Below are 144,179 nucleotides of genomic sequence, written 5' to 3'. Positions count from 1 at the left end.
AAGCTGTGGGCGAGGCTTGTTTAGTTTATTGAGAATTATTAAAACAAAGCAAAAAAAAGTATTTGGCTTGAGGCATGCCCTATAAACTACATGAAAGGAACACAATTATGCAATGAGTAAAAGTTTATCTCAGATCCACATTAAGAAAATCGCTCCCTTCGAGAGGCTGGCCGCTGATCCCCTCGCGTGTACCAGCGATGAGTCGTCCTGTGCCTTACATTCACCAGAAAGCAGGGAAAACCCGTTTGTAATCACTGCTTTATTTGTACAAGGTTTGCTCGGGCGCAGCGTAAGCAGGAAGGGGCCATAAAAGCTGATTGCTCTTTATATGAGCACAGGAGCTGCACTGATGAGATAACATACCTGTGTGTATTCAGCCCTCACCTCCATGGCAATAGTGCAGATATCAGACAATGCTGTCACTGCATACCTGGCTGTGTCTGGACTGTGGTCAGGCCCTCCTCCTCGGTTCCTGGTAATGAGATGACTCACCATTCCTGGAGATATCTGGGGGGGGGGGTGTTATTGGTTCTTGGCAGAGAGCTCAGTCATTCCTGTCCCGTGTAACATTGAACAGTGGTGTCCGCTGTGCTCTGCTCCATGGGCTGACATCTCCATCTTTCATGTTCCCCTAATTAATCTGCTGCAATCAGACTTTGCATCTCCCTTTGTGAGATGTGCAGCCAATCACTGCAGTTCTACCCTCGTTTGTTCAGTGTTAGGCCGGAGAGACTTTATGAGCTTCCCCTTCATGTTTCTAATAATGTTCAGACTTTACTGTCTGCCGGGAGAGCTTACAGGGCTTGTGGATAATCTCTGTGGTTTCCCTGTGAACTCCGTGTTATCCAGAGAAAGATATACATCATTCCCTGGAGTGACTGCCACGGCCTGGGGGACAGTCTGCCGGGGTCATAACAAAGGTATGGCCACCACGACTCCTCTGCAACCGAGTGTGGCCACCACGACTCCTCTGCAACCGAGTGTGGCCACCACGACTCCTCCGCAACCAAGTGTGGCCACCACGACTCCTCCGCAACCGAGTGTGGCCACCACGACTCCTCCGCAACCGAGTGTGGCCACCACGACTCCTCCGCAACCGAGTGTGGCCACCACGACTCCTCCCCAACCGAGTGTGGCCACCACGACGCCTCCCCAACCGAGTGTGGCCACCACGACGCCTCCCCAACCGAGTGTGGCCACCACGACGCCTCCCCAACCTAGTGTGGCCACCACGACTCCTCCGCAACCAAGTGTGGCCACCACGACTCCTCCGCAACCGAGTGTGGCCACCACGACTCCTCCGCAACCGAGTGTGGCCACCACGACCCCTCCGCAACCAAGTGTGGCCACCACGACCCCTCCGCAACCAAGTGTGGCCACCACGACCCCTCCGCAACCAAGTGTGGCAACCACGACCCCTCCGCAACCAAGTGTGGCCACCACGACCCCTCCGCAACCAAGTGTGGCCACCACGACCCCTCCGCAACCAAGTGTGGCCACCACGACTCCTCCGCAACCAGTCCGCAACCAAGTGTGGCCACCACGACTCCTCCGCAACCAAGTGTGGCCACCACGACCCCTCCGCAACCAAGTGTGGCCACCACGACCCCTCCGCAACCAAGTGTGGCCACCACGACCCCTCCGCAACCAAGTGTGGCCACCACGACTTCTCCGCAACCAAGTGTGGCCACCACGACTCCTCCGCAACCAAGTGTGGCCACCACGACTCCTCCGCAACCAAGTGTGGCCACCACGACTCCTCCGCAACCGAGTGTGGCCACCACGACTCCTCCGCAACCGAGTGTGGCCACCACGACTCCTCCGCAACCGAGTGTGGCCACCACGACTTCTCCGCAACCAAGTGTGGCCACCACGACTCCTCCGCAACCGAGTGTGGCCACCACGACTCCTCCGCAACCGAGTGTGGCCACCACGACTCCTCCGCAACCGAGTGTGGCCACCACGACTCCTCCGCAACCGAGTGTGGCCACCACGACTTCTCCGCAACCAAGTGTGGCCACCACGACCCCTCCGCAACCAAGTGTGCCCACCACGACTTCTCCGCAACCAAGTGTGGCCACCACGACTCCTCCCCAACCAAGTGTGGCCACCACGACTCCTCCGCAACCAAGTGTGGCCACCACGACTGCTCCGCAACCAAGTGTGGCCACCACGACCACCACTCCTCCCCAACCAAGTGTGGCCACCACGACTCCTCCCCACCCAAGTGTGGCCACCACGACTCCTCCGCAACCAAGTGTGGCCACGACTCCTCCGCAACCGAGTGTGGCCACCACGACCCCTCCGCAACCAAGTGTGGCCACCACGACCCCTCCGCAACCAAGTGTGGCCACCACGACCCCTCCGCAACCAAGTGTGGCCACCACGACTGCTCCGCAACCAAGTGTGGCCACCACGACCACCACTCCTCCCAACCGAGTGTGGCCACCACGACCACGACTCCTCCCCAACCAAGTGTGGCCACCACGACTCCTCCGCAACCAAGTGTGGCCACCACGACTGCTCCGCAACCAAGTGTGGCCACCACGACTCCTCCGCAACCGAGTGTGGCCACCACGACCACCACTCCTCCCAACCGAGTGTGGCCACCACGACTCCTCCGCAACCAAGTGTGGCCACCACGACTCCTCCGCAACCAAGTGTGGCCACCACGACCCCTCCGCAACCAAGTGTGGCCACCACGACCACCACTCCTCCCAACCGAGTGTGGCCACCACGACTCCTCCGCAACCAAGTGTGGCCACCACGACTCCTCCGCAACCAAGTGTGGCCACCACGACCCCTCCGCAACCAAGTGTGGCCACCACGACCACCACTCCTCCCAACCGAGTGTGGCCACCACGACTCCTCCGCAACCAAGTGTGGCCACCACGACTCCTCCGCAACCAAGTGTGGCCACCACGACTCCTCCGCAACCAAGTGTGGCCACCACGACCCCTCCGCAACCAAGTGTGGCCACCACGACTCCTCCGCAACCGAGTGTGGCCACCACGACCCCTCCCCAACCAAGTGTGGCCACCACGACTCCTCCGCAACCGAGTGTGGCCACCACGACTGCTCCGCAACCGAGTGTGGCCACCACGACTCCTCCGCAACCGAGTGTGGCCACCACGACCACGACTCCTCCCCAACCAAGTGTGGCCACCACGACCCCTCCGCAACCAAGTGTGGCCACCACGACTCCTCCGCAACCGAGTGTGGCCACCACGACTGCTCCGCAACCAAGTGTGGCCACCACGACTCCTCCGCAACCAAGTGTGGCCACCACGACTCCTCCGCAACCAAGTGTGGCCACCACGACCCCTCCGCAACCAAGTGTGGCCACCACGACTCCTCCGCAACCAAGTGTGGCCACCACGACCACCACTCCTCCCCAACCAAGTGTGGCCACCACGACCCCTCCGCAACCAAGTGTGGCCACCACGACCCCTCCGCAACCAAGTGTGGCCACCACGACCCCTCCGCAACCAAGTGTGGCCACCACGACCCCTCCGCAACCAAGTGTGGCCACCACGACCCCTCCGCAACCAAGTGTGGCCACCACGACCCCTCCGCAACCAAGTGTGGCCACCACGACTCCTCCGCAACCGAGTGTGGCCACCACGACTCCTCCGCAACCAAGTGTGGCCACCACGACCCCTCCGCAACCAAGTGTGGCCACCACGACTCCTCCGCAACCAAGTGTGGCCACCACGACCACCACTCCTCCCCAACCAAGTGTGGCCACCACGACTCCTCCGCAACCAAGTGTGGCCACCACGACCACCACTCCTCCCCAACCAAGTGTGGCCACCACGACTCCTCCGCAACCAAGTGTGGCCACCACGACCACCACTCCTCCCCAACCAAGTGTGGCCACCACGACTCCTCCGCAACCAAGTGTGGCCACCACGACCACCACTCCTCCGCAACCAAGTGTGGCCACCACGACTCCTCCGCAACCAGTCCGCAACCAAGTGTGGCCACCACGACTGCTCCGCAACCGAGTGTGGCCACCACGACCCCTCCGCAACCAAGTGTGGCCACCACGACTCCTCCGCAACCAAGTGTGGACACCACGACTCCTCCGCAACCAAGTGTGGCCACCACGACGCCTCCCCAACCAAGTGTGGCCACCACGACTCCTCCGCAACCGAGTGTGGCCACCACGACTCCTCCGCAACCAAGTGTGGCCACCACGACTCCTCCGCAACCAAGTGTGGCCACCACGACTCCTCCGCAACCAAGTGTGGCCACCACGACTTCTCCGCAACCAAGTGTGGCCACCACGACCCCTCCGCAACCAAGTGTGGCCACCACGACCCCTCCGCAACCAAGTGTGGCCACCACGACTCCTCCCCAACCAAGTGTGGCCACCACGACTCCTCCGCAACCAAGTGTGGCCACCACGACTCCTCCGCAACCAAGTGTGGCCACCACGACCCCTCCGCAACCAAGTGTGGCCACCACGACTCCTCCCCAACCAAGTGTGGCCACCACGACCCCTCCGCAACCAAGTGTGGCCACCACGACCCCTCCGCAACCAAGTGTGGCCACCACGACCCCTCCGCAACCAAGTGTGGCCACCACGACCCCTCCGCAACCAAGTGTGGCCACCACGACTCCTCCGCAACCAGTCCGCAACCAAGTGTGGCCACCACGACTCCTCCGCAACCAAGTGTGGCCACCACGACCCCTCCGCAACCAAGTGTGGCCACCACGACCCCTCCGCAACCAAGTGTGGCCACCACGACTTCTCCGCAACCAAGTGTGGCCACCACGACTCCTCCGCAACCAAGTGTGGCCACCACGACTGCTCCGCAACCAAGTGTGGCCACCACGACTGCTCCGCAACCAAGTGTGGCCACCACGACCACCACTCCTCCCCAACCAAGTGTGGCCCCCACGACCACGACTCCTCCCCAACCAAGTGTGGCCCCCACGACCACGACTCCTCCCCAACCAAGTGTGGCCACCATGACTCCTCCCCAACCAAGTGTGGCCACTAATGTCTCCCACTAGCAAAAATGGTGAGGCCACCACGACTACCCCCAACCAAGTCTGGCCATTATGGCCCCCTGATCCCCAACATTGCTGCTGCCACCATGACTCCTGCTAACATTCATTAACCCTCGGCACTCAAAACACAGGTTGACCACAACTGGGGGATCTTAGTTTCCAAAACGGGCTGCAGTAAATTTTGCACTATAACATTTCACTACAATGAGGTTATCTTCTTAGTATTGGTCCCTTGCCCAAAACACGTGTGGCGGCCATGTCTGTCTCTCCCTCTTCTCCCCCCCCCCCCACCCCTCCTTTTCTCTCTCTCTCTCTCTCTCCTCCCCCCCTCTCCTTCTCTCCTTCCCTCTCCCTCTTCTTCCCCCCTATCCCCTTCCCTCTCCCTCTTGTTCCCCCCTCTCTCCACCTCTAGTTCCCCCCTCTCTCCACCTCTAGTTCCCCCCTCTCTCCACCTCTAGTTCCCCCCTCTCTCCACCTCTAGTTCCCCCCTCTCTCCACCTCTAGTTCCCCCCTCTCTCCACCTCTTGTCCCCCCCTCTCTCCTTTTCCCCTCTCTCTGTCTCCCCTCCATCTCTCCCTCTCCCCTTCCCTCTCCCTCTTCTTCCCCCCTCTCTCCTTTTCCCCTCTCTCAGTCTCCCCTCCATCTCTCCCTCTCCCCTTCCCTCTCCCTCTTCTTCCCCCCTCTCTCCTTTTCCCCTCTCTCTGTCTCCCCTCCATCTCTCCCTCTCTCCTTCCCTCTCCCTCTTCTTCCCCCCTCTCTCCTTTTCCCCTCTCTCTGTCTTCCCTCCATCTCTCCCTCTCCCCTTCCCTCTCCCTCTTCTTCCCCCCTCTCTCCTTTTCCCCTCTCTCTGTCTTCCCTCCATCTCTCCCTCTCTCCTTCCCTCTCCCTCTTCTTCCCCCCTCTCTCCTTTTTCCCTCTCTCAGTCTCCCCTCCATCTCTCCCTCTCTCCTTCCCTCTCCCTCTTCTTCCCCCCTCTCTCCTTTTCCCCTCTCTCTGTCTTCCCTCCATCTCTCCCTCTCTCCTTCCCTCTCCCTCTTCTTCCCCCCTCTCTCCTTTTTCCCTCTCTCAGTCTCCCCTCCATCTCTCCCTCTCTCCTTCCCTCTCCCTCTTCTTCCCCCCTCTCTCCTTTTTCCCTCTCTCAGTCTCCCCTCCATCTCTCCCTCTCTCCTTCCCTCTCCCTCTTCTTCCCCCCTCTCTCCTTTTTCCCTCTCTCAGTCTCCCCTCCATCTCTCCCTCTCTCCCTCTCTCCTTTTCCCCTCTCTCAGTCTCCCCTCCATCTCTCCCTCTCCCCTTCCCTCTCCCTCTTCTTCCCCCCTCTCTCCTTTTTCCCTCTCTCTCAGTCTCCCCTCCATCTCTCCCTCTCTCCCTCTCTCCTTTTCCCCTCTCTCAGTCTCCCCTCCATCTCTCCCTCTCTCCCTCTCTCCTTTTCCCCTTTTCCCCTCTCTCAGTCTCCCCTCCATCTCTCCCTCTCTCTCGCCCTCGTTAACCCCATCAGCCATGTCCCCAAGTACAGCCTTCAGACAGGATGGGGTACAGGACTCCGCGCTCCATCTCCCCTGTAGCACGTTGCATGCCGGTCACTGGGATAGGGATGGTCCTGAGGGAGGGATTAAGTGTAAGATGGTACCACACAACTTGGCATATGTTGTGATGTCACACATGCGCCAGTGTCATGTGATACCAGCACTTGCAATGACGGCAGGAGTTTTGCCGGTGGTCGGGTGAGAATAATACGCATGGTGGGGGGGGGGGACAATTATACACTTAGGTGTCCCCGCAGATTTCATGATGACAGCTGGAATTTCATGCTGGAATCTATTGGAAATCACTGGACAGTGTGTTGGGTAGACAAATCCCTCTCTGATCTCATACGATCAGGGAGGTATCTATCTAATGGTCGATCTGGCCTCACATCGGGTGATGTATGGCCAGATTAAAGGACAACTGAAGTGAGAGGAATATGGAGGCTGCCATATTTATTTCCTTTTAAACAATACCAGTTGCCTGGATATCCTGCTGATCTATAACGGCGCTACCATTAAGGCAAAGGAGGCAGCTGCCCCAGGGCCCCAGAGCTTGTAGGGGCCCCTAGTGGCTACAAGAGGAAAAAAAAAATTTCAAATCGGCCTTATAGTTTTTGAGAAAATCGATTTTAAAGTTTTAAAGGAAAAAAAAACACATTTAAAAACCTGCCGACTTTAATGGTTAATAGCAAATCCACCTTAAATGCTAGAAATCCTAAATGTGCAGGATATGTTAAGGAGATCATTAGGAATAAGAGGAAAAAACAATTATTCAAAAAGACATTATAGTTTTTGAGAAAATCGATTTTAAAGTTTAGAAGGAAAAAAGTATAGTTTTAAATGCGGTAAATGTCACTTTTAGTAGCAAACCTAACGGTAGTGTCATTTTACATGCATCAAACGAAAGCGCAATAAATTTCCTGATGGGGTTTCCAGGGGGTCCAGCCGCAGCGCTTTTGGCCAGGGATCGCTATACAGCGCAATATGGCTGTATGAAGATCCCTGTCATTTTTTTCCTATTTTCCCAATTTTTTTTTTATGTTTAGAGTGTGGGAATTTAAAAAAAAAAAAATTATGTGGGGTTCCCCCGCTCCTGAAACTTTTTAACCCCTTGTCCCCCATGCAGGCTGGGATAGCCAGAATGTGGAGCTCTGACCGATTGGGACTTCACACCCTGACTATACCAGCTGCAAAAAAGGTCCCCTAATGCCGATTTTTGTTCCGGGGTATATGTTGGGGGGGCCCCCCAGGTTTATTCTGCCCTAGGGCCCCATTGTTGCTTAAACCGGCCCTGTATTTGGCTGTAGTAGTGTGTGAATCACCCGCCTGGAACAAGCATGCAAGCTGTCAAAACATTTTAGCGATAGTGGTCCTTTAAAAGGGAATAAATATGTCAGCCTCCATAGCCCTGTTGCTACAGTTGTCGTAAGTTGCTAGGCAACTGTTCCTATGTAATCCAAAGTAGTTGCTATTAACTTTTGGCGCATGACAGCCAATAGCTGCAGCTCTACAGAGAAAGAGATACGCATACTCACTGGATAACATAAGAAGCAACTGATGGTCAGAAAATCTGACTGATGAGCAAATGTAGATTGTGTAGGGAGAAGATTTGGGCAGGGCCTGTTTCCACTACACACAGATTGGATGCAGAAAAACTGACTCCAATGAATGCCTATGGGAAAATCTGCATCAGAAAAATCGCGTTTAGTGGAAACAGACCCATAGGCATTCATTGGAGTCAGTTTTTCTGCATGTAGTGGAAACAGGCCCTTAGGGGAGGAAGGATGATCAGATTTGGGAGCTGCCTATAATGGTGGCCATTAACTGTACAATATTTTCCCCAGATGCAATCATTTCATTGGGTTTTTGCAATCGTACGTAATTGTAAGGCAATTATTGATCCCATAAACGGGTTGATTAGGGAGCTTCTCACTCTCTCTTCAGATACGATCATAAAATTCAAAATTCTGAGCGACAAAATTGTGTATTCCAACAAACCATAGAAGCTTGTTTTCTGTACATGAATGATTACATCTGAGGAAAATAGGCACCTTTAGTGAATGAGTGGCTAGATTTATTGTACCTCCTCCCCCGTTTCTCCCTGACGCCTGCTGTTAGCTCTCTCAGCTGGGCTGCTTTTCTCTTGTAGAATTTTATGAATAGAAAAAGTTAAAACCTGACAACCCAAAACTTAGCAAGATAAATTCTGACAGAAGTCACTGTGGTGTATTTTATTTATTCATTTATTGTATTTATAAAGCACCAACATATTACGCAGAGCTGTGGTTAGTGTACATTGAAAGAATTGACTTTGGAAATGAACTTTTCAAACTGAGAGACCCATTGCGTGGCTGCCTGCAGCTGTGCACCTCTCCGTACAGGCATCAGACCTCTGTGCACCTCTCCGTACAGGCATCAGACCTCTGTGCACCTCTCCGTACAGGCATCAGACCTCTGAGCACCTCTCCGTACAGGCATCAGACCTCTGTGCACCTCTCCGTACAGGCATCCAGACCTCTGAGCACCTCTCCGTACAGGCATCAGACCTCTGAGTACCTCTCCGTACAGGCATCAGAACTCTGAGCCGTGCACCTCTCCGTACAGGCATCAGACCTCTGAGCCGTGCACCTCTCCGTACAGGCATCAGACCTCTGAGCCGTGAACCTCTCCGTACAGGCATCAGACCTCTGAGCCGTGCACCTCTCCGTACAGGCATCAGACCTCTGAGGCGTGCACCTCTCTGTACAGACATCAGACCTCTGAGCACTTCTCCGTACAGGCATCAGACCTCTGAGCCGTGCACCACTCTGTACAGGCTTCAGACCTCTGCTGCCAAGTAGTTTCTAGTTAGGAGACTGGGATCTTACATTGCTCAGCAACCACTTCCTGTGAAAGTTCCGCCTCCTCATGTCTTCTACTGTAATGCAGGGATGCTGGAAAATGTAGTTGGGCATGTCTTGTTTTCATCACTTCCTGGCCGCTATCAGAATTTGCCTTGTTCCATTCTGTAACATGTTGCTCTCGTCTGCCATATTGTCAGATGATAGATCTAATAGTGTGAGACCCTTTATGCTAAATTTTCACCCCCGTCTCTTGCAGGGGGATACCCCGAAGAATCGCGCTGAGAAAGCCAAGGACCCCGAACTCGCCGCCTACCTGGAGAACCGGCAGCACTACCAAATGATCCAGAGGGAGGACCAGGAAACGGCAGTGTAACGGGAAACTGAGACCCCCACACAGAGAGAGATCACCATTGTACAGACAATCCTTTCCTTCTGAACTGCACCTTTCTCTGTGTTACCCCTGCAGAGAAGCCTTATTGTACATCTGGGAGCCCCACCGATTGTATACAACACCTGCTAGAACCACTAGCCCCTTCTCTGAGGTCTTCTGAATCCCGAGGCAACGATTACGAGGAGCTGCAGACCTCCCTCGATAAGGGAAATAACCGTTCTATTGTTAGTGGTACCTTTTAGCGACATGCTTCCATTCTCGATCCCCGCCCCCTTAGTGACCTGCTCACTGTGCTTAGCCCTCTATCTTAGCTCTATTTTTGTATCTGGTTCTTTAGACGCCCCTGTCAGGCTATAGATGGGTGTTGTACGGTCGGCCATTTTGTTTCTAGTCACGTGACTTGTACTCGCTCTGTCCCAAGTCCCCGAGGCTCGTCCTGCACATTTTGGTCTCGGTTGACTGGGAATAGTTTACATAAGATGTCCAATTCTCATCTGTTGCAGTCCTTGAAACTTTGTGTAAAGAAATCTAAATATATATATATTTTTTACCTCCTCGTTAGCGGGAGAGTGCTGTGTGTTGACTTAGGCTTATGTTCAAGTGTTTTGTATATAGAAATATATCAAAGTGTACCTGTAACCTTTAGATCTGAGATACTTGCCTTCCCCAGAGCTATACAAACAGTTCCTGTCAGATTTCCTGTAGGTGACGTGTGAATTGATGGTGGTAGGTGTAGTCGATGCCTTACGGAGGCCATTTTGTACGTACGGTTTGTGTGGAGAGTTTGGCGTCCTGATTCCGGGCGTATTACCCAAGTTTTCAAGTTATCTGTTTACACTCGGCCATTATGTGTTAAACTTTATCTGTCAGTGATTTCGACCTCTGTTTGTTTCCGGCCATTTTATGTGTGTCGGCCAGGATTTGGTTATAGAGCAATGGCGTTGGGCGATTTATTTTTTTTCATCCTCTTAAAAAGGGCAAGAATACTTTTTTTTCGGAGTGTAGGGAAGTCTGAATAAATGTGCACACACATTAGATTTAAAGGGCACCTAAACTGAGAGCGATATGGATGTTTCCTATTAAACAATACCAGTTGCAGGGCAGTCCTGCTGATCTCCCTGGCTGCAGTAGTGGCTGAATCACACACCTGAAACAAGCATGCAGCTAATCCAGTCTGACTTCAGTCAGAGCACCTGATCTGCATGCTTATTCAGGGGCTGTGGCTAACAGTATTAGATACACGGGATCAGCAGGAGAGTCAGGCAACTGGTATTATTTTATAAGGAAAAATCCATCTCCTTCTCAGTTTAGGTTCCCTTTAAAAACACCCTTAAAGTGGACCTGAACTGTTGCACAGGGCAGAAGGAAAACAGAGAGAAATGTACCCTGTATGTATTTAGAGAGTTTAGCCTGTCTAATCCCCCCTCATCTGTGACTAATCACAAGTTGTAATTTGATTTCTCAACCGTGTCAGCTGACTGTCACGGCAGAGCAGCTAATTTGTAAACAGAGGATGTTAACCCCATGTCTGCCTCCATGAAAGCAGGAAGTAGACACACTGCAGATGTATTGCAGGATTTGCATCCGCTATAACAAAGAAATGTTTTTCTGTAAAGGTTATTATGCTGCGGTTTATATTTTTAGAGCAGAGAGGAAGTGGTGAGTTCAGGTCCGCTTTGGCTTTGACAGAAAATAAATAATGCCAATAAATGAGTTAAAGATTTTAGTTTTTCCATGCTCTGCAATAAATATAGATCTATTTTTTTATTTTTCCCCACTTACTGGGCTGAAAATGGTGGAAATGATCATGCATAGGGACGCACGACAGCAATAAAAACCCGGAAGAGGTCTTAACTTCTTCCCAAACTACCCAAAACATTTTTTTTTTTCAAATTCGTATTTCAGAGACATAATACAATCCTCAATCGGCTGATCTACTGAGGCGTCTCTGGTGTGAAAACCAAGACTGGGGATAGAAAGATTAGTCTATACAACTCTCACCTGGGTCACATCAGAACATAGTACGGGTTGCAAAAAGGCTGATAAATTGTGACCGAGATTTTCCAGCATGCCCAATCTTCTCAACGAATTTCAGCCAGAAATCGATCGAAAGATTAATCAGGTGGCCATATCGCGGTATCGATTCTCCTCCGATCCGAGAAAATCATTGGAACGGAAGGTTGATCAGCTTACAAAAATCAAGCAATATATGGAACACCCTTACACCTCTCAGCACCTATCACTGTGATCTGATATCACCCAGTTAGCAGCCGATTGTTGCTTATTAATTCATGGGTCATTTAGGATATCGCCACCAGATCAGCTGACGCGATCATCAGAGATTTGAATCAGGGGTGTACAGACCTTCGCTAGGAGTGACCCCCAGCCCAACGTCACTTCTGTTTAGCCGCGTACTCCCACGCCACCCCCTCCCCCGCATACGGCTTATTCAAGCGCAAAACGTCAGGTCTGCCGCCCAAAGTAACCCATACCGATCATTTCAGGTGAGCGATATCTAATGTGTGTAGTCAGGCCCCCTGGTGTCAGTCATTAGAACCTTCAGTTGCATGTTGCTTCAGTTCGAAAAAGGTCCGTCTCCACTGCGTTCAGCTGACCAGTCCACTTTAAGGTTGGCTTGGTAGCCATCTTTCCTGTTTATCAATCGTCCACGGGTCGTAGCAGCCAATCAGAAATCAGCCAGGTAACTGAAAGCCGATTGGCTGCTGTAGCTCACCCTTGCGGAAGTGTCATCAGCACCGCGTTACAAGCAGGTCAGTCTAGTTTAACTTATTGCATATTTTTTATCTATTCTATTATTTGTTTGAAGATGAATGTAGCCTGTGACCCGTCCCAGTCGAGTATATTGACCTTTTGGTAGCTACATAAGTACTATTGATTGACAATCAGGAGCAAATGGCGAGGGCGGGGCCGCTACCTTTGGCCTTAGTGGCCATTTGTCACAGCGGTTGTCTATATAGGTGTCTCTTCTGTGATAGGCAGCATGCAGATTCCGGGGTTCATTCATAGCAATAGGCCTGCGCTAGGCAGAATGAAGTGCATTGAGAGCTGAATGTTTGTCCACTGAGCAGGAAAACAGATGCTGGTCACTAACAGCCACATGCTGGCCAGTGTCCCCTCCCAATCCTTCATGTGTGTGACCCCCACCCCATGCTGTGTGCAATGCATCCCCCAGATGGCAGGGCTGTGTATCTCCCAGTCAGGACACAACGCCCCCTCTGTGATGCCACACGGTCCGTATAATCAGGTCTATAGAAAGAGGGATGATATTACTGATGTCACATGACCCTGGGAGAGGCTTGTTAAGGAGGAACTCTAACCCAGGATTGACCTTCATCCCAATCAGTAGCAGATACCCCCTTTCCCATGAGAAATCTTTTCCTTTTCTCGAAGGGATCATCGGGGGGGGGGGGGGGGGGGGGGTCTGTATGGCTGATATTGTGGTAAAACCCCTCCCATAGTGTGATGACATGACCATGGACAGTTTCCTGTTTGTAAACCTCATTGCATTGTGGGAAATAACAGCTGTTTCCAACTGCCAACATTTAGCCTAACACATTGTTGGTTGGTGTGTTTATAGGTAATGGCAGTTGGTGTCGGTTTCCCCCGCCTACCAGCAGTAAAGATGCTGACCTGTAAGGGCATGATAGATCGAATTACACAGCGAATATCAATCATTTTTTGATTTGGTGTCTTTTTTTACTTCTCACTTTGCAATATATTGATCTATTTTTCCCCAATACTGGTTTTTAGTAAAGTTTCTCTACAAAGCCCAAACTCTGCAAGTTGTATAAGCATTTAATAACATTATTTTGAACAAATCATAAGTAGAACAAAAAATTATATTAAAAGCGGTTTCAAAAATAAAGAAGATACTCAGTGCACTAGTTCATAGATCTAGCTGCTTACACCTAATCTTCTAGAGACACACCCCCAGTTTAGTCACATGGGTAGGCAGGAAGTGAAGCTAAAGCCACACCTCCGTGCTGCCCAGCTTTCAATCTTTACTAGGGAGGCGTGACATACTGGGAGTGATCAGACTTTGCTGAGAAGCAGATTAGGATCTGTGAGTGGATGCCAATATTTTATTTTTGCAATATTTTTAAAAAATGGAAAGCTGTTTTTTTCCCATTGGCAAGCTGAGCACTTAAAGTGTTAATATATGTATACATAAGGGCCGGCTAAATGGCTGCGGGGTCTCCCTTTAAATGGAGGAATCCTTTTGTGTTGATGCAGATTTTAAGCAGTTTTGTAATGGATCAGTCATATTGGGCTGCAGCCTGCTTTCATTGGTCCATCTCCAAGCTGCATAAGCTCAGCATCAGCTGTGGCCAGCATAGGCAGAACAGTTGGGTGGTGTGTGGCCATCCCGAAGGCAAGCGATGATTGTAGCGAATCTGTCCATAATTACGTTTTTCAGAAATAACTTCAGGTTGTCCTGAGAGATACCGATGACTGTATAAGTATCACTCCTACATATCAGATCAGGAGGATGAAATAGTTTGTGTGTAGTGTTATTGTGGGCCTGTCACTAAACCGCAGAGGAGGCAGCCACGCCATATAACAAGAATGCGAGGAACATTATCCCAATCTGTGCCAAGAGAGGAAGTGGAAACTGTGGCAGCAAATAAAAGTCGCTCTTTGACAATCAGTTATCTAGCAGCACATGTCAGCCAGTCAGATCACTAACAGGCAGTGATGTGGCTGAGACAAAACGTGTGCACCACTATCTGTGAAGATCCAGCCTATAAACAAAGCATAACCCTAAAGCACAAAATGGCAGACGCACAATTTTATAGCAATCCATGGTCACTAGGAAGGCTCGGCAATGCCGTGGAGGTCCCGGTGTGTGCGCTGTAGGAAACCGTAACATCCAACATAGACGTAAAGTATACTAAATCAAAAGATGGCACTTTACGTAGAGGACGGTGCCACAGCAGCCAATCAGAATCCATCTTTTACTGGGCTAACTTTACTCTAAACACTAGGAGCTTGTCCTATTGCTAATGGCTGAGGCACGGCTTAGAGAATCCCAGCCTATCCGTCCTCTAGGTGAGGGAGATATTTCTGAAGCACAAAATGGCACAACATTTAGTTCCTAGCCAGTCAGCATTGTTTGAGCTATAGAGTATGGCAGCCTCCTTTTTTGGTAATGTGACAGGTGCACTTTCGATGCCGATGTCTGACTGTACACAGTGAAACACTGGTCTCCTGTATTGTGACATATTACTGTTACAGCAGTTTTATTCTGTTTCTCAGGGTGCTGGATGGGGGGATTAAAGTCACCCCTCTGCCCTCTTCCCCATCCTCACCCCCCTGAGTGTGCAATACTGGGTTTCTGTATCAGAACATGTGTGTGACCTCTTGTTTATATATTAGTACTAGTCTCACTTTTCAAATGTTGTATACACACTGTGTCCACGGTCTGCGGGGGGCTGGCTTTACACCCCCTGGATTCTGCGGGGGCTGGCTTTACACCCCCTGGAGTATGGGGGGGGGGCTGGCTTTACAACCCCTGGATTCTGCGGGGGCTGGCTTTACAGCCCCCCCCCCCCCCCCCCACACGGATTCTGTGGGGGCTGGCTTTACACAAATGACAATTGTTTTCTTGCCAATAAAAGATGTACATTTTACTTCTGTGTTCCTGTTTTATTTTTTTTCTTGTCGAATTTGTAAAAAAAATTTATGGGTGCTATGGGTTTTTTCACCAGCCAATCCTCTAAGTTCAAACGCTGATGTGAAATGTTGCGCACAGAATATAATTTATCAAAACTTATGGGAAGTGAATAGAGAAAAAGTGGAGGGGTGGACCAGAAAAACTAATCACATTTCATCTGTTAAATGATGTAAAGATTCTGATTGGCTACTCTGGGTAACAGCTACAATTCTGCTCGGTTTTTCTTTTAACCTCTCTTGATGTGTTTGCCAAAGAGCATTTCTTTGAAACAATGACTAAGTTAGTTACATGATTTAGGGGCCCATTCCGGAAATATGGTGCTGCCAGGTGAGTTAGGAGTTGCTTCCCCAGCACCAGCAGATTACCTAACCCCCACCCACCTCCTCCCTTTGCTGTGAGATGAATACTTTGTTACCAGCACTACAGCTTAGCAGACTCCTCCTCTTTCTGTTCCTTTCCTTCCTACTCTGTGTGTAATAAAGCACACCAAGCTATCCTTAGGCTATACATGCCTCCTGTGTGCAATAAGAAACCAGACAATATCTCCCCAGCTTTCTGCTAGGATATAATTTTTCATCTTGTATTTAAAATACTTTTTCAGCATTTCGAAAACGTGCTATTAAATTTACTTTTGGTATTTTCTCGTTTGCTGGTAGTTTAAAAAGTGTTTTATTAATAAGGTGTGAAAATATATTCTAGAAAAAAAGTTAATAGCATATGGGCTGTGGTGTGATGTGAAAGGGGTGAGATTTTTTTTTTATTATTTATTTATTTTATTTTATTTTTTTTTTATAAAGAAGACTCTGCTGAGCTGTATTGCTGGGCACAAAGAGTATCTTTCAAGGAGATAATGGGTGGAGCTTTAGGTGATCTGTGCTGTCATCAAAAGACTGCCCGATACCCTCTGACTACTTCATGTGGGTGAGGATTCTGGTAGGGAGAGTAGTTTGGAGCAAAGATCTGGTCTACCCTTTTAAAATTGCAATGCTGTATCTCATAAGGAAAGCATTGTAGTAACAATGATGAGTGGATGCAGGTCAAACAGAGGAACCAACATTCATTTCTCATGTACACTGAGGAAGTCAGATGATTGGGGACTGACTTCCTGTGCCCATGGACACCAAATGGAGAAAATCTGAAAGCCAAAACTATAGAAAATGAGGGGAAGGGAGGGAAGACTTTAGAGTGTATAATGTGTGATACATATTTATCCTATCCAATTCTATACTTCTATTGCTTGGTTTGCACTCAACAACTTCCTGGTCAGTGGAGAGCGGTGGAAGATGATGCCAGAGGGGTGTGGCAGAAGAGAGGGTGGAGTTTCAGGTCCTTCAAATAAACCCATCCTGGGTGGGGCTAAACTGGAAATTCATCTCCACCCTCTACACACCAGCTACAAATCATCCCCACCGCAAGCATGAACCCACTCAAGAGGCAACTACAAGGGTAAAAGGTTGAGGGCCCGTTTCCACGAGAGCGAATCCGCATGCGTTGTCTGCATGCAGATTTGCATAACCAATACAAGTGGATGGCCCGGTTTCCACTTGTCAGTTTTTCCCTGCGTTTTTCTGTGCAGGATTTTGCTGCACGGTAGAGCCTGCAGAATTCGCCTGCGTGTGGAATGCAGGCGATTCGCAGGCTATGTATTTGATAGGGAAACCGCACATGCGTTTTTTGCCGTGAATTCGCATGAAAACAGTGACATGGTTGAATTTGCATATACCCTGCCTATGCGAAATCGTGGCAAAAATGTGCGATTCGCACCGCACTAGTGGAAACGAGCCCTGAATGTTTAGATGCAGGGTTGCAGAATGCAAGCACAAAAATATGCATGCTAAAAAAATATGTATGGGAGAAGCAGGTTAAGGATGAAGAAAAACAAGTTTGACTGAAGCTGAAAAAATACGCTTCATATGACACAAACATATTGATGCATCACATCACAAAAGGCAGCTACTGCAAGTAAGCACCATTCCTCCACTTGTGACACAGACAGCAATAAAAACCACTAACTAAATAAGCACTGAACAAAATGCAGAATACAGAGCCTGCCTGTCTAGTGCTACAATGGGCAGTGCGCAATAAAACACGCGCAATCCAAATAAGTGTGTTTCTTGCCCCAAGGTGGCCGTACCCCACACAGAGCCTTGCAGAAGTATCACACCACCCCTTAGCCCCCCACCACCACCCTGGCTTTGTACCTTTTTTCTTACATTCTCACCTAGAATTTTGTTTCTAAAGTACTGTATATAAAAACACATTTAAAAAAATAAATAAAAAATAAACTGAAAATTTGCATGGGCTGATGTATTTAACCTCTTCCATGAAGTCACTACAAATGTTCAGGTGCAACCAATTACCCTCATATGTCACATGATTAGTGAAATGGAAAGAATTGTCTTGATTAATTGTATGATTTCAAAAATCACACCAATCCACCTTAACCACTTTATGTACTAATCTCCCACACTGTATATGGGCCCATTCACACTAGGGCAATTAGCAGGCAATTCCCACTAATCACCAAAGTGATTTTTGAAGCACTAGTGCTATTCTAACCTATGGCAGTGTTCTCACTGCTGCAATTGGTGCCGATCGCTGGCATTATGCGATTAGCGCCAATTGCAAAACGCGTTACCTGCAGCATTTTTGCCGCGATTCTGGAGCGATTGCAGTACAGTGCTTAGTAAAGTGCTGATCGGGATTGCTCTAAATCGCAGAAATGTCCAGTGATTTTTACCGCGCTAATCACGGTAAAATCCCTCGTGCAATGGGAATGGGGCCAGAGGGCTTGTTCAAACCTAGGGAGTTTTTGCTATTTTTAAGTGCTTGTGCAATGAATCCTTATGAGAATGTTCATATCTGCACATTTGTTAAGCTTTCCGCTGACCAAAGCGCAGCCTGCACCACTTTTCGGTGATTTTGCTACAATGGAAGGTAAAATGCAAAACTCACAAAATAGCTTTTGCGGTGATTGTGTTCACGCTTTTAAGAATAAATACATTGTATCTATTCTTTTCCGGGTCAATGAGTTCACTTCCTGACTTATGGCGCGAATAAGTCACTAAAAAAAAAAGCGTTAGTCAGCGAATCAGCGATTTCTATTTTACATGTGAACAATGCCTTATTGTTATTTTTAGTATTTATATAGTGCCAACATCTTCCTCAGCGCTGTACAGAGTATATTGTCTTGTCACTTAACTGTTCCTCACAGGAGCTCACAATCTAATCCCTACCATAGTCCTATGTCTATGTATGTATGGTGTACATACCAATAAAGCTATTGATTTGTGGCCTGGCTGGCATTTGAACCGGGGACCCTGCGAGGCAAGAGGGGTAATCGCTACCAGAGCCGGGACAAGGTCCTCCAGCACTCAAGGCTGAGACACCAAAGTGGGGCCCCCTCTCCCTCCCACCCCAGCCGTCACACACTGATTGCTATTAGACTAAGAGGTGCCACAGGACCCCCAACACCTTAATCTCTAGTTATCTGGCTTGCAGTCACTGCCATGTATCCCATTTTCTTATTTTCTCTGCTTCAAACACAATAGGGGAATAATAGCTGAGTGAGTTGTGCGCCCCCTCCTAGACTGCTCCCCGAGGTTGGAGTCTCTCTCACCTCTGCCCAGCTCCCTCCTACACTGCGCCCTGAGGCTGGAGCCTCTCTCGCCCTGCGCCCCCTCCTACACTGCGGCCCGAGGCTGAAGCCTCTCTGTCTCGGCTGCGCCCTGAGGCTGGAGCCTCTCTCGCCTCGGCCCGGCCCTGATCACTACACAGCCATGCTGCCCACTATGCCAACGTGCTGTACTGTAACTTATCCTACAATCTGTGCAATACTAAAGGAGCATAAATCTGCTAGTATAGTGTCAGTATATGAGTGCTAAAACTGGGATTGGTGAGAAGCCCTGACTTTTGTGCTCAGGAAACATTTCTGTCACCAATGCAGAAGGAATGACCTGCGTGACACGGCCCCTAAACTCAGTTTTCTTGCCCTCTAGCCGTCTCCCTAAGCTCCTGTGTGACTAAAGCTGTGGTGTTGGTGTAGCTGTGGTAGTTGAAAGCCTCTGGCCTTGCGTTCCACCACGCCTGAATCACCTCTGTCAGACACGATCATACGACCGATTGAGGAGACTTTAAAATGCCTCAGCAATGTTTTATCTGTTTTCACAGCTGAGAGAGTCCTGGGGCGATATAGGATTACCCCCCCCCCCCCCCCCCCCAGTGATGTCTGTGTAAAGCTGACCATGGTATTTAGAGTTTAGTTTTGTTTTTTTAACACACACTCACTGGCCACTTTTTTTTTAAAGATACTCCCTTTCTTGCCTTTAGAACTGCCTTACCCCTTTTCCCACAATAAAGTTACCTGTTCTCGAATAGATCATCAGAGACATCTGTATGGCTGACAGTTTGCTTTCAGGGAACCTCATTGCATTTTGGGAAATAAAGGCTTTTTCCAATTGCCAATGAAGCAGCATTGCCCTCTGTGCATAGAACTCTCAGTAACCAAACACAGTTACTCTTTAATTCTTCATGGCATAGATTGAGCAGTGTTTGGAATGTTCCGCAGAGATTTTGGTCCATGGGACATGACCGGATCCTGGCAGTTGCTGAGATTTGTCACCTGCACATCCATGAAATCTCCACATGCCAAAATCAGGGATGCCTAACTCCAGTCCTCGATGGCCGAGGTCTTCACACATTGGCCTCAATTCACGGAGTATTATCAAACGTTTATCAAACACTTTATCAAACGTTTGATAATTAACCTCATGGGTAAAATCTCATTTTAAATTCAGTAAGGTGTTATATATTTATCGAATGTTTTACCGATAAAACGTTCAACAAATATATAACACCTTAGTGAGATTTTACCCATGAGGTAAATTATCAAACGTTTGATAAAGTGTTTGATAAACGTTTGATAATACTCTGTGAATTGAGGCGTTTGTTGCCACAGATTACATTTGGAACTGAATACAGAAAGGTTTGGCTCTTCAACACATTTCTCCATTTCCTAGTCCATCCTAAACACTGGCCTGCATGTGGCCCTCAAAGACTGGATTTCCAGACTTGTGCTCTGTTGGATGGAGATCTGGTGACCGTGAAGGCCATTGGAGTACAGAAAACTCCTTGTCATGTTCAAGAGACCAGTGTAAGAAGTTGCGAGCTGTGTGGCATGGTCCATGATCCTGCAGGAAGTATTAAGAAGATGGGTACACTGTGGTCATAAAGGAAGGAAAATAGCAACAATACTCAGGCAGGCTGTGGCCTTTACACGATGCTCACTTGGTACCAAGGGGACTAAAGAGTGGCAAGAGAATGTCCCCCACACCATTACATCATCACGAACCATGACACAAAGCAGGGGATACATGCAGGGGCGTAACTAGAAATCACTGGGCCCCCTCGCTTTCTGCACAGGTAAACTGAGAACCAATGTTATTCAATTTGCTAGCGCACACCTTAATGAGTTTTCCCCATGTGCAGTACACAGCACCTGGGGAGTGGGTGGAGAAGTTGGGGGCTGTACACAAGACCTTGCTGCACACTGAATTGGGACTCTCTACAAAACTTTGCATGATTGTTTATCAGTGGCTGAGCAGATGCAGTCATTAGAACAATTGATCATAGAGCAGAAAGTTTTGTTCTCTTCGTGCCCTCAGTTATGAGTCTCTCAGGACAGGGAAAATAAACTTCTCCCCCCATGGGGCCCCCTGCAGCTTCTGGGCCCCCCTGCGGCTGCATCCCTTGCAGGGTCTATTGTTACGTCCTTGGATACATGCTTTATGCCAAATTTTGATCCAACCATCTGAATGTCACAGCTGAAATCGAGACTCCTCAGACCCGACATTATTCCAACCTTGTTTGTCCAGTTTTGGTGAGCCTATGCAACTTATAGCCTCCGCTTCCTGTTCTTAGTTGGCAGGAGTGGCACCTGGTGTGGTCTTCTGTTGCTGTAGCCCATCTGCATTTGAGGTTCAATGTGGTGTGTTCAGAGATAGTATTCTGCATACCTTGATTGTAACCAAGGTATATAGTGAGTGGATATTTGCCGCTGTTGCTTTTCAATGTTTTCTCACTAGTCTAATAATACTCCTCCCCCAGGCACATATACCTGGCTAACCTACGCGCAGGGGATGGGGGGCGTGCTTAGCATTTAAAACGTTGGTAGATCTCCTGGCCTCGGCAAATTTTAAAGTAGCTCACGAGCCGAAAAAGTGTGGGCACCCCTGGTCTAAAGAATGTCCGCATGTCCGACATCACCATGAGATCGCTGGAGCGTCCTGTCCTTGGCTGCGTGGACATTGGAGGAGGATTACTGGCAGTGGTACCTTTGCGTTGTGGTGTGACATCACCCTTAACCCAATGGGCTGTGTAAGTAATGTAGCAGCCCTGACCATGCTTGGCAGACCAGGCATCCGTGGTTAGGTGGACCCTTGACCCAACGCTGTGTGCCAGAGATGTAACCACTTGCCTCTCCACTTAATGGTGCAGTTTGAGTATCTCCTTTTTCGAGAAATAATTGCGGCCTGGCATCTTCCACTGCGGTGTCCCAATGGCCACAAATTTACGGAAGGCCTCAGAGTCCACCAGCTTCTACGGTAACAGCTGGTGAACTAACAGTTACGCCACGCCAGCTGTCAGACGCCGGGCAAGGGGGTGACTGGCAGAAATTGGCTTCTTCCGCTCAAAAATGTCCTTCACGGACACCTGGTTGCTGCTGTGGGCAGAGGAGCAGGAACAGCCTCAAGGGCAGAGGCGGAGTGGAGGAGGGTGGCTGTGAAGGTGCAAGGGAGAAAGCAGATGAAGACGAAGCACCTGAAGGAGGAAGAGGAGAAGGAGGATGGCTTTTCTTTTGTGTGCTGCTTTTCCTCAGGTGCTCTTCCCATTGCAGTTTGTGCCTTTTCTCCATGTGCCTTCGTAAGGCACTTGTCCCTATGTGGGTGTTGGCCTTTCCACGGCTCAATTTTTGCTGGCAGAGAGAACAGATGGCTTTGCTCCGATCTGAGGCAAACGCACTAAAAAATTTCCAAACCGCTGAGCCCCCCTGGGGTGATGGCACTATGGTGGCGGCAGCAGCTGACGTTGAAGGGCATGTTGGCTGGCTGTCCATAGGTGGTGATACATGGCACCGGACGCTGCCACCAGCTGTTTCTGACATCGAGCCCCCCTGCTTCTTTCAGCAACTCGTCTCCTCCTACTCCTCTCTGACTCCCCCTCTGAACTGTCCCCCTGTTCATCTCCTCTATTTGGAACATACGTGGCATCCATATCATCGTCATCATCATAATCATCCTGCCCAGCTTCGCTTGCCTCAGACACCTCCAAAACTGCACCAACAACAGGTACTTCATCATCCTCACACGTTACGTCCATAGTGTCGCCTAACTCACACATATGAGGTGGTGTAACTTGATTAGCGCCTTCATCTTGTTGCAGTAGTGGCTGGGAATCAGTGATTTCACCACCAAATAACTCCTGCGAAGTGTCAAATGTAGCGGATGTGGTGCTTGTAGTAGCGCTGGTGGCTGCGGGAGATGAGGTGTTCTGTGTTAAATAGTCAAGCACGTCCTGACAATCTTGGGAGTTGATGGCACGTGCCTTCTTCTGAGCACTGTACTTTGGGCCAGGGCAGCACGAAATCACATCAACACAACCTCGCACAGACCTGCCGGTGCCAGGTGGCCTTCCTCTGGGTCTGCCTCTACCTCTTCCTCTACCTGGTTTGTCCATTTTGTCCATCTCGGGGGGATGCTAGGTATATGCTGTGATGAGGTGGGTTCACTGAACACAACAGCTAGGTATATGCTGTGATGAGGTGGGTTCACTGAACACAAAAGCTAGGTATATGCAGTGATGAGGTGGGTTCACTGAACACAACAGCTAGGTATATGCAGTACTGGGTATTACAATGTGCACCTGTCACACAGGTAGTAGTCACTGAATGTGCTGGGCCGCTGGCAGTGGCACACACACAGTATGAATTAGCAAGGCTGTCTATGCAACACAAGTGTCAGTGGGACACACAGAAAAAAAAATAGATCACAAGAACAAGATTAGCTCTCAAAAGAGCTGTTGTGGGGTGCTATTATAGCAATAAGAATCAGCCAGGAGCAAGCTAACAATCCAAGAGCCTAACTAATCTTTCCCTAGGAGAAACAGTCTGCAGCAGCTCGCCCTACTCTCACTATGGCAGGCACACGAGTGAGTGTAATGGCCGGCGGAGCCTGCCTAATATAAGGGGGGAGTGGCTCCAGGGCTGAGTGTAGCCTGATTGGCTACAATGGGCCTGCTGACTGTGATGTAGAGGGTCAAAGTTGACCCTAATGGTGCACTATGGGGGCGAACTGAACTTCCGGAAAAGTTTGCCTTCGCTTGCGAACGCGAACCACCGCAAGTTCGCCTGAAACCATTCGCCGGCGAACCGTTCGGGCCATCTCTATGCACAAGTGGAAACCTAGCCTAGGAGACAGTGGAGTCAAGATATAGAATTGTTTTTGTTTAACGTCATGAGATTGGAGGATCATGGGGTATAAGGGGTGACACCATGAGTTTCCACAGCGGATAACGCCTCTGGCCATTCTGTATGCACAGTATATATAAAAAACAGAAGCTGCAGTCATCTGGCTACACGTTACAATGTGGTCTGTAGATGTCCCAGAACGTGTAAAGCCTGGTACACTCCATGCAATTTCCCGGCAGACGGGTCAAATCGATTATTTCTGACAGGTCTGATCTGATTTACAATCGTTTTTCTGATCAATTTTGTATAGAAGTGATCAGAAAATCCATTGGAAATCAGATTGGATCTGTCAGAAATAATCGATTTGACCCGTCTATCTTGACGGGAAATTGCATGATGTGTACCAGGCCTAAGAACAACTAGATATTCAGCCTGAAGCGAGAAGTGTACAAGCCCCGCCCCCCACATTACAGAGCTCACCACATGATAGGAGTTATTAAATCAGAGATAAATTATCTGCAGTCCAGCCTCGGGGGACACAGAAGAAGAAATACCATCAGTAAGTATGCTAGAAGCTTTATCAGCCTACGTACACCATGACTGTAGAAGTGAGACAACGTGATGTTATTCCTAGCTGATCCATGTCACTCAAAACGCATACTGTGTAGGATGGAGACTGATATGGAGGCTGCCACATTTATTTCCTTTTAAACAATAGCAGTTGCCTGGCAGCCCTGCCGATCTATTTGCCTGCAGTAGTGTCTGAATAGCACCAGAAACAAGCATGCAATCTTGTCAGATCTGACAATGTCAGAAACACCTGATCTGCTGCATGCTTGTTCAGGGGCTAGGTTCGCAGGCTCCCACCCAGACTGACTAATGGAACAATGAAAAGTGCTGATCATAAAAGGCTCCCACAAGGTCACACCTCCAACCAAATACCAGGCAATGCCATACATGCAGAAAGAAACATGAAAGCCAATACATGAACGTAACTCAGAAGCCGGCTGCGTGCGGTCCGGAATTAGTTATGGAGAGAATGTTTATGTGATACCTTTAAAGCTAATGGGAATCCATATTTGAATAAAAAAAGGCAGTTACTCACCTAAGGATAGGGAAGGCTCGGGTACTAATGAGCCATCCCTCTCCTCTGCCGTTGCTGCGCTGGCTCCTCCGTTCACATCCCCCGCCGCAGGGACTTCGGAAGTCTTCGGGAGCCGAGTCCTCCCGAAGACAGGCGGCTCCATACTGCGCAGGCGCGAGTGCGTCATAGTGGGCGCTTGCGCAGTGTAGAGCGGCCCGTCTCCGGGAGCACTCGGGCTCCTGAAGCATTTCCGAAGCCTCTCTTCAGCGGGGAAACAGTGGTATTTGACCGAAACGGTTGAATACCGCTACAGGGGAGCCTGCACAACAGTGGGAACCGGGTAGGGTTGCCAGGTGTCCGGTTTTAGACCGGACAGTCCGGTTTTTGGACGCTGTGTCCTGTCCAAAAAGGCACAATTAAGATGTCCGGTTTTATGCCTTTTGCCACTTGCCGCCACCCGTCCGCCAGCGCTGCGCGACCGCTGATTCGCTGCCTGGCTGTCAGTCAAAGGCACAGCCAGCCAGCTTACGCGGCGTAAGTTACGCCAGCTTAAGTACCGCCCCCGAGCCCGCGCTTCCCGACGTTGCTATGGCAACGCCAACGCTGCGTTGCCAACGCACGCATGACGTGCGTCACTCACGTCATTTGCAATGCGATTCTGCATCTGCGAAGGAAGCAAGGTAAGGTCAGGAGTCTGGAGATATGGTGAGTGAGTGACCCATAATTCTCTGGTTGTATTTCGGCTCTTTGTGTGCATTGGCTCCGCTCTATCTCCCCTCCGTATAGTCCAGGCGTGACTTTCAATCTCATTCAATCTCGCCTGAGCCCGCTGCTTACTATACTTTACACTTGAATTCATACTATTGTACAACGCAATTTATACTGTTATACTGTTATATTTGTTATATTTGCTCAAAATGTGTACATACATGTATGCGCAGATTTATATTTTAACTTTATGCCTATGTATGTCCACTTTATTGTTCTCAATAAAAAATTTTGGTGGGAAAAAAAAAATAAATTTTAAAACTTCCTGCAAGAAATCGACCACTTCACTGTGCAAAAACGCCATACATGCATTGCATTATTTGCATAGTTTTCCAGTTTTGTAATAGTTTTCTGCTCTGTCTCTTATTATGTGCATTTACTGGTGAAAAGCGGTCTCTTATGTGCATTTACTGGTGAAAAGTGGTCTCTTATGTGCATGTACTGGTGAGGACAGTTAGTGACATGGCTATGTACTCTGTAATGTGCTGCAGAAGATGTCAGTGCGATATAAATACTGTAAAAAACATTTTTTAAAAAGCCCATTGCTTAGCCCCACTCTACATAAAAGTGCGCTTCTGACTCCCCCCCTAACTCCACCCCCTGTCCGGTTTTCTCCATCAGCCGACCTGGCAACCCTAGGACCGGGAGAGGAGATGGAATGCTCTATGGGACCCAGAGCCTCCCTCTCCTTAGGTGAGTATTTGACTGTTTTATTTAACATCCTCGGCGATAATCCCGAGCTGAGCTCAGGGTATGTCGCGCAGGAGGAGTTCTCAGGCCCTGGTGGACCGATTTGCATAATTTTTTATTTTGATACACGCAGCTAGCACTTTGCTAGCTGCGTGTAACTTCCGATCGCCGCCGATCCGCCGCTACCCGCCGTGCCGTGCAGCCTCCCCCCCCCCCCCCACCTCCCCGACCCCTTGCGCAGCCTGGCCAATCAGTGCCAGGCAGCGCTGAGGGGTGGATCGGGACTCCCTCTGACGTCACGATGTCCATGACGTCGGTGACGTCATCCCGCCCGACCGGGGGAAGCCCACTTACTCTGATCGCCGAAGGCGATCGGAGTGGGTGGGGGTATGCCGCTGCGCAGTGGCTATCATGTAGCGAGCCCAGGGCTCACTACATGATTTAAAAAATTTAAAAAAAAGTGCTGCGCCCCCTCCTGGGCGATGTAATTGTATCGCCCAGAGGGTTAAATATGGGTTCCCATTCACTTTAATGACTAACTGTACAAGATTTCTTTGCAAGCTTTCGAAACTTTAAAGGGGTTCTCTTCTATCAGCCCCCCGTAGCTGTCATGTCCCGCACCATCCTCCTCCGATCACCCGTTCCCCACCGCTGGCACCGGTGTAATTATTAGTCTATCGAGACGAATAGAAGTGCGGCTGATGCTCAGTGGGAGCTTACTGCACATGGGCAGTGCGAAGTTTTCCTGTACTGCGCAGTAAGCTCCCGCTGAAACGCGCATGGCCACGGCGGCAGAGCTGCACTTCTATTCGTCTCGTTAGACGAATAATTACAACGGCGGTGGAGAACGGGTGATCGGAGGAGGACAGCGTGGGACATTCCAGCTGTAGGGGGCCGATAGAAATCCCAGGCAAGCTTTTTGTTTTTTTCAAGTGCAAGAGAACCCTCTTTTCAGGCATATTTCAGAACTAATTATCCCTGGTTGTGATGCAACTCAGAAGGACATGGTAACACCACCAGTTGTTGCTTATTAATAGAGCAGTCGCCCCAATATTTGAAGGCTAGACAGACAGCCTGAATTGACAACAGGAAGCCTTGTGACTCAAAGCCTCAATAGACCAACCAGAGCACAGGAGCTCACAATTTAATACTACCATAGTCATAGTGTAATGTCCTACCATATTATTATTATGTATTTATATAGCACTGACATCTTCTGCAGCACATTACAGAGTACATAGTCATGTCACTGACTGTCCTGAGAGGAGCTCACACTCTAATCCTACCATAGTCATAGTGTAATGTCCTACCATATTATTATTATGTATTTATATAGCATTGACATCTTCTGCTGCACATTACAGAGTATGTAGTTATGTCACTGACTGTCCTCAGAGGAGCTCACACTCTAATCCTACCATAGTCATAGTCTAATGTCCTACCATATTATTATTATGTATTTATATAGCACTGACATCTGCTGCAGCACATTACAGAGTACATAGTCATGTCACTGACTGTCCTCAGAGGAGCTCACAATCTAATCCTACCATAGTCATAGTCTAATGTCCTACCATATTATTATTATGTATTTATATAGCACTGACATCTCCTGCAGCACATTACAGAGTATGTAGTTATGTCACTGACTGTCCTCAGAGGAGCTCACACTCTAATCCTACCATAGTCATAGTCTAATGTCCTACCATATTATTATTATGTATTTATATAGCACTGACAGCTTCTGCAGCACATTACAGAGTACATAGTCATATCACTGACTGTCCTCAGAGGAGCTCACACTCTAATCCTACATTAGTCATAGTCTAATGTCCTACCATATTATTATTATGTATTTATATAGCACTGACATCTCCTGCAGCACATTACAGAGTACATAGTCATGTCACTGACTGTCCTCAAAGGAGCTCACACTCTAATCCTACCATAGTCATAGTGTAATGTCCTACCATATTATTATTATGTATTTATATAGCACTGACATCTCCTGCAGCACATTACAGAGTACATAGTCATGTCACTGACTGTCCTCAGAGGAGCTCACACTCTAATCCTACCATAGTCATAGTCTCATTTCCTACCATATTATTATTATGTATTTATATAGCACTGACATCTTCTGCAGCACATTACAGAGTACATAGTCATGTCACTGACTGTCCTCAGAGGAGCTCACAGTTTAATCCTACCATAGTCATAGTGTAATGTCCTACCATATTATTATTATTATGTATTTATATAGCACTGACATCTTCTGCAGCGCTGTACAGAGTACATAGTTATGTCACTGACTGTCCTCAGAGGAGCTCACACTCGAATCCTACCATAGTCATAGTGTAATGTCCTACCATATTATTATTATTATGTATTTATATAGCACTGACATCTCCTGCAGCACATTACAGAGTACATAGTCATGTCACTGACTGTCCTCAGAGGAGCTCACATTCTAATCCTACCATAGTCATAGTCTAATGTCCTACCATATTATTATTATGTATTTATATAGCACTGACATCTTCTGCAGCACATTACAGAGTACATAGTCATGTCACTGACTGTCCTCAGAGGAGCTCACAATCTAATCCTACCATAGTCATAGTCTAATGTCCTACCATATTATTATTATGTATTTATATAGCACTGACATATTCTGCAGCACATTACAGAGTGCATAGTCATGTCACTGACTGTCCTCAAAGGAGCTCACAATCTAATCCTACCATAGTCATAGTGTAATGTCCTACCATATTATTATTATGTATTTATATAGCACTGACATCTTCTGCAGCACATTACAGAGTACATAGTCATGTCACTGACTGTCCTCAGAGGAACTCACAATCTAATCCCACCATAGTCATAGTCTAATGTCTTACCATATTATTATTATTATGTATTTATATAGCACTGACATCTTCTGCAGCACATTACAGAGTACATAGTCATGCAGGGCAGCCATAAGGGGGGGGGGGGGGGGGGGGGGTTAACGGACACTGCAGTGCAGGGCCGGGCCGAGGCATAGGCTGGAGAGGCTCCAGCCTCAGGGCGCAGTGTAGGAGGGGGCGCACAATTCATTCAGCTGTCATTCCTAATTGTGTTTGAAGCAGAAAGAAATAAGAAAAGGAGATACATGGAAGTGACTACAAGCCATATAACTAGAGATTAAGGTGTTGGGGGCCCTGGGGTGCCTCTTAGTCTAATAGCAATCAGTGTGTGACGGCTGGGGTGGAGGGATGGAGGGGCGCACTTTGGTGTCACAGCCTTGGGTGCTGGAGGACCTTGTCCCGGCTCTGCTGCAGTGAGGGGTCCAGGGCTCCTGGAAGGGCTTCATGTGCTGGCTGCGGACCTATGGCTCACTAACCAGAGCACCGCGTTCCTGCACTGAGAGAAGAGTGACATCAGCGCTTGAACGTGGGGATCAGATGTGAGAGCCCGCTATAGCTGACTTTGTATACTGGGCCACCACCTATACCTGGCTACCTATACTGGAGCACCACCTATACTTGGCTAGCTATACTGGGGCACCACTTATACTTGGCTAGCTATACTGGGGCACCACCTGTACCTGGCTACCTATACTTGGCTACTAATACTGGGGCGCCTATAGCTTGCTACCTATACTGGGGCACCTGTACCTGGCTAACCTATACTGGTGCACCACCCATACCAGGCTACCTATACTGGTGGCAACTACACCAGGCTACCTATTCTGGGGCACCACCTATACTTGGCTACCTATACTGGGGCACCTATACCTGGCTAACCTATACTGGTGCACCACCCATACCAGGCTACCTATACTGGGGCACCAGCTATACCAGGCTACCTATACTGGGGACACCTATGCCTGGATACCTATACTGGGGACACCTATACTTGTCTTGGCTAGGGCAGGAGGGCGAGCTGAGACAGAAGGGGACAAGAGGTAACACAGCGGCACAAAAGAGGCACAGGAAGAAAAGAGGGGGACAAAAGAGAACAGATAAAGGATAAGAATGGACCTACTTGTATTTTGCTAGTATTTGGCTCCACCCACAACATGCCATGGTTACGCCCACTTTTTGCCGCATCGCACTGTGCACGCCGCTTTCTTCAGTGTCAGAGCCATGCACATTTTTTGACCCAGCACACGGACACGGGGGTGGGGTGGCTAGTGGGCGGGCTCAGCAACCAGTGGGTGGACCCAGGGAGAGGTGGGCCCCAGGCCTGATGATGTGTGAGGGGCCCCAACATTTCTGATGGTGGCCCTGTATTCATGTCACTGACTGTCCTCAGAGGAGCTCACAATCTAATCCTACCATAGTCCTATGTCTATGAATGTATTGTGCAGTGTGTGTATTGTAGTCTAGGGCCAATTTAGGGGGAAGCCAATTAACTTACTGTATGTTTTTTGGGATGTGGGAGGAAACAGGAGTGCCTGGAGGTATCCCACACAGACATGGGGAGCGCATACAAACTCCATGCAGATAGTGCCCTGGCTGGGATTCAAACCAGGGACCCAGCACTGCTAGGCGAGAGCGCTAACCACTACGCCACTGTGCTGCCCATAGCCTTTAACCTACACTCCTCCTGTTCCCCCCAACATATAGGCCAGCACTTTGGCCCGGTGTACCACCCTCCCCCCACAGTGAGTGCCAACTCTCTGGTATCTCCCCGCCTATAGAACTGCAGCAACCATGATATACACCCTTTATAGAGGATACGTAACATAGATATAATCTCAATGGCGTATAAATGCTACTGTAATAATATAAAATGAAGGCAAGCTAGGAGTGTGCAATAGATCCGGTGTCTAATTTCCACCCGGATCGTTAGACACAGGAACTCTTTTTTTTTTCCCCCTCGGCTGTCAGCTTCCTGAACTCTCTTCACATACTCTCAAAGAAAACAGAGGCGCCAAAAGGATAAAACAGGCTGAAAAGATTAAAAATGCTTGGAAGGCAGTGGTGGACTTGCCTCCGAAAAGCAGACACAGAACTGTCAATTTCAACAAGTATAAATTAATGATTAATATACTCCCCAAAGTGTTTACAACACGCTTCCTCAGGCAATGAAAAAAGGAGCATACAACAGTATAAGGTGCACTTGGGGAGTATATTAATAAATTGACAGTTTTGTGTCCGCTTTTAGGAGGGAAGTCCACCACTGCTTTCCAAGCTTTTTTAAACTTTGTAGCCTGTTTTGTCCTTTTGGCGCCTCTGTTTTCTTCGAGAATACTTGTATCCACCCCAGGTGGAGGGTGATACCCCATTCTGTTTCCTTCTACAGAGAGCGACTTCTGAGGGCCAGATTCCACTATCGCGAATTCACATGCGCATCCCGCATGCAAATTCGCATGGGCAATACAAGTGGATGGGACTGTTTCCACTTGTCAAGATTTCTGAGCGTTTTTCTGTGCAGAAAAAAAATCTGCACGGCAGAGCCATCAGAATTCGCATACCGCTATGCGAATCGCATACAATGTATTTAATAGGGAATTCGCATGCGGTTTTGGTATGCGAATTTTCATGCGAATTTGCATGCGATTTCGCATAGAAGCGATGGAAAAGCACACAGGCACTGCCATGGTTACATTCGCATACATAGTCATCCATGCGAAATCGTATGCAAATTCGCATGAAAATTTGCATACAACCGCATGCGAAATTCATATCCGCATGCAAATTTTTTCCGTGGCCGGTTCCCACCGCACAAGTGGAAACGGGCCCTTAGGGCTCTTTCACACCAGAGCCCTTTTTCAGCGTTTTAATGTAAGTCTATACTTTGTGTTAACCAAGGTAAAAGGAAAGTCCATAGACTTTAATTTAACCTTTCACACCCGACGCTGCGTTTCCATGCGTTGCGGTATTTTATCGTCGGGAATCAGCGTTTCCCCGTCGGGTAAATTGTTACTAGCACCGCTACTCAGCGTCGCGCCGCAGATTCCCGATGACACGCCACAGCGCCTGCAGGAGCCGTTCGCCTGCACGCGTTGTAATGTGTAACCGGCCTAAATCCTGAGTGAGGACAGGTCTAACCTCCTCACCTGTCTGTACAGTGGTTGCCTTGGAGGTAACCCTGGTTTGTAAGTATACATTGTACTCTTCATATATCCTACACATCGTCCGTACATACTACACTATATTGGGCTCTCGGTGTCATCTCTTTTGTATCTCTTCACATACTGCCCCCCCCCCCCCCTCCTCCCACCAGTCAACCTGCCCTCTAGAGTCTAGACTAACTGATCAGTCTTTTGTGTCACTTCTTGTGAACTTTTTGTATGACGTATACTGAGCTTTTTTCATTTTATTAATTGCATGTTAGTGAACCCAGCCTGTTTATACCCTCTACTTGAGCTTTGTATTGTGCCAAACCCAATTCTGGGCAGGACCCAGTCATGTTTGGCAAAATAAGAAGTTTTAAATCAGGATGATACCATTTATTGGTTAACTAAAAAGAACAAGAATAAGCGAGCTTTCGGCTTTGCAGCCTTCGTCGGGCTTACAATCAGGATGTATGCCTGACAAAGGCTGCAAAGCCGAAAGTTCGCTTATTCTTGTTCTTTTTAGTTCGCCAATAAATGGTATCCTCCTGATTTAAAACTTCTTGCTTTTACTGATGGTTAACTCGGTACAATACCCTGCTGCTACTACTTGGCAAAATAAACGATTCTGATGTGAAAGTCCTGCTGTCTGCTGGGATGGTGGCAGAACTCGAGCAGCAGTGAAGGAGTTAAGTCCGCCTGGAGTAAGATCCTGCAGTAATACATTACTCACAGCTCAACACTCAGTCACCAGGGACTGAAGAAGGGCTGCTCCAGGTCAAGCAAGCCCCCTCCCCTCCATCCCCTGCCTCTCATCCCTTATTGGAGTATGGGCTGTAATAGGATACAAAGTCGTCCCCCCCCCCCCCCCCCCCCATTCTCTTTCCCTAGGAAAAAAAAAAAAGGGAAGAAAGAAAGTAAGGCACAAAAGCCTAACTGCAGGGGAGCCAGGGCTGTTTGTAAACCCCTCAAGAAGCAGTTCATTAAATGAGTTTGCAGAGAGGAGGATGGGAGGGGGGGGGGGGGGCTGCAATAGGCAAGCCAGAATTAAGCTGGTTTCATTGCCCCCCATCCCCCCCAGCGTACCAGCCTGTCCCGGCCACCAAACTAACAGGCCAAACTCGGACTTCTATTATTATTCATTTATAAAGCGCCAACATATTCCGTGGCGCTGTACAAAGTAAGAAACAAACATGGGGTACATAATACAGACAGTGGTGCACACTAATATACAAGATACATAATTAGTGACAAAATACAAAGAATGATACAAAATACAGAATTAATAATGGCAGTGATAAAAGTAACATAATAAAATGTATAATGATTTTCAAGACACAAAAAGGGGGAGAGAGTCCTGCCCTTGTGAGCTTACAATCTAAAGACTTTCCCCAAAGCACAGTGCAAAGAGGACCTGTAGAGAAAATAATTAATACAATGGCTTATTTTTACAATACTATTTTATACGGTAGATTATTTAGTCACTGTTTGCCCATTGCAAAATCTTTCCTCTCCCTGATTTATCACATATGGTGACATCTTTAGTCCTGTCAGGTGATCTGTACAAAATGTTCGTTACTGAGAGCTCTGTGATCAGAAGGAGATGCTGGTTGCTTGGCAGTTGGAAAAAGCCAAGATTTCCCACAATGCAACGAGGTTCACAGACAGGAAACTGTCAGGACCGTGGTCCTGACATCACACAGTGGGAGGGGTTTCACCACAATATCAGCGATACAGAGCCCCCTGATGATCAGTTGGCTGGATGGTGTAATGGTTAAGGGCTCTGCCTCTGACACAGGAGACCAGGGTTCGAATCTCGGCTCTGCCTGTTCAGTAAGCCAGCACTAATTCAGTAGGAGACCTTAGGCAAGTCTTCCTAACACTGCTACTGCCAATAGAGCGCGCCCTAGTGGCTGCTGCTCTGCTCTGGCGCTTTGAGTCCGCAAGGAGAAAAGCGCAATATAAATGTTATTTGTCTTGTCTTGTTTAGAGAAAAGGAAAATATTTCTCATGGGAAAGGGGGTATCAGCTTCTGACTGGGTTAAAGTCCTTCTTTAAACTTGGAGATTTTTCAATTGTAATAAATAAAATGAGGTGGTGTTATACAACGGTGCTGAAATGGTGTATTATGCAGGTGCCTTTCTGCAGTGGCGTAGCTAAGAACCCGTGGGGCCCTGGTGCAAGTTTAGCATTGGGGCCCCCAAGCATGCGATAGATTACAATTGATACAACACACCAAAACCAATCAAGGACAACCACAGTGTCAGATGTGCAAGAAGGGGGTGGGAAACTGTGTGTAGATTACCACAAAAGCATCTATAGAAGTGAATATTACCAGCACAGGACCAATAAAGAGCTAATATTGTGTTTGAGGGATGGGCCCCTCGGGACCCCTCTAGCCCAGGGCCCCTGAAGCGGTCGCTACCTCTGCACCCCCTATTGCTACACCTTCCTGCTCATTGGTTGCTGAAGTTTGCAAATACCTTCTGCTTGAAAGAGAAGCAGAGGTGACAAAAAGCAAATACTCCACAGCACAGCACAGCTCCCAACTGTCCCTCTTTCTTCCCCATGTGTCCCTCTTTCAGGACTGAAGAAAATTGAAAAATTTTAATATCCTGCAAAAGTCCATTTACTGTATTTCAGTAATTCAACTTAAAAGGTGAAACTAATGTATGTCATAGGAGCCCTTTGCAGGTGTTTTGGATGAATTAGCTGGTTTGAGTCTGACACTTTGGGCCCGAGAATATTGAATTATTTTCATAATATTTTAATGAGCTGAGATTTTGATTTTGGGATTCTCAAACTGCAAGCCGTGATACTCAAAGTTAATACAAACTAGGCCTAAAGCCCATTTAAAAGACACTGAAGCCAAAATAAAATTATGCTATAATGAATTGGTTGTGTAGTACAGATGATTACGAGAACATTAGTAGCAAAAAAAAAATTCTCAATTTTAATTTCAGTTATACAGCTTTTTTTTTTTTTTTTTTTTTTTATAACATTACATCATTCTCTAATATTTGCAGTTTATACACTACTCAGCATTCTACATTTTTTTTTTTTTTTTTTACAGAGCAGGCAGTGAACTTTTGACCTGTCCTGAACTGTTCTCTGCAAAAGAAAAAAAACAATACAGTTAAGATAACAGCCTTCAGCCTTGAAAGTTGTGGAGCTCAATGGCAATTTGCATAGATAACAACTGTAGTTTCTTAACTCTTCCTGTACTGGAAACAACATTAGACTTATGTGTCTGCTCCTAATGTTTTATTTCTTAGCTGTACTACACATACAAATCATTATATCATAATTTTTTTTCCGCTCTGGCCGTGTCCCACTGCACTGCCTCTCTGCCTCATAAGCGACGCATGCGCGCCCCCTCTGGCCCCGCCCACCTCCTACTCCAACTGCTGCCCGCATGCGCGGTACGCATAAGCACGAACACAGGGGCACAGAGGAGAGGGACGCAGGGACACAGGGGATAATTAGGTAGGATAAAGGCTTGAAATATCTCGCTTTGCATGTAAGGAGTCTATTTCATATATTAGTGTTACCTTTTAAGCTGAAATACTGAAATAAATGGACTTTTACACAATATTCTATTTTTTCCTGCTTCATCACCTGTATGTGGGCAGCATGGTGGCGTAGTGGTAGCGCTCTCGCCTTGCAGCGCTGGGTCCCCGGGTTTGTATCCCCGCCAGGTCAACATCTGCTTGGAGTTTGTATGTGTCTGTGTGGGTTTCCTCCGGGGCCTCTGGTTTCCTCCCACATCCCAAAAACATACAGATCAGTTAATTGGCTTCCTCCTAAATTGGCCCTAGACTACAATACATACATAGACATATGACTATGGTAGGGATCAGATTGTGAGCCCCTCTGAGGGACAGTTAGTGACAAGACTATATACTCTGTCCAGCGCTGCGGAAGATGTTGGCGCTAAATAATACTAAATAATATGTGAAATTGTGAATATGCGGGTAGTCCCGACTTATGAAAGCCCGACTTACGAACGACCCGCTGATACGAACGGCATGGATTCTGTGTTTCCATGGGAACAAGCCAAAACACATTTTTCAGATTGGACTTTTCTTAAATCGATTTTCTCAAAAAGTCCAAAGAAAAAATGGCTTTTAAACTTGTATGTAAGGGTACAGAGGGGGACACTGGAGGCACAGGGGACAGAGGCGACACAGACGAGGACACTGGAGGCACAGAGGAGGTACAGGGGACAGAGATGGCATAATGTTTCGACTTAAAAACAGATTCAGGTTAAGAACGAACCTACAGTCCTCATCTTGTTCTTTAACCGGGGACTACCTGTATTTCTTTTTCTACTGAAAAGATGTAAAAATGACACACTGTAGGCTTCATTGCTCAGTGTCCTCATCTGTATAAAGGTGGCCACTAACGATCCAATTTCTAGCGAAAAATCATTCGAGCGATCGGATAATTCTGATTGGAAGTAAAATTATTCACTACACCCAGGGCCGGGCCGAGGCATAGGCTGGAGAGGCTCCAGCCTCAGGGCGCAGTGTAGGAGGGGGCCCAGGGCGGGGCTGAGGCATAGGCTGGAGAGGCTCCAGCCTCAGGGCGCAGTGTAGGAGGGGGCCCAGGGCGGGGCTGAGGCATAGGCTGGTGAGGCTCCAGCCTCAGGGCGCAGTGTAGGAGGGGGCCCAGGGCGGGGCTGAGGCATAGGCTGGAGAGGCTCCAGCCTCAGGGCGCAGTGTAGGAGGGGGCACAGGGCCGGGCCGAGGCATAGGCTGGAGAGGCTCCAGCCTCAGGGCGCAGTGTAGGAGGGGGCACAGGGCCGGGCCGAGGCATAGGCTGGAGAGGCTCCAGCCTCAGGGCACAGTGTAGGAGGGGGCGCAGAATTCATTCAGCTGTCATTCCTAATTGTGTTTGAAGCAGAAATAAATAAGAAAAGGGGATACATGGCAGTGACTGCAAGCCAGATAACTAGATATTAAGGTGTTGGGGAGGTTGTGGGTCCTGCGGCCCTCTTAGTGTAATAGCAATCAGTGTGTGACGGCTGGGGTGGGAGGGATGGAGGGGCGCACTTTGGTGTCTCAGCCTTGGGTGCTGGAGGTCCTTGTCCCAGCTCTGACTACACCAACAACGAAGCAATCTTTGCTCCTATCTATCACAACTAACAAGAAAATTCAGATTTTGACAAAAGATTTGACGAAAATCCAATCGGACGACTGATTTGATATTTGTATGTAATTGTGCCCATCAACTGAGATTATTTACAACCAATCCGATCAGAATTCCTGATCGCTCAAGCAATTTTTCGCTAGAAATTGGATCGTTAGTGGCCACCTTAACGGTCTCTGCCTCTTATTAGCTGTGCCTGTGAGAAATCCTTTGAGCTTACACATCAAATATACTAAAGTAATATCCGTCTGTTGGTGGTGGGAGGGGAAGGGGGGAGGGGAAGGGGGGAGGGGGAGACAGGGAATAGTACACTCCCATGCAGATGTATTCTGAACTGTAAGTTGCAATAAAGGGGCATTAAAATGGAATTTTGGATTTCTTTATTTTTCTTCTTTTAATGTGCAGTGATGGATGGAAGCAAACAAACGTATTGCAACGTATCGCCATATATTAATCAGTATGAGGGCAGCAGTATTGGAGGGGGGGGGGGGGGGAGGGAATCCCCCAGTCCCAGACTTGTTGCCCTTATCCCCTTCACCTTAGGAAGTGGGCCTGTGACCTCAATGGTTGTTAAATGACAGAACAATGGCATTTAGCTTTATGAAGGTTTAATCTCAAACGGATGGTAAAGCTGGTCATTAGCTGAGCAACAGCACTTGAGGAAAGCTACTTTAACAGGCCCTCGACAAAGAGGCACAGAGGCAGCGAAACATGACTTTGCACCGCAGATTGCAGGTCACTCATGACTGGAGCTCGTTGCAAAATAAAGAGTCACATGGCTATCTCCAAAGACAAACACGAGACAAGTTTATAGGCGGTGCAGTCAGGACGCATGATGGACAAGAAAACTCAAAATCACAGGTTGTACTTTGTGGGTTCAGCTTCAGAACGGGACGTCAACGCGAGGCAAATCCCATCTCCCTGCAGTCATACATGTAGACAAATGTACATCCAATCCGAGGCACAGATGTAAATTGATCATGCGATAGGCGAGTAGAGATGTGAATCAGAGCCATATCATCCAGAAGGCAAACCTGGGCAGCTGCCTAGGGCCTGAAGAGATTCTAGGGGCCTGGTGGATGCTAGCCCCCAAACCTAACTAAATAAGGCAGGTGACTATCAGCGGCGGGCAAAAAGTGCTATCTTGCCTAGGGTCCCATTTTCTGTTCTGTTCTAATCCTTGTCTGGTGTGAACACAAGGCGTCACCACCCACGGTAGTGGCATAGGAATCACCATAGCAGCTGCTATGGGGCCCGTAGACAAGTATGGGGGGCCTGGTGCAAGTGCCTGGGGGATGCTAATATTGGGGTCCCCCTGGCTAACGATACTAGTTGCACCTCTTGCTACTTATATTGAGGGGGATACTTCTGGCTTCCAATACTAGGGGATGATCTCTATACACTGGGGGTACCTCTGGCTATCAATACTGTAGGGCTACATAATACTGGGGAGCACCTCTGGCTATCCTGGTGTGTGTACAGCCTTGGTCCCACACTGTTGCCGAGGGGTCAAGCCCTGAACCCTCTTTGGTGACATTCCTCGTATGTGTCTATAAGGCGTTACACTGGGCTCCTCTGAGGACAGTCAATGACATTGCTATGTACAGGGCCGTGTCTTGGGCAGTGCGGGCATAGAGACCGCCCTGGGTGCAGATCGGCAAGTAGAAGAAGAAGGGGGGGTGCAGGCAGAAGGACTTAACCGCTAGGAAGTTGGTGATGTGCGGTGCAGCCAAATGGAAGAAGAAGATTACCAGCGCGATCACCTTCCTTGACTCCTCCTGGGCTGCCTGCGTCAGACGTCAAGTCATCATCACGTCACCACCACGTGATGACACCTGTAGCGGTACTGCAGGCTGTCAGTGTGCGGTGCCCAGTGCCTATGGAGGAGTCTGCTTTCCGGGCTCTCTTCCCCTGTATGTTCTCCTGGTCCCTGCTTCCTCCTGGATGAGCGGCTGGTCACTAGTAATTAGGCAGAGCTACTTGTGACCTGTGGCTGTGTGACTGTCCCTAAAGAGTCGGGGGGGGGGGGGGGGGGGGGGCACAATTTTTACACCCTTGTCCTGGGTGCAATTTAGCCTAGAAACTACCCTGGTTATGTACTCTGTAGAGTGCAGCAGAAGATGCCAGTGCTATATAAATGCATAATAATATGGTAGGACATTAGACTATGACTATGGTAGGATTAGAGTGTGAGCTCCTCTGAGGACAGTCAGTGACATTACTATGTACTCTGTAATGTGCTGCAGGAGATGTCAGAGCTATATAAATACATAATAATAATATGGTAGGACATTAGACTATGACTATGGTAGGATTAGAGTGTGAGCTCCTCTGAGGACAGTCAGTGACAGGACTACTCTGTAATGTGCTGCAGAAAATGTTGGTGCTAGAGAAATAAACAATAATAATATGAGAGGACATTACACTATGACTATGGTAGGATTAGATAGTGAGCTCCTCTGAGGACAGTCAGTGACATGACTGTGTACTCTGTAACGTGCTGCAGAAGATATCAGTGCTATATAAATACATAATAATAATATGGTAGGACATTAGACTATGACTATGGTAGGATTAGAGTGTGAACTCCTCTGAGGACAGTCAGTGACATGACTATGTACTCTGTAATGTGCTGCAGAAGATGTCAGTGCTATATAAATACATAATAGTATGGTAGTACATTACACTATGACTATGGTAGGATTAGAGTGTGAGCTCCTCTGAGGACAGTCAATGATATGACTATGTACTCTGTAATGTGCTGCAGGAGATGTCAGTGCTATATAAATACATAATAATAATATGGTAGGACATTAGACTATGACTATGGTAGGATTAGAGTGTGAGCTCCTCTGAGGACAGCCAGTGACATGACTATGTACTCTGTAAAGTGCTGCAGAACATGCCAGTGCTATATAAATACGTAATAATAATAATATGGTAGGGCATTAGAATATGGTAGGATTAGGATCACTGCACTGGCTACCAGTAGAATGGAGAATACTCTTCAAGATTGGACTGCTGACATTCAAATCCCTGCACAGTCTGGGCCCTGGATACATGAAGGACTTGCTGAAGCTGCACCACACCTCTCACAACCTCAGATCAGCAAGTTCTATAAACTTGGTCACTTCCAGAGTGCACCTCAAAAAATCTGGAGACAGAGCCTTCTGTCATGCTGCCCCCACTCTTTGGAACTCCCTACCACACCCAGTAAAGACAGCACCATCCCTGGAGCTATTCAAATCCAGACTGAAAAGCCACCTGTTTAGCCTGGCATTTCCAGATTTATAAAATTCTTCCTCTGTACCACGATGGTCGGAGCCATGCTTATGCGCTTTGAGTCCCACGGGAGAAAAGCGCTTTACAAATGTTATTATTTGTTGTTGTTGTAGAGTGTGAGCTCCTCTGAGGACAGTCAGTGACATGACTATGTACTCTGTAATGTGCTGCAGAGGTCAGTGCTATATAAATACATAATAATAATATGTCCAGAAATCACTGGTATTGCAGATTATGTTTCTTTGTGAAGTCCGTCTGCTTCAAATGGTCCGTTTACTAAAAACATGAACAATCGTTCAATGAAAATTCACATTTTTTGAGACTTACCTCATGTTTCTGGATGATAAAGTATTTTTTATATATAATTATCTCAGTGAAGCGGAACGCTGTGATCTTAATTTAATGTAGACTTCCTTTGATCCTCTTTTCATTGGATCCTTAGATGTCCCGAGTGAAATGTCACATTGTTATTAACTTTATACAGTGTCCGCTTGTTTTATGGGGTTTTCATTAAGTTGTTTTTCTCTTTCCTTTGCATTTGCGCTTGTTGCCGAGAACTCCTACGCTGTGTGTCTGTGCAGCCAGAGGAGTGGTCTCTATCTGATGCTGGCCAATTGCCATCTCCAAGTGGCTCCCCATCCAGTACCTTTATTTATACTAGACATTCTCAGAGACATTACCACTGCACCAACAGAGGCATTACCACTGCACCCCAAGGAACATTACCCACTGCTCCGCCAGTGGCAGACTGGCAGTACCACTGTGCCACCAGAGACATCACCCACTCCCCCGCCAGAGATAAATAAGACAAATAACATTTATATCGCGCTTTTCTCCTGGCGGACTCAAAGCGCCAGAGCTGCAGCCACTAGGGAGTGCTCTATAGGCAGTAGCAGTGTTAGGGAAACTTGCCTAAGGTCTCCTACTGAATAGGTGCTTGCTTACTGAACAGGCAGAGCTGAGATTCAAACCCTGGTCTCCTGTGTCAGAGGCAGAGCCCTTAACCATTACACCATCCAGCCACTAATATTACCCACTGCGTCGCCAGAGACAGACATTACCCACTGCGTCGCCAGAGACAGACATTACCCACTGCGTCGCCAGAGACCGACATTACCCACTGCGTCGCCAGAGACAGACATTACCCACTGCGTCGCCAGAGACAGACATTACCCACTGCGTCGCCAGAGACAGACATTACCCACTGCGTCGCCAGAGACAGACATTACCCACTGCGTCGCCAGAGACAGACATTACCCACTGCGCCGCCAGAGACAGACATTACCCACTGCGCCACCAGAGACAGACATTACCCACTGCGCCGCCAGAGACAGACATTACCCACTGCGCCGCCAGAGACAGACATTACCCACTGCGCCGCCAGAAACAGACATTACCCACTGCGCCGCCAGAGACAGACATTACCCACTGCGCCGCCAGAAACATTACCACTGCACTGCCAGAGACATTAACACTGCACCGCCAGAGACATTACCCACTGCACCAACAGAGACATTACCCACTGCACCAGCACAGACATTACCCGCTGCAGTGCCAAAGTCATAACCACTGCACCGCCAGAGATATTACCCACTGCACCACAAGAGACATTATTCACAGCACCTCCAGAGACATTACCCACAGCACTGCAGAGACGTTACCCACTGCACCAACAGAGACATTCCCCACTGCACCAACAGAGACATTACCCACTGCTCCAACAGAGACATTACCCACTGCTCCAACAGAGACATTACCCACTGCTCCAACAGAGACATTACCCACTGCTCCAACAGAGACATTACCGTTGCACTAACAGAGACATTACCAGATATATTACCCACTGCACCAATAGTGAAAATTAACGCTGAAACAACGAGACATTACCCGCTGCACCACCAGAGACATTACCACTGCACTGCCAGAGATATTACTCACTGTACCAACAGAGACATTACCCGCTGCACCCCCAGGGACGTTCCTAGAGACATTACCACTACACCACCAAAGACATTACCCACTGCACCAACAAAGTCATTTCCTGAGATATTACCCACTGCACCAATAGAGAAAATTACCATTGCACCAACGAGACATTACCCACTGTACCCGCTGCACTGTCACAGACATTACCACTGCACCCCCAGGGACATTCCCAGAGACATTACCCACTGCACCAACAGAGACATTACCACTGCACCAACAGAGGCATTACCCGCTGCACCGCCAGAGGCATTACCCGCTGCACCGCCAGAGGCATTACCCGCTGCACCGCCAGAGGCATTACCCGCTGCACCGCCAGAGGCATTACCCACTGCACCGCCAGAGGCATTACCCGCTGCACCGCCAGAGACATTACCCGCTGCACCGCCAGAGACATTACCCGCTGCACCACCAAAGACATTACCACTGCACCACCAGAGACATTACCACTGCACCACCAGAGACCTTACCCGCTGCACCAACAGAGACATTTCCTGAGATATTACCCACTGCACCAATAAAGAAAATTACCGCTGCACCAACGAGACATTACCGCTGCACCGCCAGAGACATTACCGCTGCACCGCCAGAGACATTACCACTGCACCGCCAGAGACATTACCACTGCACCGCCAGAGACATTACTCACTGTACCAACAGAGACATTACCTGCTGCACCCCCAGGGACGTTCCTGGAGACATTACCACTACATCCCCAAAGACATTACCCACTGCACCGCCAGAGGCATTACCCACTGCACCGCCAGAGGCATTACCCACTGCACCGCCAGAGGCATTACCCACTGCACCGCCAGAGGCATTACCCACTGCACCGCCAGAGGCATTACCCACTGCACCGCCAGAGGCATTACCCACTGCACCGCCAGAGACATTACCCACTGCACCGCCAGAGACATTCCCCACTGCACCGCCAGAGACATTCCCCACTGCACCGCCAGAGACATTCCCCACTGCACCGCCAGAGACATTCCCCACTGCACCGCCAGAGACATTCCCCACTGCACCGCCAGAGACATTCCCCACTGCACTGCCAGAGACATTACCCACTGCACCACCAAAGACATTACCACTGCACCACCAGAGACATTACCACTGCACCACCAGAGATATTACTCACTGTACCAACAGAGACATTACCCGCTGCACCCCCAGGGACGTTCCTGGAGACATTACCACTACACCACCAAAGACATTACCCACTGCACCAACAGAGACATTTCCCGAGATATTACCCACTGCACCGCCAGAGAGATTACCCACTGTACCAACAGAGACATTACCCGCTGCACCGCCAGAGACATTACCACTGCACCACCAGAGACATTACCACTTCTCCACCAGGGATATTCCCAGAGACTTTACCACTGCACCGCCAGAGACATTGCCACTTCTCCACCAGTGATATTCCCAGAGACATTACCCACTGCACCACCAGAGACATTACCCACTGCACCGCCAGAGACATTACCACTGCACCGCCACAGACATTACCCGCTGCACCGCCAGAGACATTACCCGCTGCACCGCCAGAGGCATTACCCGCTGCACCGCCAGAGGCATTACCCGCTGCACCGCCAGAGGCATTACCACTGCACCACCAGGGATATTCCCAGAGACTTTACCACTGCACCGCCAGAGACATTACCACTTCTCCACCAGGGAGAACACATGCAGTGAAGCAATCGCACCACAGAGGAGGGGATGTGCATTACTCGTACTGTGCGATACATGCGGTGAAGCAATCGCACCACAGAGGAGGGGATGTGCATTACTCGTACTGTGCGATACATGCGGTGAAGCAATCGCACCACAGAGGAGGGGATGTGCATTACTCGTACTGTGCGATACATGCGGTGAAGCAATCGCACCACAGAGGAGGGGATGTGCATTACTCGTACTGTGCGATCCATGCAGTGAAGCAATCGCACCACAGCGGAGGGGATGTGCATTACTCGTACTGTGCGATACATGCGGTGAAGCAATCGCACCACAGCGGAGGGGATGTGCATTACTCGTACTGTGCGATACATGCGGTGAAGCAATCGCACCACAGCGGAGGGGATGTGCATTACTCGTACTGTGCGATACATGCGGTGAAGCAATCGCACCACAGAGGAGGGGATGTGCATTACTCGTACTGTGCGATACATGCGGTGAAGCAATCGCACCACAGAGGAGGGGATGTGCATTACTCGTACTGTGCGATACATGCGGTGAAGCAATCGCACCACAGAGGAGGGGATGTGCATTACTCGTACTGTGCGATACATGCAGTGAAGCATACAGCTCTTCCTCTGTTCCTCGATCTCACACTCTAAAAAGCTCTCCCCAATCTCTCTGTACATCTCCACATAAGTTTCCAGATACTAACCCAACCGCAATCTGCACATGAGCTTCTATTATCCTCCTCTAGAATCACCTAGAATCCCAAAAGCAGACACGAGATCCTGTCTAAATATAAATCAATACATTTATTATACGGTACCCCAAAAACAGTGCAACGCGTTTAGCAGGCCCAGCCCGCTTCATCAGGCAATAAACGTGGAGATAAAACAGAATTTCGGCAATAGCAGGTGTAGCGCCTCCCGCTATTGCCGAAATTCTGTTTTGTCCCCACATTTATTGCCTGATGAAGCGGGTTGGGCCTGCGAAACGCGTTGCACTGTTTTTGGGGTACTGTATAATAAATGTATTGATATGAAGACAGGATCTCGTGTCTGCTTTTGGGAGGCAAGCCCACCACTTCCTCCAAGCAATTTTTAAAAATTGTATTGACTTATCCTGCTGGCGCGTCTGTTCTACCTACCAATTCTGTATTCTGATTGATGTACACCAATGTTTGTATTATGTATCCCATGTTTGTTTCTTAAGGTGGCCATACACTTATAGATTTGCAGCAGATTCGAGCATCAGATAGATTTCTGTCAGACACTAGGAACAGATTTCCAATAGATTTCAGAATTAAATCTATTGGAAATCTACTGGAAATCAATCTAAATGCATTATTGGACCATTAGATCCAATGCAACGCTATGGGCCATCGATCTGCTGCCAGCAGCAGATTGACCTAGATTTTCCATCCTGTCAGATAGATCAAATCGATCAAAATTGGCCACAATTGGATCGATCGTTTCGATAGAATTGATTTACGATCAATCGATTCCATGAGATCGATCGATGGCTGAAATCGACCAGTGTATGGGACCCTTTACTTTGTACAACGCCACGGAGTATGCTGGCGTTATAAAACAATAATAATAATACAGTGCATAATACGTAGGCTTTGCTGCAACTTTAAATGCGAATCTGCACTCCATGCCTCCCGTTATTCCAACAGATTCTGCTGCACCCCACACACACGCGCCGATGGAAACGTACTATATAATCTCATCGTGTTTGCCGTATGATTATATCGCCTGTCGCAGCGTGTTGGCGTGAAAGTAGCCTGTGACAAGGATATGGCGATGAGGGACACAGCCAGAGGCAGAGGGGGCACAGCTGGATAATGGGAATTGGTCATAGCATAGCCCACATCCCCCCCCCCCCCCTCCAGCAGCTCCGCCTCCTCCCCCCATTCTTCTCCCTCTAGGGGAGGGTCAGAGCTGGGCAGAGTTTGGGAAAACTCCCTACTGGTGTCAGCTGAGCAGATAATTGAAAGGTTTCTGTCCGACTAGCTGAAACTAGTTGGTGACAACACAAAGGAAAAGAGCTGAGATCTGCTGCTTGTACCCAGCCCAGAGAGCAAGGACCCTGCTGCAACCCACAGCAACCAGCCAGGTAAGTCAGCATCACTGTATGAAAAAAACTTTACTGAAACTTTGTACAGAACTTTATCTGCTTCCTCCAACAATATCACAGCGGGGCTGCAGCCAGAATGGATTTCCACGGACTTTGGTGGCATCTCTGCAAAGTCCTGGATATTAGGCAATCTCAGATGCAGAAGAACTTGCCTTTAAAAAATATTATTTTTTAGCTATATAGCGCCAACATCTGCTGCAGCGCTGTACAGAGTATATATTGTCTTTGTCACTAACTGTCCCTCAGAGGAGCTCACAATCTAATCCCTACCATAGTTGTAGGTCTATGTATGTATCATGTAGTGTATGTATCGTAGTATAGTGTATGTATTGTAGTCTAGGGCCAATTTAGGGGGAAGCCAATTAACTTATCTGTATGTGTTTGGGATGTGGGAGGAAACTGGAGTGCCCAGAGGAAACCCACGCAGACACGGGGAGAACATACAAACTCCATGCAGGTAGTGACCTGGCTGGGATTTGAACCAGGGACCCAGCGCTGCAAGGCGAGAGCGCTAACCACTACGCCACTGTGCTGACCTTTATGTGAATTCTATGCATTACAATAACCAGAATTAGGCGATGTACCAAAACTTTGCGCAGGGCGATTTAGACTGCCGAAGCAAAAATCGATGAATATGCCGTCATTCATGCCATTTATTGGATTTCCGACGCTGATCAGCCCTGTGCAAGGTTCCGGTTCCCCCGCTGTAAAAATCCAGTACCTGTAGAGCAAAAATAAAAGATGATAAAAACTAGCAGGCTGGATTTTTAGATCATCTCTTATAGGTAAACAGCAGGGCTGGCAAGCTATGGAGATGAGACCCAAACAAGTAGTTACACACGTCGGGATAAAAGTCTTTTGAAACGTCCGACGAACAACAAATGTTATTGTATCTAGCGACAGTTTTTTTTGTTGTTGTTTTTTTATACTAACAACAAGCAACCGGTATTCTGCCCGATCCAACTGGCGGATCAGTTCTGTTGGTCAGATACTTTGCAGTCCGCCGGCGGTGTGTACAATATTCAGACGACATTTTTCATGCGTGCGCGTTGTGCGAATTGTCACTTATGTGCAGTATTCATAGGAATATCGTTGTGTGTGAACAACGTCGTTTAATCTACTTGTCGTTTCTTTTTACCGGGTGATGCCATTTGAGAGACATCGCTCATTTGTGTGCACTGACTTCAATCTAGCCTGCGTGTACCAGTTCCTGACATTTAGTGTTTTTTTGGGGGGGTCTTTTTCTATAAAAACCTTGTGGCTGATTGGATGCTTGATGTGAATACAGGTTTGCTTCACTGCATTTGTTATTTATATAGCTCCAACATCTTCTGCAGCGCTGTACAGAGTATATATTGTCTTGTAACCAACTGTCCCTGACTACAGCTCATATACACGGGACATTGAAAAGGAGATACATTGTTCTGCAATAAAAGTCATTGGATGCCTTAATTACAACATCAAGATGGTCCCACAGGGATGCCAGCTAATTTACAATAAGACCACTTGTTTGATTGAACATCACATTCCACAGACAGTGGTCTTGTTCACACTACAAGAGCTTTTCTAAGCATGTTGTGATTTTAAAAGCTCTTGCTAATGTTATCCTATGTGTGTGTTCACACTGGAGGCATGTGACTTTGTAAAATCCCCCATAGCATTGCATTAGCACTTAAAATCCTCTTGTGGTGTTTTAGTTTGATGAGGATATGTATTGTGCATTGTATGTATCAGTCTAGGTGGGCCAATGTAGGGAGAAGCCAATTAACTTATTTGTTTGTTATTGGATTGTGTGAGGAAACCAGAGTGCCTGGGGGAAACCCACACAGACATGGGGATAACATACAAACTCCAGAAGGATAGAGCTGTGGCTGGGATTCCAACTGGGGACCGACCGCTACAAGGCAAGAGCACTAACCACTATGCCACCGTGCTGCCCGCATTGTCATCCAGCATCCCTGCCATGTTCTGTTCAGGGTACAGTATTTTTGCATTCACACTATGCGCAATATTGTGCGTTGTAACAAGTTATAACTGCGCAGAAACGCCATGAAAGTTACCACAATAGGTGCAGTTGCGAGTGTTTCGGGTGTCAGATTCAGTTGCCAACGTTACGAATAACAAGCAACGTGGTATCGCGCATTGCGCACATTTCCAGTAGACACTCCTTTTGAAATGTGTTGCACCGTGCTCTATGCCCATCGTAAGGAATCAGCAGGAACTTCGCCTGAAGCTGGGTCATATAAAAACACAGCAAGAGGAGGAGGGGCTACTGAAAGGTTAGTATACTAGTCATGTGAACACAGCTCTGACATAGCGAGAAAACATTTCCGGGAAAAGTCTGCAATGCCTCCATCATCTGTCAATCTCATCTAGACGTGATCTGTGAGAGGGAGGTTTTCCGAGTTTATTGCAAAATTGGGGCCAACCGACCACCACTTCCAAGTTCGCCATCCGAATGCGCTACACGAGATTTTCAGCAAACTCTGAACAATAAGCACCCGCAATATGGTCTAAATCTCATTTGCATCACAGCAGACAATTTTTAAGCCATCGTGTCCAGGTATGGTCAGTTAAGGATATAAAGATTGTACAACACACCCAATTTTGATTGGCCAATTTTACCACCACTATATAGTATGAGATTTTCCCAACACGATCTGCTCATAGTATTCTAGATCTGTTGACCCTTACACTACATGACATCAAAACTGTAAAGCTGCGTACTCCCTGCCCGACGCCTCCTTGACGACAATCGTCAGCGACGCCTCTTCCTGTTGACCGGTGCGCACGATGCTACACGCCGGGAGAGAACGAGTCTTCAAGTGAATGCGGTACTTTGTGCAGGAGTTGTCGGGGATCTTAGCGATCCGATGTGTCGGTCATTATTGCGATGCGACGCTAAGCGATGTTATGTGGTTGTGCACATGTACCCATGTCTCGATATCGCGGAAATGACCATTTGGCGCTCAATAAAATAGTTGGGCGGTGGGAAAATCCCGACGTGGGTACTAAGCTTAAGCGTGTAAGAGGCTATAGAAGTGGTAAAAATGGATCAATCAGGATTGGATGTGTGTACATACCCGACGCTAACACTCTGTGTATTATGTAACTGCACACCGGGCACAACGCGAGGTTTATTTTTCACAGATTGCGCCCAAAAACCTGCCATTCCTGATCATATAATGTTGTCCACGGGTCAATCGCGGAACTACTGCGGTGACAAGGTTAACCACGAGTTTTGCCCAATTAAACGTTTCTGTTGAGTCAAACATGTAATTGGGCAAAAATATTGTATAGTCAGTGTGTGGCCAACTTAACACCCCCCCCCCCCCCCCCCCCCTATTCAGTTAACTTGAGTGTTCTCATCTTATCTACAAAGTAACTTTTTTGCACCTGGCAACTGAAATCGTACTAAAAAGGAAAAAAAAAAAATAGGAAGGCAATATCAATAAATTACCTTTTTTAAAAACAAATGATTAAAATAAAAACTTGATAAGGTTTTGATATCTCTGGGAAAAAGGTAACGGGACTGAAGCCTGCTACACACTTTCATTTTAGATTGGCAAATCCCTGACCATTTTTACCACTTCCATATATTATCAGAGCACCTACACAATCTGCTCATAGTACAGGTAGCCCCCGACTTACGAACGACCCCTAAATGTGGAATTTGACTCTGTGGGAACAAGTAAAAAAAAAGGATTTTCAAAACGACCTTGTAGTCTTTGAGAAAATCGATTTAAAACAAAATTCAGGCCGGTTTCACACGGCTAACTGGCGGTAGCGTTGCGGTGCGATACGAGGAACGCATTGCACGGCTGCGCCAAAAACAGAGGACAGAGGTGACTGTGTTTTGACTTAAGAACGGAATCAGGTTAGGGACAAGCCTACAGTCCCTGTCTTGTTCATTACCGTAACTGGGGACTATCTGTATTTCATATCTGTTGACCCTCATATTACATGGACGATTGGCCAATCAAAATTGAAGGTGTGTACCAGGCTTAACAGCGACTATCTTCCTTAATGGGATCCTGCAGGCATGGGTGGAGTTTCTTGAGTAAATTGGGCCCTCGATGTAAAATTATATCAAAAGGAGACAATACAGTTCAGCTGGTTGGGAAATGTATGCATGCTGGCGATTCTCTCGCTATGCACGTCGCTGCAATTTGCAGACAGGATACAGAAGAATGAGTAATGGACCCAGACGCAGCGTTTAGTCACCCCGCGATTAATGCTTACCTCGTCTTCCCGCTCCTGCAGATCTACAGTCCAAACTTGTTCAAGGAGTGAATCATCTTTATTAAACAAAAAGTAGTTACAGGCCCCAGCTGTTCAGTGTGCGGTTTTGTGTGGAGCGATCTGTTGTCTACAAGAAAGAGCTTTCAGGTTTCTCTAGCACTAGCACTAAAATAGTCCTTTGCGCACTGGATGCAGTCATCTTGCATGGATTCCTTAGTATTCTCTGTAAGTAAATCACTGATAGGTCTGATTCACACCAGAGGCGATTGCCAAGCGCTTTCCGATCGCCAGCGGAACAGGGCAACTGCCGAGGGCTCCAGGGCCACTAGGGCACACCCCAGGGCTCCAGAGCCACCTCCCAGACCAGCACAACCATAGAGGCAAAGGGGTAACTGCTGAGGGCACCAGGGCCACTAGGGCCCACCCCAGGGCTCCAGAGCCACTGCCCTCCCCCCAACTCACGGTCCCGGACCAGCACCACCATAGAGGCAAAGGGGGCAACTGCCGAGGGCACCCGTCCTACACAGCGCCCTGAGGCTGGAGCCCCTCTCGCTTCGGCCCGGCTCTGGGCAATTGCTCCAGGGCCTTTAGCCGCAAACACTACTAAATATATATAATGTATAGGATAAGGATTTGGGCACTTTTGCGGCTGCAGCATTTACAAGGTGTAGGGGGGAGGTCAGCTGTGGCTGCCTATAGCGTTCAGGGGTCACGTGGCAACTTATAACTCCCCGTGTGACTACATCCCGCTGCCTATACTGGGAGGGGGAGATTCGAGACCTGGGAGAAATCTATAACCTAGAGAGTAGAGACTGCCCGGCCAGGTCTGTTACGGTAATTTTTACTCTCAGTAATCCTCTGGGCTTTAGGGGTCCCCAAGGCGTCTCCCCCCCAACTTAACTGTTGCTCCCTGGGGGCCCTGCAAAGTCTTTGTTAAAACCAGGGGGTGCAAGCTCCTGGATCAGAGGCCCTGGTAATTTGGCTGCAAAAAAGGGTCCCTAATGCTGCTTTTTGGTTTGTGTCTATTGGGGGGGCTTCCGGGTTAATTTTGCCCAAGGGCCAAATGTTACTAGAACCGGCCCTGCCCCCCCATCTTTCATAGCGCTGTCTAATGTGTGTGCGTCAGTGGCTATCCCAGGAGAGCACAGAGTGTAGCTGCCCTCACCTCTGCTGGTTGGATCACTGCCTTGTTGTCCGTTATATTCCCTCCCTCCAGATGCTCCGCCCATTGTCCGGCCCATTCATGGCATGTCCATCACAAGCACCACAGGGGGCGTGACCAGGATATTGTGGGGGTCAAAAGGCCAGCGGGGCAATCAGGGCAAGAGGAAGTAAGCGGTCTTCCTAAATGTTGGGAAAGTAGGCACATGCCTGGGGCAACACAGCTTATCTGCTGTCACTCTATGTTCCTTTGATCTTGTCATTCCAACAAAAACAGAATACCCCAGCAGCTCGGGGTGACCCAAAACCACTAGGGATGTATAGGGGACTAAAAGAGACCGAAAAGCCTTCCTACTAAAAAGCAATGCGTGTGATCTGGATTTTTTTAAACAGAGGGTACTTGCGATAATTCAGCTTTAAAGAGACTCTGTATCGAGAAAAAAAAGTGCCCCTGGGGGGTACTTACATCGGAAGGGGGAAGCCTCCGGCTCCTATCGAGGCTTCCTCCGTCCTCCTCCATCCCACGGTGGTCTCGCTGGGCCCCTCTGAAGCCACAGCAGACAATATGTCAGGCTGTAGCACCTGCAATATTTGCCTTCCCCAGCGCAGGCGCAGTAGCAGCTCTCGGCTCGGGATCAGGAGGAATTAGCCGATCCCACTCGGGTCAGCTGTACTGCACAGGGGCAGCTGACTTGTAGAGCAGATCAGACTGGGATTGGCTAATTCCTCCCGAGCTGAAAGCCGATACTGCGCTTGCGCTGGACCCGGGAAGTTAAATATTTACATGACCGCCGTTTTAGAGCGGCCCAGCGAGACCACCGTGGAACGGGGGAAGCCTCAATCCGATCAAGAGGCTTCCCCCGCCCGAGGTAAGTACCCCCCAGGGGCCCTTTTTTCCGATACAGGTTTTCTTTAAAGGGATACTGTAGGGGGGGTCGGGGGAAAATGAGCTGAACTTACCCGGGGCTTCTAATGGCCCCCCGCAGACATCCTGTGTTGGCGCAGCCACTCACCGATGCTCACCGTTGCCATGTCCTCGCTCCCGCTGATGTCACCAGGAGCGCACGGCGCAGGCACACACCATACTGGGCCTGTGCAGTACGCTCCTGGTGACATCAGCGGGAGTGAGGACACGGCAATGCAGGCGCAGTGGTTTTCTGACTTTAAAGTCTGAAATTCCAGAAGTGAACCGGAGGCGGGGCCGGAGCATTGGTGAGTGGCTGCGCCAACACAGGATGTCTGCGGGGGACCATTAGAAGCCCCGGGTAAGTTCAGCTCATTTTCCCCCGACCCCCCTACAGTGTCCCTTTAAGTGTGTCGCTGTGGTTACCCACAATGCATCGCTACTGAATATGCAAATGATCTCTTTATGCCCCTGTAGCCAGGCTTGCATCCAGAACAGCTGGTGTATAGCAAACTTATAGCTTATAAATTCCACAGCCTCACCAACCCAACATGTAGACAGCCTGTTTCACACCGTTTGTCCTCATCAGCGCATGCATAGTAGGGATTGATATGGGTCTATGGGTTAGGGCTCGGCCCAGTACAAAGCCCTAGACAGTACAACAAAAAGTACAACATTTTTGGTATTGAGCTTTGAATAAAGATTATAATGGCCGCAGAGAGGATCATTTGGGGAAGGTAGCCAGGCACCGGTTGATTCTGGAATATACAATTACTTTTTCTTCACCCCGACCTGTCCGATGTGTCATTTCCCAATCCATTTTGGCCAGTTTGGTCAGTGGAAAGGGTGAGTTGGCGTGGTGGCAAATGGGTTGGCGGCTGCATAGCGCTATACTGCGCCAGGCGATAGCACAGATCCAATCACATCTCAGCATGTATACATGGCAAATTAATCCACCGTGTGCATGTATACATGGGTAAGCATTAAAGGACAACTGAAGTGAGAGTCATACGGAGGCGGCCATATTTATTTCCTGTTAAGCAATACCAGTTGCCTGGCAGCCCTGCGGATCCATTTGGCTGCAGTAGTGTCTGAATCAAACAAGAAACAAGCATGCAGCTAATCTTGACAGATGTGATAATGTCAGAAACACCTGATCTGCTGCATGCTTGTTCAGGGGCTATGGCTAAAAGTATTAGAGGCAGAGGATCAGCAGGACGGCCAGGCAACTGGTATTGCTTAAAAAGGAAATAAATATGGCAGCCTCCATATACCTCTTGCCTTGGGTTCACTTTAAAGGGAACCTAAACTGAGAAGGACATGGCTTTTTCCTTTTAAAATAATACCAGTTGCCGGACTCTCCTGCTGATCCTGTGTCTCTAAAGCTACGTACACACATACGACAACGATCGTTTGTTGTGAACGATGAACGAACTTTTAATTGATGAAAGAACGACCTAAGTAAAGTTAGTTTTAAAAGGTGTGTAACGATCTGATCGTTAGTACGAACGTTACATCACGTAAAGCAACTATTGCGCCTGCGCATAAAAATGAAAAGTTCCATGCAGAAATAGCGAAATGCTCATGCCAAGCCTAGTACTAACGACCGTTTCCAACGATGTGCTACTTTTGCAAACGATCGTCGTTGGGAAAAATCCGCCAAGCTAGATCGTTCGTTTTTAACGATCTAGCTCGTCCGTCGTTAGACTTAATGGTCGTTGGCTGCTTTTTTTTAAACGATTGTCGTTTGAAACGATCGGGGAACGATTGTTTCAAACGACTATAGTCGCATGTGTGTACGCACCTTTATGCTTTCAGCCACAGCCCCTCAGCAAGCATGCAGATCAGGTGCTCTGACTGAAGTCAGACTGGATTAGCTGCATGCTTGTTTCAGGTGTGTGATTCAGCCACTACTGCAGTCAAACAGATCAGTAGGACTGCCAGGGAACTGGTATTGTTTAAAAGGAAACATACATATCCCTCTCAGTTTAGGTTCTCTTTAAACATTTTATTTACTCCTCATCCCCTGTGTCTGATAAATTCTCAGAATCATTGCATGGACTTTGTAAACAGTGATGGTAAGCTACCAGTTTCAAGGAGTTTTTGAAATTGTGATTTTTGATTTGATAGAAAATGGTATCTGCATCTTCTTCTTATATCCCCGATATACTTGTATCTACTGGATATAAAAAATGGGAGCAAGAAGGGATTGAAAACCGGAAACAGTGCAAGCACTTAACATACATACACACATGCAATTTTGATTGGCCAGTCACTGATCAATTTACCACTTCCAAGTAGTACGAGAGCCAACAGATTATGAATAGATTGTGTAGATAAACTCTCATACTACATGGAGGCGCTAGAATTTGGCCAATCAAAATTGTATGTGTGTACCAAGCTTTAGAATTGGCGCTTGTCGCACATTCTTGTTTATAGCAGGAGTCTAAGCTAGTTTAGGATGTGGGGGCTGTTTATTCCCCCTCCCAATTTGCTTGTCTTTTTATGTAGTTAATTGAATTCTTATCAAGGAAATTAAGCGGTTTCATTTCATATCAGTGTGCATGCAGGCATTGCATTAATTAGGGAAACTGCTGAAATAAACGTCGTTAGGAAAGAAAAATATAGAGAGGCGATTTTGCTTATTTTTTGGTTACTTTGGCTGTCGCGTTTAACCCTAAAGTGAGAGGGAACTCTGAGGAAGCCAGTCGAGGCGAGAATCTAGCATTTGTACTAGTGCCCCCCCTCCCCAGAAAGCGCTGTAATAGTGCAGGAGATTTGGGCGCAGCCGGCGCCACCATAGGCCGTTATAGGAATTACAGCTATAGCAATGCACAGTCAGTAACTTCGGTGCTGTCAGCGGACGGAGCTGAAGTTTCTTTTAAAACACTGTAATTTGGCTGCGAGCAATAGCTGGAAGCAGAATTGCATCATTTTCCACTATCCACGTGGACCTGGAGGAGGAATAGTAATTACCGCCGCCGGGACTTGTGCAGGAGCAGGGTGAGCCATATACCGGCTGTATCCTGCGTCCAAGTCTCCCAGAGGCGATTTCATATGTATGCCTCCCCAGGCCTCCTAAAGATCCACCAAAACTAACAAAGGCTAGGGGTGTTCCGCTCCACCGCCAACTGAAAGCTGCTTTTTTTTATTCACCGCACTGTCTGCCCCACCCCCCATGCCCTGTAGCACATCTGTACAGCAGTCATTTCCCACACTGTCACCTCCAGAGATCAAGCACAATTCTGATAGCCGATACAAGTAGTGCGTTTGGGTGCACCTTTCAGTTACGTACACACGCCAGACTCGTGTCGCTGGTTAAGATTGAGCTGGATACTGTGGATGATGCTTCAGCGTACGAGTGCTGTACAGTCACCTCCCGCGGCTCAGCAAAGTGATATGTCCGTTTCTATGGTGACGGGAGGAAGGCTCAGTGCATGGCAGAGCAGCTCTTGCCAGACAGGGTAAGGCCTCATCCCAACTTGTGCGCTGCTGGCCATGCAGGATGCCGTGTGCCATATATAGTACATAAGGCGTTTGCCTTGTCCTCTGATGCAGTGCAGCTCCCAAACATTTGCAATGAATGGGATCGCACTGCGTTTGTGCAGAACTGCATGCAGCCATGCACTAGGTTACTGCGCTGCATTGCCCATATAAAGGATGGAAACCTAAGACAATGCAGTCTGTTCGCTTCTGATTTCCGCTCGTGTCGCACACACTGCGCAGTCCTGAAAATGTGACCAGCAACGCACAAGAGGCAACGATGGAGAGGAATGCGTTCAGGGATCGCTGTCATATACGCCACCTTGGGGGACACCTGCGCACACTCAGCTGAGACCGCCCTGCTGATTAGGTGATCTAGCACCACGGGGCAAAAGCTTGAGGGTCTATCTCCACTGGGTGCCACGTCTGTTTAGTTAGTTTAATGTCCTACCATATTATATTATTATTATTATTATTATGTATTTATATAGCACTGACAGCTTCTGCAGCACATTACAGAGTACATTGTCAGGTCACTGACTGTCCTCAGAGGAGCTCACACTCTAATCCTACCATAGTCATAGTCTAATGTCCTACCATATTATTATTATGTATTTATATAGCACTGACATCTTCTGCAACACAGTACAGAGTACATAGTCATGTCACTGACTGTCCTCAGAGGAGCTCACACTCTAACCCTACCATAGTCGTAGTCTAATATCCTACCATATTATATATATTTACTGTATCTAGCACTGACATCTTCTGCAGCACATTACAGAATACATAGTCATGTCACTGACTGTCCTCAGAGGCGCTCACACTCTAATCCTACCATAGTCATAGTCTAATGTCTTCCCATATTATTATGTATTTATATAGCCCTGACATCTTCTGCAGCACATTACAGAGTACATAGTCATGTCACTGACTGTCCTCAGAGGAGCTCACACTCTAATCCTACCATAGTCATAGTCTAATGTCCTATCATATTATTATTATGTATTTATATAGCACTGACATCTTCTGCAGCACATTACAGAGTACATAGTCATGTCACTGACTGTCCTCAGAGGAGCTCACACTCTAATCCTACCATAGTCATAGTCTAATGTCCTACCATATTATTATTATGTATTTATATACCACTGGCATCTTCTGCAGCACATTACAGAGTACATAGTCTTGTCACTGACTGTCCTCAGAGGAGCTCACACTCTAATCCTACCATAGTCATTGTCTAATGTCCTACCAGATTATTATGTATTATATAGCACTGACATCTTCAGCAGCACATTACAGAGCACATAGCCATGTCACTGACTGCCCTCAGAGGAGCTCACAATCGAATCCTACCATAGTCATAATCTAATTCTGGCCATACAATACACAACTGTGGCGCCAGTCAGACTTTGATTCACCCACGATCTGCATTATGATCAATATCGCGCACGCTGGTGGCCAAAGAACAGTTATCTCCGATCATCGAACATTGTAATAAAAATAAGCTATTTTATTCCTCGTGTTATTTTGACTACAGTTCCTCTTTAATGAATAAACCTGCTGATTTTTAACAATATTTTATAAATTAGTCAGTGTTTGCCTAATGTACATTTTTCCAACATTTAAATTCTTAAATTTATCACAGATGGCGGCATCTTTACTGCTGGCAGATGCAGAACTGCGGAATGTTTGTTTGATGTGTGTTCTGAAGTGATCAGAAACAACACCTGGTCTCCCAGAGTGCACTGGGAGGAGAATACCTCATGGTTAAACGGCCTAGGCTAAACATCACTGGGAGGGCGGAGTTACATACCAATATATAGACACAGGAAGTGTTAGTCTGAAACCAGGAAGTGTATTCTACCATATGTCACTACAAGCTCTCTAGGAAGAGTTCCCCTTTATAGTGGACGAGTGAGACAGTATTACGCAAACCTCACTCGCGCTTTTTGCTCTCGCTCCCATCCGCACTCCCCTCCGCTAACCTCAATGGTTCTCCCCACTTCATTAAACCCCTTTAAACTCTCTCATGTGGCTTCTCAAATATTTATACAGCTTTTTAATATGCTTTATTTGACCGACATCCAAAGGCTCTCGACGTGCGCCTTCCCTCACCAGCGCGCCGCCCTTATTTCCTTAAGCGTCGCGATCCAGTTAAAGTTAATTGGGCAATTAATGCGTAATCCGAGTCCGCAGACGGGAACACGGCGTGAAGCGATGGGCTGGATCTTTGCGCACGTTTGAAATCTGCAGAAGTTGTGGCCTCCAGCCAATACCAACATTAGATTATTGACTTTACAGAGGGGGGGGGGGAGACTGGGCAGCTCAGGTCTACTTCAAGCAGCGCTGCAGTCAAAGAACGCTGAAAACGCTTCAGAGTGGTAGTTATGGTGCGATTTGGTGGTGGTGAGAGAGGGGCAGATTTATAGAAAATGAAATCTGATTGGCTGCTCTAAAGAAAGTTGTGCTCTCAAGCTAGACGAAACGTGCCCAAGGGGGCCGATAGCGACTGTGTCTTTGCTGGAAATCTAGCCTGAGTATAGCGGCCCCTGAACCTGCCCAAACTTGATGGCTTGACCAACGTTCAGCCCAGTGGATCAAATTGGCCAAGCACGGTTTTGCCTTGTAACAGCAGAAAATCTCCCGGCATTGTAGGGCTGTGGAGTCGGTATAAAAATCATCCAACTCAGACTCGGTTTATGAAACCACTGACTCCAGGTAGCCAACATTGCTCCAATGGCTGGACTCGACTCCACAGCCTTTACAGGGCTTCAGAGTTTGGAACAAAAATCATTCAACTCCTCAGTTTATGAAACCACCAACTCTTACTCCAGGTACAGAAAATTGCTTTGACTGCGACTCCTCAGTTTATGAAACCTCCAACTTGTCCTCCAGGTACCCCAAATTGCACCAACTCAACAGCCCTGATAGTGGTGGTGGGAGCTAGCTTAGGCAATACTTTGAAGACCCAACAATTCGATCATTAGATGTAGTTTGTGTGTACAGTTTGTTTTTGCGCAACTTGGCCTTTCAAAGTACCCAAACCGGATACTGAGAGAAGACTCAGAATACCAGAGAACCTTTCTGGGCCTTGGTCCATCTTGTTTTTCCTGCAGTTATTCGGCCTGCTGGGTCTTTGGTACTCCTTGGGCAGCCTTTGGGATTACTGGCGCCCCTGAGTGGGTCCGAGGACAAGCGCATCCATATGGCACAAACGCTAGTTCCAAGGGCAGGTCTAATACCTTCAGCCGGGGGCAGCGCGGGAACAATGGGACAGAGCAAGGATCGGTAAGGCTTTATGGTATGCAGAGCCTTCACTCTACTTATGTAAGTATCAAACCTGTAGAGCGTTTCCTTACCTCAGAGCCCTTTTACACCGTGGCTTTACGGCAATGTTGGAGTAAATTTTACAAGAGGCCTCTAAGTCAATGAAAATCTATGGAGACGTTCATGCTTACGCAATGCACCGCGGTGTGCCGGAAGTAGTTAATGCGCCGAAATCCTGCCGCAAAGTCATATGTGCGTTACCGCATGATCCATGCCTACCGCACAGATTATGCAGCAATACAAGTCTATGGTGAAGCAGTAAAGGCGGCCATACATCCGGCGACTTGGTGGCCGATCGATCAACCGTCCGATTTGATTATTATTATTGGAATCGGATAAAAATCGGTGCCACCAAGTGCATGCCCCGTCAACGATGCAACCAATTTGGGCCCGAAATTGGTTGCATGAATTGGTCGGACATGCTGCAAATGTAGGGCCGACATGGGTGGCGAGCGATATCGGGACAAGCAAACAACGCAACAAAACCTGATGCTCCCCCTCCCCTACTCTACGTGGGGCGTGTATGGATGGAGGAAAGAGCCAGCGGCGGACATGGAGGCGTAGTGATTAGCGCTCTCGTCTTGCAGCGCTGGGTCCCCGGTTCCAATTCCAGCCAGGCCAACATCTGCAAGGAGTTTGTATGTTCTCCCCGTGTCCACGTGGGTTTCCTCTGGGCACTCCCTTTTCCTCCCACGTCCCAAAAATATACAGAGAAGATAATCGGCTTCCCCCTAAATTGGCCCTAGACTATGATGCATACATAGAGTGACCATATTTTTGTGGAAAAGTGGGAAGGAGTGAGGAGCACGCAGCGGCGAAGACTGGGGGAGGGGGGCTGCCGAAAAAATGGGCGTGGCCATGACATTGTATGGGCGGAGCTAACGTAATGATGTAACAGCGAGGCATAAGAAAGCAGTGTTTACGCCATGATGTGGACAAACGAGACTTTGCATCACGGGTGTGCAGAAACTGTGTGATGCTAATAGTATACCGTAACCACAAAGCAGCAAACATAGCCATCTATGACCATTAAATAATAAATGCAGTAACAGTTACCCCGGACACCAGAAAATAAACGCAATAGGCAACATGTCAGTATAAAATAAATGCAATGCGGGCAAACATGTCAGTACAAAATAAACGCAATGCGGGCAACATGTCAGTACAAAATAAACGCACTGCGGGCAAACATTTCACCAGAAAAGAAACGCACTGCGGCCAAACATTTCACCAGAAAAGAAACGCACTGCGGGCAAACATTTCACCAGAAAAGAAACGCACTGCGGCCAAACATTTCACCAGAAAAGAAACGCAATGCGGGCAAACATTTCGCCAGAAAAGAAACGCACTGCGGGCAAACATTTCGCCAGAAAAGAAACGCAATGCGGGCAAACATTTCGCCAGAAAAGAAACGCACTGCGGGCAAACATTTCACCAGAAAAGAAACGCACTGCGGCCAAACATTTCACCAGAAAAGAAACGCAATGCGGCAAACATTTCGCCAGAAAAGAAACGCACTGCGGGCAAACATTTCGCCAGAAAAGAAACGCACTGCAGGCAAACATTTCGCCAGAAAAGAAACAATGCGGGCAAACAATAACATTTCACTAGAAAAGAAACAATGCGGGCAAACATTTCACCAGAAAAGAAACAATGCGGGCAAACGTTTCACCAGAAAAGAAACAATGCGGGCAAACATTTCACCTGGAAAAGAAACAATGCGGGCAAACATTTCACCAGAAAAGAAACAATGCGGGCAAACATTTCACCTGGAAAAGAAACAATGCGGGCAAACATTTCACCAGAAAAGAAACAATGCGGGCAAACATTTCACCTGGAAAAGAAACAATGCGGGCAAACATTTCACCAGAAAAGAAACAATGCGGGCAAACATTTCACCTGGAAAAGAAACAATGCGGGCAAACATTTCACCTGGAAAAGAAACAATGCGGGCAAACATTTCACCTGGAAAAGAAACAATGCGGGCAAACATTTCACCAGAAAAGAAACAATGCGGGCAAACATTTCACCTGGAAAAGAAAGCATTTACTCACCTGGCAGAAGTGTCCGGCCTCTGGCGCGCTGCTCCGTCCCGGGACCGTCTTCCTCCTCCTGCTCTTCTCTCCCGCGCTGACAGGGCTACGGCAAGATGGCGCCCGAAGCCCTGTACTAGTGACACAAATAGGTCTCCAGTACAGGGCTTCGGCAGCCATCTTGCCGTAGCCCTGCTCGCCTGCTGGTGTCGGAAACAGACACCGGAAGAGGAGGCTGGAGCGGGGCTGCGGGCAATGAACTGGCACGGCGTCTATAGACGCCGCTGCCAGTTCATTGAGGAGAGAGTGGCCAGAGTCCCGAGGCCGGGACATCCCGCTGCTGAAAGCGGGACGTTTCCCGGGACCTCATTAAGCCTGGGACAGCGGACCCCGAATCCGGGACGTGTCCCGGGCAATCCGGGACGTCTGGTCACTTTATGCATACACTACACAATACATACATCGACATAGTACTATAATAGGGATTAGATTGTGAGCCCCTCTGAGAAGACTATACAGTATGTACTGTATGGGTAGGTACCTTAAGTGTAAACGACGGGAGTGTGTTGCAACACGATGCACATGCGCGGACCGACGGGAATCCTAATGACGTACTTCCGGTCCAACAGGAAGCACATCACTGAAAGGGGCGGGCCTATGCATATGAACCTGCCGCGCACTCTGTCGCAGGGTGATTTAAAATACTGATTTGTGAAGTGACCCCATGCCAGGCTGCGGCCTCCAATGCTGCCACCCACAGGAGCTGCTTCAACTAGTGATGGGAATTCCGGCTCTTCTCAGAGAATCGGCTCTTCTGAATCGGCTCCTATTAAAGAGCCGGCTCTTACGGCTCTCAATCGGCTCTTCATGAAATATCACTGGACACCACTTGGAATTAGAGTTGGGCCGAACGGTTCGCCTGCGAACGGTTCCATGCGAACTTCAGTGGTTCGCGTTCGCGTCCCGCAGGCGAACCTTTGCGGAAGTTCGGTTCGCCCCATAATGCACATGGGTCAACTTTGACCCTCTACATCACAGTCAGCAGGCCCAGTGTAGCCAATTAGGCTACACTAGCCCCTGGAGCCCCACCCCCCCTTATATAAGGCAGGCAGCGGCGGCCATTACGGTCACTCGTGTGCTGCCTGCGTTAGTGAGAGTAGGGCGAGCTGCTGCAGACTGTCTCTCAGGGAAAGATTAGTTAGGCTTAACTTGTTCCTGTCTGGCTGCATACCTGTTCTGTGAACCCACCACTGCATACCTGTGCTGTGAACCCACCACTGCATACCTGTGCTGTGAACCCACCACTGCATACCTGTTCTGTGAACCCACCACTGCATACCTGTGCTGTGAACCCACCACTGCATACCTGTGCTGTGAACCCACCACTGCATACCTGTGCTGTGAACCCACCACTGCATACCTGTTCAGTGAACCCACCACTGCATACCTGTTCAGTGAACCCACCACTGCATACCTGTGCTGTGAACCCACCACTGCATACCTGTTCTGTGAACCCACCACTGCATACCTGTTCTGTGAACCCACTACTGCATACCTGTTCAGTGAACCCACCACTGCATACCTGTTGTGTTCAGTGAACCCGCCACTGCATACCTGTTCTGTTCAGTGAACCCGCCACTGTATACCTGTTCAGTGAACCCGCCACTGCATACCTGTTGTGTTCAGTGAACCTGCCACTGCATACCTGTTCTGTGAACCCGCCACTGCATACCGGTTGTGTTCAGTGCGTTACACGGTGAGTTTGGTGTGTCAGTGTGAAGCAGTACCTTAATTACACTACCTGATTGATGTATATGTTACGGGTTCTGGCCGGCCAATTTGCGAAGTGGCCGCAGCGCAGCGGCCAATGTTAGAAATGCAAAGCTACACTTATTTTACGGCCGTCTCGCTGCGGCCAAATGTATTAAAAGTTGCTTAAATTTAATTAAATATAGCCGGTGGCTTTCGCACTGCCTCCTCCTCCCCCCCCGATTCTCTCTCCCCCCCCCCCCCCGCCTCTCTCCTTGTCCCCGCCTTCCATACAATACGGAGCCGCCGGGAGAGTCGTTCGTCGCGGCAGGGGAAGCAGAGCGGGGAGGCTGCAGACATTGCTTCTGCCAGCGCCCGCTCTGCAGGAACGGCAGGATTCCCCTGCTGCGACGGCTGCTCCGTATGTCGTATAGGAGGCAGGGAGAGGAGAGAGGCGGGGGGGGGGGGGGGGGGATGGAGAGGAGGAGGAGGCAGTGCGAAAGCCGGCGGCTTCATCTATCACATCGCCGCCGGCTATATTTAATTAAATTAAGCAACTTTTAATACATTTGGCCGCAGCGAGACGGCTGTAAAATAAATGTAAACTTTCCATTTCTAACATTGGCCGCTGCGCTGCGGCCACTTTGCACATTGGCCGGCCAGAACCCGAAGTGGCTGGCCAGAACTAGAAGTGGCCACACTTCGGGTTCTGGCCGTAACATATACACATGCAAGATGTTTTAAAGCACTTTAGGCCTGTCATTTAGCATTCAATGTGATTTCTGCCCTTAAAACGCTGCTTTGCGTCAAATCCTGATTTTTCCCGGGGACTTTTGGCATGTATCCCACTCCGCCATGCCCCCCTCCAGGTGTTAGACCCCTTGAAACATCTTTTCCATCACTTTTGTGGCCAGCATAATTATTTTTTTTTTTCAAAGTTCGCATCCCCATTGAAGTCTATTGCGGTTCGCGAACTTTAACGCGAACCGAACCTTCCGCGGAAGTTCGCGAACCAGGTTCGCGAACCTAAAATCGGAGGTTCGGCCCAACTCTACTCAGAATCAGAGTAAAAGCCCCGCCCCCATCTCCATGACAACTCCAGACTGCTTCTCTGACTGGGGCAATCCCTCCTGCTACTGCTCTGCTCCGCCCCATACACTCCTACAAGCTGCAAGAGGAGGACTACATCTCCCAGCATGCCTCAGCGCCCTTTATTACATAGCAAATCAGAGCTGTGTGGGGCGGCTGAAGCATCGGCTCTTTCAAAACTGAGAGCCGGGTCTTGTCGTTCACAGCAAAGAGTCGGCTCGTTCGCGAACGACCCGCCATCACTAGCTTCAACCACTGGTGATTCCAGAAGCCGTCGCCTAATGGAAGTCTATGGAGTTGGTCACACAGGAGCAATTTCGATCTACCTGAATTGCGGGTCCTGCAGCATATTTGCAGCTTTTGCACTTCAATCCAAAATATAGGATTGCTGCAAAAATCACTTTTCATTTGCAAAATCAATAAATCAATTTTGTACAGCAGAGGTTGGACTACCTGGCATTCACTAGCAATAAATAGTGAAAAAAATGCTTCAAAAGCACTGGAAATAGTTTTGAAAAACGCTTCAAAAATCGCTACCAAAAGCGATACTAGTGGGTCCCAGACATGAAAGGGTTTAGAGGTTTGGGTGTGTTTTGAAATGTAATTCCAGTTGGAGAGAGGTTTAGGACCAGGCAGGGAGGAGAATCCTCTATAATAAAATCCCTGTGCCCGTGCCTCCTGTCTCTATGTAGCGTTGTCCGTGCTTTTGGCCACTGTGCATGTGCGCAGCACGGACCCAGAGACAGGAGGCCGGGGACAGGGCCAGGAAGTCGAGCAGGCGGCCGGATGTGCGGCGGGTGAGCAGGCGGCGGTCACGTGCGGCGGTGGGTGAGCGGGCGCCCAGGAACACAGACCTAGAGCCCGTTTTTATACGGGCTTAGGTCTACTAGTACTCTATAAAAGCTGGATAGTGTAATCCTAATGCCTCTGGCACAGGAGACCTGAGTTTAGATCTCGGCTCTTCCTGTTTTGTAAGCTAGAAACTTACTGACCTCTGCTGCCCATCTCATCCACCTCTCCTCTGATGCTGCCCCTCTCTGCCAATCCCTACTGACCTCTGCTGCCCACCTCTCCTCCCTCTCCTCTGATGCTGCCCCTCTCTGCCAATCCCTACTGACCTCTGCTGCCCACCTCTCCTCCCTCTCCTCTGATGCTGCCCCTCTCTGCCAATCCCTACTGACCTCTGCTGCCGGCCTCATCCACCTCACCTCCCGCTCCTCTGATGCTGCCCCTCTCTGCATATCCCAACTGACCTCTGCTGCCAGCCTCATCCACCTCACCTCCCGCTCCTCTGATGCTGCCCCTCTCTGCCAATCCCAACTGACCTCTGCTGCCCACCTCTCCTCCCTCTCCTCTGATGCTGCCCCTCTCTGCCAATCCCTACTGACCTCTGCTGCCGGCCTCATCCACCTCACCTCCCGCTCCTCTGATGCTGCCCCTCTCTGCCAATCCCTACTGACCTCTGCTGCCCATCTCATCCACCTCTCCTCTGATGCTGCCCCTCTCTGCCAATCCCAACTGACCTCTGCTGCCAGTCTCATCCATCTCTCCTCCCACTCCTCTGATGCCAGTAAGTAGAAAAAAATATTAAGCGACATCCTTTTTTTAAAAAAATAAATCTAAATATCAAGGCAATGTACCACCATACCTCCCAACTTTTTGAAATGAGAAAGAGGGACACTTAAGTCACGCCCCTGCCACACCCCTGATCACGCCCCAGCACAACACTAGTCACGCATACCATAAAGATTTCATAAGAAAAATATGTTGTTTTATAATTCAAACCATACTGGTCCTTTCTATCCTGGTTTATTTTCCTTCATATTAACATTTTAAAATAGTAATATATCAATTTAAAAGATGGAATAAAGTTTATAGAGTCAAACACATTTTTAGTAGAGAAATATATATATTTACATAGAAAGATGGACAAAGTCCTGAAAGAGGGACAAATGAGGAGGAAGGAGGGACAGGGCTCCCAAAGAGGGACAGTCCCTTCAAAAGAGGGACAGTTGGGAGCTATATACCCTGTCATATCCAATGCCCCCCCCCCCCGTGGTTATGCAGTATTACACGACACGCCATATCTCGGCCGCAGCCTCCATGTTGTTTCGGTGGCAGTCTTGTTGTGACTGGGTGGCACGCACGCCTGTCCCCCTGTTATGATTGGGCTTTCTCTGGGGATTAATATCCAGGCCGCCTCACCTATTGCTCTGGCTGTGCTGTTCCATGGTGACAGGGCTGGAGGATTAAGGAATTGGTTGTGCCTGACTGACTGGAGTGTGAATTGCAGACTTTGAGTTGAGGCCCCAGATGGGAAACCCCCCTTCCTCCCCCAGGGAGCGTCCCATGCTGGGTCCTGAGCCTGGAATGTGCCTGGGGCCTTCCCCTGCACAGGTCACAGCCCCACTTCAACAGATGGATTGGACCATAAAACAACAATGGAGGAAAGGGGGGGTTGGAGTGTTATTCTCATTATTGCTTTTTAAACTCCCTCACAGGTCATGCAGGTTGTTGCTGACCCCCTGGGGTGTAAGTAAAGCCTGAATGCCTGCCAGGCATAAGCAGCGGGTACATTTAGGGCCTGCGCACACAGGACTGCATCTTAGGAGTATCAAATCAAATAATGCTTTATTGACAAGACCAATAAAGCATTTTTTGGGGCAGCATGGCGACATAGGTTGTTAGCCCTATCGCCTTGCAGTGCTGGGTGCTTGGTTCAAATCCCAGCCAGAGCACTATCTGCACAGAGTTTGTATGTTCTTCCTGTGTCTGTGTGGGTTTCCTACAGGCACCCCGGTTTCCTCCCACATCCCCAAAACATACAGAGAAGTGAATTGTCTTCCCCCTAAACTGGCCTTAGAATACATTCAGGAATCAGGAATCAGGAATAGTTTATTTCGCCAAGCATGACTGGGTCATGCCCGGAATTGGGTTTGGCACAGTACATTTGGCTCAGAAGAGACATCAATCGATAACATAGAGAAGCAACAGGAGCAGAAATTTACAGTTACACATGTCAGTAGCAGACGGTTACATTTGCGTTACAATAACATTTACAATTTACTTTACATTTGCTTTTCCAGTTTACATCCTAGAGCAGCAGTTGGCTCTGTCTGTGACAGTTCTATATGTCGTGGGGGTGCCCTGATGGGAGTATGTGGAGGGAGTTCAGGAGGCTGACAGCTGAGGGGAAGAAGGAATTACTGTGCCTAGCCGTCTTTGTGTAGATGGCCCGAAGCCTCCGTCCCAATGGCATCGGACTGAAGTAGCAGTGGCCCGGGTGAGAGGGGTCGTTAGCGATCTTCAGGGCCCTCGATCTCAGTCTTTTGTTGTGTAGGAGGTCAAGGGAGGGGAGAGGTCTCCCAATGACCCTCTCCGCCGCCCTGATGATTCTCTGAAGTAAGTGCCTGTCACTGGCAGTTGCGCCGGCGTACCAGAGATGGATTATGACATAATAGGGCCCTAGTTAACGTTGTAGATTTAGGGCCCACTTGTGGCCCTTTTGGTAAGCTGGAGTGGAGACAGGTCAGTGAAGGTGGCAGTTGGGCCCCTTGACACCCAGTAGGCCCCAAGCACCTGCCTAGGTTGCCTGGTGGATGATCCTGCTCTGCCTACAATACATACACTACACGATACATACATAGACATACAACTATGGTAGGAATTAGATTGTGAGCCCCTCAGAGGGACAGTTATGTGACCAGACAATATACTCTGTACAGCGCTGGGGAAGATGTCGGCGCTACATAAATGCTAAATAATAATAATGATGACCAAGGCATTGCAAAGCAAGGAGGGAATGAGGGACATGAAAGGGGTGAGCCCGGGGGAGGGGCACAATAGGCAAGCAGTCTGTGGACATTTTTAGGTTACAGTACATTGGCTGTGCACGTTTGCGGTGTACATGTGACGTTGCGGCGCGGTGGAGACGTGTGTTGCCGTTCGGAGGTGTGAAGCTCACGTCGTGTTTTTATATTTGCAGCCCAGGTCATGTTCTGCTGCTCTGAATGCAAAAAGCTTAGTAAATGCGAGACAAAAAGCTCAAAGCAATCCAACACATCATAAAGCCATCGTCTTTCCTTGAACACATGCTCCCCCCCCCCCCCCCGCGGCCAATGACTCTTTACTCGCTTCTGATGCCGACATCTGCATACACTTACAGTGATTATCCTCTTCTGTGGATTTAAAATACATAAATAGGATTGCCTCAGTTCACGTGTATATATATTGGTTTTTCGCAGACATCTTTAGTGGTGGCTGGATGGTGTAATGGTTAAGGGCTCTGCCTCTGACGCAGGAGACCAGGGTTCGAATCTCGGCTCTGCCTGTTCAGTAAGCCAGCACCTATTCAGTAGGAGACCTTTGGCAAGTCTCCCTAACACTGCTACTGGCAATAGAGCGCCCCCTAGTGGCTGCAGCTCTGGCGCTTTGAGTCCGCCAGGAGAAAAGCGCGATATAAATGTTATTTGTCTTGTCTTGTCTTGTCTTTAGAGTTTTCTTACCCAATCTATAGAGACTGATGCAATATTTCCACTGGTTATTGTTGGGTATTTAAAGGACAACTAAAACGAAAGATATGGAGGCTGCCATATATTTCCTTTGAGGCAATGCCAGTTGACTGGCTGTCCTGCTGATCCTCCGCCTCTAATACTTTTAGCCTTAGCCCCTGAACAAGCATGCAGCAGATCAGATGTTTCTGAAATGATAGTCAGATCTGATAAGATTAGCTGCATGCTTGTTTCAGGTGTGTGATTCAGACACAACTGCAGCCAAATAGATCAGCAGGACAGCCAGGCAACTGGTGTAGCTCATAAGGAAATAATTATGGCCGCCTCCATATACCTCTCACTTCAGTTGTACAGCATGGACTTACAATATTGTGTGTATAAAACAGTAGCAGATAGTCTGGTCTGTATCCTAGCACTTTGCCCTGCTAACAAGTAACATCACACCCATTTCTTTAATTGGACTTATTTGGACACCGTATACCACCAGCTATGGTCCAGGACTGCCAGGCAACTGGTATCGTTTAAAAGGAAATAAATCTTGCAGGCTCCTTATGCCTCTTGCTTCAGTTGTCCTAAGGTACATACAGACACACACACAGAGACACACAGAGACACACAGACACACAGAGACACACAGAGACACACAGAGACACACAGAGACACACAGAGACACACAGACACACAGAGACACACAGAGACACACAGACACACAGAGACACACAGAGACACACAGACACACAGACACACAGAGACACACAGAGACACACAGAGACACACAGAGACACACAGAGACACAGAGACACACAGACACACAGAGACACACAGACACACAGAGACACACAGAGACACACAGAGACACACAGAGACACACAGACACACAGACACACAGAGACACACAGACACACAGACACACAGACACACACAGAGACACACAGACACACAGAGACACACAGAGACACACAGAGACACACAGAGACACACAGAGACACACAGACACACAGAGACACACAGAGACACACAGAGACACACAGAGACACACAGACACACAGAGACACACAGAGACACACAGACACACAGACACACAGAGACACACAGAGACACACAGACACACAGACACACAGAGACACACAGAGACACACAGACACACAGAGACACACAGAGACACACAGAGACACACAGAGACACACAGACACACACAGACACACAGACACACACAGACACACACAGAGACACAGAGACACACAGAGACACACAGAGACACACAGAGACACACAGAGACACACAGAGACACACAGAGACACACACAGAGACACACAGAGACACACACAGAGACACACAGAGACACACAGAGACACACAGAGACACACAGAGACACACAGAGACACACAGACACACAGAGACACACAGAGACACACAGAGACACACAGAGACACACAGAGACACACAGACACACAGAGACACACAGAGACACACAGAGACACACAGACACACAGAGACACACAGACACACAGAGACACACAGACACACAGAGACACACAGACACTTACTCCTCTGTCCCCCTCCCTAGCGATGCTTAACCTTAGCCTAAGCATAGCTCCCAACTGTCCCTCTTTTGGAGGGACAGTCCCTCTTTGGGAGCCCTGTCCCTCTTTCCTCCTCATTTGTCCCTCTTTCAGGACTTTGTTCCTCTTTCTATGTAAATATTTGGATTTTTGTACTAAAAAATATGTTTGATTGACTCTAATCTAGTTTTATTTTTTAAACGCATGGGAAATGTAAAACATAAAAATGTGTGTCCTATAGAGGATCATTACGTGCGAGAGAATGATTGGGTCAGGCTATGCTTGGCTGAGACAACCTACCTGTCCCTGACCTCTCGCTGGTGTACGAGGGGCGGGTTCAGGGACCACCATACATGCTAGATTCTTGGCTACCTCTGCCTAGGACCATCGAACCCGTTTACATTGTTTAGCTTTGCCAATTATTTTACATGATTACTCCAGAGTAATAAACATGGTTTCTAGTCTATCCAGCTAATTACTCATGTAGGAAGAGGAGAGTCCCTGGGAAGGCAGGTACTTTACAGAGTGCACCAAAATGGTACTCATGTTATTCTTGGGAACAGGAGTCATACTACAGGTTCCTGCGGGTCACTGACTGTCTCCAGAGGAGCTCACAGTCTAATCCTACCATAATCATATGTTGAATGTCCTACATACTATTATTGTGTATTTATGTAGCAGTGACATCTTCTGCAGCACTTTACAGAGTACACAGTCATGTCACTGACTGTCCTCAGAGGAGCTCACACTCTAATCCTACCATAGTCATAGTGTAATGTCCTTCCATATTATTATTAGGTATTTATATAGCCCTGACATCTTCTGCAGCACATTACAGAGTACATAGTCATGTCACTGACTGTCCTCAGAGGAGCTCACAATCTACCGTAATCCTACCATAGTCATAGTGTAATGTCCTACTATATTATTATTATTATTATTATTATGTATTTATTTAGCACTGACATCTCCTGCAGCACTTTACAGAGTACACATTCATGTCACTGTCCTCAGCGGGGCTCTCAATAATTATATGGTAGGACATTAGACTATGACTATAGTAGGATTAGATTGAGAGCCCCTCTGAGGACAGTCAGTGACATGACTATGTACTCTGTAATGTGCTGCAGAAGATGGCAGTGCTATATAATACATAATAATAATATGGTAGGACATTACACTATGACTATGGTAGGATTAGAGTGTGAGCTCCTCTGAGGGCAGTCAGTGACATGGCTATGTACTCTGTAATGTGCTGCAGAGGATGTCAGTGCTATATAATACATAATAATAATATGGTAGGACATTAGACTATGACTATGGTAGGGATTAGAGTGTGAGCTCCTCTGAGGACAGTCAGTGACATGACTATGTACTCTGTAATGTGCTGCAGGAGATGTCAGTGCTATATAAATACATAATAATTATATGGTAGGACATTAGACTATGACTATGGTAGGATTAGATTATTTATTTATATAGCATTGACATCTTCTGCAGCACATTACAACATAGTACACACAGTCATGTCACTGACTGTCCTCAGAGGAGCTCACAATCTAATCCTACCATAGTCATAGTCTAATGTCCTACCATATTATTATTATGTATTTATATAGCCCTGACATCTTCTGCAGCACATTACAGAGTACATAGTCATGTCACTGACTGTCCTCAGAGGAGCTCACAATCTATTCCTACCATAGTCATAGTCTAATGTCCTACCATGTTATTATCATGTATTTATATAGCACTGACATCTTCTGCAGCACATTACAGAGTACATAGCCATGTCACTGACTATCCTCAGAGGAGCTCACAATCTATTCCTACCATAGTAGTCTAATGTCCTACCATATTATTATTATGTATTTATATAGCACTGACCTCTTCTGCAGCACATTACAGAGTACATAGCCATGTCACTGACTGTCCTCAGAGGAGCTCACAATCTAATCCTACCATAGTCATAGTATAATGTCCTACCATATTATTATTATGTATTTATATAGCCCTGACATCTTCTGCAGCACATTACAGAGTACATAGTCATGTCACTGACTGTCCTCAGAGGAGCTCACAATCTATTCCTACCATAGTCATAGTCTAATGTCCTACCATGTTATTATCATGTATTTATATAGCACTGACATCTTCTGCAGCACATTACAGAGTACATAGTCATGTCACTGACTCCTCAGAGGAGCTCACAATCTAATCCTACCATAGCCATAGTCTAATGTCCTACCATATTACTATTTTGGCCTCAATTCACGGAGTATTATCAAACGTTTATCAAACACTTTATCAAACGTTTGATAATTAACCTCATGGGTAAAATCTCATTTTAAATTCAGTAAGGTGTTATATATTTATCGAATGTTTTACCGATAAAACGTTCAACAAATATATAACACCTTAGTGAGATTTTACCCATGAGGTAAATTATCAAACGTTTGATAAAGTGTTTGATAAACGTTTGATAATACTCTGTGAATTGAGGCGTATGTATTTATATAGCACTGACATCTTCTGCAACACAGTACAGAGTACATAGTCATGTCACTGACTGTCCTCAGAGGAGCTCACACTCTAATCCTACCATAGCCATAGTGTAATGTCTTACCATATTATTATTATGTATTTATATAACAGTGACATCTTCTGCAGCACATTAGAGTACATAGTCATGTCACTGACTCCTCAGAGGAGCTCACAATCTAATCCTATCATAGTCATAGTCTAATGTCCTACCATATTATTATTATGTATTTATATAGCACTGACATCTTCGGCAGCACTGTACAGAGTACATAGTCATGTCACTGACTGTCCTCAGAGGAGCTCACAATCTAATCCCTACCATAGTCATAGTGTAATGTCCTACCATGTTATTATCATGTATTTATATAGCACTGACATGTGTTATAAAATCACATAAAGCTGTAAAGTGAAATAGAGCAGTAGTTTTTAAATAACCATAAATTGCAAACACATTTCTGCAGCACTGATGGGCGTTTTTGAGAAGCTTACTTACTGGCTCCTAATTTTTAATTCTTGAGATTAAACTAGAAGCTCGTTAATATAAATATTTAACCAAGAAAAGCCGAGTCTCATATCCAGCAATCGTAGGAATGTAAATATTGAGATCCGGGAGGATACGGTTTCGGGGGAAGGGGGAGGATAAGGGTGGGGGGTGCACTGAGCGTTCTGCCAGGAATGAGACTAGTTATTAGCATAATTATTCGCTGAGCAGAAGGGATTTCTTCTTGCTCACATAAAGTTGATGTCCAGTGATTATCCGGTGTGTAGAGGGGGGATGGCGCTGTGGTTGTCCCGTGTGTAGAGGGGGGATGGTGCTGTGATTGTCCTGTGTGTAGAGGGGGGATGGCGCTGTGGCTGTCCGGTGTGTAGAGGGGGCGGGGGGGTTGTGCTGTGAGTGTCCTGTGTATAGAGGGGGGATGGCGCTGTGGTTGTCCTGTGTGTAGAGGGGGGATGGCGCTGTGGTTGTCCCGTGAGTAGAGGCGGGATGGCGCTGTGGTTATCCGGTGTGTAGAAGGGGGATAGCGCTGTGGTTGTCCTGTGTGTAGAGGGGGGATGGCGCTGTGGTTGTCCTGTGTGTAGAGGGGGGATGGCGCTGTGGTTGTCCTGTGTGTAGAGGGGGGATGGCGCTGTGGCTGTCCGGTGTGTAGAGGGGGGGGGGTGGTGGTGCTGTGATTGTCCTGTGTATAGAGGGGGGATGGCGCTGTGGTTGTCCTGTGTGTAGAGGGGGGATGGCGCTGTGGTTGTCCTGTGTGTAGGGGGGGGGGGGGTGCTGTGGTTGTCCTGTGTGTAGAGGCGGGATGGCGCTGCGGTTGTCCTGTGTGCATAGGGGGGATGGAGCTGTAGTTGTCCTGTGTGTAGAGGGGGAATGGCACTGCGGTTGTCCTGTGTGTAGAGGGGGAATGGCGCTGCGGTTGTCCTGTGTGTAGAGGGGGAATGGCGCTGCGGTTGTCCTGTGTGTAGAGGGGGAATGCCGCTGCGGTTGTACTGTGTGTAGAGGGGGGGATGGCGCTGCGGTTGTCCTGTGTGTAGAGGGGGGATGGAGCTGTGGTTGTCCTGTGTGTAGAAGGAGGATGTAGTTGTGGTTGTCTTGTGTGTAGAGGGGGGGGGGGGGTTGGCGCTGTGGTTGTCCTGTGTGTAGAGGGGGGATGGCGCTGCGGTTGTCCTGTGTGTAGAGGGGGGATGGGGCTGCGGTTGTCCTGTGTGTAGAGGGGGGATGGGGCTGCGGTTGTCCTGTGTGTAGAGGAGGAATGCCGCTGCGGTTGTACTGTGTGTAGAGGGGGGGATGGCGCTGCGGTTGTCCTGTGTGTAGAGGGGGGATGGAGCTGTGGTTGTCCTGTGTGTAGAAGGAGGATGTAGTTGTGGTTGTCTTGTGTGTAGAGGGGGGGGGGGGGTTGGCGCTGTGGTTGTCCTGTGTGTAGAGGGGGGATGGCGCTGCGGTTGTCCTGTGTGTAGAGGGGGGATGGGGCTGCGGTTGTCCTGTGTGTAGAGGGGGGATGGCGCTGTGGCTGTCCTGTGTGTAGAGCGGGGATGGCGCTGCGGTTGTCCTGTATGTAGAGGGGGGATGTCGCTGTGGTTGTCCTGTGTGTAGAGTGGGGATGGCTCTGTGGTTGTCCTGTGTGTAGAGGGGGGATGGCAGCGGTAGAGGGGGGTGGGCGCTGTCGTTGTCCTGTGTGTAGAGGGGGGATGGCACTGTAGCGGTCCTGTGTGTAGAAGGAGGATGTCGCTGTGGTTGTCCTGTGTGTAGAGGGGGGGGTTTGGCGCTGTGGTTGTCCTGTGTGTAGAGGGGGGATGGCGCTGCGGTTGTCCTGTGTGTAGAGGGGGGATGGCGCTGCGGTTGTCCTGTGTGTAGAGGGGGAATGGCGCTGCGGTTGTCCTGTGTGTAGAGGGGGAATGCCGCTGCGGTTGTACTGTGTGTAGAGGGGGGGATGGCGCTGCGGTTGTCCTGTGTGTAGAGGGGGGATGGAGCTGTGGTTGTCCTGTGTGTAGAAGGAGGATGTAGTTGTGGTTGTCTTGTGTGTAGAGGGGGGGGGGGGGTTGGCGCTGTGGTTGTCCTGTGTGTAGAGGGGGGATGGCGCTGCGGTTGTCCTGTGTGTAGAGGGGGGATGGGGCTGCGGTTGTCCTGTGTGTAGAGGGGGGATGGGGCTGCGGTTGTCCTGTGTGTAGAGGGGGGATGGCGCTGCGGTTGTCCTGTATGTAGAGGGGGGATGTCGCTGTGGTTGTCCTGTGTGTAGAGGGGGGGATGGCTCTGTGGTTGTCCTGTGTGTAGAGGGGGGATGGCAGCGGTAGAGGGGGGTGGGCGCTGTCGTTGTCCTGTGTGTAGAGGGGGGATGGCACTGTAGCGGTCCTGTGTGTAGAAGGAGGATGTCGCTGTGGTTGTCCTGTGTGTAGAGGGGGGGGTTTGGCGCTGTGGTTGTCCTGTGTGTAGAGGGGGGATGGCGCTGCGGTTGTCCTGTGTGTAGAGGGGGGATGGCGCTGCGGTTGTCCTGTGTGTAGAGGGGGGATGGGGCTGCGGTTGTCCTGTGTGTAGAGGAGGAATGGCGCTGCGGTTGTCCTGTGTGTAGAGGGGGGATGGCGCTGCGGTTGTCCTGTGTGTAGAGGAGGAATGGCGCTGCGGTTGTCCTGTATGTAGAGGGGGGATGTCGCTGTGGCTGTCCTGTGTGTAGAGCGGGGATGGCGCTGCGGTTGTCCTGTATGTAGAGGGGGGATGTCGCTGTGGTTGTCCTGTGTGTAGAGTGGGGATGGCTCTGTGGTTGTCCTGTGTGTAGAGGGGGGATGGCAGCGGTAGAGGGGGGTGGGCGCTGTCGTTGTCCTGTGTGTAGAGGGGGGATGGCACTGTAGCGGTCCTGTGTGTAGAAGGAGGATGTCGCTGTGGTTGTCCTGTGTGTAGAGGGGGGGTTTGGCGCTGTGGTTGTCCTGTGTAGGGGGAGGGGCACAATGCGCTGTACAACATTTGTAGCTTGTAGCACAGGGCTGCCTCTGGGTCGCAGGATTCATGGAGTGCCCTGGTGAGTATATTATCTATGGTTGGATGGAGAAGACCTCATTCTCTGAATAATGTGGCTGCCTTTGTGAGCTGCTCTTTATTGTTGGATTCTTTAGGGGCTGTGAAGGATTCCTTAGCAGCAGCGACAGCGGGGGGCATCCTGTGTGCGCGAGATCGCTGACCACCCTCCATTCCTCACCGCCAGTGATGTGCGGGGTTAATGGCCACACCATGTGCAGCTCTTTCCCAGGAATCTCACTCAAAACTTATATCATTGCAATTTTCATTCTAATTTGACTGTTGGCGCCTCTAGCTTGATTTTTAGGGGCTCTGCTTGTGATCGTTTGTTCCCAGCTTCCCCACCCCAAAATCCTCCTTTTCATTTAGGAACTGTAGTGAAAACATCGTAATGAATAACTATTTTTTTTACAATGCTCGGTTAGGTCTTGTTCACACCTCGGGCGCTTTTGGGTTTTTGTTAAGCGTCTGCGATTTTCATAATTGCTCTAAAAGTGCTTGTGCAATGAATCCCATGAGAGTGTTCACATCTGAGCGGTTCCATTCCGATCCGCTCACCAAAGCGATGCCTGTACCATTTTTGGGGCGCTTTGCCTCAATGGAAGGTATAGGGAAATCACAATGCGCTTGAAAAAGTGCTTTGTATAGCAATTTCCTGAGCACTTTTTAGAATAAATACATTGGGCTTGATTCACAAAGCGGTGCAAAGTGTTTGCACGCCTGTGAAAAGCCCTTTATCACGCCTAAACTCAGTTTAGGAGTGATAAGAAGAAACTCGCGCGATCTCCCGCGCGCAAAGTTTTGCGCGCATAGCGCACCGCGCTGCGCGCGCAGTGTGCCCTGCTTCGCGCGCAGCGTCCATTGAGCCCTATGGGACTTTGCGCGCGCAGCGCGGTGCGCTACACGCGCAAAACTTTGCGCGCGGGAGCTTCGCGCGAAGAGCAGCACAAATCGGTGATAACTCAGCTTTGCACCGCTTATCACGCCTAAAGTCTTTTAGGCGTGATAACTGAGTTATCACCGCTTTGTGAATCAAGCCCATTGTATTTATTATTTTCCGGGTCAAAGAGTTCACTTCCTGCCTGACCCCAGGTAGTGAAAAAACGAATCGCTCTGCAAAAGCGCTTTACTAAAAATCATTAACGCACAGGTAAGCGCCGGGAGGCGCAAAAGAAAAAAAAATCGCCCACAAAATTGCAAAAATCTGGTGTCCGTGATTGCGATTTGTGAGGTGAACAAGGCCTTATAGATTATGTAGTCAGCGTTTGCTCGCTGTAAAAAACTTTTCCTCTCCCTTATTTACATTCTGAAATTCACCACAGGCAGCAACACCTTTAGCGCCCGTACCCCACCTCGCTATTTTACCGATGATCAGCGATTTTATGAGCGATGGTTTCCAGGACCTCGCGACAAGGGTACAGGCACGTGATCGCATGAACAACATTAAATGACTCGCGGAAATAACGACAGTTGTGGCAAATTGGTCCTTTAAGATGCCCGACAACTCCGCCCAAAATACCACGATCGCTTGATGTCCCATTCACGCCCATGGTGTAACGTCGCGGATACCCGCCGGTAGGAAGGTGGATCGGGAGCACTCTTCATCGTGGGACATCACTGTGATCCATCTTCCTTCATTGCGAGACGAGTATTCAGCTTAAGACCTGTCAGGTGATTTCTGCGGAATATTTTGTTATGGAGGGTTCTAAAGGCAGTAGAAAAGATGGGGGGGGGGGGGGGGGTAGTTACTGTAAAAGTGTGCGTCCTGAATAATTTACTACACTACTACAGGTCCTCTTTAACACTTAGCATTTTGTGTTGGTTTGGTGTAGTGCAGATCGTGGTGGATGTGCCATGAGGGGTTTGGGGTTCATACCCAATACATTAGCCAAAGAGCCATCAGGATTTGAGCATTTAGGTTCGCTGGCATTCGATTCGAACCATTGCTTGCACCCCCCCAAATTGGATTGCTTGCACCGCACCCAACAATTTGCACCACATGTTATAGCTGCAGTGAGCCCCCAAAAGCACCCTCAGTATAGGTAGGTAGCCAGGTATAGGTGCCCCAGTGTTAGTAGCTAGGTACAGTTGCCCCAGTATAGGTTAGCCAGGTACAGATGCCCCCAGTATAGGTTGGCCAGGTACATTTGTCCCCAGTATAGGTTGGCCAGGTACAGTTCCCCCAGTATAGGTTAGCCAGGTATAGATGCCCCCAGTATAGGTTAGCCAGGTACATTTGTCCCCAGTATAGGTTGGCCAGGTACAGTTCCCCCAGTATAGGTTGGCCATGTACAGTTCCCCCAGTATAGGTTAGCCAGGTATAGATGCCCCCAGTATAGGTTAGCCAGGTACATTTGTCCCCAGTATAGGTTAGCCAGGTACAGTTGCCCCCAGTATAGGTTGGCCAGGTACAGTTGCCCCCAGTATAGGTTAGCCAGGTACAGATGCCCCCAGTATAGGTTGGCCAGGTACAGTTCCCCCAGTATAGGTTGGCCAGGTACAGTTCCCCCAGTATAGGTTGGCCAGGTACAGTTCCCCCAGTATAGGTTGGTCAGGTACATTTGTCCCCAGTATAGGTTAGCCAGGTACAGTTGCCCCCAGTATAGGTTAGCCAGGTACAGTTGCCCCCAGTATAGGTTAGCCAGGTACAGTTGCCCCCAGTATAGGTTGGCCAGATACAGATGCCCCCAGTATAGGTTGGCCAGGTACAGTTGCCCCCAGTATAGGTTAGCCAGGTACAGATGCCCCCAGTATAGGTTGGCCAGGTACATTTGTCCCCAGTATAGGTTAGCCAGGTACAGTTGCCCCCAGTATAGGTTAGCCAGGTACAGTTGCCCCCAGTATAGGTTAGCCAGGTACAGTTGCCCCCAGTATAGGTTGGCCAGGTACAGATGCCCCCAGTATAGGTTGGCCAGGTACAGTTGCCCCCAGTATAGGTTAGCCAGGTACAGATGCCCCCAGTATAGGTTGGCCAGGTACAGTTCCCCCAGTATAGGTTGGCCAGGTACAGTTCCCCCAGTATAGGTTGGCCAGGTACAGTTCCCCCAGTATAGGTTGGCCAGGTACAGTTCCCCCAGTATAGGTTGGTCAGGTACATTTGTCCCCAGTATAGGTTGGCCAGGTACAGATGTCCCCAGTATAGGTTGGCCATGTACAGTTCCCCCAGTATAGGTTAGCCAGGTATAGATGCCCCCAGTATAGGTTAGCCAGGTACATTTGTCCCCAGTATAGGTTAGCCAGGTACAGTTGCCCCCAGTATAGGTTGGCCAGGTACAGTTGCCCCCAGTATAGGTTAGCCAGGTACAGATGCCCCCAGTATAGGTTGGCCAGGTACAGTTCCCCCAGTATAGGTTGGCCAGGTACAGTTCCCCCAGTATAGGTTGGCCAGGTACAGTTCCCCCAGTATAGGTTGGTCAGGTACATTTGTCCCCAGTATAGGTTGGCCAGGTACAGATGTCCCCAGTATAGGTTGGCCATGTACAGATGTCCCCAGTATAGGTTAGCCAGGTATAGATGCCCCCAGTATAGGTTAGCCAGGTACATTTGTCCCCAGTATAGGTTAGCCAGGTACAGTTGCCCCCAGTATAGGTTGGCCAGGTACAGTTGCCCCCAGTATAGGTTAGCCAGGTACAGTTGCCCCCAGTATAGGTTAGCCAGGTACAGATGCCCCCTGTATAGGTTAGCCAGGTACAGATGCCCCCAGTATAGGTTAGCCAGGTACAGTTGCCCCCAGTATAGGTTGGCCAGGTACAGTTCCCCAGTGTAGGTTGGCCAGGTACAGTTGCCCCCAGTATAGGTTGGCCAGGTACAGTTCCCCCAGTATAGGTTGGACAGGTACAGTTCCCCCAGTATAGGTGTCCCCAGTATAGGTTAGTCAGGTACAGTTGCCCCTAGTATAGGTTGGCCAGGTACAGTTGCCCCCAGTATAGGTTGGCCAGGTACAGTTCCCCCAGTGTAGGTTGGCCAGGTACAGTTCCCCCAGTGTAGGTTGGCCAGGTACAGTTGCCCCCAGTATAGGTTGGCCAGGTACAGTTCCCCCAGTATAGGTTGGCCAGGTACAGTTCCCCCAGTATAGGTTGGCCAGGTACAGATGCCCCCAGTATAGGTTAGCCAGGTACAGATGCCCCCAGTATAGGTTGGCCAGGTACAGTTCCCCCAGTATAGGTTGGCCAGGTACAGTTCCCCCAGTATAGGTTGGCCAGGTACAGTTCCCCCAGTATAGGTTGGCCAGGTACAGTCCCCAGTATAGGTTGGCCAGGTACAGTTCCCCCAGTATAGGTTGGCCAGGTACAGATGCCCCCAGTATAGGTTGGCAGGTACAGATGCCCCCAGTATAGGTTAGCCAGGTACAGATGCCCCCAGTATAGGTTGGCCAGGTACAGTTCCCCAGTATAGGTTAGCCAGGTACAGTTGCCCCCAGTATAGGTTAGCCAGTACAGTTGCCCCCAGTATAGGTTAGCCAGGTACAGTTGCCCCCAGTATAGGTTGGCCAGGTACAGATGCCCCCAGTATAGGTTGGCCAGGTACAGTTGCCCCAGTATAGGTAGCCAGGTACAGATGCCCCAGTATAGGTTGGCCAGGTACAGTTCCCCCAGTATAGGTTGGCCAGGTACAGTTCCCCCAGTATAGGTTGGCCAGTACAGTTCCCCCAGTATAGGTTGGTTGGTCAGGTACAGTTCCCCCAGTATAGGTTGGCCAGGTACAGTTGCCCCAGTATAGGTTAGCCAGGTACATTTGTCCCCAGTATAGGTTAGCCAGGTACATTTGTCCCCAGTATAGGTTGGCCAGGTACAGATGTCCCCAGTATAGGTTGGCCATGTACAGTTCCCCCAGTATAGGTTAGCCAGGTATAGATGCCCCCAGTATAGGTTAGCCAGGTACATTTGTCCCCGGTATAGGTTAGCCAGGTACAGTTGCCCCCAGTATAGGTTGGCCAGGTACAGTTGCCCCCAGTATAGGTTAGCCAGGTACAGTTGCCCCCAGTATAGGTTAGCCAGGTACAGATGCCCCCTGTATAGGTTAGCCAGGTACAGATGCCCCCAGTATAGGTTAGCCAGGTACAGTTGCCCCCAGTATAGGTTGGCCAGGTACAGTTCCCCCAGTGTAGGTTGGCCAGGTACAGTTGCCCCCAGTATAGGTTGGCCAGGTACAGTTCCCCCAGTATAGGTTGGCCAGGTACAGTTCCCCCAGTATAGGTGTCCCCAGTATAGGTTAGTCAGGTACAGTTGCCCCCAGTATAGGTTGGCCAGGTACAGTTGCCCCCAGTATAGGTTGGCCAGGTACAGTTCCCCCAGTGTAGGTTGGCCAGGTACAGTTGCCCCCAGTATAGGTTGGCCAGGTACAGTTCCCCCAGTATAGGTTGGCCAGGTACAGTTCCCCCCAGTATAGGTTGGCCAGGTACAGATGCCCCCAGTATAGGTTAGCCAGGTACAGATGCCCCCAGTATAGGTTGGCCAGGTACAGTTCCCCCAGTATAGGTTGGCCAGGTACAGTTCCCCCAGTATAGGTTGGCCAGGTACAGTTCCCCCAGTATAGGTTAGCCAGGTACATTTGTCCCCAGTATAGGTTAGCCAGGTACATTTGTCCCCAGTATAGGTTGGCCAGGTACAGATGTCCCCAGTATAGGTTGGCCATGTACAGTTCCCCCAGTATAGGTTAGCCAGGTATAGATGCCCCCAGTATAGGTTAGCCAGGTACATTTGTCCCCAGTATAGGTTGGCCAGGTACAGTTCCCCCAGTATAGGTTGGCCATGTACAGTTCCCCCAGTATAGGTTAGCCAGGTATAGATGCCCCCAGTATAGGTTAGCCAGGTACAGTTGCCCCCAGTATAGGTTAGCCAGGTACAGTTGCCCCAGCATAGGTTGGCCAGGTACAGTTGCCCCCAGTATAGGTTAGCCAGGTACAGTTGCCCCCAGTATAGGTTGGCCAGGTACAGTTGCCCCCAGTATAGGTTAGCCAGGTACAGTTGCCCCCAGTATAGGTTGGCCAGGTACATTTGTCCCCAGTATAGGTTAGCCAGGTACAGTTGCCCCCAGTATAGGTTATCCAGGTACAGATGCCCCCAGTATAGGTTGGCCAGGTACAGTTGCCCCCAGTATAGGTTATCCAGGTACAGATGCCCCCAGTATAGGTTAGCCAGGTACATTTGTCCCCAGTATAGGTTGGCCAGGCACGCTTTTCACTTCCTGTTTCTGCCCGGACTTGTGCAGCAGCAGGATCAGCCATATACCGGCTGTATCCTGCGCCCAAGTCTCCCGGCGCTGATTCCTCTCGTACGCTTTTAGGAGTTAAGAGGCCAATAGCTGGTTCACAAAGGTACAGTTCCCCCAGTATAGGTTGGCCAGGTACAGTTCCCCCAGTATAGGTTGGCCAGGTACAGTTCCCCCAGTATAGGTTAGCCAGGTACATTTGTCCCCAGTATAGGTTAGCCAGGTACATTTGTCCCCAGTATAGGTTGGCCAGGTACAGATGTCCCCAGTATAGGTTGGCCATGTACAGTTCCCCCAGTATAGGTTAGCCAGGTATAGATGCCCCCAGTATAGGTTAGCCAGGTACATTTGTCCCCAGTATAGGTTGGCCAGGTACAGTTCCCCCAGTATAGGTTGGCCATGTACAGTTCCCCCAGTATAGGTTAGCCAGGTATAGATGCCCCCAGTATAGGTTAGCCAGGTACAGTTGCCCCCAGTATAGGTTAGCCAGGTACAGTTGCCCCAGCATAGGTTGGCCAGGTACAGTTGCCCCCAGTATAGGTTAGCCAGGTACAGTTGCCCCCAGTATAGGTTGGCCAGGTACAGTTGCCCCCAGTATAGGTTAGCCAGGTACAGTTGCCCCCAGTATAGGTTAGCCAGGTACAGTTGCCCCCAGTATAGGTTGGCCAGGTACATTTGTCCCCAGTATAGGTTAGCCAGGTACAGTTGCCCCCAGTATAGGTTATCCAGGTACAGATGCCCCCAGTATAGGTTGGCCAGGTACAGTTGACCCCAGTATAGGTTATCCAGGTACAGATGCCCCCAGTATAGGTTAGCCAGGTACATTTGTCCCCAGTATAGGTTGGCCAGGCACGCTTTTCACTTCCTGTTTCTGCCCGGACTTGTGCAGCAGCAGGATCAGCCATATACCGGCTGTATCCTGCGCCCAAGTCTCCCGGCGCTGATTCCTCTCGTACGCTTTTAGGAGTTAAGAGGCCAATAGCTGGTTCACAAAGGGTCGCTTTGTCAAGCATTAAATAAATATCCAGAATTCCATAGAAAGGTATACTACTTACCAGAGCCGGTGTTCTGTCCTGGTGGTTCCTCTGGTGAGTAAGCCTAAAGAATTCTAGATATTGAATTCTTGACAAAGAGACCCTTTGCGGTCACGAAACATTGGAAATGAAAGCACTTGCGTTGGTTTTGGTTTGGTTGCACTAGCACCCAAATAGCGTTAATGCTGAATGAGCACATTTTAATATCATTATTGTATTCAAAGCCTGAGGGACTTTATACTACATGGAAGTGGAAAAATTGGCCAGCGATTGGCCAGTCAAAATTGGGCGTGTGTATGTGTGTAAACTAACATCTACACTAGTAACTGCCAGCGAGGTAGCTGATTTCGGTGTAGCGCTGCGTTGATCATTTTGGTGCCATTGCAGCGTAGCTACTTTATGTCGTACAAATTAGCTAAAAGAAAAAGGCGATTCGACCGCAGGCAGTAGCCGGCGCCGGAATTACGTGTCTCCCCCCAGTTGCTGCAACTCGCAGGGGGAATAGTAATTACCATGGGGAAGGAGTTTGTGCCGACACAGGGTGAGACGTTTTTCGGTTTTACCCTGCGACAGTAATGAATGTACCCAACTGCCAGTACCAGCAACGTCAAAGAAAATCTATAACTTGCTCAAAAAAGGTATTGACAACTACTGACCAACTTTACCAAGATATTAACCACTTCACCCCAAAGGGTTATACCGTAACGGACGAGCGATTTTCACCTTTCAGTGCTCATCCCTTTCATTTGCCAATAGCTTAATCACTACTAATCACAATGAAATGATCTATAGCTTGTTTTTTTCAGCACCAATTGGGCTTTTTGGGGGGTGATATTTGTTTCTAGTAATTACTTTATTTTCTATGCATTTTAAAGGGAAAAACGAGGAAAAATTAAAAAAATACACTATTTCTCCAATTTCATCCCCTATAGTTTAAACACTGCTACTGTGCATAAAACCCACACATTGTATCTGCCCATTTGTTCTGGTTATCACAAGATTTTAATTATGTCTCTAGTACAAAGTATGGTGACAATATATCATTTGGAAATAAAGGTGTATTTTTTCTTTGGTGTTTTTTTTTTTGCACGTGTACCCGCGGGAGCGCGCATGTGCACACACGCGCACAGCGGCAGCAGCACTGTCTTACTTATAAAAACATCCTGGAGCCATTTAGAGGCTCTAGCAGGATGTTTTTATAAGTCAGCTTGTCATTAAGTGGTTAATTCAAATGAACAAAAAAGAAAAGAAAAAATTAAGTAACAAGCTATGTAAAAAATATTGTTCAACAATCAAAAATAGTAGAGCAAAAAAAAAAAAAAAAAATCAATAAGTGCTTACAACAAGCTTAGAAAAGCACTGCTAGTGGGTTCCAGGCCTTCTGCGCTTGTGATTGCTGCTAGCGAGAGGGTATCTCAGTATAAAGCCACTGAGGCTGGACTGCGAGCCAACATGTATACTAATGTCTAAACCAGACAAGGTAAGGAGTCTCTCTGCCAAATGATCGCTACTAATTGGGTGTACTCAGGACTAAATTCAAACCACATGGGCAGAGCAAACCAATGTTGTATGACGATAGATTCAGGCTGGGAACACACCGGGCAGAATCGCTAGTGTTGCGGAAAACGCTAGCGTCTTTGCCCACGATGAAAGTCTATGGACCCCATTAAATAAACGGATATATGTGCGTTTTACAATGTGCGTTTTTCAAAAAGCACAACTTGCTGCATATTTCTCAGAAACGTAGGAAACAAATGGAAAAGGCTTCAGCCACGACAGACACCCCCCCCCCCCCCCTTCCTTCTCCACACACACCACACTGCATCTCATAAGGAACGATCCAGGGTACTAGACAAAGCACACGACCGCATCAGTCTTCAGGGCCAACGTTTTATTACGGAGTCTCTTTAAATATTCCAGAGTTTAGCTATTCCACTATCTTATCAAACTGTAACAGTCCAATTAATATGTGCTATGAGACAACTAATATTATCAAACTGGGGCTCCGTTGATACTCCTAACCTCACTCAACTACGAGTATCAGTAGAATTCAATCTCCAGATGGAAAAACTATTTCTGATTAGGGAACGGCCAGGCGCCCCGACTAATCACCTAAAAATTGACTGGGACAACACAACATAATATAATAAAACTAATTATTGTAAAACGAAGTAATGTAACATCATAGAACCAAGCAAGTCAGCTTAAAGAGTTTGGTTCACCCTCCTTCATAATACTTATACCTCACCCTCCCTACCTTCCCCTCCCCCCCCCCCCCCCCCCTCTCCCCATCCCACTGACGTTGCAGGCCTCCAATAACACTGCCTACCTCACTCAGGGACATCCTTGCCTCGAGGAGTGAGAATAGGCAGCAGCTGTAAATAAATATCCATTAAATATCGAGAATGACCCAGAATCTAGACTAAACCTTTATGACCTTCCATATTACCTGTCTAGTTTAACATCAGTAAGGAAGTTAAAACATACTACACCGGCTCCACACAACCTCAGCTTACAGGGCCCAAACTGGTTCAGCTTATAAACATACGCTGTGGTTACACTAGGGCTACCAGTACGTGGTAGAGCATTTTCTACGTTATAAATGTTATAATTGGTTATCGATGTTCAAATGTTTGTTGGATGTAAAGTCATGTTAATCTGCATCTGTTAATATCAATGTATCGTATCGCATATTTTCAATAAGAAATTATTGAAAGTAAAAAAACGGATCTGTGCCACAGATCAGTTTTTATACAGATCGGTTTTCAAAAAAAAAATAAAAAAAAATATTCCAGAGTTTTATAGTTTCAAGGTTTTTATGGTTTCTGCTCAATGACACATTCCTTGAATTACACCAGAGCTAAAATCTACGAACTTAACTATGACTCTTATCTCTTTCCTGCTCTCAGAAGCCATTTTCTGTCAGTAGAGTGTTTTATGGTTGTAATTCCTTATCAGTGAGGGTTATGCTATAGTGCAAACTGGTTCTGACCCCCATCATGACCCATACAGAAACTGTCATGTGATTTTTAACTCTTTCAGGCAGAGAAAGAAAAAAAAAAAGGAACACAGCCTAGTTATTTGTGTGTTTGGCACATACCCATGGTACATACCCATGTCTATCTCATCATGTCACGTGTCAGTTCGGGTATCCTTCAAGTGTGAATGTTGCCATAGTAAATTTTTGGCCAAAGTATGTCGTTATACATAGTTGTTCCTCTATAGATTGAAATTGACCTAAACTCACATTTTCCAATTTAACAGAAAACAATCAGTGCTAAAAATGTCTGTCTCTTTTGTGTAGCTACAAAGCGATTTTTCACAGTTTTTTACGTACTAACATGTGAGCTGATCTTGAAGTCGGAGTGGATGTTACATAAGGGGTTCTGTCCTTAGGGCTCGTTTCCACTGTTGCGACGCGATTTCGCCCGCATTCCGACGCTTGTAAAAACGCATGCGGATGCGTTTCCGCATGCGTTTTTACCCGCGATTTCGCGTGCGATTTCGCATGGCAGGGTGCCATGCGAAATTAACCATGACACTGCCAGGGCAAAATAACATTGAAAAAGGTGCGAAATCGCACGCGAAATCGCGGGTAAAAACGCATGTAACAAACGCATGCGTTTTTACTTTTAAATACATTAGCGGCGATTCGCACGGATTCCCGACGCAGGCGAATTCTGTGGGTCCCGTCGTGCAGATTTGGCCCGCCGCCAAATCGCTCCCGCACGCCGCACATGTGGAAACCGCCCCGGCCACTTCAGTGTAACAAGCGAATCCGCATCTCATCGCCGCATGCGGATTCGCTATGGTGGAAACGAGCCCTTAGACTCGCCTCCTATAGTTGTCCTTCCTGTTCCTCTTGCTATTAATGTACAATAAATGAACTGAGAACACCTATCCCCCCAAAAAATAAATTCAATATATTGAGGCTCTTTAATAGAGAAAGAAGCAGGGAGAAGAAAAATCACTCAATGGGCTGGAGCACACCAGAGCGGTTCTGGAGCGTTTTCTAAAACGCTTGCAGGGGGAAACCGTTTGGCTAATGAAAGTGAATGGGATGGTGCACACCAGAGCGGTTCGTTTTTTCCCCAAACGCAAACTCGGGGCTGCAGCATTTTTTAGAGATCTGAGACGTTTCTGCCTTGAAGAATAGGAAAGTGGAAAACAGCTCTGAAAAACGCCAGATCAGAGGCTTTCCAGGCGTTGTTACAGAAGCTGTTCAGGGCCCTTTCACACCAGAGGACTTTTTCGGCGTTTTAACGCCACGGCCGAAGTTGGCGTTTTGCTAGGTAAAAGAAAGTCCATAGACTTTCATTTTACCTTTCACATCTAACTCGGCGTTTTGGCGTTGCAACGCTCCCAGGAGCTTTTTCAGGGCTGTTAACAGCCGAAGTTGGCTGTTGGCGTTTCAATGATAGTCAATGGAAAACGCCAACTTCAGCGTTTTCAAAGCGTTTTCAAAGCGTTTTACAGCTATCTTGTTCACTTATTTTTATTGAAGAAAAAAAAAAGGACGTTTTCATATGGGCTGTAAAACTCTTTCAAAAGGCTTTGAAAACGCTATGTATTGGCGTTAAGCAAAAGGCTGACTTTCAGCCTTTTCTACCGCAGCCTCTAGTGTGAAAGAGCCCTTAGCAACAGCTTTACTGTAACAATATATGAAATCTGCTACACAAAAACATTCCAAAAAACGCTAAGCATGTTTAGAAAAAACGTCTCTAAGGCCCCATAGACACTTGAAAGAGCAAAACTTGCGGGAGTAATTTTTCCAGGATTTCACACGGAAAAATCACTGGACACTGCAGCGGTTTCTCCGTGATCGCGTTTAGCGCTTCTATAGCACTGAAACGCGACCGCCGGGAAATCGCCTGATAATGGTGCAGGCTACGCGTTTCGGTTTTGTGATTTTGGGCGATTTGCAGCGATTAGCGCAAATCGCCCAAGTAAGAACGGACTCATAGGGTTTTATTACACTAGCGCTTTCAAAAGCACTAGCGTTTGAGCGTACTGCTGAAATTGCCAGCAAAACGCTGAAGTGTGAAAGGGCCCTAAACATGCCTGGAATGGTTTTGAAATCTGCTATAAAAACCTCTAGCGTTTTGCAGACTTGCTAGAGGTTTTTGGTGTGCGCTGGGCCAATAGGAGACTTGATAAATTGACAGAACAAAACTAAACAAGTCTAGATAAACTAGGAAAGGAAAAGGAATGTCTCTAGTAAAGAAAAAGTAGCACTTCCCAATGTCATACCCACAGATGTGATGCTTGCTCCCCCCTGTGGAATGAATGAGACATTGCAGCAGTAGAGCTGTGAAAGGAATAGATTCTCCCACCTGCTGAGCAAAGATTAGAGATGGACACCTGATATGCTAATGATTGTGTGCTGAGCATGTTTCTTCATGCAGAAACACCCCCAAAACTTATGATATAATGAATTGTATGTGTAGATAGGATAACAAATAGACCATTAGTAGCAAAGAAAAGTCTAATTTTTATTGTCAGTTATATGGCTTTTTTTTTTTATAACATTGCATCATTCTGTCATACTTGCAGTGTAGAAACTACACTCTGTCTTTTGAATGACAACTGAAGTGAGAGGCTGCCATATTTATTTCCTTTTAAACAATACCAGTTGCCTGGCTGTCCTGCTTAAATACATTTAGCCATAGCCCCTGAACAAGCATGCAGCAGGTCAGGGGTTTCTGACATTATTGTCAGATCTGACAAGATTAGTTGCATGCTTGTTTCTGGTGTCAGACATTATTGCAGCCAAATAGATCAGTAGGACTGCCAGGCAACTGGTATTGTTTAAAAGAAAATAAATATGGCAGCCTCCGCATCTCTCTCTACAGTTTTCCTTTAAGCTATAAAATAATGCAGAGCTAATGACCCTTTGAACTTGCCTGCAGGAAAACCTCATCTCAAGCTGTCTCTCACTGTTTCTTAGCTGTTAAAGTGCTTCAGAAAACAAGACTGAAGCTCAGAGAAGCTCTTTTGCATAGTTAAGTTTTTTTTTTTTTTTAACTCTTCCTGTACTGGAAACAATAGGAGACTCATACCTGTGCTAGCAATGTTCTATTTCTTAGCTGTACTAAACATACAAATCATTTTCTCATAAGTTTATTTTCACTTCAGGTTGCAGATTAGCCAGTCTGGAATTAGATCAATCAGATTCCGTTGCTGATTATTCTGATCCGGTCCAGTTCCAATCTGCCTAAAATTAACAAATATTGCATTAAAAGGACAACTGAAGTGAGAGTGATATGGATACTGCCAAATATATTTCCTTTTAAGCAATGCCAGTTGCCTGGCTGTCCTACTGATCCTCTGCCTCTAAGGCCACATACAGACATCAGACCATAGTCTTTGGAAAATGAAAGATCACAGACCAATCTTACCACCCTTCCTGTAGTATAAGAGCCATACTCTACTCAGTCTTTTCTATGGAGCTGAACTCCACATCAGACAGAAATCTTTGCAAGATGCTGCACACAAAGATGCTGTACAGACACAAAAGATCAGTATCTGCAAAAGATCTGTTCCTGCCAAAAATCCATTCCTGCAAATTGCTATGATAGTCTGAGATCTGCAGATCATCATACACACATGATTTAACTGACATTCATCTGCAGATCTGCAGATCTGAAAATCCATCCTGGTGGATCTGATCTGCAGATGAATGTCAGTTAAATCATGTGTGTAGGATGATCTGCAGATCTCATAGACTATCATTGCAATTTGCAGGAATGGATTTTTGGCAGGAACAGATCTTTTGCAGATACTGATCTTTTGTGTCTGTACAGCATCTGTGTGTGCAGCAGCCTGCAGAGATTTTTTTCCTGGTGTGGAGTTCAGCTCCATAGAAAAGACTGTGTAGAGTATGGCTCTTATACTACAGGAAGGGTGGTAAGATTGGTCTGTGATCTTTCATTTTAGTCTGATGTGTGTATGTACCCTAAAGCTCATACACACACCAGACCATAGTCTTTGGAAAATGAAAGATCACAGACCAATTTTACCCCCTTCCATGTAGTATGAGAGCCATAGACTACACAGTCTATTCTATGGAGCTGAACTCCCCATCAGACAGAAATCTTACCCCCTTCCATGTAGTATGAGAGCCACACCTACACAGTCTATTCTATGGAGCTGCACTCCCCATCAGACAGAAATCTTACCCCCTTCCATGTAGTATGAGAGCCATACCTACACAGTCTATTCTATGGAGCTGCACTCCCCATCAGACAGAAATCTTACCCCCTTCCATGTAATATGAGAGCCATAACTACACAGTCTATTCTATGGAGCTGCACTCCACATCAGACAGAAATCTTACCCCCTTCCATGTAGTATGAGAGCCACACCTACACAGTCTATTCTATGGAGCTGCACTCCCCATCAGATAGAAATCTTACCCCCTTCCATGTAGTATGAGAGCCATACCTACACAGTCTATTCTATGGAGCTGCACTCCCCATCAGAGATCTTACCCCCTTCCATGTAGTATGAGAGCCACACCTACACAGTCTATTCTATGGAGCTGCACTCCCCATCAGACAGAAATCTTTGCAAGATGCTGCACACACAGATGCTGTACAGACACAAAAGATCAGTATCTGCAAAAGATCTGTTCCTGCAAAAGATGCGTTCCTGCAAATTGCATTCATAGTCTATGAGATCTGCAGATCATCATACACACCTGGTTTAATTGAAATTCATCTGCAGATCAGACAATCATCTGCAGATCTGAAAATCCATCCTGGTGGATCTGATCTGCAGTCTGCAGATGAATGTCTGTTAAACAAATTGTGTATGATGATCTGCAGACCTCATAGACTATGAATGCAATTTGCAGGAACGGATCTTTTGCAGGAACAGATCTTTTGCAGATACTGATCTGTTGCATGTGTACAGCATCTTTGTGTGCAGCATCTTGCAAAGATTTCTGTCTGATGGGGAGTTCAGCTCCATAGAATAGACTGTGTAGGTGTGGCTCTCATACTACATGGAAGGGGGTAAGATCTCTGTCTGATGGGGAGTGCAGCTCCATAGAATAGACTGTGTAGGTGTGGCTCTCATACTACATGGAAGGGGGTAAGATTTCTGTCTGATGGGGAGTGCAGCTCCATAGAATAGACTGTGTAGGTGTGGCTCTCATACTACATGGAAGGGGGTAAGATTTCTGTCTGATGGGGAGTGCAGCTCCATAGAATAGACTGTGTAGAGTATGGCTCTCATACTACATGGAAGGGGGTAAGATTTCTGTCTGATGGGGAGTGCAGCTCCATAGAATAGACTGTGTAGAGTATGGCTCTCATACTACATGGAAGGGGGTAAGATGTCTGTCTGATGGGGAGTGCAGCTCCATAGAATAGATTGTGTAGGTGTGGCTCTCATACTACATGGAAGGGGGTAAGATTTCTGTCTGATGGGGAGTGCAGCTCCATAGAATAGACTGTGTAGGTGTGGATCTCATACTACATGGAAGGCGGTAAGATCTCTATCTGATGGGGAGTTCAGCTCCATAGAATAGACTGTGTAGGTGTGGCTCTCATACTACATGGAAGGGGGTAAGATTTCTGTCTGATGGGGAGTGCAGCTCCATAGAATAGACTGTGTAGGTGTGGATCTCATACTACATGGAAGGGGGTAAGATTTCTGTCTGATGGGGAGTGCAGCTCCATAGAATAGACTGTGTAGGTGTGGCTCTCATACTACATGGAAGGGGGTAAGATTTCTGTCTGATGGGGAGTGCAGCTCCATAGAATAGACTGTGTAGGTATGGCTCTCATACTACATGGAAGGGGGTAAGATTTCTGTCTGATGGGGAGTGCAGCTCCATAGAATAGACTGTGTAGGTATGGCTCTCATACTACATGGAAGGGGGTAAGATTTCTGTCTGATGGGGAGTTCAGCTCCATAGAATAGACTGTGTAGGTGTGGCTCTCATACTACATGGAAGGGGGTAAGATTTCTGTATGATGGGGAGTGCAGCTCCATAGAATAGACTGTGTAGGTGTGGCTCTCATACTACATGGAAGGGGGTAAGATTTCTGTCTGATGGGGAGTGCAGCTCCATAGAAAAGACTGTGTAGAGTATGGCTCTCATACTACATGGAGGGTGGTAACATTGGTCTGATCTTTCATTTTCCAAAGACTATGGTCTGATGTGTGTATGAGCCTTAATACTTTCACCCTAGAGACCCTGAACAAGCATGCAGAAGACCAGGTGTTTGACATTATTGTCACATCAGACAAGATTAGCTGCATGCTTGTTTCAGGTGTGTGATTCAGCCACTACTGCAGCCAAATAGATCAGCAGGACTGCCAGGCAACTGGTATTGTTTAAAAGGAAATAAATATGGCAGCCTTCATATCCCTCTCACTACAGTTGTCCTTTAAGTCAAATTATAGCAGCTAAAATGCAGTTTCCCGTGAGTTCTCCTATAAAAAGTTAGAAAATGCTATGGATGGATGTTGAAAGATATTTAATGGCTATAAATGGTCAATAAGCGGATAGGAATTCTAGCTTGTTTGCAAATTGTATTCGCCATGGGATTGGGACAATCAAGTGCTCTACCTGCCAATTTGGATTGGCCCAATTCCCATTGCATGCAAGCTGGAAATTCTCTATTAGGCCTGGGCCCCACTAGAAAGCGCCATCGCTAGCGAAGCGATTTGTGGTAGCGATTTTGGGATCGATTTCACAGCTTGTTTACAATACATTAGAATGGAAACACTCCCAAAACGCTGCATGTCCTGCCATTGCGATTTCCCTAATCGCTCTAGTGGAATCTGTCCCATCCATTTACATTGGCAGAGCATTTAGGGAAATCGCTAGGGAATGACAGCGATCCCAAAACGCTCAGAAATAACGCTTTAGTGGGTCCCAGGCCTTAATAGCATTCCATTTTAATAAATGGCTTCTATCGTGGTGATTTTAGTGACTTCCTGTTCATACCTGGGTCAGCGTGTCATTTCCTGTTCCTCTCTTGCAGGATGGAGTTACGAGCTTTGTGTCTCATCGTACTGTTGGCCGTTCTCGCCGTCAGCTCTCAGGCCGCCAAGAACAAGAAAGGTGAGCGACACGTCCATCCACTGCCAACGATCCACCGCTCTCATAAAGAACGGTTACCTACAAAAAGTTTCAGAACCCTTCATAACCTTTCCCAACTCTAGAATTTGTTCATTCAGCATTACTGTATGTTAAAATCACTTTAAGATTACTCCTAAAGAACAACAGAAGTGGGAGGGATATGGAGACTACCATATTTATTTCCTTTTAAACAATACCAGTTGCCTGGCTGCCCTGCTGGTCTATTTGGCTGCAGCAGTGTCTGAATCACACCAGAAACAAGCATGCAGCTAATCTTGTCAGATCTGACAAGATCACCTGACCTGCTGCATGCTTGTTCAGGGGCTATGGCTAAAGGTATTAGAGGCAGAGGATCAGCAGGACAGCCAGGCAACTGGTACTGTTTATAAGGAAATAAATATGGCAGCCTCCATATCCCTCTCAGATCAGTTGTCCTTTAAATAAGTATCCTGCTGGCAATAGTCCCGTTTCTGACCAGTATATGAAGGCAAAGAATACCAAACTGCAGAACTGTCGCTAATGGTAACCAGATTACTCTCTTCTCTTGACTGATTTCTAAAGATGTAAATAATATTTGCTTGGAATCGGCGCCATATTCGGAATAAACAGGAAATTCATTTGGGCCAGTTCCCATTGGCTTATGCTGGCCATACATGGTAAAAAAAATTTTTCATACAATCTTACCATTTCTATGTAGTATAAGGGTACATTAAGTGAATATACTGAAAGGATAATTTAGGCAGTTCCCTTATATTACATAGAAATGGTAAGATTGGATGAAAAAATTGTACCATGTATGGCCACCATTACAGTTTGAAAGAAACCGGAGAGCAAGTCACAGTTATTAGCATGTCATTGACAATCCCTGTTAGTCACCAAGGGCTTGAGGTGATACGATGAGATATTGGAGGAAAAGATGCTGTCCTGGATGCAGAGGCGTAGCTAGAGTTTCAGTGACAGAATGTAGTCATGGGTGGAGTTAAATGTACAAATGGTGTTTAGATCAGGGCCAGATTTTTACTCTTTACTGCCCAAGGCCACTGTCACCAGCTGCCCCCCTTCAGTATAGGTAGCGAGATGACCCCTCCCCCTTCCCTCCAGTATAGGTAGCCAGATGACCCCTCCCCCTTCCCTCCAGTATATGTAGCCAGATGACCCCGCCCCCTTTCCCTCCAGTATAGGTAGCCAGATGACCCCGCCCCCTTTCCCTCCAGTATAGGTAGCCAGATGACCCCGCCCCCTTTCCCTCCAGTATAGGTAGCCAGATCGCTCCCTTAATCCCTCCTTTTCCTGCTCTCCCTCTCAGTATAGGTAGCCAGCTTGCCTTCACACGCAGCAGCAGCCATCAGTGTCACTCATTTCTCAGCTCGTCTACAGTGCAGAAGCTTCCTCCCAGTGGCGTCCCTACCATTGGGCGCAGGGGGGCGTGGCGCCCCGGGTGACTGACACTCAAGGGGGTGTCGCCACGACCCCCCCATGATAGGGGAAGAGCAGCGCTAGAAGGAGGGGTGGGGGACAGCAGCGGGGAGGGGGGGGGCAGATCCCCCCCCTCCCTCACCTGGGTCCCATCCTTCTGCCTCTTTCCCGCCGCTGCCCGCCCGTGCCCGGTTCATCTCCCCGCAGCCCACTGCGGGGACTGGCTCCCGGAGGCAGAGCGGGGCTATGGGAAGATGGCTGCCGAATCCCTGCTCTGGAGACTATTTGTGTCTCCACTACAGGGCTTCGGGCGCCATCTTCCCGTAGCCCTGCACTCTGCCTGTCAGCGCGGGAGATTTACACTGGCTGCAGGAGGATCGTCGCTGGCGGATCGTCGGGGAGCTGCACGTCAGATTCCGGCCATAGCGATTATTATCTGGTGAATGCTCCCCCCACATAGCGATTATTGTCTGGTGAATGCTCCCCCTACATAGCGATTATTGTCTGGTGAATGCTCCCCCCACATAGCGATTATTGTCTGGTGAAATGCTGCCCACTTCACAATTATTTTCTGGTGAAATGCTGCTCACTTCACAATTATTTTCTGGTGAAATGCTGCCCACTTCACAATTATTTTCTGGTGAAATGCTGCCCACTTCACAATCATTTTCTGGTGAAATTCTGCCCACTTCACAATTATTTTCTGGTGAAATTCTGCCCACTTCACAATTATTTTCTGGTGAAATTCTGCCCACTTCACAATTATTTTCTGGTGAAATGCTGCCCACTTTATGATTTCTGGTAAAATGCTGCTCTCTTTACAAATATTTTATGGTGAAATGCTGCTCTCTGTACGATTAATTTCTGGTGAAATGCTGCCCACTTTACTATACAGGGAGCACCTAAACCTGGCATTACCTACCGTGGCGCGGTTAGTATGCCACACTCGCTCTTTTTTTTGGGGGGGGGGGGGAGGCGGGAGTTGAGGGTGGTGGTGGTGGGGGGGTGGGGCATCTTATAATAATCAGCACCGGGTGTCAAATTCCTTAGGTACGCCACTGCTTCCTCTTCCTTTCCGTCTCCAATGCTGCCCAAGTCCATAGCCGCCGGCCACAATTTAAACGTGCACAGAGAGCAAGGCGGCCGCTGCACAGGCAGCTAGTGGCAGAGTACCGCGGACAGGTGCTTGCCTGATCTCCCTGCTGTGCAGCATTTGCAAGCTTGCAAATGTTGCATAGGTTTAGCTTGCTGCTTTGGTGCCCTTGCTCCTGTGGTGCCCTAGGCCATGGCCTAGTTGGCCTTGGCCTAAATCCAGCCCTGGTTTAGATTGCCATATGTACCCCCCTTCCCCAATTTAGATAGTCAAAGTTGCCCCCTTCCCCTGTTCAGATAGCCAGATGTGCCCTGCTTGTTCTGCTGCTAACACTTCTGCACTCCTCAGAGGCAGGGAGAGCAGCAGGGGCTCTTCAGGCAGCCAGTGAGCCGCCCATCACACACGTGGGGGTGCAGCAGTCGTGCTGAGTGTCCTCACAGTGCTGCGCCCGGGACATATGTCTCCCCCTCCCCCCCATAGCTACGCCTCTGCCTGGATATTTCTTCACATTCTCGTTTTGTGCCGATTTTCATACATTATTATTGGTCAGTTTCTTTTACTTTCTGTAACCATGCTTTCTCTCTCTCTCTCACCCAAGGAAAGAAGGGGGCATCAGACTGTGCAGAATGGAAATGGGGTAGCTGCGTCCCCAACAAGGATGACTGCGGTGTGGGCACTCGGGAGGGGACCTGCAAAGAGGAGACCAGCAAATTAAAGTGCAAGATTCCCTGTAACTGGAAGAAGTCATTCGGAGGTGAGCAGGGGGAGGTGGCCGTCTCTTAGCACATTCGCCTTATCCAGCGAGACAACGCCCAGTGCAACGGGCAGCAGCCATGAGCGGATCAGCCGTCTGTTTATTCGATGGGCTTTTGTGGGCTGTCAGACGTTGCACATAATCGTTGCATTAGCATTCCTTCTAGTCATTACGGATGATCGATTCTTTGTGTAGACTTCTCAGAGAAGCATGAGTTTGATTTGAACAAGTGATCAACAGGCAAGACTCTTACAGGCTGGTTGTGGTCAGTTAACTTCTGCTTACTGTTTGAAGGTGCCTATTAAAGCTACTTACTGCACCGCGTGCAGTATATCTATGCCCTGCAGGACTTCATCTGAAGTCCCAGGGACGTAGAAATTAGTCTACCGCCGCTGTGCGCGCTCCCGTGCGTGCTCCTGTGCACATTCTCGTCGCCGCCCACTAGTGCACAGATCAGTGAATGGGAACATAGTTCCCATTCTCCGATCTAAGTGACTGTGATCAATGACCACTGACATCCATGAGATGCCGGGGGTCACTGATAAAGTGAAAGTAACACATACACACACTACTTCCTCCTGTGTTCACATTACACAGGAGGAATTAAATTAGGGGGCCAGATAGTAAAATCATACCTACATACATCTCCCATTAAAATTAAGCCCTTACCTCCCCTCATGGCCAGATTTACCATAAGGCAATGTAGGCATGTTCCTAGAAGCGCCTGATGATGGAAAGGTGGCCCACTTCCCAAGCTCCTCCCTCCTTCCCTATGCAGAGTCCTGATGAGAGTGTAAATGAGAGGTTACTCACCCTGCTCTCTGCATTGCACTGACCAGATCTCAGTTCAGTCTCCCACTAGCTACTGAATACTGAGGATAGCTGTGTCTACCAAATACTAAGGGACACCTGTAGCTACCTATAACGGGCAAGGGAAGTAATGGAGAAGTGACAGCCTGGTACACACTTTCTATGGTGATTGCCCAATCACTGGCCAATTTTACCACCTCCATGCAGTATGAGGCCCCATTCACACTTGAGCGTTTTGCTGGCGATTTCAGCAAAACGCTCAAACGCGAACGCTTTTCAAAGCGCTAGGGTAATAAAAGTGTATGGGCCCATTCTCATTTGGGCGATTTGCGCTAATCGCCGCAAATCACCCAAAAACACTGAACGCGTAGCCTGCGCCATTTTCAGGCGATTTCCCAGCGATCGCATTTTAGTGCTATAGAAAAAATAAATAAATAAATAATAAAAAAAAATGTGTGTGAATGGTGATTGTTTTTTGGTGTTAATCGCCAACAGAGGCCAGAGCAAAACGCTAGCGTTTTCCAATCAGCAAGTGTAAATGGGCCCTGAGTGTTTACCTACACTATCTGCTCAGAATATTCAAAACCTGCCCTCATACTACATGGAGGTAGAATTGGTCAGTGATTGGCCAATCAAAATTGCAAGTGTGTATGCACTCTTAAGATTCCTAACAGATGGACTTTCTGGCTGTGGTGTCTCTGCAGGGAAAGGGGGCTGAACGTTGGTAATGCCCTGGTAGTTTTTTTTGTTGTTGTTGGAAGAGCAGGTGTCCCTGATTTGTAGTTGTGTTCCGGACACACACCCCCAGGTGGTGCGCAGTCATTGACCTGTCCTCTGTCTATGATCTTCTCTGTTAGGGGATTGGCCACTCACCTGATTTATAGTTGTGTTCCGGACACCCCCTCAGGTGGTGCGCAGTCATTGACCTGTCATCGGTCTATGATCTTCTCTGTTGGGGGCAGTGGCGTAGCTAAGGAGCTGTGGGCCCCGGTGCAAGTTTTACATGGGGCCCCCCCAAGCACTCTATACATAACAATTGACTTGGCGCACCAAAACCTGCCAAAGACAACTACAGAGTCAGAGTTGCAGGAAGGAGATGGGGAACAGTGTTTTAAGGATTACTACTATTCAAAGCATCTATAAAAGTGATTATTACCAGCACAGGACCAACAGAGAGCTAATACTGTGATGAAGGGTGGGCTCCTCTGGCCCAAGGGCCCCGATGTGGTCGCTACCTCTGCACCCCCTATTGCTACGCCCCTGGTTGGGGGATTGGCCACTCCCCTGATTTGTAGTAGTGTTCCTGACACACCCCCTCAGGTGGTGCACAGTCATTGACCTGTCCTCTGTATATGATCTTCTCTGTTGGGGGTGGGCCACTCCCCTGATTTGTAGTTGTGTTCCGGACACACCCCCTCAGGTGGTGCACAGTCATTGACCTGTCCTCTGTATATGATCTTCTCTGTTGGGGGTGGGCCACTCACCTGATTTGTAGTTGTGTTCCGGACACACACCCTCAGGTGGTGTGCAGTCATTGACCTGTCCTCGTTCTATGATCTTCTCTGTTTAGGGGGGTGGGCCACTCACCTGATTTGTAGTTGTGTTCCGGACACACCCCATCAGGTGGTGCGCAGTCATTGGTCTGTCCTTGGTCTATGATCTTCTCTGTTTAGGGGGGTGGGCCACTCACCTGATTTGTAGTTGTGTTCCGGACACACCCCCTCAGGTGGTGCGCAGTCATTGACCTGTCCTTGGTCTATGATCTTCTCTGTTGGGGGGGTGGGCCACTCCCCTGATTTGTAGTTGTGTTCCGGACACACCTCCTCAGGTGGTGCGCAGTCATTGACTTGTCCTCGGTCTATGATCTTCTCTGTTGGGGGGGTGGGCCACTCCCCTGATTTGTAGTTGTGTTTCGGACACACCTCCTCAGGTGGTGCACAGTCATTGACCTGTCTTCTATGATCTCCTCTAGCTGACTGCAAGTACAAGTTCAACGGCTGGCAAGAATGCAACGCCGAGACCGGCATGAAGAGACGTGTGGGGAACCTGAAGAAGGCTTTATACAATGCAGAGTGCCAGAAGACTGTGGAGGCCACCAAACCCTGCTCCCTGAAACCCAAGTCCAAATCCAAAGGTGAGTCTGCCAGCCCCGCCACCTCCATATCCACCAGGAGGCCTGGAACCCACTACAAATCGCAAATCGCTAGCACAATCGCTAGCATTTTTAATAAGTGATTTGTAAGTGATTTCATGAGCATTTTCCGGCGCTTTTAGGATCGATTTTAAAAAGTGTCAGCTTTTTGCCAGCGATTGTGTAGCGATTTGCGATTAGTGATTTTAATTCTGATTGGTCCTTTCAATGTATCTTAATTTTATTTACAGTTTGCAATTGCAGTCAAATGGCTATGTGCAGCGATTTGTGAGCGGTTTGCCAGCGCTTCAGTACATTGCATTGAAGCGCAAACGCCCTCCCAAAATGCTGCATATCCTGCGATTGCGATTTTGCTAATCACAATCGCTACTGTGGAATTGGTTACATTTGTTTACATTGGCAGAGCGTTTAGTGAAAAGCGCTAGCGATTCAAAGTGCTCCCTAAAACGCTCACAAAAAAAAATCGACCTTGTGGGTTCCAGCCCTTAGTGTTGGGAGATGCCAAACATTCCAAGCAGGTGCAAAGTTTATTCAAAATGGACCCATCAATTCCAGCTGCTGCATAAAGCGGTGGTGTGTAAGATTAATGAAAGATCACAGACCAATCTTACCACCCTTCATGTAGTATGAGAGCCATACTCTACACAGTCTATTCTATGGAGCTACACTCCCCATCAGACAGAAATCTTACCCCCTTCCATGTAGTATGAGAGCCATACTCTACACAGTCTATTCTATGGAGCTACACTCCCCATCAGACAGAAATCTTACCCCCTTCCATGTAGTATGAGAGCCACACCTACACAGTCTATTCTATGGAGCTGCACTCCCCATCAGACAGAAATCTTACCCCCTTCCATGTAGTATGAGAGCCACACCTACACAGTCTATTCTATGGAGCTGCACTCCCCATCAGACAGAGATCTTACCTCCTTCCATGTAGTATGAGAGCCATACCTACACAGTCTATTCTATGGAGCTGCACTCCCCATCAGACAGAAATCTTACCCCCTTCCATGTAGTATGAGAGCCACACCTACACAGTCTATTCTATGGAGCTGCACTCCCCATCAGACAGAGATCTTACCTCCTTCCATGTAGTATGAGAGCCATACTCTACACAGTCTTTTCTATGGAGCTGCACTCCCCATCAGACAGAAATCTTACCTCCTTCCATGTAGTATGAGAGCCACTCCTACACAGTCTATTCTATGGAGCTGATCTCCCCATCAGACAGAAATCTTACCACCCTTCATGTAGTATGAGAGCCATACTCTACACAGTCTATTCTATGGAGCTGCACTCCCCATCAGTGGCGTACCTAGGGCATTTGACACCCGGTGCTGGGTATTATAAGACACCCCCCCCCCCCCCCCCAAAAAAAAGTAAAGGGGCAAAAAATGGGTGGCGCCACAACATTCGGCACGCGAAGCGCGCTGCGGCAAAAAAATGGGCTTGGCCATGACCGGATGAGGGCGGAGCTAACTGTAATTTGACGTGAACCCGGGTGAGAGTGATATGGAGGCTGCCATATTTATTTCCTTTTAAACAATACTAGTTGCCCTGCTAATCTATTTGGCTGCAGTAGTGAACTGAATCACACCAGAAACAAGCATGCTTGTTCAGGGTCTGTGGTTGAAAGAATTAGAGGCAGAGGACCAGCACGGCAGCCAGGCAACTGGCATTGCTTAAAAGGAGATAAATATGGCAGCCTCAATATTATTCTCACCTCGGGTTCCCTTTAAAAGTGCAATGCAAAGACAGTGGGCCCAAGTTTTGGTGACCCTTTCCCCAGAAAATTCACATAATTGTGCAGGTTTTCTCAAGAAAATACAACGTAATGTGTGCAGATTTGCCCAGAGAATACGTTCAATCATGTCTGCAGATTTGCCCAGAAAATACATGCAATCATGTCTGCAGATTTGCCCAGAGAATACGTTCAATCATGTCGGCAGATTTGCCCAGAAAATACATGCAATCATGTCTGCAGATTTGCCCAGAGAATACGTTCAATCATGTCTGCAGATTTGCCCAGAAAATACATGCAATCATGTCTGCAGATTTGCCCAGAGAATACGTTCAATCATGTCGGCAGATTTGCCCAGAAAATACATGCAATCATGTCTGCAGATTTGCCCAGAGAATACGTTCAATCATGTCTGCAGATTTGCCCAGAAAATACATGCAATCATGTCTGCAGATTTGCCCAGAGAATACGTTCAATCATGTCGGCAGATTTGCCCAGAAAATACATGCAATCATGTCGGCAGATTTGCCCAGAAAATACATGCAATCATGTCTGCAGATTTGCCCAGAGAATACGTTCAATCATGTCGGCAGATTTGCCCAGAAAATACATGCAATCATGTCGGCAGATTTGCCCAGAAAATACATGCAATCATGTCGGCAGATTTGCCCAGAAATTACATGCAATCATGTCTGCAGATTTGCCCAGAAAATACATGCAATCATGTCTGCAGATTTGCCCCCGAGAATACGTTCAATCATGTCGGCAGATTTGCCCAGAAAATACATGCAATCATGTCGGCAGATTTGCCCAGAAAATACATGCAATCATGTCGGCAGATTTGCCCAGAAAATACATGCAATCATGTCGGCAGATTTGCCCAGAAAATACATGCAATCGTGTGGCAGACCTGTCCACAAAACACTTCAATTGTCAATAGTTGCCCCCTGTATAGCTAGTATATTTGCCCCCTGTATAGCTAGTATATTTGCCCCCTGTATAGCTGCCCCCAGTATAGCTAGTATAGCTGCCCCCAGTATAGCTAGTATAGCTGCCCCCAGTATAGCTAGTATAGCTGCCCCAGTATAGCTAGTATAGCTGCCCCCAGTATAGCTAGTATAGTTGCCCCCAGTATAGCTGCCCCCAGTATAGCTGCCCCCAGTATAGCTAGTATAGCTGCCCCCCAGTATAGCTAGTATAGCTGCCCCCAGTATAGCTAGTATAGCTGCCCCCCAGTATAGCTGCCCCCAGTATAGCTAGTATAGCTGCCCCCCAGTATAGCTGCCCCCAGTATAGCTAGTATAGCTGCCCCCCAGTATAGCTGCCCCCAGTATAGCTAGTATAGTTGCCCCCAGTATAGCTAGTATAGCTGCCCCCAGTATAGCTAGTATAGCTGCCCCCAGTATAGCTAGTATAGCTGCCCCAGTATAGCTAGTATAGCTGCCCCCAGTATAGCTAGTATAGCTGCCCCCAGTATAGCTAGTATAGCTGCCCCCAGTATAGTTGCCCCCAGTATAGCTGCCCTCAGTATAGCTAGTATTGCTGCCCTCAGTATAGCTAGTATTGCTGCCCCCAGTATAGCTAGTATAGCTGCCCCCAGTAAAGCTAGTATTGCTGCCCTCAGTATAGCTAGTATAGCTGCCCCCAGTATAGCTAGTATAGCTGCCCCAGTATAGCTAGTATTGCTGCCCTCAGTATAGCTAGTATTGCTGCCCCCAGTATAGCTAGTATAGTTGCCCCCCAGTATAGCTAGTATAGCTGCCCCAGTATAGCTAGTATTGCTGCCCTCAGTATAGCTAGTATAGCTGCCCTCAGTATAGCTAGTATAGCTGCCCCCCAGTATAGCTGCCCCCAGTATAGCTAGTATAGCTGCCCCCCAGTATAGCTGCCCCCAGTATAGCTAGTATAGTTGCCCCCAGTATAGCTAGTATAGCTGCCCCCAGTATAGCTAGTATAGCTGCCCCCAGTATAGCTAGTATAGCTGCCCCCAGTATAGCTAGTATAGTTGCCCCCAGTATAGCTAGTATAGTTGCCCCCAGTATAGCTAGTATAGTTGCCCCCAGTATAGCTAGTATAGTTGCCCCCAGTATAGCTAGTATAGCTGCCCCCAGTATAGCTAGTATAGCTGCCCCAGTATAGCTAGTATAGCTGCCCCCAGTATAGCTAGTATAGCTGCCCCCAGTATAGCTAGTATAGCTGCCCCCAGTATAGTTGCCCCCAGTATAGCTGCCCTCAGTATAGCTAGTATTGCTGCCCTCAGTATAGCTAGTATTGCTGCCCCCAGTATAGCTAGTATAGCTGCCCCCAGTAAAGCTAGTATTGCTGCCCTCAGTATAGCTAGTATAGCTGCCCCCAGTATAGCTAGTATAGCTGCCCCAGTATAGCTAGTATAGCTGCCCCCAGTATAGCTAGTATAGCTGCCCCCAGTATAGCTAGTATAGCTGCCCCAGTATAGCTAGTATAGTTGCCCCCAGTATAGCTAGTATTGCTGCCCTCAGTATAGCTGCCCCCAGTATAGCTAGTATAGCTGCCCCCAGTAAAGCTAGTATTGCTGCCCTCAGTATAGCTAGTATAGCTGCCCCCAGTATAGCTAGTATAGCTGCCCCAGTATAGCTAGTATAGCTGCCCTCAGTATAGCTAGTATAGCTGCCCCCAGTATAGCTAGTATAGCTGCCCCCAGTATAGCTAGTATAGCTGCCCCAGTATAGCTAGTATAGTTGCCCCCAGTATAGCTAGTATTGCTGCCCTCAGTATAGCTAGTATTGCTGCCTTCAGTATAGCTAGTATAGCTGCCCCAGTATAGCTAGTATAGCTGCCCCAGTATAGCTAGTATTGCTGCCCTCAGTATAGCTAGTATTGCTGCCCTCAGTATAGCTAGTATAGCTGCCCCAGTATAGCTAGTATAGCTGCCCTCAGTATAGCTAGTATAGCTGCCCCCAGTATAGCTAGTATAGCTGCCCCCAGTATAGCTAGTATAGCTGCCCCCAGTATAGCTAGTATAGCTGCCCCCAGTATAGCTAGTATTGCTGCCCCCAGTATAGCTAGTATTGCTGCCCCAGTATAGCTAGTATAGCTGCCCTCAGTATAGCTAGTATTGCTGCCCTCAGTATAGCTAGTATTGCTGCCCCCAGTATAGCTAGTATAGCTGCCCCCAGTAAAGCTAGTATTGCTGCCCTCAGTATAGCTAGTATAGCTGCCCCCAGTATAGCTAGTATAGCTGCCCCAGTATAGCTAGTATTGCTGCCCTCAGTATAGCTAGTATAGCTGCCCCAGTATAGCTAGTATTGCTGCCCTCAGTATAGCTAGTATAGCTGCCCCCAGTATAGCTAGTATAGTTGCCCCCCAGTATAGCTAGTATAGTTGCCCCCAGTATAGCTAGTATAGCTGCCCCCCAGTATAGCTAGTATAGTTGCCCCCAGTATAGCTAGTATAGTTGCCCCCAGTATAGCTAGTATAGCTGCCCCCCAGTATAGCTGCCCCCAGTATAGCTAGTATAGCTGCCCTCAGTATGGCTAGTATAGCTGCCCCCAGTATAGCTAGTATAGCTGCCCCCAGTATAGCTAGTATAGTTGCCCCCAGTATAGCTAGTATAGTTGCCCCCCTGTATAGCTGCCCCCAGTATAGCTAGTATAGTTGCCCCCAGTATAGCTAGTATAGCTGCCCCCAGTATAGCTAGTATAGCTGCCCCAGTATAGCTAGTATAGCTGCCCCCAGTATAGCTAGTATAGCTGCCCCCAGTATAGCTAGTATAGCTGCCCCCAGTATAGCTAGTATAGCTGCCCCCAGTATAGCTAGTATAGCTGCCCCCAGTATAGCTAGTATAGTTGCCCCCAGTATAGCTAGTATAGTTGCCCCCCTGTATAGCTGCCCCCAGTATAGCTAGTATAGCTGCCCCCAGTATAGCTAGTATAGCTGCCCCCAGTATAGCTAGTATAGCTGCCCCCAGTATAGCTAGTATAGCTGCCCCCAGTATAGCTAGTATAGCTGCCCCAGTATAGCTAGTATAGCTGCCCCCAGTATAGCTAGTATAGCTGCCCCCAGTATAGCTAGTATAGCTGCCCCCAGTATAGCTAGTATAGCTGCCCCCAGTATAGCTAGTATAGCTGCCCCCAGTATAGCTAGTATAGTTGCCCCCAGTATAGCTAGTATAGCTGCCCCCAGTATAGCTAGTATAGTTGCCCCCCAGTATAGCTAGTATAGTTGCCCCCAGTATAGCTAGTATAGCTGCCCCCCAGTATAGCTAGTATAGCTGCCCCCCAGTATAGCTAGTATAGTTGCCCCCAGTATAGCTAGTATAGTTGCCCCCAGTATAGCTAGTATAGCTGCCCCCCAGTATAGCTGCCCCCAGTATAGCTAGTATAGCTGCCCTCAGTATAGCTAGTATAGCTGCCCCCAGTATAGCTAGTATAGCTGCCCCCAGTATAGCTAGTATAGCTGCCCCCAGTATAGCTAGTATAGTTGCCCCCAGTATAGCTAGTATAGCTGCCCCCAGTATAGCTAGTATAGTTGCCCCCAGTATAGCTAGTATAGTTGCCCCCCTGTATAGCTGCCCCCAGTATAGCTAGTATAGTTGCCCCCAGTATAGCTAGTATAGCTGCCCCCAGTATAGCTGTCCCCAGTATAGCTAGTATAGCTGCCCCCAGTATAGCTAGTATAGTTGCCCCCAGTATAGCTAGTATAGCTGCCCCCAGTATAGCTAGTATAGCTGCCCCCAGTATAGCTGTCCCCAGTATAGCTAGTATAGTTGCCCCCAGTATAGCTAGTATAGTTGCCCCCAGTATAGCTAGTATAGTTGCCCCCAGTATAGCTAGTATAGCTGCCCCCAGTATAGCTGCCCCCAGTATAGCTAGTATAGCTGCCCCCAGTATAGCTAGTATAGCTGCCCCCAGTATAGCTAGTATAGTTGCCCCCAGTATAGCTAGTATAGTTGCCCCCAGTATAGCTAGTATAGCTGCCCCCAGTATAGCTGTCCCCAGTATAGCTAGTTTAGTTGCCCCAGTATAGCTGGCCCCCAGTATAGCTGCCCCCAGTATAGCTAGTTTAGTTGCCCCCAGTATAGCTGCCCCCAGTATAGCTAGTTTAGTTGCCCCCAGTATAGCTGCCCCCAGTATAGCTAGTTTAGTTGCCCCCAGTATAGCTAGTTTAGTTGCCCCCAGTATAGCCAGTACAGTTGCCCCCAGAATAGCTAGTATAATTGCCCCCAGAATAGCTAGTATAATTGCCCCCAGAATAGCTAGTATAATTGCCCCCAGAATAGCTAGTATAATTGCCCCCAGTATAGCTAGTTTAGTTGCCCCCAGTGTGAGGAAAGCCTGGAAGGAGGGGTGGCGGGGAGGGGGGCCGGACCCCCCACCTCCCTCACCTGGGTCCCCCTCCTTCTGGCGCTTCCCCCTCCTAATTAGCAGCAGCGGGCAGGAGCGGCGAAGAAGACTCACTCACCTGCTCCTGGCGATTCCGGCGGCGCATAACGTCATCCTCACGCGACGCTGGTCTCCGACTTCTCTGTTGCTCACTGTGCTTCCGCCAATCAGGAAGCACAGTGAGCGGTGGAGAAGGCGGAGACCAGCGTCACGTGACGATGACGCCATTTGCCATCGCCTGGAACGCAGGAAGGAGGTGAGTAAGTCCTCTTGCCCGCTGCTGCTAATTAGGAGGGGGAAGCGCCAGAAGGAGGGGACCCAGGTGAGGGAGGTGGGGGGTCCGGCCCCCCTCCCCGCCGCTTTTCCCGCCACCCCTCCTTTCCGTGCTGCTTCCCCCTCCTGTCCTGCACAGGCCTCTGTGGGAGGCCTTGATGACACCCCCTGGGGCGCCCGACACCCGGTGCGGGGCGCCCCCTGCCGCCCTATGGTAGGGACGCTACTGCTCCCCATCAGACAGAAATCTTACCCCCTTCCATGTAGTATGAGAGCCATACTCTACACAGTCTATTCTATGGAGCTGAACTCCCCATCAGATAGAAATCTTACCCCCTTCCATGTAGTATGAGAGCCACACCTACACAGTCTATTCTATGGAGCTGCACTCCCCATCAGACAGAAATCTTACCCCCTTCCATGTAGTATGAGAGCCACACCTACACAGTCTATTCTATGGAGCTGCACTCCCCATCAGACAGAAATCTTACCCCCTTCCATGTAGTATGAGAGCCACACCTACACAGTCTATTCTATGGAGCTGCACTCCCCATCAGACAGAAATCTTACCCCCTTCCATGTAGTATGAGAGCCACACCTACACAGTCTATTCTATGGAGCTGCACTCCCCATCAGACAGAAATCTTACCCCCTTCCATGTAGTATGAGAGCCATACCTACACAGTCTATTCTATGGAGCTGCACTCCCCATCAGACAGAGATCTTACCCCCTTCCATGTAGTATGAGAGCCATACTCTACACAGTCTATTCTATGGAGCTACACTCCCCATCAGACAGAAATCTTACCACCCTTCATGTAGTATGAGAGCCACACCTACACAGTCTATTCTATGGAGCTGCACTCCCCATCAGACAGAAATCTTACCACCCTTCATGTAGTATGAGAGCCATACTCTACACAGTCTATTCTATGGAGCTGATCTCCCCATCAGACAGAAATCTTTGCAAAATGCTGCACACACAGATGCTGTACAGACACAAAAGATCAGTATCTGCAAAAGATCTGCTCCTGCCAAATGCATTCATAGTCTAGGATATCTGCAGATCTCATACACACCTTGTTTAATGGTGGGCCTACACGGTGCGATCCGGTGGCTCGATTAGCCCTTCGGATCGACTCCCGCCGCATCCCCATGCGTCCGCCCGAATCGATTACCGCTTGTCTCCACTTATCTTCCGCTCAATTCCCTGCCATTGTCTGCGGGTGGGAATCGAGCGGGGAATCGATCCATTCGTGACCGTACCTGTCGGATATTATCAACCGAGCCCATCAGCGGCTCGATTGATAAGAAAGAAACGCACCGTGTATGCCCACCATACCAGACATTCATCTGCAGATCAGATCCACCAGTTCTAGGATGGATCTTAAGATCTGCAGATGATTGTCAGATATGCAGATGATTGTCTGTTAAACAAGGTGTGTATGAGGATCTGCAGATATCATAGACTATGAATGCATTTTGCAGGAATGTATCTTTTGCAGATACTGATCTTTTGAATGTGTACAGCATCTGTGTGCGCAGCATCTTGCAAAGATTTCTGTCTGATGGGGAGTTCGGCTCCATAGAATAGACTGTGTAGGTGTGGCTCTCATACTACATGGAAGGGGGTAAGATTTCTGTCTGATGGGGAGTGCAGCTCCATAGAATAGACTGTGTAGGTGTGGCTCTCATACTACATGGAGGGGGGTAAGATTTCTGTCTGATGGGGAGTGCAGCTCCATAGAATAGACTGTGTAGGTATGGCTCTCATACTACATGGAAGGGGGTAAGATTTCTGTCTGATGGGGAGTGCAGCTCCATAGAATAGACTGTGTAGGTATGGCTCTCATACTACATGGAAGGGGGTAAGATTTCTGTCTGATGGGGAGTGCAGCTCCATAGAATAGACTGTGTAGAGTATGGCTCTCATACTACATGGAAGGGGGTAAGATTTCTGTCTGATGGAGAGTGCAGCTCCATAGAATAGACTGTGTAGGTGTGGCTCTCATACTACATGGAAGGGGGTAAGATTTCTGTCTGATGGGGGAGTGCAGCTCCATAGAATAGACTGTGTAGGTGTGGCTCTCATACTACATGGAAGGGGGTAAGATTTCTGTCTGATAGGGGAGTGCAGCTCCATAGAATAGACTGTGTAGGTATGGCTCTCATACTACATGGAAGGGGGTAAGATTTCTGTCTGATGGGGAGTGCAGCTCCATAGAATAGACTGTGTAGGTATGGCTCTCATACTACATGGAAGGGGGTAAGATTTCTGTCTGATGGGGAGTGCAGCTCCATAGAATAGACTGTGTAGGTGTGGCTCTCATACTACATGGAAGGGGGTAAGATTTCTGTCTGATGGGGAGTGCAGCTCCATAGAATAGACTGTGTAGGTGTGGCTCTCATACTACATGGAAGGGGGTAAGATTTCTGTCTGATGGGGAGTGCAGCTCCATAGAATAGACTGTGTAGGTGTGGCTCTCATACTACATGGAAGGGGGTAAGATTTCTGTCTGATGGGGAGTTCAGCTCCATAGAATAGACTGTGTAGGTGTGGCTCTCATACTACATGGAAGGGGGTAAGATTTCTGTCTGATGGGGAGTGCAGCTCCATAGAATAGACTGTGTAGGTGTGGCTCTCATACTACATGGAAGGGGGTAAGATTTCTGTCTGATGGGGAGTTCAGCTCCATAGAATAGACTGTGTAGGTGTGGCTCTCATACTACATGGAAGGGGGTAAGATTTCTGTCTGATGGGGAGTGTAGCTCCATAGAATAGACTGTGTAGGTGTAGCTCTCATACTACATGGAAGGGGGTAAGATTTCTGTCTGATGGGGAGTGCAGCTCCATAGAATAGACTGTGTAGGTGTGGCTCTCATACTACATGGAAGGGGGTAAGATGTCTATCTGATGGGGAGTGCAGCTCCATAGAATAGACTGTGTAGAGTATGGCTCTCATACTACATGGAAGGGGGTAAGATTTCTGTCTGATGGGGAGTGTAGCTCCATAGAATAGACTGTGTAGGTGTAGCTCTCATACTACATGGAAGGGGGTAAGATTTCTGTCTGATGGGGAGTGCAGCTCCATAGAATAGACTGTGTAGGTGTGGCTCTCATACTACATGGAAGGGTGGTAAGATTTCTGTCTGATGGGGAGTGCAGCTCCATAGAATAGACTGTGTAGGTGTGGCTCTCATACTACATGGAAGGGGGTAAGATCTCTGTCTGATGGGGAGTGCAGCTCCATAGAATAGACTGTAGGTATGGCTCTCATACTACATGGAAGGGGGTAAGATTTCTGTCTGATGGGGAGTGCAGCTCCATAGAATAGACTGTGTAGGTGCGGCTCTCATACTACATGGAAGGGGGTAAGATTTCTGTCTGATGGGGAGTGCAGCTCCATAGAATAGACTGTGTAGGTGTGGCTCTCATACTACATGGAAGGGGGTAAGATTTCTGTCTGATGGGGAGTTCAGCTCCATAGAATAGACTGTGTAGGTGTGGCTCTCATACTACATGGAAGGGGGTAAGATTTCTGTCTGATGGGGAGTGCAGCTCCATAGAATAGACTGTGTAGGTGTGGCTCTCATACTACATGGAAGGGGGTAAGATTTCTGTCTGATGGGGAGTGCAGCTCCATAGAATAGACTGTGTAGGTGTGGCTCTCATACTACATGGAAGGGGGTAAGATCTCTGTCTGATGGGGAGTGCAGCTCCATAGAATAGACTGTGTAGAGTATGGCTCTCATACTACATGGAAGGGGGTAAGATTTCTGTCTGATGGGGAGTGCAGCTCCATAGAATAGACTGTGTAGGTGTGGCTCTCATACTACATGAAGGGGGTAAGATTTCTGTCTGATGGGGAGTGCAGCTCCATAGAATAGACTGTGTAGAGTATGGCTCTCATACTACATGGAAGGGTGTAAGATCTCTATCTGATGGGGAGTGCAGCTCCATAGAATAGACTGTGTGGGTGTGGCTTTCATACTACATGGAAGGGGGTAAGATTTCTGTCTGATGGGGAGTGCAGCTCCATAGAATAGACTGTGTGGGTGTGGCTCTCATACTACATGGAAGGGGGTAAGATTTCTGTCTGATGGGGAGTGCAGCTCCATAGAATAGACTGTGTAGAGTATGGCTCTCATACTATATGGAAGGGGGTAAGATTTCTATCTGATGGGGAGTGCAGCTCCATAGAATAGACTGTGTAGGTATTGTTCTCATACTACATGGAAGGGGGTAAGATTTCTGTCTGATGGGGAGTGCAGCTCCATAGAATAGACTGTGTAGAGTATGGCTCTCATACTACATGGAAGGGGGTAAGATTTCTGTCTGATGGGGAGTGCAGCTCCATAGAATAGACTGTGTAGGTGTGGCTCTCATACTACATGGAAGGGGGTAAAATTGGTCTGTGATCTGTCATTAATCTTTCAAGTGTGTACACAGCTTTAGCAGCTCGCTAACCATGCCTTGTATTAAGGAAAGCCAAACAGTCTCCTGATAGGTATCTGTACACTGACATAAAGCTAATCAAGTCTTTGCTGATGGGTTTTTACCATGACCATCTAATTAGCCAGGAGATGCTGGCTTTAATAGACTCAATCCACTTATCTGAAATTGGAAGCTTTCTGTCATTTACATGCTGAGATAAGGATGTTACTGTAGCTAAAAATAAAGACTTCCCACAATCCTACTGGCTCTGTACAGTTCCATTCATAAAAATCATGCAGTGATCAAAAAGGGAAACCGAGAGCCAGGTGTTACCCAGACCAAATTCTGTTGTATGCTCCTTTTACCCTATTGCCCGAGGAAGCCGGTTTATACCTGTGAAACGTGTCACAGTCCCTTGCTGGAGTATGCCAATAAAATCTGTATAAATTGGACAGTTTCTGGTGTCTGCTTGCGGGAGGTAAGTCCACCACTGCCTCCCAAGCTTTTTAAAAGTTTTAACGTATTGTTTCATCCTGTTGGCGCCTCTGACTTTTGCACAATGCAGTAATCAATGCTGTCCCTACAGCTAAGTTAAAAGCTGGGATCCTCGTTACAAGAATAAGTCTCTTGTGTAGTCACATACACCGCGTAGAGGTAGCCCAGTGTTGTATGTGTCCTAACTCTGGCCCTGTAACATGCATAGCACAAAATGCATAGCTCTGTACAGCTCCTGCAGTCAGGCAATGGCACCCGGGTCAGGTGCCGATATAATCTATACACAGGTGAAACTCGAAAAATTAGAATCACCCTGGCTACCTGTACAGAAGTCACTATTTGGCTACCTAAACGAGGAGGTACACTCTGGCTACCTGCACTTGGGGCCACTCTCTGGCTCCATGAACCTGGGGGGAGGGCTCTTTGGCTTCCTATACTTAGCGGCGTGAATCTTTCCAGAGAAAGAATAGTGTCGCTTTTAGAAACAAAATCTGGAAGGAATCATACCGCAAAGGTATGATTGGATCCGAGATTAAAGGTGGCCATACACTGGTCGATTTGCCATTAGATCGATCAGCTGACAGATCCCTATCTGATGGAATCTGATCAGAGAGGGATCGTATGGCTACCTTTACTGCAAACAGATTGTGAATCGATTTCAGCCTGAAACCGATCACAATCTGTGGAGCTGCTCCTGCCGCCTGTCCCCCCCCCCCCGTATACATTACCTGAGGCTGGCTCCCGGGCATCTTCTCCCTGCTGCACGGCTCTGTTCCGGCTCCATCCTGGCGCTTCCTGTGTTACTCCGTGACCAGGAAGTTCAAATAGAGCGCCCTCTATACTTCCTGGTCACTGCAGTGACACAGGAAGCGCCGGGATGGATGGAGCCGGAACAGAGCCGTGCAGCGCGGAGAAGACGCCCGGGAGCCAGCGTCAGGTAATGTATACCTGATCGGATCGGCCGCCGCTAGCGACGCACACCCTACCCGCAGGCGATCGAGGGTAATTTCCCGCACGGCGTGATCGACGGACCGATCCGATTTCGGGAGGAAATCGGATCGGCGGGTGCGTTTAGCGCGAACGATTGGCAGCAGATTCGATCCTAGGATCGAATCTGCTGTCGAAACGGCCGCGAATCGGGCCAGTGTATGGCCACTTTTACTTTTACTCATTGCAGAATTGTGTTCCTTTCCTATTGTTTATAGGGCATTCCTCAAGCCAAATACTTTTTTTGTTTTTGTTTTAATACTCTAATTCCCTATAAACTAAACAAGCCTCGCCCACAGGTTTTCAGAGAGCCAAAGCACTTTCAGACAGTAGCAAGGGCTCATGGGAGCTCAGTCTGGGCAGGAGGAGGGGAAGGTATTACTAGCCAGAGATTTCAGAGGCAGAGGGGAAGTGGAGGAGGAGGGAGGAGGAGAGGGGATTAGTTTTTTTGCTCAAAATGCAGACAAGCCTGCCTCTGTGTAATGTTTACAAACAACATGGCTGCTGTCATTGTATCACAGGAAGAAATAATCATATTCTATTAAATCTGTTTGCAGCTAGATTTGCTGTGTAAACTATCTAAACTTTAGATAAGATATATAGACAAGTTACTTGTTATAGTTAGTTTTTCATCTCGGATCTGCTTTAACAGTACCTTATTTTTGTTGCAATTGACCTCCAAATATCCTGTTTTTTTTTTCCCCCACAGGTAAAAAGGGTAAAAGCTCAGATTAGACCATGAGGATATGGAACCTACGGAATGGTGCGGTGGGGTCGGAAGCCCCCCAGAATAACAGAGTCATCATACGCTCTCCACACTCTGTCTCCAACATGCACTCTCTTCTGCCCCTCCCCCTCTTCTGCCCCTCCCCCTCTTCTGCCCCTCCCAGTCTTCTTGTTACTCTGAAATGTCTATTTTTTAATCACTAATGCCTTTAGAAGAAAAGAAATGTAAAAATATAAAAAGATACAATCTATCCTCTCACATCCATAAAACTGCCCCCCCCCCCCCCCCATTATCTCTCGCTACAGCTCCCACTGCAGTCTGTCACCCCAATATATAAACTTACCCCCTCCCCCATACATTATGTATGTGGTTTCATATTTCTGTGTGTTTCTTTTTTTAGGAAAATTTCGTTTTGTTTTTATTTTTACTTTCATGATTTTGTTTTTAAATAAAAAAAAATGTACAGGTTTTTGAATTTGTAGCGGTTCTTAAATTTGTCAGGTTCTGTGCGCATTGTACTGCAGTAAGGTAGGTGGGTGGGGGCATTTGTGGGGGTTGTCTTTTCCGATTCCCGATGCTTGGGTGGGAGATTCGTTTTGTGCTTAGTGGTTTTTGAAGCGTTTTTTTTTTTTCTGAGCGGTTTTGTAATCCTCTCCCTGACGTCAGGAAGTGAACTCTTTGACCCGGAAAAGAATGCAATGTATTTATTCTTAAAAACGCAAACGCAATTACCTTATTGCGCGTTTTTCCTTTACCTTCCATTGAGGCGGATCCGCATCAAAAATAGAACATGCACCGCTTTTCTAGCTGTACCGCACACGACCCGCGCTGATACGAACCTTCTCAGACATTCATTGGCAACACGGTTGGGGGGGGGGGTGAGTTTTGAAAACCGCAGGCGGGCGAAAAAAAGCCAAAAATGCCTGCATTGTGAACAAGCCCTCAAAGCGCTTCTGCAATGATTCCCTATGAGAGTGTTCACATATGAGCGGTTCGTTTCCGATCCGCTCACCAAAGCGCGGCATGGACCATTTTTGGGGGCGATTTGCCTCAATGGAAGGTATAGGAAAAGCGTAAAACGCTTGAAAAAGCTCTTTGTATAGCGATTGCGTTGGCGCTTTTAAGAATAAATACATTGTATTTATTCATTTCTGGGTCAAAGAGTTTACACTCAGCAAAACCGCTTAGAAAACGCGCAGGTAAGCACCGGAAGGCGCTAAAAATCACACACAAAATCGCAAAAGGCTGTCGTCAGCGATTGCCATTTTAGATGTGAACGAGGCCTAAAAGGTAGCCATACATCAGGCAACTTGGCAACCGATCAACTATCCAATTCGATTATTAAATCGGAAGATAATCAGTGGCGCCAAGTGCATGCCCAATCGACAATGCAACCAATTTCAGGCCGAATTTGGTGGCATGTATTGATAGGACATGCTGCAAGACATAAGGTAAAAACATGCTTGATTGGGTGCGCTGTAGTGATGGCGTGCAATATCAGGATGGGTGACGAACGCGTCTGAAACCCCCCACACTTTCCCCCCAGGGTGAAATGTACCCCGTGCAGAAGACATGACCGGTTGGCTGGCTCAATCCTCCGTCCACATACACGTGCCGGCGTATATGTGGGCGCATTAGTAACATAACACACGCGCCCATATTATGCCGGCAACCAGGCCTGGGTTTACATCACAGGAGCCTATAGGCACAGCTGTCCTGACACCTTAGACTCCACCCTCCATGTACCTACAAACCCCACCGAATTGCACCGCAAGTGTGCTGGCTGGCCCTTACTTCCCTTGCCTATTATACGGAACTGTAGATGTCCCTTAGCATTAGGTAGCCAGAAGTACCCTCAGCAATAAGTAGCCAGAGGTGCCTCTGACTGAAGGGAGATCTGGTCAGTGGAATGCTGAGAGCAGGTGAGTAACCTCTCATTTACACTCTGCTCAGGACTCTGCATAGGGAAGGAGGGAGGGACTTGGGGAAGGGTGTGAACCGCCTTTCCATCATCAGCCGCCTGTAGGCACGTGCCTACAGTGCCTTACGGTAAATCCGGCCGTGCCGGCAACCACGTGGGGCGCAGGTGTGCGGACGGAGCAAGTGGTGGACACCCACAGGTAAAGTAAGTACCAAGGCATCCAAGTACCAAGTGCACAAGGCATCCTACATTTGTCAGTTTTCTCTATAAATAAAATTGGCTGCTGTGAAAAAAACGTGTGCGTTTTTCTGCATAGAAACATACTTGGTGTGCAGATCATGTACGCAAAAAAGCGCGTGCAGAAAGCTGACAGACAAGTGTGTTCCCTGCCTAATACTCCCATGTGTGGTCAGTAAAGATAGAAAATTAAATGGTAATAATATTGCCTTGCATGCGAGGCCGAGACAGAGATGAGGGAGGCTCCAGCCTCAGGACGCAGTGTAGGAGGGGGGCGCAGAGCAGAGGCAGAGGCGAGAGAGGCTCCAGCCTCAGGGCGCAGTGTAGGAGGGGCGCAGGGCGGGGCAGAGGTGAGAGAGGCTCCAGCCTCACAGTGTAGGAAGGGGGCGCAGGGTGGAGCCGATGCAGAGGCGAGAGAGGCTCCAGCCTCAGGGCGCAGTGTAGGATGGGGGCGCAGGGCGAGGCCGAGGCAGAGGGGACAGAGGCTCCAGCCTCAGAGCGCAGTGTAGGAGGGGGCGCACAACTCACTCAGCTATCATTCCCTTATTTTGTTTGAAGCAGAGAGAAATAAGAAAAGGGGATACATGGCAGTGACTGCAAGCCAGATAACTAGAGATTAAGATGTTGGGGGCCCTGGGGCGCCTCTTAGTGTAATAGCAATCATCGTGTGACGGCTGGGGTGGGAGGGATGGAGGGGCGCACTTTGGTGTCTCAGCCTTGGGTGCTGGAGGACCTTGTCCCAGCTCTGCTTGCATGCTAGTTGTAGTAGATCAAATGGAAGTCCGCACCATCTCTTTTAAGGTAGAACTTGTTTAATTAGTATCAAAATTACATTAAAAAGAACCAATAGGCAAACTTGCGATCGGTTGGATCGAGGGATAATACCAGTCCGGTGATATTCAGCAAGAATCTTAGCATGTAGATTCAATGAGGTCCATGTTTTCCTGGACGCTTCAAGATCCTGCTTGATAAGTTTAGTGTCAGATTTGTTCAGAATACTTGATCCGCCATCAGCCAAAGACAGGATTTTATCGATCTGCTCATGTGTATATGTGAAGACATTATCTTCTTTAGGATGTTCACCTGTTGCCATGGTGCAGATATGGTAGGTATCAAAATGAACCAGCAAGCATAAGAAAGAGCCAATCGCACTCTTCTGGCATACCACCCTTGATCAGAAGCAAAGGGGTAAGATGTGCAGGACTTTGATACTAATTAAACAAGTTCTACCTTAAAAGAGATGGTGCGGACTTCCATTTGATCTACTAGTACTATTCTCTGCGGTATCCGGAGACAAGTCCTGCACATCTTACCCCCTTGCTTCTGATCAAGGGTGGTATGCCAGAAGAGTGCGATTGGCTCTTTCTTATGCATGCTAGTTGTATGCACTTTAGAATTGGGCCAATCTCAATCAACAGGAATTAACCCAAATCCAAGCTGCATTTAACCCTCCTGGCGGTCTATTAAAAACCGCCAGGGGGCAGCGCAGCCGTTTTATTTATTTATTTATTTTTTTAAAAATGTAGCGAGCCTAGGGCTCGCTACATGATAGCCGCTGCTCAGCGGCATCCCCCCGCCCTCTTCGATCGCCTCCGGCGATAGGCGATCAGGAAATCCCGTTCAAAGAACGGGATTTCCTGGAGGGCTTCCCCCGTCGCCATGGCGACGGGGCGGGATGACGTCACCGACGTCGTGACGTCTAAGGGAGTCCCGATCCACCCCTTGCCGCTGCCTGCCGCTGATAGGCCAGGCAGCGCAGGGGTCTGGGGGGGGGGGCTGTCTTGCGACGCGGATAGCGGCGATCGAGCGCGGGGCGGCGGCGATCGAACTGCTGACGCAGCTAGCAAAGTGCTAGCTGCGTTCAGCAAAAAAAAAAAAAAATTATTCAAATCGGCCCAGCAGGGCCTGAGAAAACCTCCTGCGCGGCTTACCCCGAAGCCAGGAAGGTTAAGAGGTAAGCAAGTCAGAATGTTCAGCATCTCTTTGGCACATAAGCCAGTCTGAGGGAACACAGGGCAGGGAATGTCCCTCGTTATTTGAAACCTAAATCGATGAGATCAAAAGTGGTTGAGATGCATAGAATTTCAGCTTGCATGCAAATTGTATGAGCCTTTGATCTGGGCCAGTCAAATACATTTCCAAACATCTGAGAAATGGGGCATCAGTGTAAGGGCCCGTTTCCACTGGTGTTTATGGTGCGAGGCGATCGCATTGCCTCGCGGGTACTTCTGCTTGTCGTCCAAACAACCAGATGCGGCAGAAATCTGCAGCATGCTATTCGTAATCTCCCCTGCGCTGCATCGCGTCAAGTGTTTCCATCAGTGGAAACACTTCCATTGACTTACGTTAGCGGCGGTTTAGTTGCGGTGCGATGATCGTACCACACTGGTGTAGTGGAAACGAGCCCAAAAACAGGGATACTGAACTCCAGTCCTCAAGGGCCGAGGTTCTCACGCTTTTTTGGCACAGCTAAGCCTCTTGTCGACTGCGTAACGCCATATGGCGGTGGCAGAGCAGAGCAGCTCTGTTGCTCCTCTCCACTGCCATATGGCATTATCTCGTGAGGAGCGAGATGTGATGGGAGCTCACTCAAGCACCCTTCACTGCAAAGGGGACTCCAGCGATCAGCCTGCCAGCCCACGATTGGAGCTGGCAGGCTGTTTACTTAGGTAAATATTGGAACAAATATTTATATAGCGCTGACATCTTACGCTGCACTGCACAGAGAATAGCCTTGTAACTCAACTGTCCCTTGGAGGGGCTCACAATCGAAACTCAGTCTGCCATAGTCATATGTCTATGTATGTATCGTATAGTGTTAGTGTATGTATCAGAGTCTCTAGGGCCAATTTAGAGGGGGGGGGGTGTGAGGGTGAAATAAAAAACAATGCAATTTTTAATTAATAAAAAAAACAAATGAAATTCATTTGGGTGCTACGTTCTATGATCGAGCAATAAACTGTTACAGTTGTAAATTGCCAAATTGTAAAAAAAATGGCCTGGTCACTAGCATACATACCTCCCAACATTTTGGGATGAGAAAGAGGGACACTTAAGCCACACCCCTGATCACGCCCCCATCACACCCCTAGTCACACATACCATAAAGATTTCATAAGAAAAATATGTTTTATAATTCAAACCACACTGGTCCTTTCTATCCTGGTTAATTTTCCTTCAGATTAACAATTTATAATTAGTAATATATCAATTTAATGGATGGGAAATAGGTTTAGAGTCAAACTTTTTTTTTTAGTAGAGAAATATATCTATTTACATAGAAAGAGGAACACAGTCCTGAAAGAGGGACAAATGAGGAGGAAAGAGGGACAGTTGGGAGCTATGCTCTAGGGCGGTATAAACCTCTGGGGCTCAAGTGGTTAAATGAATAATTACTTATTGAACTTATAAAGTGCCAACATATTACGCAGAGCTGGACAATAAATAGGTTTACAGACAATGATAGTAGCAGTGACAGACTGCATGCGGGACTTCGTCTTATGCCGGGCATACACTATACGTTTTTTATTATCAATCGAGCCGCTGATGGCTCGATTGATAAGTTCCGACATGTCCGATTGCCCGCCAGATCGATTCCGCGCTCGATACCCGCGGGCAGGACAATGGAACTAAACAAGCGCAAAATAAGGAAGCGCCCGCGGGGACGAGCGGGAATCGATCCAGGCGCGCACGGGGACGTGGCGGGAGTCGATCCGGCAGCTAATCGAGCTGCAGAAACGTATAGTGTATGCCCAGCATTACTGTAAGGTACGCTGCTGTACGTGGGTGAAATCACTTGTGTGCTGAGTTGTGCGGCCCTGCACCGAGGCCTTAAAGCTGCAGTGGCCTATAAATGGCCTGGTCACGGGGGGGGGGGGGGAAGGGGGGGTTAACATAGAGTGACCAGACGTCCCGGATTGCCCGGGACACGTCCCGGATTCGGGGTCCGCTGTCCCAGGCTTAATGAGGTCCCGGGAAACGTCCCGCTTTCAGCAGCGGGACGTCCCGGCCTCGGGACTCTGGCCACTCTCTCCTCAATGAACTGGCAGCGGCGTCTATAGACGCCGTGCCAGTTCATTGCCCGCAGCCCCGCTCCAGCCTCCTCTTCCGGTGTCTGTTTCCGACACCGGCAGGCGAGCAGGGCTACGGCAAGATGGCTGCCGAAGCCCTGTACTGGAGACCTATTTGTGTCACTAGTACAGGGCTTCGGGCGCCATCTTGCCGTAGCCCTGTCAGCGCGGGAGAGAAGAGCAGGAGGAGGAAGACGGTCCCGGGACGGAGCAGCGCGCCAGAGGCCGGACACTTCTGCCAGGTGAGTAAATGCTTTCTTTTCCAGGTGAAATGTTTGCCCGCATTGTTTCTTTTCCAGGTGAAATGTTTGCCCGCATTGTTTCTTTTCCAGGTGAAATGTTTGCCCGCATTGTTTCTTTTCCAGGTGAAATGTTTGCCCGCATTGTTTCTTTTCCAGGTGAAATGTTTGCCCGCATTGTTTCTTTTCCAGGTGAAATGTTTGCCCGCATTGTTTCTTTTCCAGGTGAAATGTTTGCCCGCATTGTTTCTTTTCCAGGTGAAATGTTTGCCCGCATTGTTTCTTTTCTGGTGAAATGTTTGCCCGCATTGTTTCTTTTCCAGGTGAAATGTTTGCCCGCATTGTTTCTTTTCCAGGTGAAATGTTTGCCCGCATTGTTTCTTTTCTGGTGAAATTTTTGCCCGCATTGTTTCTTTTCCAGGTGAAATGTTTGCCCGCATTGTTTCTTTTCTGGTGAAATGTTTGCCCGCATTGTTTCTTTTCTGGTGAAATGTTTGCCCGCATTGTTTCTTTTCCAGGTGAAATGTTTGCCCGCATTGTTTCTTTTCTGGTGAAATGTTTGCCCGCATTGTTTCTTTTCCAGGTGAAATGTTTGCCCGCATTGTTTCTTTTCTGGTGAAATGTTTGCCCGCATTGTTTCTTTTCTGGTGAAATGTTTGCCCGCATTGTTTCTTTTCTAGTGAAATGTTATTGTTTGCCCGCATTGTTTCTTTTCTGGCGAAATGTTTGCCTGCAGTGCGTTTCTTTTCTGGCGAAATGTTTGCCCGCAGTGCGTTTCTTTTCTGGCGAAATGTTTGCCGCATTGCGTTTCTTTTCTGGTGAAATGTTTGGCCGCAGTGCGTTTCTTTTCTGGTGAAATGTTTGCCCGCAGTGCGTTTCTTTTCTGGCGAAATGTTTGCCCGCATTGCGTTTCTTTTCTGGCGAAATGTTTGCCCGCAGTGCGTTTCTTTTCTGGCGAAATGTTTGCCCGCATTGCGTTTCTTTTCTGGTGAAATGTTTGGCCGCAGTGCGTTTCTTTTCTGGTGAAATGTTTGCCCGCAGTGCGTTTCTTTTCTGGTGAAATGTTTGGCCGCAGTGCGTTTCTTTTCTGGTGAAATGTTTGCCCGCAGTGCGTTTATTTTGTACTGACATGTTGCCCGCATTGCGTTTATTTTGTACTGACATGTTTGCCCGCATTGCATTTATTTTATACTGACATGTTGCCTATTGCGTTTATTTTCTGGTGTCCGGGGTAACTGTTACTGCATTTATTATTTAATGGTCATAGATGGCTATGTTTGCTGCTTTGTGGTTACGGTATACTATTAGCATCACACAGTTTCTGCACACCCATGATACAAAGTCTCGTTTGTCCACATCATGGCGTAAACACTGCTTTCTTATGCCTCGCTGTTACATCATTACGTTAGCTCCGCCCATACAATGTCATGGCCACGCCCATTTTTCCGGCGCGGCGCGCTGCGCGCGCCGCAGCCCCCCTCCCCCAGTCTTCGCCGCTGCGTGCTCCTCACTCCTTCCCACTTTTCGCCGCGGCGCGCTGCGCGCGCCGCCAACCCCCCCCCACGCCCCCCCCCCCCCCCCGTCCCAGGTTGGACCCACAAAAATATGGTCACTCTAGTTAACAGGTCCTTAAGTAGTTAAACTAGCAAGAGCCTTTCAAATCACAGGCACTGGTAGTTGGATTGGATGTTGCTGCCCCAGTCCATCAAGCTCTTTATGCAACAGTTTTGAGCTGATATGAAGGCCATGTGAAGTTTGAAGGCCTGTAGTCATTAACCTCTTCCTGACTGCCTAACGCAGACAGGACTTCCTAATGCCGAATGGTGTCAAGAGCAGTGGGCGGAGATTAGCGGGGATTGCACACCCCGATGCACACTCCTCCCCACTTGAGTGACGAAGCTCCGCACCATCAAAAGTCTGCCAGCGGCGATCGCCACTAGCAGGCTGAAGGAAAAAAAACAAAAAGACACGGCCGTTTCTTTTCTTTGTACAGCGCTGCGATCCCCTGGAGGGGAAAGAGAAAGAATCGGTCTCATAGGCTCATGCCGATAACAGACGATCCTATTGATTGGATCTTGGGGGAGGGAGGAAAAAAATCCATTGTATAAAAAAAAAGGAAAAAAATTGGAGGGGGAGGAGTTACAGATTACCCAGCAAGCTCATGGTGAACCAGAACTACCAGGAGTGTGTAAGGAACTACAAAGGGCCATAAAGTCCTTTTACTAAAATTCTATGCAAAATAAGTTTGCCTTTTTAAAACATTTGCAATATATTCACAATTAACAAGCTGACACATCATTGCATTCCAGCGGTTCTGGAGGTGTAGTTAGCTTATATGGACAACAAAGGATGACTTGCATATCCAGCAGCGATGAATAGATGGCTTGAACCTCTAATTTTCGGTTTGCGAACTTCGAACGCGAACTTCTGCAAAAGTTCGGTTCGCGCAAACTTTCGCAAACCGCAATAGACTTAAATGGGGAGGCGAACTTGGAAAACTAGAAACACTTATGCTGGCCAGAAAAGTGATGGAAAAGATGTTTCAAGGGGTCTAAGACCTGGAGGGGGGCATGGCGGAGTGGGATACATGCCAAAAGTCCCGGGGAAAAAAATCTGGATTGGACGCAAAGCAGCGTTTTAAGGGCAATAGTCACTTTTTATTGCTAAATTGGAGGCCTACATTGCTTTAAAACATCTTGCATGTGTATACATCAATCAGATAGTGATTGGTAAGATGCACTGTCTGTCCCTGGAGAGGACGTCAGGATGTGTGCTCCTAATCCATTGATAGGTTTGATGCAATGAATGTGTTTGCATGTCTGCACTATGCATGTTCGGCCCGGTTCACACTTGCGGTTCTCTGCCAAACGGACCGGATGACCTGACCGGATCCGGATCGGAATCGTACGGTTCTGATCTGGATCCGGTCAGGTTGCATCAGGTGTGCATCAGGATGCGATCCGGATCCGTTTGGCAAAAGGTAGTAGAAATAAAATAAAAATGTTGGGGTCTGGGAGGTCAGCAGAAGGTGGACCTGTGGAATCAGGCCCTCCGCTGTTTAGCACTCACCTCCACCTCCGACATACTGCCAACATCTCCAGCACGTTAAACGTCACTGCTGCTCCACTCCAAAATGCTTGCCCATGTGTCCCCATCCAAAATCGCCGCTACAATACGCATAGGAAGTGGGGTAGAACATCCGGATTTTATAGCCAGTGTGTTGTGCGCTCTCCGGTTCTCATTGGTTTGTATTGGCCGGATGGTGCAGTCCGGCTCCGCTCCGGATACGGCTGCCGGAGGAGCCGGACCAAAAAATAGCGCATGTTGGGTCTTACGCCGGAGTCCGGATCCGGTCCGGACGAAACGGACGCATGTGAACGGACGCATTGACTTTCATTGCTATGCCGTGCGTCCGTTACGTCCGTTCCGCATGCGGTCCGGCTCCGGCACGGCGATTCCGGACGGCGACCGCTAATGTGAACCGGGCCTTACAGGGCCAGAGTTAGGACACCTATGTTTACCTCGGTACTTCTGCGCAGTATAGGTGACTAAGCATAAGAATGCATTCTTCTGTGAACTAAAACCCTGGCTTTTAATTTAGCTGTAGGGATAACAGTTGTGCCTGGATGAGTAAATCTGTGAATGCATTTGTTTGAACATTTGCATGTGAGTGTGCAAAGGGTTAATTGATTTTTGCTGTTTCTAGCCACACCCCCTTCAGCACCTCCCTTTCCCTAATAATTTATTTAATGTCCTAACTAGAGGCGATGTGCCTGGATATATGTATGACTTAGTCTTGGGGCAGGCAGTCACACGGCGTGCAGGCAGAGATGCTGTGTGTTGGGACCCCAGGTAGGCAGTAGCCCTCTGGGGTCCATGCCTCATTCATTTAGATAAAGGTGAGGTACTGAACAGGGATGCTCAAATCGGGCCCGGGAGACATCCGCATAGTTGCTATCCGGATATCTCCCAGGAAAGCTATGCGAGGGGGTAGTTTTTGTAGTCACATGCAGGGCCGGATTTGCGGAAATGCCCCCCAAGGCACAGGACTAGGGCGAATTAAATATGATACATTCCATGGGGCGGCCGCGGGACTGCTGTGTCTGCATGCACAGACAGTGTGACCTGTCCTCCATAGGCTGCCTGGCTGTGACAGCTGAGCCGCCCGCTGCCCCGCTAGTGTGTGTCCGCAGCCGCCCGCCCCGCTTGCCGCTCTGCTCTGTGCGATGTGAGCAGAGGCAGGCAAGGCGAGTGAAAGCGGCTGCAGTTGCCTGGCTAGTGGCTACAAGGACGGACGGGAGGCGGGATCCCAGAGGAGAGGAGGAGGCGCCACGTGAGCAGATCGGACTCCGTCTCCGAGTGCCGATGCGATGCCTGGTTGTGCGCCTTGGCCCCTGCCCTGGACAGTCTGGACTCGAGCGAGCCTGCCTGCATCTGGCAGCCAGTCACCAGCCGCTGGACAGACCAGTACAAGGCAGACTTTTGCTCTGGAGTCTGACTCCCAGCCCAGGCAGCTCAAACTTGCGGCTGTGAGAGAGCGAGGGAGAGCGCATCCTTCAATAGGGCGCCCCCGCTGTCAGTCAGTGACGTCACAGATTTGCACAGCGCTGGCCAGGAGTCTAGGGGAGGTCTCGCGGTGCCGCTGGGGCTGATGGATATTAAAGCCTCTGCGTGCGCAGGCGCTCTGCAGAAGAACGAGGCCCCCTTGGCCCTTAGCTATTTATCTGCTGCGCACATCCCTGGCTGGCTCCAGATTTGTGAGTGACAAACTACAGAATTGACTAAGTTTTTGCTGCAGCCGGCCTGAAGCATGAGGTCTGTGTTCCTGACTGTCAGTGTCAGGATAATCAAATGTAAAATTGAATGACAATAGCTCAGCTGGGTGATGATATTTACTGAGGGCCCCCTTAGAAGCTAAATGTTATTTGTTATTAATGTATGGAGTAAGGTTGGTAGTAATTATATGCTGAGGGCTTCTTACCAGCCCCCATCCTGTCTTTGCTGAATGTGTCCCCTAATGCTAATGGTCTGCTTCTGCCCTGTCCAGCCCACACTCTCTGTCTCAGTCTAGCACTTCACAGCGTGTGTGCGGACAGGGAATGTTCTGCACAGCCCATTTTGCTAACTAACTGCTTGCACAAAATGCTCTGAATGGTATTTTGATCAGGGTCATGCACTCTGGTGTGCGACTGGGCTGGATTGCAGCTTCATTGTGTAAAAATGGTGGTGATCAAGCAAACTGGTTACTGGGGGCTGGAGGAAGCCCCAGGAAAGATTTATACTTACCTGGGGCTTCCTCCAGCCCCCAGTAACAAATTTGCTTGATCACCACCATTTTTACACAATGAAGCCGCAATCCAGCCCAGTCGCACACCAGAGTGCATGGCCCTGATCAAAATACCATTCAGAGCATAAAGTTTAAAGTATCCCTGAGGCCCCTTTTCCACTAGCAATCGCTAGTGTTCGCGCTGAACGCTAGCAATTGCGATTCAGCAAAAGTACCAAATTTAGCGGCGATTTCCTGACATTTGCGATCGCGATTTTGCTATGCATTGCATAGCAAAATCTTGGCAATAATTGTTCCGCCGCACGATCGCGATTAGGTAAAAAACGAATCGCAGTAGTGCAAATGTAGTAGTTGGTTTATTATTGACATTTATTTTAAACATGTCTTGCTGTTTTTTCCTGTTATTTAACCTTTTCGGGACCGCCTCTATGAGATCCTACACCGCACTTGTGGCTGTTCTAGCCTGATGCGGCGTAGAATCTACGCCGGCCCGCAATTTCCGCTCCCGACGCGATCGTGCGCACCCGGAGGGGGAGATTAAGCTGTCATATGGCAGCCGACATCTCCCCTCAGTGATCAGAAGCCATCGCGTATGGCTGCTGATCACGATTACTACGATCGCCGTCGGATCGTAGTGATCAGTTTGACAGCTGCGGCGGCAGGGGGGGGGGGGGGGAAGAAGAGGATCCACTCACCTCCCTGCCGTTCCGGCGACGATCGGCGCCCCCCTCCGCTCTGGCCCGCATCTCCGCTCCGTCTGATGCCAGCGCCGGGTCCCGGCTTGATGACATCATCAAGCCGCGACCCGGAACTGATCGTCAGACAGAACGGAGATGCCGGCCGGAGAAGAGGGTCCCGTGCTGCTCATCGCTGGAGCCTGGAAGGTAAGTGAAGGCTGCTGGCAGAAGGGGGGACCCAGGCCACCATGGGGGGACACAAATCCAGGCAGCCACAGACGGGATCCGGCCGCCTGACCCCCCCAAACGCGCGCACCCCCCCTCCTGTGCAAAATGCCTGGTCCTTAAGGGGGGGTAGGTGGCCGGTCCCGAAAAGGTTAAATAAACTACAAGTTTAATTCGTAATAAATAACCAACATTTTGTGGTTTATTTTAAAGTTAAAAGTGTTGGTAGGCAGTGTCGAAAAAAATGCAGGGGGGGGGGGGGCGGTTGGTGGTACTGGGCCTAGGGTGGAAAAAAGTACAAATCCGGCCCTGGTCACGTGACTGGCGCATGCGGCGCTTGGAGCGCATCGTGGGAGGCAACGCGTATGGACAGAAGAAGACATCATTCAGGTAAGATTGAACACCCCCCCCCCCCCCCTCCGCACAGCTTGCCTGGGAGATATTCGGATATCAACTATCCGGATGTCTCCCGGGCCCGATTTGAGCATCCCTGATACTGGACACTTTTGTGACTTAGGCGACCTCTCTTCTCAGTGACAATGCCTCCAACTGCACTGAAGGTTCTTTCTGACAGGACGCTTGCGGCAGGGCAGGAGAGAAGTTGGATGGCAAATTGGGACAGCTCTGGCTACAGGTCAAGCCTGCGCACCCAGTAGTCCAGGGGTTCATCGCTGCTCAGTGTCTATATCCACACTTAAGGCCAGGTAGTCGGCTATCTGCCGGTCCAGGCGTTGGTGGAGGGTGGACCCGGAAGGGCTAAGGTAAGGCTTTGGACATGCCACCAGCTGTTTCTGATGACGAGCTCCCCCTGCTTCCTTCAGGAACTCGTCTCCTCCTACTCCTCTCTGACTCCCCCTCTGAACTGTCTCCCTTTTCATCTCCTCTATTGGGAACCCACGTGGTATCCTAATCATCATAATCATCCTCCCCAGCTTCGCTTGCCTCAGACACCTCGTCATAAACTGCACCAACAGCAGGTACTTCATCCTCCTCTTCACACGTTACGTCCATAGTATCGCCTAACTCAGACATATGAGGTTGTGTAACTTGCTTCGCGCCTTCATCTGGTTGTAACAATAATGGCTGTGCATCAGTTAATTCCCCACCAAATAACTCCTGCGAAGTGTCTGCCGGTCCAGGCATTGGTGGAGGGTGGATCCGGAAGGGCTAAGGTGAGGCTTTGGACTAAAGAATGTCCGCATGTCCGACATCACCATGAGATCGCTGGAGCGTCCTGTCCTTACCTGCGTGGACATGGGAGAAGGATTACTGGCAGTGGTACCTTTATTCCGTTGTGCTGTGACATCACCCTTAAAACGCACTGTGCATAATTGGCAGCTTGTTCTGCATGTGCTGCATCCTTTCTGCCTTCTGGTGACTTGGTAACATGTCCGCCACTTTGTGCCTATACCGAGGGTCTAGTAGCGTGGCCACCCAGTACAGGTCATTCCCCTTGAGTTTTTTTATACGGGGTCCATCAACAGGCTGGACAGCATGAAAGACGCCATCTGCACAAAGTTGGATCCAGACGTACTATCCATCTCCTCTTGCTCTTCCTCAGTGACGTCAGGCAAGTTCTCCTCCTCCCCCAGCCACGAACAATACCACGGGAACATTGAGCAGCACAAGCCGCCTGCAACGCCTGCTGCGGTTGTTCTTCTGCTGCCGCCTCCACCTCCAAAAACACACCTTCCTCATCATCTGAGTCTTACTCCTCTTCCCCACACGACTCTTCTTTCTCCTCCTCCCTCTGTGCTGCCGCAGGTGTTAAGGAAACATCTGGTTCTGATGAGAATTGATCCCACAACTCTTTCTCCTGTTCACACTCGTCCACAGCTTGATCCATCACTCTACGCACGGCACACTCCAGGAAGAAAACATACGGGATCAAGTCGCTGATGAAGCCTTCACTGCGACTCACCAGGTTGGTCACCTCCTCAAACGGCCGCATGAGCCTGCAGGCATTTCGCATGAGTGTCCAGTTCTTCGGGCCAGAACACCCCCATCTCCCCAGAGTGTGTCCTTCTACTGTAGTTGTAGAGATACTAGGTGACGCCTTTCTCCTGTTGTAGCAGGCGGTCGAACATCAGCAGGGGTGGAATTCCAGCGAGTCGGGCTATCGCAAATCAAGCGTCTCACCGGCAAGTTGTTTCCCCGCTGAATGTTCGCAAAGCATGCCATGGCCGTGTAAGACCGCCTGAAATGCCCACACAACTTCCTGGCCTGCTTCAGGAAGTCCTATAAGCCTGGGTACTTGGACACAAATCTCTGAAAGACTAGATTCAGCACATGTGCCATGCAGGGTACATGTGTCAACTTTCCCAAATTCAAAGCTGAAATTAGATTGCTGCCATTGTCACACACCAGACACCCTATTGCCGATGTCCAGCTGGTGCGGGGTCAGCCACTGATCCATGTGACCCCCCGCTTTGAGGCAAGACATGTCTAATATGGCGTGACACCGTCGTACCTGGCATGCAGCATAGGCCCTGGAGAGCTGGACAAGCAAAGTTTGTATACACTTGCGCTCTACAGTATAGTGTTGGCCCTTTAAATGTACCCTCGGTGCAGCTCTCTTGTGCTGGATGGAGCCAGTCACTAGTAAAAACAGAAGGGTAGGGGGAGACAGAGAGCGCTCCAATGGTGCATTACCAAAAATGTATCTAATCAACACGCAACAATAGGTGCACTTACAATATATAAAATGATACTGCGCCTTGCATGGCCCGTCAGTAGGTCGCCTCAGTACATTCCAGCCTGGCCAGGGCTGGAGGTGTGGATGGAGTCACACACGAGAGCGTCCTTCTGCGGGGAGCGGTGCGCAGTGGCTGCTGTCTGACGTCACTACCGGTTTCGGCGTAGGTCCACGCCTTCCTCAGGTGACGCTAGACTCAGACAGACATGTATACATAGTTTTCCTCCCGTGGCAACAGTTACCACGGGGCGGAGCTAAAATAGAACAAACTATTATAACAATTATAAAAAGCGGACAAACTCCGCTATTTAGGCAGGCTATTGCCAGATTCCGTAAGTGTACGGGTATTTACAATCTAAAAGACTGACACCTCCGCTACCATGCGGACTTTAATTAACTTCCGCATGCATAGCGAATTAAGAAGCCGTCGGTCTCCGCCTCCATGCGGACTATTCACAGATTCCGTATGGATATGGCTAAAACATAAGTGATAAAATTAATGGACTTTATATCCCCAAGTTCAGGTCTAAACCCTCTACATTTATTAAATTGGTTCATTCCGTATTTTGTGGGGCTGTATACACCACAAAGTCCAGCCTCATTGGAACTCAGAGTAAGACCTTACTGCAGTCAATTGACTATAAGCAGGTAAACTTAAAGGCTACAACTAGTCCAGCCTCATGTGGGAGAACGTGGGAGAGCATGGGAACTATATTGGACTGGGTGTAAAAACGATTATCTTACAATAAAGTAAATGCCCATAAGTCTAAAAAACCTATATGTAAAAAGTCACGTGCATAACATATTGATCCATCTAATTGTCCCCTAGACAGGCTGGTACTATGCACTCGCTGGGCCCCGAAGGCATGTATATTAGATGGATCACTGAAGACTATAAAAAGTTAAAAGTATAAAACAGCATCTTGATAGGATTGTCTATAGGGACCCCAACATATCAGGAAATTCAATTGTGTTTCTAAATATCAAATTACCTTAAAAAGGTGTACATGGATACTCATATGGGCGTATTATGGAGGGCAGCAAATATCTGATATTAAATACAGTCACAGTTTTCCACCCCTAGATGTGAACTACAATAGGGGATGAGACCCTACTGCAGCCAAAACCTTATTCTTAACTATAAAGAATGCATCCTAAAAGGCAATATTAATGGGTTGGAGGCCTAGGTGTAGATGAATGTGCCTCTTAAAGTTCTAAACATATGGGAAATGTAATCTATAACCATAATTCATGAACAGGTGTTCACGAATTGGCTAAACTGGGGAAGGCTAAAATGGACTATGTGGGCCAGACAGCTTGAGACCTGCCCTATGTTCTAGCAACCTATATACCCGCCAGCCAGGGGTTTCATTATCAGTGGGGCCTCACTTTTGGGATGCTCGCCTACTGGAGCAGTGGTGGAATGCCTGGGAGAGGAAAGGGGACGGCCGACAGAGTAGAACCAGAAAGGGGGGCAGGAGTGAGGGAAGGGAAGGGGGCTAAGTGATGAAACTCTGGACCTCTAAATCTTCATTAAGGCCTCTAGGAGTTAATGTGTCGAGACGGAAGATCCAATAGACCTCCCTCTCGCACAATTTTTTATATCTTAGTCCTGTAGGAAGTGAATCAACTATATGTTCCAAACCAGTGATGGTTAAAGTCTCGGGGTCACTTTGATGATATTGTTGAAAGTGACGTGGTATACTGTGTTTATCAGATTTAGCCAAGATGTTACATTTATGCTCGCCCAATCTGGTTCTTAGTTCCCGGGTGGTCCTACCCACATATCTTTTGTTGCAACCACATTGTAACATGTATATGACGAACTTTGTTGCACAGTTGGTGAATTGCTTCAAGGGTATCGGGGGCCCATCTAAAATTGGGATACTTTTGAGCCTATGTTGCATGAATTGACAACAACCACATCTATTTGATCCGCATCTAAAGTTTCCTATTATGTTACTTCTTAACCAGGTGGTGGGTTCTTGTCTATCAACTTTACTAGGTGCAATTGTACTTTTCAAAGATTTTCCTTTCTTGTGGATAATATTGGGCTTCTCTGGTAATAGATCTTTCATAATAGGGTCCTGTAATAAAATGGGCCAATTCCTATGGATGATATTTTGAATCTCTCTTGACTTCTGGGTATATTTGGTGATAAAGGTAGGGCCGCGCTTATGGGTAACAGCTTCACTGATGTCTTTATCTTTATTTTTGTTTCTATTTATACTTCCTATACCCTCATTGCCCCTACCTATACCATTGGAGTCAGATGCTTCATCTTTTTTATTTTGATATTCCAATATTGCTTTTTCAATATGATCATCTCTATATCCTTTTTCTTTAAAGAGGAGCTGTTAGGTATAAGGTCTCAGAGAAAATAAACACATATATCAGTAGCTAAAGATTGGCTGTACTTACATTACATATGCATTTCACTGTCCACGTTTGGATTTCACAGAATTTGTATATAGTATATGCAGAGAATGATGCTCCTGACAGCCCATGGCAGGTTCCATGTTTGTGAAGCCAAATGTGTCGTCATGTCCTGCCTGCTTCTGATCACAGAACAGCTCGTACAGAATAACACAGTGTGCAGTGAATATTAATGAGCCATGTGGCTAGGAACAATAGCGGACTCCTGCAGAGTAATCTTCCCGGAGATTTATCTGTGCTGTGAGTTTAGAAGCTGCTGAAACTTGATCCCGTCTTCTCCTTAGCAGCCGAGGGGAGGGCCCCAGAATGCTTTGCAGTATGGTATGCGGCTTGCGTCCTCCTTAGGAGCTTAGCTGTGGTGATAAGCACACATTAAATGTAAGAGAGATTTTTATCTTTAGTAATGTCTTTTGGCTTCTGTCTAAACTGTTTAACACAGGAGAATAGAGGTTTAAATTAGCTTCTGCAGCCTGACAGTTACTCTTTAAACTTTGTTCTCAGGATGTTGGATTGTGTTTGATAGTCTGTATCTTGGGAGCAATTCCTTCTCAATCTACAGAATTGGCTCCTCGGGATGTTTTTTATCCATCCTGGATGGTGGCAGCTATCTGCATGAAGGTATGAATTGCCCGCTGTGGGCTTAAAGTGTGTCCTGGTTTGTATCGTATGGTCCTGATCCACAAAGAGTTCAAGATCTAAAAATACTAATTCAGTTTTGTGAATCACATGGGTGAACTCTAACCCAAAATTGTTGTTGTTACAATAAGTCACGAATTCCTGGAATCTCTCCTCTGTCCCTTCCCAAATCAGCAAGACATCATCGATGTATCTAGTGTATAGTACAAGATTGGATTTAAATCCCCACAAAGCCCCACAAAATACGGAATGAACCAATTTAATAAATGTAGAGGGTTTAGACCTGAACTTGGGGATATAAAGTCCATTAATTTTATCACTTATGTTTTAGCCATATCCATACGGAATCTGTGAATAGTCCGCATGGAGGCGGAGACCGACGGCTTCTTAATTCGCTATGCATGCGGAAGTTAATTAAAGTCCGCATGGTAGCGGAGGTGTCAGTCTTTTAGATTGTAAATACCCGTACACTTACGGAATCTGGCAATAGCCTGCCTAAATAGCGGAGTTTGTCCGCTTTTTATAATTGTTATAATAAAGTTTGTTCTATTTTAGCTCCGCCCCGTGGTAACTGTTGCCACGGGAGGAAAACTATGTATACATGTCTGTCTGAGTCTAGCGTCACCTGAGGAAGGCGTGGACCTACGCCGAAACCGGTAGTGACGTCAGACAGCAGCCACTGCGCACCGCTCCCCGCAGAAGGACGCTCTCGTGTGACTCCATCCACACCTCCAGCCCTGGCCAGGCTGGAATGTACTGAGGCGACCTACTGACGGGCCATGCAAGGCGCAGTATCATTTTATATATTGTAAGTGCACCTATTGTTGCGTGTTGATTAGATACATTTTTGGTAATGCACCATTGGAGCGCTCTCTGTCTCCCCCTACCCTGGAGAGCTGGGGCTGTGTAGCTGGAGAGGAGATCGCAGGACGAGTAGAGTTGAACTGCCACTCAGCTAAGGAGGAGGACGCTGACAGCGTCAGGATGTAGCAGGAGGAGAGGAGGTGGCAGCAGGCCTGCCTGCAAGCCGTGGAGGTGTCACAAGTTCTGCTGCACAGCCACATACTCCCTGCTTGCCATCGGTCACCAGGTTGACCCAACGGGCTGTGTAAGTAATGTACCTGCCCTGACCATGCTTGGCAGACCAGGCATCCGTGGTCAGGTGCACCCTTGACCCAACGCTGTGTGCCAGAGAGGACACCACTTGCCTCTCAACTTCATGGTACCGTTTGGGTATTGCCTTTTTAGAGAAATAATTGTGGCCTGGTATCTTCCGCTGCGGTGTCCCAATGGCCACAAATTTACGGAAGGCCTCAGAGCCCAGCTGGCGAGTCAACAGTTCCGCCAAGCCAGCTGTCAGACGCCAGTCTAAACAAAAAATTACCGGGCGTCTTCAATCTCACATAACAATTCTATGACGGCCGTCTAAGAACATCAGCTGATGTGACAAGCACGCTCCATACACACACGCTCCATACACACACACACACACACACACACACACACACACACACACACACACACTGTACACACACACAGTACACACACACAGTACACACACACAGTACACACACACAGTACACACACACACACACACAGCAGGTGGCCACCTTCAAAAGTCTTCTAAAGTCCTGACATCATATGACTCTTGAGCATTATCAATCCTATGTAGAGATGTAGCGAACGGTTCCAGGTGAACATTGGGGGTTCTCGTTCGCCTGGACCAAGCGAACTTTTGCGGAACTTCGATTCGCCCCATAATGCACTATGAGGGTCAACTATGACCCTCTGCATCACAGTCAGCAGGCACATTGTAGCCATTCAGGCTACACTAAGCCCTGGAGCCCCACCCCCCCTTATATAAGTCAGGCTCGCTGGCCATTACAGTCACTCGTGTGCCTGCTGCAAATAGACAGACTAGGGAGAGCTGCTGCAGATTTTTTCTTCTAGGGAAAGATTAGTTAGGCTCTTGGCTTGCTCCTGGCTGATTGTTATTGCTAAAATAGCACCCCTCAACAGCTCATTTGAGAGCTCTAATGTTTTGTGTGTGTTGCTCACTGACACTGACATTATACAGCCCTATCTGTTGCAGCTGGACCTCGGTAATTGTTATTACTGTGCCAGCCAGGCCCTGCCTAACTATCTATACTGGGACACCTACCTATGCCCAGGGCCGCCATCAGAAATTTTGGGGCCCCTCACACATCATCAGGCCTGGCCCCCCCCTGTGTGCGCCGAACCAAATGTAGATGAACTTAGAAGTGGTGGGTCTGCCCAGAGTTGGCTGTAGGCACCTCTCCTACAAACAAATAATGCCAAGATAAACTCAAATAAACTCGATAAAATAGAATTGTATTGTGCCTTGTGCACACGCAAGAGCGTTCCTGGCGATGGGAGCACAATCAAGAAGGCCCACAGACGCCAAGACTGGGCATGTCCAGTAGCTGCAACTAGAGCTCTAGTCGCAGCACTGTCAGAGGAGGCTATGACACAAGCAAGTGGCCTGGGAACATTGAGTGGCCTGACAGACAACAGCTGGAAGGAGCCCCAGGTAAGTAAAAAAAAAAAAAATCACTTTTTTGGTGCCAAGTCATTGGTACTTTAATACAGATTATGTTTCTGTACACAATCTGTAGTACTTAAAGTGCCACTGAATTGGCCCAAAAAAAAAGTGGATTTTTACATATCTGGGGCTTCTTCCTGGCCCCTGTAAACCATACACTCCCTTGGTGTCCATCTGGTTTAGTCCAATATCCTGCAGTCAGCTCTGGTAAAGCTCTCAACTGAGCCAGCCGGGGTCTACTGCACATGTGCAGCCCTGGCCATGCACCTCCTTGGTTGTGCTTTCGTGGCCAAGAGCGGTTTGCGTCTTTGTAGTTTTAACTAACTTTGCAGATGCAGTATGCAGCTGGCCACAGGAGTGTGACCAAGCAGGTGCAGGGCCAGGCATGTGCTGTAGTACCCAACTACTGGAACTGACAGCGGTACAATGGAGCGGCTCAGAAGAACACAGGGGGAGGCTTACAGGGGGTTGGAGGAAGCCCCAGGTAAGTGTATAAGCGTGCGTGGTGTCATTTCAGCACGCACTAATTAATGGAAACGTAAAGCTATTTACTCTACAGAAGATGGATCAGGAAACCCACAGTAACATGACCTGACGAACGAGCATTCCTTGATCCATCTTCTTACTGCGGGAAAATGCCAGGGCACACAACGGCCCCGAATGAGAGTACATACAATTGCGGCCCTTTGTGCTGGAGTCGTTAGATATCTTAAAGGATACCAGAGCTGAACTACTATATAAAGGAGGGGGGAGGGGGAAGCAGGGATATATTAGATGCCATCCTCATGCCCACCACTCCCCCTATTCTCCTCTGTCCCTCTCCTTCGTACTGTAAATCCTCTGCTGCAGCTCAGTCCGGAGTCGGGTGGTAGTGCGCAGGCGCTCCTGGCTGCATGGCTCCGCACTATCGCTTGACTCCGGCGACCTGTGCAGAGCTGCAGAGGGTTTACCATGCATAGGAGGAGGATGGAGGAGAAGCGTGGGTGTGGTGGACAGGAGGAGGGCATCATAATACATGCCTGCTCCCCCCATTTTTATGTAATAGTTCAGCTCTCAGTATCCTTTAAAGATTCAGTCCGCTGTGATGGTCATAATCGACCTGCACCACAAAACAGCATTTGTTTAATCACACACATGTACCCTCGACAGAAATGCTCACTCAATGCACAGAAATAAAAAAATCCTGGTCGCTGGAAAAACATAGTGGGTACGTTCCTTTAGGGTTAATAGAAATGAAGGAGAGAGACAAGTGGCAGGAGGTGAGATGCCTAACTAAGCTGACCCTAGGTCATGGCTGGTCAGAGTGTATCTGTAGCAATAAGAAGGCTCCCTTCCCCCTCCTGTCCTGTGTTTAGCAGCTTCTCCCAGCAGACCAGACATGTCTCACAGATTGGACAGTGAATGCAGGGAAACACATCCATGAAGAGAGACACTCAAAAGTAAGTCCAGTTCATGGCAGACAGCTCTCTCCCCAAACACTCTCCACTGATTGTCCCCCACTCCTGACAAACAGCACTGAGATCGGAAAGTACAACTCCTCCTGCTGCACAGTTAAATCCCATACACAGGCTCAGGAGCTGATTACACGCACAGCAGGGAGCAAGACTGAGCCTGTGTAACATTGTTATCTGACCTGGTGTCTGGCTGTTCTCTCCCCCTCCTGGGCTCACTGCCTCCCTGAACTCTCATCCTCTGGTCAGAGGACCCCTCTGAGTCATAGGAGACTCGGAGCTGCGCACCACGTGGGCTGCCTGCCTGAAGTGTGACAGGAAGAGGGCTGATTTTGCAGCCAATAGAAACGAAAAAGGGAGGGGAGTGGGATGCCCAAAGACTATAGGTGCCCATACACTCGTCAGATTGGCAGCAGACAGATAAGAAATGCATCTGATGATCTATCTGATGCGTTTTTAGAACATTTTTTACCAGGATAGAATTCCAATAGATTTCAGTTTGAAATCTGTTGAAATTCGATCTGATGGCATTTTTTTGCCATCAGATTTCCATTAAGGCCAATGCAAACTGATAAGCAATCTCATCAGATCGACCTAAATTTTCCACCCTGCTAGTTCGATGGAAATCCATCGAAATCGATCGAAATCGGCCGTCGATCGGTCGATTGGCCAACCGATTTGCGATCGATCGATCGATCGATCGCGATCGATCGGTCGGCCAGAAAATCGGCTGAGTGTATGGGCTGCTTATTCTGAGGCTACTAATGGCTGTAGCTGCAGGCAGTGTGAGCCGAGGGGCGGGACTGAATCTCAACCACGTCTGTCCCCGGCAATCAGCTCTGTGAGCGTGCATAAACAGAATCCACAGATATGGATAGTTGGCATCACTGGGAGGCGGGCGGGCCCTCTGGGAGCATGGGGCCCCTCACGGAAGTCCTGGCTGTCCCCCCCTGATGGCGGGCCTGCCTATGCCTACCTAACTACTGGGGCACCTACTTACCTATACGGGGACACCTACCTACCTACCTATACTAGGGGACCTACCTATGCCTACCTACCTATACTGGGTCTCCTACCTATGCCTAGCTAACTACTGAGGCACCTACATGCCTACCTACATATACTGGGACTCCTACCTATGCCTACCTACCTATACTGGGTCTCCTACCTATTCCTACCTATTCCTACCTACCTATACTGGGACTCCTACCTATGCCTAGCTAACTACTGAGGCACCTACATGCCTACCTACCTATACTGGGACTCCTACCTATGCCTACCTACCTATACTGGGACTCCTACCTATGCCTACCTACCTATACTGGGTCTCCTACCTATTCCTACCTACCTATACTGGGACTCCTACCTATGCCTAGCTAACTACTGAGGCACCTACATGCCTACCTACATATACTGGGACTCCTACCTATGCCTACCTACCTATACTGGGTCTCCTACCTATTCCTACCTACCTATACTGGGTCTCCTACCTATGCCTAGCTAACTACTGAGGCACCTACCTATGCCTACCTACATATACTGGGACTCCTACCTATCCTACCACTTTTGTGGCCAGCATCATTTTTTCTATTTTTGAAAGTTCGCCTCCCCATTGAAGTCTATTGCGGTTCGCGAACTTTTCCGTGAACTGAACCTTTCACGAAGGTTTGCGAACGGGGTTCGCGAACCGAAAATCGGAGGTTCGCGACATCACGGCATATAGTGCTGCTTGCTGCTGGGATATGCGCGTGCAGCGTGTATACTCCTTCCGCATATCACAGCGTTTCAGAGTGCACAACCCATCTGCTGACTGTAACGATTGTGGGATATCTCCGTGTTCAGCGCACAAAGATGTGCGCTGACACTGCGGAGGTCCTCCACAAGCGTGTCAAGATACTAGAACCCAGCTTTTGGTGCAAGCACCAGTAGAGGGAAATTCCTGTCGGCAGAGGGCGCTGGGGAGCGCAGAGGAACCAATCCCCTGCACCTCCACAAATGCCAGACAGGAATTGCACGAAGCGCAGAACGCAATCGCAAGAGAAGCGATTGCGAATGAGAACGAGCAAAGGGACAGGTTGTATGTGTGTGCGCGCCAATCTAGTCGCCACCCCGCGACCGCGCACACACAACAGCAGGTGCGAAACAGAAACGCAACCGCCAAGAACGGCGATTGCCAGAAGTGACACAAGGCAGATCAGAACAGAATACGAGGATAGCAAAGGCACAGCAAATCATACAATGAGAAGATACGGAAAATAATAAACGCTAGCTAACCGCGAACACCGCACTCATTCGCAACAGTGCACGCGGTTATGCGCGGTCTCCACGTGATAAGCACAATAGAGACAAGCATGCCTAACTAACCATCAACAGACAAACACGAAACAAAGAACGTGAACGCTTGCTTAACGGTTACCTCATCGAGCCTACAGCAAGCGCCCGTATCAGACAAGACAGACAAACGAGAAACAGGAACTAGGCAGAAAGGATCCACCGCTCTTCCGCCAGAGCAAGTGTGATCCAAGCAGGAACACAGATCAGAAAGATCCACAGCCGCTAACGCTAGCGGCTAGTGCGATCTAAACAAGACAGATCAGATGAGGTAGGTGGTAGCAACCGCTGCTCCAGCTTACACTCCAGGAACTAGATCAGAAGGATCCACAGCCGCTACCACTAGAGGCTAGTGCGATCCAAACAAGACAGAGCGATTCGCTATCAACCGCCGCTGGTGACAGCGCAATCGCGACAGACAAGACAGGACAGAATAGGCAGTACAAATTATACACAAACTGACTGCACTAACTAGGAATGCAAGGAGCACTCCCCAAGAATTAACTATACTAAGATAGCAGTGGCTGACACTCCAGGTGAGTCCAGCAGGAACAAACCTCTATGAGCAGCGAAGCATTGTGGGACACACATAGTACTTATAGTACACGCCTCCAATGAATGTGGCCAGGCAATTTGCATGACAACGTATGCAAATTCCTCAGCAAGCACAAGCTGCAAAACTGACAGAAGGTCTTCTTTCCAGAGTCCTGCAGCATGCAGACCTGAATAATGATCAAAAGGCTGCCTGCCTGCGCAGGCAGCCGAGCGGATCGTTACACTGACGTCACTGGCCGGGGTCAGACGCCTACAGCTGTCAGACGCCGGGCAAGGGGGTGACTGACAGAAATGGGCTTCTTCCGATCAAAGATTTCCTTCACGGACACCTGGCTGCTGCTGTGGGCAGAGGAGCAGGAGCTGCTTAAGGTGAGAGGCGGAGTGGAGGAGGGTGGCTGTGAAGGTGCAAGGGAGAAAGTGGCTGAAGATGCTGCACCCGAAGGAGGAAGAGGAGAAGGAGGGTGGCTTGTCTTTTGTGTGCTGCTTTTCCTCAGGTGCTCTAATTATGTCAGGAACCGGCCCGCGGCACGTCTGCGTATACGGTTCCCGACTGCGGGTTTTGACCAGATCAAGCGGGGAGCAGCCTTATTCGAGCTAAAACAAGGCTGGGACCCCTCAGAACACCTCTCACTGCCACCACTAGCGGTTCGCTAGACACTTCCACTCTGCTGTCGAGTCCGCAGTGCGCATTCCGCGTTGTCGTATTCGGGTCAGCTTTGCGCTTAGGCCGAATACGGGAATGCCACACACCCACACACACAGTTGCAATCTTACACTGTAGTGAAACAAAACCACTAACAGTCGTTCCGAACGATACTGTTAGACTTTCCACTCGGCTGTCGAGCGCAGAAGTGCCTCATACACACAATGCAATTACAATTTCATATGGTAGTGTTGCTCAAGCATACAATTAGGCATGGATTTATACACAGTTGCACTTCAATCTCTTCTAGGCTATGAGTGTTAGTTTAGTGCAGCAGAAGTCAAGCTTATTAAATAATAATTTAATATTCCAGGGAAAAAAGTTAAACAATGCAGAACAGAATATATACAAAAGATTACAAAAGCAAAGTAAAAAGTTACAAAGATAAAAGTTACAAAAATACACACCAAGCAATTTGGCTTACCCAAATACAGGGATCCAGATAGAAGAACCTTGGACTTTTGTGGACGGACACAATTCTGGTTAGACCAGGAGTCCACTAGCTTGGGCCAGGAGTCCAGCTGCAGCTACCGTCAGAAGGGGACTGATTTGAGGTATCTGTCCCCTGGTTTTTATAATGAAATATTCACCTCGAGGCTGTAAGGCCCCGTTCACACTTGCGGTTTTGCAAAAACCGCACCGGATGTCCGGACCGCACCGGATCCGGATCGGACCTGAACCGTACGGTTCCTGTCCGGATCCGGTCCGGATCCGGTCCGGTTGCATACGGTTTCCGTGCGGTATGAACACGGTTGCGGTCCGGATCCGGATTCTTAAAGAGATAACAACCTGTATAAATACCTGGGGTTCTGGGAGGTCAGCAGAAGCTCTGGGGTCATTGTTGGAGACAGCTGGACGTGTGGAGACCATCCTTGGATACAGAGACAGCAGTTGGGACCATGGATCCAGTCATTTTTTACGCTTATTACCTGGGAATTCTCTCCTTCCTGTTGTTTACCTACTACTATGTGGGGAGAAGGCGTGCTCCTCGCAGGAGATGGTGGGTGCACCCTCTACTAGCCAGGAGGCAGAGGAAGGGAGAGTTCCAGGCCCTCTACCGGGACCTCAGACGACACCCACAGAAGTTCTACAGCTACACTCGGATGTCTATTCCCCTGTAAGTATATAGGCCTAAATACACCAACCCCCACCATTCCTAAACACCCCACCCTCACCCCCACAACACCTCATCCCTGTATACCTAGCTAAACACACCACCCTGACCCCCACACCCCTGTATACCTAGCTATACACTACACCCCCACCCTCCACAACACTCCCAAACCTCTGTAAACACACCTCCCCCATCCTCCACCCAACACCTTGTCCCACAACATACTTTACAGCTTCTTCCTTTACATCTCCTGACAGGTTTGATACCCTTTTGGAGATGGTGAAGGATGACCTTAGGAAGAAGGATACCACGTTCAGGAGAGCAGTCACACCACAAGAACAACTACTCATCACACTGAGGTATGTAAAAACAAATTTTTTTATTGCAAAAACAACCACTTTCCAACATGGAAACATTCTTCCAACATGGAAGACAAAAAAATAACATATCTATGGTATAGCCCGGTCAGTTTTAAGGAACACCAACCACCAACTTTGTGCTGGAAGAGTTGTAGGGCATAGCTGCCCAAGTGTCTTTCGGGGACACCAGGCCCTAAAATTGAAGTGCTTCAAAAACCTAACCACTGGCACATGACCCTCTGAGCCATGGATGAAGGACACAGGTCAGTGAAAAGGCTAGGCCTCTCACCGACCAGTCAAGGTGTCCTTCATCCATGGCTCCAAGGGTCTTGTGCAAGTGGTTAGGAACAAGAACAAAGTGAGGAGCAAGAGGAACCGATGGCAGAGGTGCATGACTACAGGTGCAGTGCAACAGGCACAAGGTTGTGACCCAGGTAGTGTCTTTCGGGGACACCAGGCCCTAAAATTGAAGTGCTTCAAAAACCTAACCACTGGCACATGACCCTCTGAGCCATGGATGAAGGACACAGGTCAGTGAAAAGGCTAGGCCTCTCACCGACCAGTCAAGGTGTCCTTCATCCATGGCTCCAAGGGTCTTGTGCAAGTGGTTAGGAACAAGAACAAAGTGAGGAGCAAGAGGAACCGATGGCAGAGGTGCATGACTACAGGTGCAGTGCAACAGGCACAAGGTTGTGACCCAGGTAGTGTCTTTCGGGGACACCAGGCCCTAAAATTGAAGTGCTTCAAAAACCTAACCACTGGCACATGACCCTCTGAGCCATGGATGAAGGACACAGGTCAGTGAAAAGGCTAGGCCTCTCACCGACCAGTCAAGGTGTCCTTCATCCATGGCTCCAAGGGTCTTGTGCAAGTGGTTAGGAACAAGAACAAAGTGAGGAGCAAGAGGAACCGATGGCAGAGGTGCATGACTACAGGTGCAGTGCAACAGGCACAAGGTTGTGACCCAGGTAGTGTCTTTCGGGGACACCAGGCCCTAAAATTGAAGTGCTTCAAAAACCTAACCACTGGCACATGACCCTCTGAGCCATGGATGAAGGACACAGGTCAGTGAAAAGGCTAGGCCTCTCACCGACCAGTCAAGGTGTCCTTCATCCATGGCTCCAAGGGTCTTGTGCAAGTGGTTAGGAACAAGAACAAAGTGAGGAGCAAGAGGAACCGATGGCAGAGGTGCATGACTACAGGTGCAGTGCAACAGGCACAAGGTTGTGACCCAGGTAGTGTCTTTCGGGGACACCAGGCCCTAAAATTGAAGTGCTTCAAAAACCTAACCACTGGCACATGACCCTCTGAGCCATGGATGAAGGACACAGGTCAGTGAAAAGGCTAGGCCTCTCACCGACCAGTCAAGGTGTCCTTCATCCATGGCTCCAAGGGTCTTGTGCAAGTGGTTAGGAACAAGAACAAAGTGAGGAGCAAGAGGAACCGATGGCAGAGGTGCATGACTACAGGTGCAGTGCAACAGGCACAAGGTTGTGACCCAGGTAGTGTCTTTCGGGGACACCAGGCCCTAAAATTGAAGTGCTTCAAAAACCTAACCACTGGCACATGACCCTCTGAGCCATGGATGAAGGACACAGGTCAGTGAAAAGGCTAGGCCTCTCACCGACCAGTCAAGGTGTCCTTCATCCATGGCTCCAAGGGTCTTGTGCAAGTGGTTAGGAACAAGAACAAAGTGAGGAGCAAGAGGAACCGATGGCAGAGGTGCATGACTACAGGTGCAGTGCAACAGGCACAAGGTTGTGAGCCAGGTAGTGTCTTTCGGGGACACCAGGCCCTAAATTATTAGTGCTTCTAAAACCTAACCACTGGCACATGACCCTCTGAGCCATGGATGAAGGACACAGGTCAGTGAAAAGGCTAGGCCTCTCACCGACCAGTGAAGGTGTCCTTCACCCATGGCTCCAAGGGTCTTGTGCAAGTGATTAGGATCAACAAAGTAAGGAACAAGAGGAATCAAAGGCACAGGTGCAGGACTACAGGTGCAGTGCAACAGGCACAAGGTTGTGACCCAGGTAGTGTCTTTCGGGGACACCAGGCCCTAAAGTTCAAGTCCAGCAAAACCAAAAGTTAAAAAGCCCTGTGATGGTATCCTTCCTCCGAGGATCGGAGGTATTCAGAGGAGCATGTCCAGGAACAATTTGACTTTTTTTTTCAAATTGTATCGGCACCACTACTAGAAAAGGTGGGAGTTGCTGCCTG

At 48.4% G+C, this 144,179-nt stretch overlaps 2 protein-coding genes across 8 annotated transcripts in view; both read left to right on the top strand.

Moving 5' to 3' along the window:
- The window catches only part of DGKZ (diacylglycerol kinase zeta), a 514,388-nt gene extending 501,177 nt beyond the window's left edge, over positions 1-13,211 (top strand). For all 7 annotated transcript variants that reach the window (XM_068260321.1, XM_068260320.1, XM_068260319.1 and 4 more), the window contains one exon: positions 9,642-13,211. In XM_068260321.1, the coding sequence (XP_068116422.1) occupies positions 9,642-9,758 (117 nt within the window). In that variant the 3' untranslated portion in view covers positions 9,759-13,211. The remainder of the gene's footprint in view (positions 1-9,641) is intronic.
- Positions 13,212-46,580: 33,369 nt separating this feature from the next.
- Positions 46,581-114,935, top strand: MDK (midkine). Its single transcript, XM_068261497.1, has 5 exons — positions 46,581-46,737; positions 94,114-94,193; positions 97,319-97,474; positions 100,257-100,418; positions 114,443-114,935. The coding sequence occupies exons 2-5, from the start codon at positions 94,115-94,117 to the stop codon at positions 114,466-114,468; spliced, it is 423 nt and encodes a 140-aa protein (XP_068117598.1). The 5' UTR covers positions 46,581-46,737; position 94,114; the 3' UTR covers positions 114,469-114,935.
- Positions 114,936-144,179: the final 29,244 nt, after the last annotated feature.

This window comes from Hyperolius riggenbachi, chromosome 11 (assembly GCF_040937935.1).
Source record: "Hyperolius riggenbachi isolate aHypRig1 chromosome 11, aHypRig1.pri, whole genome shotgun sequence".
Classification (NCBI taxonomy): Eukaryota; Metazoa; Chordata; class Amphibia; order Anura; family Hyperoliidae; genus Hyperolius; species Hyperolius riggenbachi.
The sequence above is the reverse complement of the archived record's forward strand: the minus strand, read 5'-3'. Positions and strand labels throughout refer to the sequence as shown.

Bases quoted from the DNA above. Each gene is read 5' to 3' on its own strand.
- MDK (XM_068261497.1), top strand. From the start codon at position 94,115: ATGGAGTTACGAGCTTTGTGTCTCATCGTACTGTTGGCCGTTCTCGCC. The intron at 97,475-100,256 runs GTGAGCAGGGGG...GATCTCCTCTAG, and splicing joins CTGGAAGAAGTCATTCGGAG to CTGACTGCAAGTACAAGTTC. The intron at 100,419-114,442 runs GTGAGTCTGCCA...TTTCCCCCACAG, and splicing joins ACCCAAGTCCAAATCCAAAG to GTAAAAAGGGTAAAAGCTCA.